General features: G+C 42.2%; 7 protein-coding genes across 8 annotated transcripts; 4 read left to right on the top strand and 3 right to left on the bottom strand.

Annotated features, from left to right (window-relative positions):
- The first annotated feature begins 15,595 nt into the window (after positions 1 to 15,595).
- On the top strand, positions 15,596 to 25,590 carry fam169b (family with sequence similarity 169 member B). Its single transcript, XM_088920087.1, has 9 exons — positions 15,596 to 15,701; positions 16,681 to 16,817; positions 17,333 to 17,435; positions 17,527 to 17,612; positions 20,023 to 20,197; positions 21,493 to 21,675; positions 22,889 to 23,017; positions 24,534 to 24,625; positions 25,241 to 25,590. The coding sequence occupies exons 1-9, from the start codon at positions 15,596 to 15,598 to the stop codon at positions 25,373 to 25,375; spliced, it is 1,146 nt and encodes a 381-aa protein (XP_088776213.1). The 3' UTR covers positions 25,376 to 25,590.
- Positions 25,245 to 32,649, top strand: arpin (actin related protein 2/3 complex inhibitor). The gene is made up of 6 exons (XM_088920091.1): positions 25,245 to 27,010; positions 27,482 to 27,557; positions 29,406 to 29,538; positions 30,085 to 30,291; positions 30,713 to 30,876; positions 31,292 to 32,649. Exons 1-6 carry the CDS (start codon positions 26,919 to 26,921, stop codon positions 31,298 to 31,300), a joined length of 681 nt encoding a protein of 226 aa, XP_088776217.1. The 5' UTR covers positions 25,245 to 26,918; the 3' UTR covers positions 31,301 to 32,649.
- Positions 32,650 to 34,094: 1,445 nt separating this feature from the next.
- On the bottom strand, positions 34,095 to 57,314 carry LOC148831479 (aminopeptidase N-like). The gene is made up of 20 exons (XM_088922084.1): positions 54,728 to 57,314; positions 53,157 to 53,296; positions 52,873 to 52,994; positions 50,241 to 50,361; positions 49,460 to 49,614; positions 48,720 to 48,833; positions 47,454 to 47,597; positions 46,564 to 46,629; positions 46,002 to 46,067; positions 44,511 to 44,683; positions 43,225 to 43,298; positions 42,766 to 42,899; positions 41,936 to 41,991; positions 41,075 to 41,222; positions 40,175 to 40,266; positions 38,846 to 38,956; positions 38,541 to 38,708; positions 37,195 to 37,335; positions 36,672 to 36,753; positions 34,095 to 35,434 (listed from the first exon to the last, which is right to left on the bottom strand). Exons 1-20 carry the CDS (start codon positions 55,300 to 55,302, stop codon positions 35,276 to 35,278), a joined length of 2,841 nt encoding a protein of 946 aa, XP_088778210.1. The 5' UTR covers positions 55,303 to 57,314; the 3' UTR covers positions 34,095 to 35,275.
- A 7,957-nt stretch (positions 57,315 to 65,271) lies between these two features.
- LOC148831480 (uncharacterized) lies at positions 65,272 to 69,427 on the bottom strand. 2 transcript variants are annotated; one of them, XM_088920090.1, is made up of 2 exons: positions 69,333 to 69,427; positions 65,272 to 67,101 (listed from the first exon to the last, which is right to left on the bottom strand). In XM_088920090.1, exon 2 carries the CDS (start codon positions 66,650 to 66,652, stop codon positions 65,522 to 65,524), a length of 1,131 nt encoding a protein of 376 aa, XP_088776216.1. In that variant the 5' UTR covers positions 66,653 to 67,101; positions 69,333 to 69,427; the 3' UTR covers positions 65,272 to 65,521. The 2 variants fall into 2 exon arrangements, with proteins under 2 accessions (XP_088776216.1, XP_088776214.1); XM_088920088.1 differs by lacking the exon at positions 69,333 to 69,427 and adding an exon at positions 68,021 to 68,218.
- ap3s2 (adaptor related protein complex 3 subunit sigma 2) lies at positions 68,699 to 86,903 on the top strand. Its single transcript, XM_088920092.1, has 6 exons — positions 68,699 to 68,862; positions 69,461 to 69,552; positions 71,849 to 71,960; positions 79,372 to 79,443; positions 81,033 to 81,140; positions 83,512 to 86,903. Exons 1-6 carry the CDS (start codon positions 68,794 to 68,796, stop codon positions 83,638 to 83,640), a joined length of 582 nt encoding a protein of 193 aa, XP_088776218.1. The 5' UTR covers positions 68,699 to 68,793; the 3' UTR covers positions 83,641 to 86,903.
- Positions 86,904 to 96,846: 9,943 nt separating this feature from the next.
- Positions 96,847 to 116,257, top strand: LOC148831482 (aminopeptidase Ey-like). The gene is made up of 21 exons (XM_088920086.1): positions 96,847 to 96,927; positions 97,327 to 98,078; positions 99,345 to 99,487; positions 100,111 to 100,247; positions 101,170 to 101,296; positions 101,800 to 101,954; positions 102,067 to 102,180; positions 102,979 to 103,122; positions 104,201 to 104,266; positions 104,797 to 104,862; positions 105,405 to 105,574; positions 106,030 to 106,106; positions 106,736 to 106,869; positions 108,631 to 108,686; positions 109,588 to 109,735; positions 110,173 to 110,264; positions 111,453 to 111,563; positions 112,346 to 112,513; positions 112,974 to 113,114; positions 113,487 to 113,568; positions 114,901 to 116,257. Exons 2-21 carry the CDS (start codon positions 97,450 to 97,452, stop codon positions 115,051 to 115,053), a joined length of 2,913 nt encoding a protein of 970 aa, XP_088776212.1. The 5' UTR covers positions 96,847 to 96,927; positions 97,327 to 97,449; the 3' UTR covers positions 115,054 to 116,257.
- Positions 116,258 to 120,203: 3,946 nt separating this feature from the next.
- Positions 120,204 to 121,506, bottom strand: LOC148831483 (uncharacterized). The gene is made up of 2 exons (XM_088922281.1): positions 120,742 to 121,506; positions 120,204 to 120,299 (listed from the first exon to the last, which is right to left on the bottom strand). Exons 1-2 carry the CDS (start codon positions 121,399 to 121,401, stop codon positions 120,204 to 120,206), a joined length of 756 nt encoding a protein of 251 aa, XP_088778407.1. The 5' UTR covers positions 121,402 to 121,506.
- Between the last annotated feature and the right edge of the window lie 390 nt (positions 121,507 to 121,896).

Consider the following 121,896-nt stretch of genomic DNA (forward strand, 5'->3'; position numbering starts at 1 on the left):
TAGGGGACCATGTTTATGGGCAAAGATGTATTTGGGTTTCCTGTTATTACACACAAAACAAGCCAGATGAGCACTGGAGAAATATTACTGTGAGCCTTAGAATGGTACAGCTAGCAGCATTAAAGTGACAAATGACAGAAATATAAAAACAGTTTCTGTCCTACCCATTTGAGGGTAAGGGTATATCATTAAGGGGCATAATTACCCTTTAATTGAACAGCACGATATATGATTTCCTTTCTAGTAGAGATGTCACCAGACTAAATAGCTGGACCCTGAAAATCAGCAATGAATTAAAGAAATAAAGGAATATAATGAAAACAATACATTTTAAGTGAATAAGTAAAAAAATCCAAAATGTATCATGATTGTGTCGTACCTCGTGCGTCAGACCCCGAGTCTTTATGCTGCTTACATGGAAAACTGGTGTGTTAGCTGAATTGCCTCAAGCTATTACTCGCGATTAAGGATCAGTCGCTGAATACGGGTTAACGTTTTCCCAGTTCTTGATCGTCAGATAAAAGCCGTGTTCGGTTTTCCGGCACCAATAAAATCACTTTAATTTGGGGACCAGAATGATGCTGCAGCAGATTATAGTTCAAAACAAGTCAGTGACGGCCCTGAATTCCTGACTTTATCTTGAACAACTGGAAAACTCAAAGCCGGTGATTTCGCCAGCTTGTCAGTTTGCAACTCCAAGTAAAAGCTTTCATCAGAACGCCAGGAAGGCTTTAGATAAGAAGAGGTTATTCCACCCATCTGCCTCAGTGCGGGTCTAGTCGCTGAGTGACCCGTGATCTCCTCCAGCCAGGGCATCTTCTTGGACAACACGGCTGGGATTCTAAAACACGTTGATGAAAACACGCTTTCTTACATTCGCTTCATCTACTGTGTTTCGACATTATTTTAAATCCGTAGGAATATCATGTATCAAGTACTTCAAACATCTGTCGAGCAGGTATAAAGGGCAATCCGAAGCTAAATTGATTGTACCAAGTGACAGTTTATTCCTAAGCAATAAATATTTTAACAAGTAATGGGGTTTACAGGGGCTGCTCTATGACAGTCAGTCCACCCTGCGTTTTTATACATGTTGTTATTGTTACAGACATCAATGAAGAAGATGGAATTGTGTTCACTTATTCTGTGCATGCCTGTGATTTTCCCTTTATTAATTCAAAGTCAGGGCACTCCATGCAGATAATGTAGTGTGGGTTTGTGATATCAGGTTTACGATATCAGACACTATTTGACTTGCTGTAGTTTAATGTAGATAGGCATTGGTTCAATGGCTTTTGTGTGTCAAACAAATTTAGAGGAAGGCTTCATGATGAGGTATTATAGCATAAATATATATGATTTGGATGAGTGCCAAGTGTCACTCAGGCTATGGAAATAAGATTTTTTCTCCATAGATTTACATTATCACGTTATGTCATCTTAAAACAAATAATGGTTTGTTTCATTCTCTGAACCAACTGAGACAATGTACAAAGTGCTTTGGAATCAGTCCAAAGAAGATCAAACAGGTGTTTTTTCTGGTCTGACGCTGTCAGGTTTAAGGAACAGGACCACTTTAGTCTTGAACAGAGAAGACTATGAGGTAATTCAGGTACTGATAGAGTCAATTCAACAGAGATGTTTTCAGATTGAAGAGTGAAACACTAACCAGAGCAGACAAGTGGTAAACGTATAGAAGTTCATTTCAACCTGAGAGCAGTAGGCATGTCCTTCCTTACACAGAACGTTGTGGCAGTTTGGAACAAACTTCTAAACCATACTGTCAAAACGGATACCACTGTTTCTTTAAAGAAATGGCTGAGTGAAATCCTGGGATCAATTAGCTACAAGCAAACAAACAAGGTAGGTGGGCCCGACGGCATCCTCTCGTTTGTAACCTTTTCATGTTCTTATTTTCTGCATAAGAACTCTTTGTTTAAACAGTAAAATATCAACTCCCTTAGGCAATACAATCCAGCATGTCATGAAAATAGATGGTAAATTTCAATAACTTAGGTTTCAGCCCATTTTCAGGCTAAAATATGGGTTTTAATTACATACCTTGGCATTATCCGCTGAATTTATTCATCAAGTTTCCAGGCTTTCGTCAATCTGTTTTTAGTGTCTTCAATAAGTGACCTTATCGTCTCCTTTAAGTAAAGGACTCTTGTAGCTTGACTAATTAACATGCATCTTATTTGGTGTCATCTAATACACCCGCAAATGTTACTAGGACACAAATTAGATACCAGGAACCTAAAATACTGGATAACTTTAAAGATAGGATTTCCTTGATGTATCATTTTTCATATGAATCATAAAGGTTATTGGCAAAGTATAAGCATACTTAATTTATAAACATATTAATGATTCACAGAAAATTTCCATCACCAGTAAAACTCAGAACCACTGTGACATCAGTCTTCAGGGTACTGTTTCCTTTGCAGCCGATTCTTTGGAATAAGGAGTTCAGAGCACTAGGATTTTCCTGTTTTTACCATGACAGTGAATGTTCATTGTCTATTTTCTTCCTTTTAATGTTAAGTCTCAGTCCCGATAATTCTCGGAAACGTAACAGATGAACTTTTTCATCTTTTGTGTCGCTGTGTTTTTAGTTTATGTGATTACTTGGAAACTGAAATATAGAAAAGAAGGTTCGACGTGGTAAATACAGTGCAACACATGGATTTAATTATTTTACTCCCCTAGATCTACTAATTCCTGACTCAATACTGCTCATATTTTGTTCTTGAACGAGATGGGTATAATCAGATGACCAGCCTATCTCATCCTTTAACCTTTCAAGATGAAGCATTTGGGACTATGTGACTGGCGCCACCTGGTGTTGTGATAAAGTAGTTGCGTGGTTACTATAACTTCCACCTGGAGCCCGAACTCTCATGCACTTCTTATTCTAACCCTCAAGGTATGGTGATGGCTCCATTCTGGGCTGTTCACTCCAGTTCTGTTGTTTGTGCTTTGCTGGGTGCTCTGGTTTCCTCCCACCTGCCAAAGACACGCTGCAGGGGTTAATAGGTGTGTCTTGATTGCCCCTGGGTGTGTGCCCCCTCTACTGGACTGGCATCCCATCCAGAAAGTAATCTCACCTTCCCAGGAACAAGCAGATTTCTGTTCATGGTCATCAACATCTTCGACAGCAACAACAATTAATTGCAACAGAGTTCAGGTTTATAGCAGCGATTGCATCTTCAAAGCTGTGGGGGAGAACAAACTAAAATATATCCGGTTTGTAAGCCGATGTGAACATCAAAGCTTGGAAAGGGAGATGAAGGGATAGAGCCTGATAAAAGTTTTCGGGGCCACCATTAAACAATCAGACAGGTAGTTAAAAAACACTGAAGACATATCAAGACAACAGGATAACGACGCGCAGCTCCGCTCAACGTGCGCTTAAGTCAGTCGTTGGAGCCGGTAGCAGAGGAACAGGAGTTCCTCATGAGCTACGGGGGCTAATACCTCCGACAGAGGTGGAATGAAAGTTACCTGCGCGGTGCGGGGAAGCCAGGGGAGTGGTGGGAGAATCGGAGCACAGTGCTGACCCTGCGGCAGGAAGACAGGCACCTTCCGAACACGCCGATGCTGTGCATGGCTAGCATGCTGCAAGAACCGGCCGCGAAGAGCAGATTCATTTCATTCCCTTCCTATCATTGCACAGTCAGTTTTTACTCACATGTGAAGCTATGACTTTAACCTAAGGGGTTAACAAATTGTAAAAAGCTTAGTCCTATCACCCTCTCCCACCCTTTACTTTTCTTCGTGTCCGTACGCCTCATCACATCCCCATCGCTGCCTGAGGAATTTCATTAAAACGACAGTGACCCAACCCTTGAACAGTGCTGTATATGATACTGTCAACCTCCGTCTACAGGCATCTAATTCAAGGTGCCTTTGGGTATTTTATTCAGGTGTGTGAAGTTCATTATTGTTCGTTTTCCTGGTATTGTGTTTCAACATTCCAAAGAACTTCCAGCTCAGGGTGTCAGCACTCTCCACCGAACTGTTGGAAGTAATACTGAACCGCCTCTAAAATATGTGAAATATGAGCAATCTTGAGGAGATTAACGAACTCCTGTTTCCTGGCGGTGTGTTTAGTGTGACCAGTGAGAGTGTACTTGCTTTGTGCCACGTCTTCACTGTAGAGATCAGGTCAATTAAGCTTGTCCTGGAAATAATGCCAAAAAGATGCAGAACACTAGGCCTGCTTACAAACACAAGTGTTCACAAAATTCCTCTGTTCCGATGTCTATTATTTGTATCACCAAACATGCAATGGATGTGTACAGTAATTAATTCCTACAGGAACCATGCAGGAATACAGAATTCTCCAAGTGTTGCATTTTAGTCCTGTAGATCTTATCTCTATACCTAAATAAATGTTTAATGTGATATATCATTGTAAAAATAGAATTTGCATAACAAAGTTAAACCACAACAAAGGCATAGTAAAGTACAGGGGGAACTTGCAAAGCAGAATGTAAACTGCGGGCATTATCTGAACAGCGAAAGAAGTGCGTGATGTAAACACGGTACAACAATTTAGAAAATAAGCAGACATGCGGGATACTTTGGCAATACTGCCACATCAGCATTTAGACCACACTCTGCCCCTGCTACCTGTCCGTGCGCTGAGTGCCACCCACTGTCATGCCTCTCCTCAGCTCCTGCAGATCTGGACAACAAAAGACACATCAAGAGACCGCTGGTGAGTAATGCATTGTGGAATTTCCTGCAGATCACGAAGACCTTAACAAAGAAACACATGCCACATTAAAAAAGAAGAGATCAAAGCTTTCCTCTGTTTGTCTTCCAATCTACGGCAAGGGTTACTAGAGAGTGGGGCCTGTGAGCTCGCCTGCAGAGCAGTTTAGTGATTAAGAATTAGACCAGTATCAGACAATCTACTTTCAAATAAAATGTTCAGCAGAACAAAGAGACCTGGCACTCGCAGCATGCTGCGTCCTCTGCAGAGTACAGATGCACCTATTAATAGCAAGAGTTGCTAAAGGAAGTGAGCTGTCACACATCATTCTCAATCCTACTGCCTGTGCAAATGCCTCCGACAGGTTTTATTAGGAGGGTCACGAGCTGGCTCTCCCATACTTTTTCTGCAGTAGCTGCCAGCACATACCTTGCTTTAAGTGGGCAATGTGAGGATGAACCCAACTCCTGACATCACATGAGGGCAGCATGCTCTTCCTCACTGTGCCTGCTTCTCATAAAAAGAAATCCTGGCTCATGCAGTTCCTGTGACAACACTTAAATATTTTTGCAATACGTTCTTACAGAGCAAAAGTGGTCACACGTGTCTCTTGAGCTCCGTGAAAGGAGACATGGAAGATGAAGGTCACCTGTTTGTGCTTGAAGAAGGCTTTAGCCAAACAAAACATAAGCAAGATATGAGTTAGACTTTTAACTCACCAAACCAGCTTTTCATTCTGAGACAAGGGGCAAGAAATATGTTCTAATTGCATTTCACAAACCTTTCTTTTGCAAAGAAGCTGTGCTCCTGGCAGGTATAAAAAAGCATTTACTGACTGCAAAAAATGACTTAGAAATCAGACCTTGTTAAATGAAAACAGGAAATAAACAGGATCCAGTGCTGCTTTCTAGGGACTCTTTCAGACTGGACAAGAGGAGGATCTCAGCTGAGCACTGATCAATTCGTCCACTCAGGTAGAAGACACTGGTGCACCTGAGGACAAAAGTGAGCAAATGGCAAAGGCACTGTAAGGAATCACACCAATTCTCTGTGGAAAAGCAGCAGGTCCCCAAGAAAACGTGATTCTCCCTGTCCTTATTTCACAGTGGCAGGATAAAGGACTTCCCAAAAAGGAAGTCTAAAACGCCAAATTAATTTCACTGGTTGAGCAATGAGCATGTAAAACAAAAAAGATGTCAATCAAAAACACTATATTACTACAACAAAGGGCCAGCCGGAAAACAACTCATTTGCCCCCGAGACGAAGAAGAATAGCATGATAAAAGAGGAGAAAAGAAGACTTTGTAAATGGTTCAAGGAGAAGGTGAAAAGCTAAGAAATGCACTCAATCTAGGCATGGCTGAGCAAATGGGAAAATATGTTGTTTTTTTCATTTAAATAATCTATTGAAAACATATTTTTTTTGCCTACCATTGAAGAATTCCTTTCGCTTATGAATATGCTCTGCTGGGAGAATCCTGAACGAAAATGAAATCCGACCAAATCCAGCTGGACGTTGGTGGTCCATCCTATTATGAAAGTCCAATTAAGAAACAAAAAAAGAGGCCAATCAAAACCCATCAGTGGAGAATAATCTCTGACAGCATTTGTTGTGCTTTTAATTACTGGCCTGTTCTCCCAGAAAAGAAGAAAAGAATGATGAAAAAACGTTAATGATTACCTCAGCTCCGACAGGGATAGTTAAGCTTGTGTAACATTCCACTGGTTCCAACAAAAGAGAGAGCCATGAAAATAACACGCAGGTCGCTGACAGCTAGAAACACATCGAGTCGCTGGCCATCCAACACGTAGGAGCTACACCACTGCCACACCGAGAGGTGCACCTGTCCACTTGCATTTGTTAAGGCCTCGTGAACGCTTTCCCACACAGGCGGGAGAGGGCTGGCCCACCTACCTCGACTGGCTCCTGATGCCTTCATTTTCTGGTGGCACTGGGGTGTGAACGAGCATGTGTGCCACCAACAGACCGCGCATGTTAATGAGTGCCTGTTTTTGTTTTGACCCTGCTCGGCGAGGAAAAAGATGATGTGTATTAACTCTAATTGACCTGACAATGGCGGCTGGAGCCTCTCTTCCGAGGAGAGCTGACACAAAACACCAGAGTTCCGGCCCGACGATTATTATCGTATTATCGTTAGGAGTGCTATCATTAGGGAATCTGAAGTGTCCTCCCTACTTTTAAACAAAGTGCCCTTTGAATGAAGTCCTAAATGTGTTGCAGATGTCCCGCAGGAATTACTGAAGGAGTCTTGTAGGATATGTGGAGGGTTGCTGTCTTGCAGCTACCTACTATATTAGCATAATGAAATACATCCCTCTTTAAAAAAACACAGGGATCTGACTGGGATACAGTAACAGTAACTGAAACAGTAACCAAGGTACGCTGTTACTGTTTTATATGTCCATTTGTAACCTCAACACTATACTAATTTCTCTACATTCTGCTTGACAAAGCTGAGACCTTTGTCTGCTGCATTGCAGGTTTATGAAGGTTTATGATCGGCCCATCTTGTGCGTTTGGTGAAGCAGCCTGTTGATCAGAGGGGGTGATCAAGTTTCATGAAGTACAGTATCAGCTTCAACAACATGGCTGGGCTGCTTGTTCCACTCTCTCACCCCCATCACTAGCTGTGCCTGTTCAAATCAGTGGGCTGCATTTTGGTTTAGCAAAACGCTCAAATAAAATTTACAATGACACTAACTGTGCTTTTATGAATTTTGTTAATGAATAAATCGCAGGCATCCAGAAAATAAACTAATTAACGAATACTCTTCTGTGCGTGCAAAGCCCTGCTAGTAACACATTTGGGATACAAATAAATAAACAAACTATGGTACAGCCTATGAAAGCTGCTGGGTCATTAATTTCAAATGCTCTTAATTTGCATTTGAAACCAAATGCCCGTGGGCTGTGTACCTGTGTCAGCAGACAAACACAGCAGCATGAACAGGAGAGCTGAGGACAGGACTGGAATGCAGCTTGTGCAGCTTGTGAGAGCTGCTTGGTCAGACTCCCCTGGACTGCACTGCCCAAGGCGTCTATTTCTGGAACTGCCTCAGCTCGGCTCTGTCTCAGCCCCAGATGCTGCGACTGGCTTGTTGTGCTCTGCTAATTTGGCAGATTACAGAGAGCTACCTCAGGACAGAGCCAGTGCATGCGAAATGCCTGACCCTGTGCTCAGGCATGCCAGGCTGTCTGTGCTGCAGAAGGGGGATTTCCAGTAACGCCACAAGGAGTCAGAGGAGACGTGGCTCCATCAGCACTGCTGAGAAAAGCCACACATTTTCAAACAAATGCATCCTGCAGCAGCAAAACATCTTAAGAAGTGCACTAAACGTGTTCTTCTTTCCCTAAATACATTTCTTACTCATTCCTCTTGATTAATTTCAGCTGACGTTTTTTGGCCAAAAACATCTCACAGAGAAACATACAACTGCATTACATAGAGAGTGCTTATGCAGTCTTTCACACCCCTGTGAGATGGACAGTTCTGTAACCTTTCTCTATATCTGTTCATGGCAGCTTCTCCCCCACTACCGTTCCCTTGCCCTTGATCTCATCTGTCTACCCAGTGAATTTCAGCTGCAATAATTCATAATTATATGCATACATACATTGTAATTCATATACATGTGATTGAGTGATATGCACTATCACAATCCTTAAATTTACAGGCGACCATGAATACATAACACTGCTAAGGAGACAACCACCTGCAGAAATGCACCAGAGACCTAATGAAATCATTTATGTGTTGATGGAAACCTGCACTGCAGGTACAGTAATGCAGTACAGGCGATCACTGCAAATCAGCTGCAGAACTGCGATATGCACTCATCTCGCAAAATGAGACAAAAAAAAATTAACACAATGATTCTGCATGCTTTTTGAACGGGACAAATGTGCTACTATTTTGCACAGGAGCCAAGGAACAAGAGATTGCAGAGTTATGTCAGGACACAGCTGGTACAACGAAGATTACTGACACTGTCCTCAGCACTGCTAAGATGAAACACTGCAAGGATTTCCATCAAAGCCACCAGAAACTACACAGGGAGTTCAGCGGGTCCTCTTCGCTGGCTCGGGTGACATTAATCTAACATCTAGCATCTTGTGACTGCATTTAACACTGGCTAGCTAGCAGCAGGATCACTTTTAGGCTGGGTCCTATCTCAAGCAAGTTGTGACTGTGATTCCCGAAGGTGACTGGCAGGGTGGCCAGGGGTAGGGCTGGGTTAGTCACCCAGGACTCTGGCACTCCTGCGAGCGATGTGCTGTGTGCCTGCAGGTGTGCAGTGATGTCACCGAGAGGCAGGTGCTGTCCTCCTGTCTGGTGCCATCGAGATCGCTGCATGTCAAAATGTGAATGGCTCTCAGGTGGACGTGTTGAACAAGCATGTCTCTGTATCTCCTTCTCTCCCAAGTGGGTGCAAAGGATGCTGCCGGAGAACAGAGGCACAATCATTCCAGATTGAGTGGGTATATAATAAAAAATAACTGATTCCAATTTCTGTAAAAAAGCCCTTCGTCAATCTTCATCCCACTGTGTGGGATATCATATGCTAAACTACTCAGAATGTCATGAATTGATTCTCACAGCCTCTGCTCATAGATATAAGCAGCACTCTGTGAAACTTTTCCGGAATGTGTGGTTATGCTGTATGTATTTTAGGACATACTTTGCAAAGAATAGAATGGAAATGAATGTAATTGATGGTGTTTCAGTTTGTTAAACGGTGTTTGGTATCTGAGTCTAGTTGATCAAGAATCTGTTTAAATTACCATTCAAAAAAAAAACTTGATTTTATTAGACATGACAATGGTGAAAGACACAACCGTGTTCCATCTGAGTGATGAAGTTTGCCTGATTGCTATTGGCATGGCTGAAGGCGCCTGTCTGTGAGCGAAGCTGCCTGGAGAATGAAATGTTTTGCCCTAAAAATCAGCATACTGGTCTAGAGAAACCAGGAAACTGGCTCTGCGAGGGGCAAAAGCTTGAGAAATTCCAGGAAAAAGCATTCCACGAGTCAGCCTGGTGACTGTGGTTTGCATCTCCATGAAATCTACACGAAAACGATCTGCATTTGCCAAATGCAGAAGACCCTGTTAACATCCTCTGTGGTCCAGAGAACATCTGAGGTTGGGCCAGTGAGTGGGGGAGAGTTTCCTTCACAGATGCATGCTGTTTCACCATCGCCATCGTCCTGAGAGCCAACAGTGTGTGTGGAGAGGCTTTGGTGAGTGTGATACTGGCTGTTCTTCTGTTCAGACCAGCCACTGGGCGGTGACAGTCTGATGATGTCAGGTGCAGACTGAGAGCACCGCTGCTACTGAGCAACACGCTGAAGATGTCCTTGAGCCCACAGCAGCTGTCGGCTTCCCAGCAGGACAATGCACGTCTACATGGTGGCAGGATTACATAAGAGCACATAAGAACAACATAAGAACATAATAGAACAGAATGCCTGTAAACAAGAGGAGGCCTTTCAGAACGTCTAGTGTATCTATTAGCTAAATGAACCAAGGTAAAGCGTTTTAGTTTGGCTTTGGCTTCAAGCAGTGGAGATTAATAAGGCAAAAGGACAACTCATTTGTAACTTTTCTTACAGCCTTTAATCTTATGTCAAAACTGGGAAGCATGTTATCCTGTCCTGATCAAAACACAGCAGAGAGAGGAGTAAAGAATACATTCACAAATCACCGAACTAACAGACTGGGAGGTGGTCCTAAAAAGCCGTCTACAACTTCACCCTCTCTGATGTCACGGAACAACAGCTGAGAATGAGGATATTGTAAATTCATCCGAAGGTCGTGTCTGTTGATAGGTTATATCCTTGTGATTTAATTCGCCACACGGAGTTTGCACAGGTGTCAAGCTAAATCTAAGCCGGTCTGTCTAAACCCTCATGGCCCGATTACAGAGACACAGACGCCAAGGGCCTTCAACAATTTAACAGCTGAGTGACAATCGATCCCTTTTAACGATAGAGCCTCCACATCGGAGAGGCCGGACTCCCAACTGAAGTGAAGGCCTTTCCTTCAGTGAGGAATTCCAGGAACGCCGGCTATTTCCCAGTGGGAAGCTTGTGGTTTTTGCTTTGTGCTGGAATATAACAGCGACAGGGTTAAAAAAAGAGAGGGCTAGAGGCTGTGAGCTGTGGTGAACATGGACCTCACAGAGGTGAACATTTCTGTCAAGGATTTCAGACGCCAGAGTGTGCGACTTTACATCCTCCCAAATCATCTTTAATTGGCTTGGAAAAAAGTTAACAAGGCAAATGTCCGAAAAGATGAAAAACAGCCATAAGCTCGTTGGAGCCCCTGTTCTGTCCCTGAAGAAAGTTACACACAGGAAATGCAGCACGAAAAGGCATGCTTGCACAAAACACATATACAGCAAATACATCTGAGGTTCCGACGGAGCACGTGGAGATGGTCTCGAAGCACGATCTGAATCTGGGTCCCAGAGCTCTACCTAAGGAGAGCAAACGCCCATAGTTGAGGATGTTGTTCTGCGCCGGGTCAGGGGGAGAGCGCTGTGTGCCTGCAGTGGGGGGGCTCGACGCAGCGCTGGCCCGGCTCCGCCCGCGGTCTCCCTCTCGGCAGGGGCCGGCGGGGGCTCCCGCGCCCTGGGGATCGCGGCAGAGAGAAACATGTCCACGGGACTAAATGGGACACCCGGCGCCGAGCTTGTCTCGTTCAGTTACTGCGGCAGGACCGCCCAGCACCTGCAGTAACGTTACAGCGCTCCCGGACTGCGCCCGTGCTTGTCGGCACGCTGTGCTGCCAGCCCTCACACTTTCATCCAATTCGACAAAAAAGGTACACATGTTTAGAATAAAGAAGGGTCAGTACCGGCTGGAAGCACCTTTGGCAATAATGACACCCGGAGGTCTGTTGGCATGTGTCCGCACATACTCTGCACATGGGGGTGGCGCGGTTTTCACCCGTGCTTCTCTGAAAACCTGCTCCAGCTCTGTCTGCTTGGTTGTGGATCTTTGGCGGACAGCAGTTTTCCAGGCCCGTCAAGGGTCAAGGTTTTTTTTTCTGGGTTAAGGTCGGGATTCTGACTGGGCCATTCAAGGATCCTCTTTATGGGCTTGTCAGGTGACTCCAGTGTAGATCTTGCCTTGTGCTTTGTGTCAGTGCCCTGCTGAAAGGTGAACCTGCATCCCCCGTTTAGGACTGGAGCAGATGGAATCAGGTTTCTTGTAAGATTTACTGGTACTTTGTAACACCCTTTTCCCCCTGAATCCTGACAAGCTTCCCAGTCCCTGCCGAAGAGCAGCAGAACTGTAACACAACACTGCCTCCAGTCTGCTACCAGCAGGGATGGTGCTGATTGTGTCATGTGCTGTGCTGTGTTTGTGTCATACATAACACTTCGCTTTCACAATAAAACATTCCGATTTGTCCTCTTCTGAACACAAACCCTCTGCCGCATGTTTTTCAGTATCACTGAAATGTCTGTTGCAGACTGCATGCAGGTTCTGGCTCATTCAACAATGGCTTCCATCTTCCGACATTTTCTCCCACCTCCGCTGTTGAACTCTCTAGCTTTTTCAAAGTTGCTGCAGATTTCCCTTCTTCTTTGGAATGTAAGAAGAAACCAGAGCACCTGGAGGACTGTCGCGCAAACACGAGGTGGAACATGCGAACTCCACGCAGAAGGCTCCCAGACGGGAATGGAACTCAGGACCGAAGAGCTGTTTGCATCAGTGCTGAACACTATATCGTTCATATTAAAAAAATAACATATTTTAAAGTCCGACATTTTTGCGTATTCAAGTAAGTAGCTGCGTCAGCATGGGTGGGCTGAGATTACAGATCATCTTTGTGGATTCAAGCATGATCCTAGGTGACCTTTAAATCAGGATTTTGAAAGAGCAACAGACAAAAACTTCCGTTCCCGCTTTTAAGTGTCCTTCTATTTAAGTATTGTATATATTTGTGACAACAGAACTGAACTTGTTATGATGTGGCACTCGAATTTATTTTATTTCGATTAGGGTTCACCGCCACCGTGTGGCAGACGTTTGAAGTGTAACTGGTTTCGGACAGCATCTGTTGTGCTTTCCACTGCGTCTCTCATAGCACAGGGAGGCGGAGATCCGAGTTTTGTGCGTGCTGCATCCCTGGGCTCCTGCAGGGTTATCTTAGTAATTGCCCTTCCGAACACGTAGCAGAGAAGACTCTCAGTACGTCAGTTCGAGGAAATCTGCACGACCTGTGATTATATCAGAGGACTACGCTTCGGGTGTAAGATCTGCAATACTCGTATCTTCCCTTGTAAAGTCACGACAATAGATCTCGAGCTGTTCCTACGGTGAGTCAGGGGAGTCGTGACGCACTTTATTTGCAAGCTTTTTTATGTCCCGGGATGCTTGCTGACGTGTTTCGTGACGCTGTCGAGCCTGTACGTCCCTGAGCATCACAGAAGTATAGAACGTGAAAAAAACACTTAAATCTTCCCTGCTAGAGCATCCCCTGCATCATTGCACCGCGCTGCCTATTTAAAAAGATACTACACCGCTATTTAGGGCTGCTGCGAACCAGGCGGTTTCTGAAGCACGTGGAGAAGTTGTACAACTGTTTTTTTGGTAATCTGTCCTGCTTCTCGGCCTCGCTCGCACCTTGACAGCACTACTGTCTCAGTCTCCTGTCTTTTCCATTTAACCTGAGCTTCACTCCACAGCACAAAATATACTCACTTCGATATAGTTAACCACATATACTGTTAATTGTTTAAATTGGCCATTTATAAAAATGATCAAACTGTACTGAAACGCTACAGAAACCAAACACAACAGTGGGAGGAGGGACCAGGCATACAGCACTGAAGCCTCCAGCATCCAGGCCCTGCTTCTCCCAGTTCCGAAGAGCTGGGCATCCACACCACCACCTGCTCACGAGCAGAGTGACCGGTGCCTCCTCTCTCACCCGGGACCGATGGGCAAACATCAAACACACATCTCACATCCATTCGCCGTGGGCCACTGCACTCAAACATTCAGAAGAGAGGACACTCTCGTTCTGCGAACCGGAGCATCCTGAAAAAAGTCACGCAGGCATGGAGCGGACACGCACACAGAGCCGTGAGAGATCAGCGATACCCACAGCTGTGATATGATTACAAGTGTGACAACCCGTGCGACAGGAATGTGAGCTTGTGCTTGTGGACAAGCAGTGGTGACGGCTGTACACAGTGCAGGCACTCAGGCCCAGCTGACTTCAGCACAATGTGACAATATCACTGTTAGACGTGTCACAGCAGAAATGTGCAAGGGAACGACATACTGCACCTTTTCACTTGTTTTCAGCAGCACTACAACCTTGGCTTTGCTGCCTCGCAGCGCTGGGTCCCTGGGTTCAGCGCCTGGGGTGCTGTCTGTGTGGAGTTTGCATGTTCTCCCCGTGTTTACATGCTTCTCCTCCAGGTGCTCCAGTTTCCTTCCACAGTCCTGTGGGACATACTGGCAGGTTAACTGGCTTCTGGGACAACTGGCCCTGATGAGAGAGTGTGTGAGTCTGTGTCTGTGTCTGTGTGTGCCCTGTGATGGACTGGCGTCCTGTCCAGGGTGTACCCTGCCTTGTGCACATTGCTTGCCAGGACAGGCTTCGGTGTCCTCACGACCCTGTACTGGTCAAAGCGGTTAGAAAATGGATGGACCCAACCTCAGGCACCCAGGGGACTCGCCGAGGCCCCTCGCACCCAAGTACAATGTCGCTGAGCCGCGAGACGATAGCACAGGGGACTAATCACACAGATTATCAGCAAGGTGTGGTGCTTCCAATTAATTGCGGTTATGATCCTCATGGAGATGGAGGATTGTGTTAGATGGTAGAGACGGCACGTGTACAGTAGCAGAAAGCAGGATACGTTACCCGAGGTCTGTGTCATGGAACTGCATTCATCTATGATGATGATGGTGGCATTATGGATTGGTGATCTACTCCTATCAGCTTTAGGAGCAGGCTTTTTATTGTGGATTGTCATCTAATTTCACCGTGACAACATCTGAGACAAGACCACTCTTGATACTAGCGGTCGTTACAAGGACAGCTACAACAGCCGGATTCCTGTAAGCTGTCAATATGGGGATAGTTCCTGCCGACACGGCGAGCGTCACTGGAGAATGGATGTCCTGTTCTGACCCAGATCCTCGGGCTATTCTTAACCCTGCCGTCAGCGCCAACCACGGCCACATGACGTCACGGACCTGCCACGCTCTGCCGGCGGTGCTGTTTGTGCCACGATGAGAACTGGGCGCCAGTTCGTGCTGGGTGAGAATAATCCGGTGCGAACAGTTTACGCGGGTGGAGCAGGTCTGAAGGCATCAGGGCATCAGGGCATCAACCACTACAGTACGGCCGCTGCGCTTTGACCTCGCCACAAATCTTATTTTCGGATCCCGAAAACACGGAGAGCTCAACCCGCAGAATTAGCTTAAATTTAGACCGATCATCGATCGCTCAGGATCTTCACCTCGGAAATGTTTTGCTGTACTTCAAAGTAAACCCGTTCAGATTACGAAAACATTAACATTGTTACTGACGATTTAACCAGAGAAAAACGTGCACGCTATTTACCCACGGAGAAAAAAATTTTTTTTGAATATGTGTATACTGGAATTATGACGATTACACCAACTGAAATCGTCCTGGATATATAAAAATATGATATTCTTATTCTTATTCTTATATGATATTCTTTCCTTCTTATGATATAAAAATACCATAAGAAGGAAAATATTGAAGGAATCACCATAAGCGTATGCTTTCTGTTGCTTTGAACACTGTGCCGACAGAGAGGCAGTACAATATTGCACCCGGACAGGAGATCAGTAGTAGCAATGCCGGTTTACATCAGCAGATCGTGCTGTTGTGCTACGCAGGCAGGTAAGGTAGTTTGTTCACGTAAAATGGAAACCCACACGACGACAAAAGAGTTACAGGGAGGTAAGAAGAGACGAGTGCTAACTTTCCGAAATAATATCAATAAAGCACGTGTAGTAAAACAGTGGTTTGCATTAACTAGAAACAACAAATGTAAGAAGCTATTCTGCGTAGACTGTAGCGTAAGATCTGTCATTCTCTGTTATAAAAACGCAAACAATGGAAGATTGTTTTGCAACGGTGTTTGTAACTAATGTTCAAAATAACGACGGCGGGGTGTCATGGTTGTGCATTACACTCTTTAAGTAATTTTGGAATTTACAACTAAAACAGATCTTGTAACAGAACGCGATTACGCAATAGATTTATGATTTTTTAACAGGTGGTATTAATTTATTCACTCAGCTCCTGGCTTTTGTCAAACTCGAAGCCTCTGCGAAATTCTGGCACCGTCCTCATTAATTAAGAACGCATGTTGTTACCTTAGTTTGGTGACGCAGGTGGTACTGTTATGACAGAAGCGTGTGCATAATGTTAATCGATCCTTACAAATGCAAGTCGCTTTTCAGTTCCGACTTTAAAATACATGGGTTCAAGTGAGGAGTTGGGTCAACTGCAAAGGAGCACGTAAAGGTTAATTCCACACTTCAAAGTAGAAAGCAGAAACACGCTTTTTCGGCTCTCCCCTACAGAGGTCTCTATAGCCGAAACGTTGTCTCTTCTCTAGTTTCAGCGTGGAATTAACTTTGACGTCTTCTATTAGTACATCTATACGTATATTACTGAATGCTTTCTGGTTCCACTTGTCCTGTTTTCTTCAAAATAAAGTCTTAAAATACCGTGCTTCTATTAAACATAAAACCTGTGTGTCTGCAAAAATAGACTCCACAGCGAATAACTATATTTTTTTGTGTATTCATCAAATTAAATGACGAACACAAACCGTATGACAGCAATGTTTGTTTTTAATTTCGGTATCAACAGTGTTACCTGTGTGTATAAAATCTCATTATCGCCGTTAACGTTAAGATTGTGTTGTTAGGTAAAGCCTATCCTGTCGATAGGTTGTCTGATGTCAGCTACCAGACCTTGAAGATAACCTCAGAGGAAGTATTGTCACGACTGAAATCAAACAGCGCTTCTGAGACTGAATGGTTGGTGCTTCCTGAAGGGCTGACGGTCAGACAGTTTTTTTTTTTAGGATGAACTCTCAAGTGAAAGATGTGCGTGTGCCTATTGTTTGACAAAATAGTATCTTGTAACGGAATTCAACAGAGTTTCTCTGGGAAGGGGGCTCCGTGTGGCTGAGTTTGTTCGATTGTGGAAGGGTGAGCATGTTATTGAAGGTGGCTTGCTCATTTAAATCAAACCCACCTTCAGAAGTGGGAAGACGGAACTGTAGTAAAGTGATATACTGTAGGAATGTATAAATGTTGTAATTACACGCGATAGTCCACACGGTGGCACTACCCAGTTTCCAAGGTTATAGGAGTCATCCGGATGTTACAGTGTGGGTGGACAGCTGGAGAAAGCTAGCATGAGAGAAAGGTGTCAGATCGGTAGTGTAACGAGCTGAACAAACTAACTTTTCTTTAATACACAGTTCATTGTTCCACACCCGCCTCCATGTCATTCTTTGCTTCATGCGAAGATACAACAGGAACTGTGTCCATGAAGCTCTGCTTGACCAACAGGTGAAAATCGATCAGTCGAATGTGTCTCGTCTTTCGCTGTTTGGCGACGATGACCCAGCGCACGCGGTGCTGGCTCTTCTGAGGCCCGAGAACAAGACTCAAGGTTAGTGCTGGCCGCAGGCGTGCGACATTCGAGTTGCAGGTCATTTATTTCATGGAGGAAGAAAAGTGCTTTTCTCTGCTTGCTGGTGCAGTGCTGGCTCTGTATCTGGACGGGACATGGTGGCCTCTGGACGATGTCCTGAAGACGTCCGATCCCTCCAGAGCTGGGCTGGTCACGGTAAGTTTGACATTGTCTAGCGCAGTGGTTCTCAAACTTTTTGGACCAAGTACCACCCCTAATCCAACCAAAGCATCCAAGTACCACCTACAAGTCATCATCTCATAGGAACCCCAGAAATTCTCAATGACCAACATGAGCGCATACACACACTCACACATACATATAATAAATATTATAATAATAAACTTTATTTGATATAGCGCCTTTAAAGGTGGCTTCTCAAAGTGTTTTACAGAAAAAAAAACATTAACAACAACTAATAAAAAAGCACCATTTCACTGAGAGGGGTGAGCCTGTTTAGTTGAGCAAAGCAGATGTGAATTAATTTTTCGAGCCTTGATACAATTCAAAACAGAGCCTAACAGATATTAAATCGTCAGGCATTTTCTTGACGGCATAGGTCTCGCGGTGGATGTTGTAATGCGTACGTTAATTTCTGGAGCAACCTCTCTAATTCGTGCAACTACACCGTTATGTCGGCTTGTCATTGCTCTAGCACCGTCTGTACAAACTCAGACGTATTTTATCCAGTCGAGGCCATTCTCTCCGATAAATTCATTCAGAAGCTGAAATATGTGCTCTCCTGTAGTTCCTGTTGGTAGCGGTTTACAGAACAGAAAGTCTTCATGGGACATACCCTCAAACTCATATCTAACGTAAACGAGCAAATTGGCCAAATCGACTACAGGCTCATCTAATTGCAGTGAAAAACATCTGCTCATCTTAACGCGCTCTATCAGTGTACTTTTGACATAATCCTTCATTTCAATAATTCTATGAATGACTGTGTCTTTCAGGGGGAGGGGGGCAGCAGGTCGAGCTGTTTAGCAGCTTTTTCTCTACACATAATACGTGTCAGCTCTTTTGCCAACGGTAAATAAGGTTCTTCAAAAATAGTGTAGCTTACCTGCTTTAGCAATCCGCGAGCTTGCATTTTTCCGCGTTTCCGTTTTTGTTTTCGTATTTATTTAAAGTTTTTATTTCATGCGCATGGGAGCGAAACACAGAGACACTCGGTGTATTTTTCTCAAATTAGAACAGTTCTTAAATATTTTTCTGTTATCACGCTTTCGTGTGCTCACAAGATTACCTGTGTTCGTAGCATGTATTTCTATGCATTCCTGTGTTTACAACGTTGGCATTGTTCCAAAATCACACACATTCTCCTTTCTCCCTATTTGCTGGAGATACAGTAGCTTTTTTTAAATGCCAATTGGTCACTTGCATCCGTAGCACGCATTCCTATAGAGTGGTATAGAATTACAGAGTATCTCTTGTGTCCACTGAAGTATGAGCGCGCACTGTATCGTAGTACGTAGGCTGCATATTCGACACGTATTAAAATACAAAATATGAAAACCCGTCCCGATTTTTCAGCGCACACGACACAGTTCCAGGGTCATTTGGCGTACCACCTGGCGGCACTCCACGTACCACTGCCGGTACGCGTACCACAGTTTGAGAACCACTGGTCTAGCGATATCATTTCTGAGCTCAGCATATGGATGAGATTGAGTTTTAGATGATTTGTGGAGGGGCTGAAATAATCCTTCAGTTTGATCCGCCCATCTGCCTCTGCGATACAGCCTACCCTGTGGGAATGCTACAAAGTTTTATAAGTCAGAGGAGGCCAGTCGACTAATGTCTAATGTTTTTGGGTCATCCTAGCCGATTTATCCAAGGATTTCATCCAGCTGTTTTTCAGAAGATCCAATGTTATTGAAACGGATTCCTTGGGATCCTTCTAGAAACAGCCAGATGCGCTTGTCAAATCTGGTAGCTGTCAGTATCCAAACAGATAGAACACCTTCAGGAAGCACCAGTGACCTTCTACTGTTTTATATATTAAAACGCGGGGTCATCTCTGTCCTCATAAAACAAGCTGCAACCCAGCGAGCTGTGACTCTTTGTGCTGTAGAACTGCTTGGATGTTACTGTATGACCTGACCTGACTCTTGTGTTGGAAGAGTGTGCTTTGTATATTGAAGGACCCAGATTGGGGAACTGATGAATATGTACAGATGGTTCCAAATGGAACTGAAACTCAGGCAAACAAACTGCAGTTTGAACAGCAGGAGGCCACCTGTCATCAGGACTTACACTGTAAAGGATCTGGGAGCTGTGGCACCTACTGTACATCTAATTCCCTGCTGCAAAGCTTTGCTCTGCATCTTATAACTATGGTACGTTATCACTGATTGGTGCTACAGCCTCAGTATTTCAATGTTATAAGTTTCTCCCAGGAGAAAAAAAGTGGGTTTTTACTGATTTAAAATGAGAGGCACAACCCTCTATACCTTGAGAAGGCCTGTGTGTGCTGCACCCATGGTTGGAAATGACCAATCAACGTGTGTTATGAGAGGCGAGATGCTGGCTGTACTGTACGTTACCCTGCGGGGTTTTGCAGGTGCGGTCGATCGGAGAGAGGGTGGTGCTCTTCCTCCTCAGCCAGGTTGTTTTCGGGGCCCTGGAGAGACCCGTGGACGAGGACATCTACTTCACGCCCCACCCCGCTGGGGAGCTGGGAAAAATCCTGTGGCGGGACGGGGAGGCGGCTGGCTTTTACACCATCAAGAGGAAAGGTGCCTGGAGACAGGGATACGAGGTGGAAGAGATCGTGTGCCTGTCACGCTGGTTGGGTTAACAGTCGATCACAGAAGACAGCAGTATGGCTGGGTTAGTTAGTTCGGTTGTGTAACGGGAGCCGGTCCAGGTCCCTGTGAAGTGCGTAGTTAGGACCCTATGTAGACGGTATGATCCAGAAGTAACTGGGTAAGGACAACAGGGAAAACATGATGGGGATCGGGGGAGGATGACAGACATGGGGGCGTGATGACAGTGATCCGGTGCTTGGGGGGCGTGGCGCAGGCAAACATGTCCAAACTGTCCAAAAAGAGAAACCGGGGAGCAGTCCAGGGTCCAGGTGCCGGGAGAACCATCCAAGACAAACAAGATTAAAATCCGGAATGGGATCTGGAAAAAGAATAGGGAATTAAAAACAGGGTAACGAGGCCAGGCATTCCGAGCCCCAGACTCAGACGGTCAGGACGCCGTGATGAAGTCTATGCCATCGGGTCTCTCCTGGACCCGCTGGTAGGTGGGCTTCTGGGCGTCCATCTCCCAGTGCTGAACCAGGAATAGGGGGAGTGCCAGGCTTATATATTGGCAGACAAAACAGGGGGCAGGTGCACATAATCAAGTAAAATACGAAAGGGTCGCAGAGCCCTTAAGAGAAGGGATGACGATCGTGACAGGTTGGGTCTGTAGCGAACATGTATAGCAGGGCTTAGATCACTGATACGCATTCCTGGTCCTGGAAACCTGCAGGTAAGTGAAGACCTGGTAACAGTGGTAATCAAGACTAATCAAGTGAAGAGGTGATTCAAATACAGTGGTTAAGCGTCCAGGGGGAGGGAAACCCAAGGACCAGGGGAGAACTCCAGTAGCTTAGGAAAACAAGACAAGTTTGGATGATCTCAGATTTCCCTTCATTCATAAACCAGAACTTGGCAGCTCAAAGTCTTTTTCTCATACTTTTGGATGCCTGAGGGATATATAATATAAATCCTGCTGACAAGATTTGTTCTACACCTTGTCAGATACAGAGGGTAGATGTGCTGTATGCTCCCAGTGAGAACAGTAGGAATAAATACATTACATTCCCAGTCCTGATAAGAGATTCCTCTTTAGAAGTAAAGCTGTATACTTGGGTGAAAAAGACAAATCCTAGCAGCCTGTCGTCTCCTCCTTTTCCTTTTTAAGCTGTGCAGCTTAGCAGAGTTCAGCAGCGCACGCCTCTCACGTCACTGATGTCTTCTTCACGTCGCTCTGCAGTTGTTATTCCTGTCTTCCAAACACACACCCTCCTATTCTCCAGGCAGCCTGTGTGACAGCTGCACCAGCCAGAGCTACACGCTCCCCGTCCTGGACACCCTGTTTGTGAGGAGACGGTGGCGCAGGGCAGGCCTGGCCCTGGGCATGCTAGAGGACTTCTGTAGCTCCTTTGCCAGCGAGGAAGCCCTGGGGATCAGCTGTCCGATTTCTGCCAGCATGTATCAGGGTAAATCGCTCGTAATTCATGGTAGATGGTAAAGCTATTCTGTGCTGACAGGATCTGACAGCCCTCGGCCTCTGGTGAATTCTGGAACGGGTTTTAGCCATGTCTGCAGCAGCTCAGAAGCAAAGCCTTCTCCCCCATGCCTGTAGCTGGCTGCTTGGGTGCCAACTCTGATGGTAATTCTGATATTTCGTTTGCATTGCAGAGGGTGGTTCATGAAATTTGATCGGCTGTGAAATTGCGTGCTTGTTCAGTAAATTGTCTCAAGGGCAGATATGGGTAGTGATGCATCCTCTCTAGACCTTCTCAGCACCAGCACAGATAGCTCATACTGGGGTTTTAATGTCCTGCTTATAACAGATAGGTGGGATGGGTGCAGCACTCGTAATTATTACTTTTCGTTCAACTATGTTCACACTGTTTAAGGAGTATAATAAAGGCTACAGCTGTGTTAAGGCCTTAGACTTAGAGTTGGACCTTTAGTCTTTCCTTATTAATGGGAGGTTTTTAAACAAGAGGCCATTCAGCCTCTTGTTTGTTTTTTTGCACCTACTAGATTCCAGGATCTCATCCAGCTGATGCCATGTTATCGGTTTCATCAACATGGCTGGGAGGCTTGTTCCATATTTCCAGAAGCCTTTGTTTAAAGTAGTGCCTCCTGTTCTTCTCCTTACTCAGTTTCTTCTGGCTTGCAGTCTTAAGATCATAAGGTACCATCCATTCAAGAACTGACTCAATAAGCAAACTGTGAACATATTTGTCAGAGACATTTATGGTGAGACTCAATCCAAAAGCTGCTTACAATTCAAAGCTGTGAAAACATCTTGACAAAAAACATCTTAGCCTACTGTGTACTACACTCAGTACACAGTACTTTAATAACAGAATTCAACGTGATTTCCTGTAGAAGTGAAATAACCCCAAACTCTCTATGACGCCTCCGAGATTGAGAAAACAATGCATCTCTCATCACAGCAGTGGTCACTGCTAATGCATGACATTTGTACAAGGCAGGGCTGAGATTCATCAGGATGTTGTTATTGTGGTGACATACGCCGAATGCAGTGCACTTTATTTTCTTAATGTAATAAAATATTTTAAAGTACTTGTACAAACTGGTAAAAAAACAGCAGCAAACAACAGCTGTCTGATGCCGTCCCTGAGACTCTATGAGAGAGCTTGCTGCCCTGTCCTGACCGGTTTGTGTGTCTCGCAGTGTGCAGGAAGTTCCTCCTGGCCCATGAGGAGCAGCGGGACCGCCTGTTCGAGGTGGAGGCCCCTGGGGGCTGGAGCCAGAGGCGCAGCGTGTGGCTGCAGGCCCGGCCCGGCGGGACAGCTGCACACCGTGAGGCTCGCACCCGTGCACGAGATCACCTCTAGCCCTGGCGACACCTGAATCCCTGCTCAGAACCACTGCAAGTCCATGAAAGCTCAGAAATGTAAAAGAAAGATCAAAAACATGAGCTGTCTTAGTGGCTGCGGGGATGCTGATATAGAGGTGTGGGTGGGTTTAGAGGCCCTTAGACCCTTGTGGTTACTATTATTTATCCCATCAAAGGATCTCATACAGTAATATAATTAATATTCAACTTTTTCATATTTTTGACCATTTATGGTAGATTGAGAGATAATTTACTCCCCTTTTTTAGAGGAACAGATCATTCTCTCATTTTGAAAAGCTGTAAAATTTAGGCACCTTGATTTTATGTTTGGAACATTTCTGAGCAAGACAGAAGTCCATGGTTACCTCCGGATCAGTCTGGCTGTGCCAGTTTTCTTTCTTATTCATGCATTGTGTCTAAATTGTCACTATGTGCATGTTTCTTTCAAAATAAATAATTTTCAGTTACACATTTTTACAGCTAACAATATGTAAAATAAATTGCCTTAGTAACTTGTTTATTGTAAACTATATTTTTCAAGCACAATAGCCATCAGGCTGAGGTAGCCTCTGGTAATTCTCTACCATCAAAAGTCCATGTGCTTTTACTCTGTGAATGTAGATCTGTACAGGCAGTATTCTAGGGTGCTACACTTTAATCAAGGAAGCAACTTGGCTTGCTTATTGTCAATTCCTGTGTGCATCATCTTGCCACCTTTCAAAAATGATTAAAGGTTTCTTGTCATGTTTTTTTTAACCTTGTATGTAATAGAATGACAGGTGAATTTAGGTTCACCTGTGTCAGTACATACTGTGTGCAATAGGTCAGTGTCACCTGTGTCAATATGTACTGTGTGCAGTAGGTCAGTGTCACCTGTGTCAATATGTACTGTGTGCAGTAGGTCGGTGTCACCTGTCAGTACGTACTGTGTGCAGTAGTTCAGTGTCACCTGTGTCAATATGTACTGTGTGCAGTAGGTCAGTGTCACCTATGTCAGTATGTACTGTGTGCAGTAGTTCAGTGTCACCTGTCAGTATGTACTGTGTGAAGTAGGTCAGTGTCACCTGTGTTAATATGTACTATATGCAGTAGGTCAGTGTCACCTGTGTCAGTATGTACTGTGTACAGTAGGTCAGTGTCACCTGTGTCAATATGTACTATGTGTAGTAGGTCAGTGTCACCTGTGTCAGTATGTACTGTGTGCAGTAGGTCAGTGTCACCTGTCAGTACGTACTGTGTGCAGTAGGTCAGTGTCACCTGTGTCAGTATGTACTGTGTGCAGTAGGTCAGTGTCACCTATGTCGGTATGTACTGTGTGCAGTATGTCAGTGTCACCTATGTGCTTTAGGGTTTTGTATCTTTCACGACCCAAGTACAAGAACAATAACTGAGGTGTGTGTGACATATCTGCTTCTTCCTTCTTCCTAACAGTTAAAATAATCCCACTTGATGATTGAATCTGTACTTTGCCTTCACCAGGAAGTGCTGAGGTGCTGAGTGCTGATCCATCTGGGAGCCGCCCGTTGAAATTGGATGATGGAGAGCAAACTGCTGTGGTTGAGCTGACAAAGGTGAAGTCTAGGTCTTTGTAGTTTTCTTAAGTTCCTGCACAGCTAATGAGGTGGAGAGTATAGGTGCAGGTTTTCCAACCCAGTCTTGTGATCATATAACATATTAATTTCCTCAATTAGCTGAACTTTGCCTCTTTACAGTTATGCTACAGAAAGTAATGAGGAAGCTCAATCATTAATATAAAATACTGACATTTCTAGCAAACACTGTGAAACTGGGAGAGCACCTGGGTTTCTTAATGGAGTAACTTTGTCTCTTTGTCCTTGAAACCAGTTAATTAGATGACATTAGATTATTTGATTATTATAGTTACAGTATATTGATCATTATGAATGAGTCATAAGTAGGTCTTATTTTCCTATGAAAACTAAAGATTAGCACAAGCACTGTTAAGTACCATTTTACAGAGGTTTATGTAAACAATAACAAAAACTAGTAACACAGCTCAGTTATAAAATAGAAGGAATTTCTACAACCAGCTTGATAAATTCTTGCCAGGAAAAAGTTCTATTTTATATCATGTACTATTATTATTATTATTTTATCATATTATAAAAATATGATTACTGAGATAATATATTTTCATATGCTGTTTTTTTTCAAACAAATTCTAGCAGATTGAATCTGACCAACCGTTACCCAGAGCTGGCAGTGCTGCGTGTGAAACTCCGAGAGGCAGGGGTCACAAACGGACAGGGCGCAATGCTACAGGAAACACAGTCTCCAAACGAGCTAAGAAATCAGAGTAGGAGCTGGGACACAGGGGGTCTGATGGGCTTTAATAATCCGAGCTTGATGAGAAGAAACATGATCGGGCCCGAGACAAATGCAGCCAGAAACACCAGCAATCCTTTGGTTTGCTCCTCTGAAGGTAAAACGTGAAGCAAATTGAGCCTTGATTCTGTTTTCTTCCCTATTCCCTAGTCTGAAACATGTCTGGCATTTTTAATAAACAATACTATTCTAGTTTGCCCGTGGGAACTGTTGACTGCTTGTCAGATGATAATAAGAACTCCATTCCACACAGTTACACAGCACTGTTCACCCCAAAGGAAGCCACATCCCTTTACTCACATCATCCCCCACTGACGTGCAGCCCCACACTGGGTCAGTGAATCTGGGCCAGCAGCCTCGCAGCACAGCACACTGGGAAGGGGTGAGAAACCGCTTCACCACTGGAATCAAGGTGGACTTCAGGGAGGCCAGACTGTACAGCCTAGTGTGGAATTTAGCTAGAACACAGTGGTCAACACCCCTACTCTTTTGAACAGGGCCTGGGGATCTTTAATGACCAACTTATCAGGAACTCAGAGGACAGCACCTCTTTCAGTACAGTGTCCCCTTTTACCATACTGGGATACTTTTACCATTCAGGGAAGAGGGAAGATGAAAGAGTGCCACCTACTGGTCCACCAACAGCACTACAGCAGCAGCCTGGTTTTCCCTAGAGGCCTCCAGCCCAGGACTGACCAGGCCCAGCATTGCTTAGCAGCTGAGATCTGACCAGATAACGGAAATTCCTGAAAGGGAAAAACGGGGACAAAAAGACAAGGATCAGAAGCAATTGTCTGTACTTTCTGGGGTAAAGAGTTCTACTGTTCATGCATATTAGTAGCTCTTTTATGCAGGAAATGCATTGGAATAAATACACCTAGAGCTGCATGGATTTTGTCTGATAATTTCTTCACTACCTTTGCTTTTTGGATTCAACTTATGTAAACTATACTATCTTAACTAAATTTTTTGTAAAAAATGTTTTTTCTACACGCTTTTTATATTGATTAAATATGCATAAGTGGGGCATTCTTAAACTGATGTCAATAATTTACTTATATAATATTAATAATAATAAATAACGACATACAATAGTTCTATTGGGTATCGCTCTGGTCAAGCATGACACGCTCAGCCGGTAGAAACGCTTTACAGAAATGTGTCTTTAAATTTTCGGAGAATGGCGACTCGTTCATTGGAGCATACCATACTAAACGGGGGACTAATGAAATTAGTATTCACTGGTTGTTTTTATTTGCTTTCCAGAAATCCTGTGAGCTTCTCATTCTGGATCTGTGAATTCAGGGAAAAAGGGAAAACGCGATTTAACTGAAACGGTCGCAACCAGATGTAGATGTGAAGGCGGCACGATACTCGCCACCCCTTAAGGCCTTACGCGTCTGTTCCCTTTGTAGGAGGAACGGGGCGTGATTGTAAAGTTAGGTGTGGGAAGACAAAATAGAGGAAAAACATACAGTCTTTTGTTTTCTTACATAGGTAAAAATAGTATTTTGTGCCATGAGTCGCATTTATCACAACACGGCGTTGCAGAACAAACCCGTCAACAATGAGAAGCTAACTAGTGTGTGGCAGCCTTCCACTTATCAAAGGTAAAACCCACTACAGTGCTGTATACTTTAAATAGGCTCCAGCAAACTTTTCCCCCATCATCAGTATCGACGAGACTAGACAACTGGGGCTCAGTTTTACGTCGTGAGTTGCCGTAATTGGTGTTGAATCGTGAGTTGCCGTCTTCTTTGAAACAGGATAAAAACAATTGCAGAAAAAATTCATTCATTTCAGTTTTGCAAGAAAATGAAAAAAAAAAGCATTTTCAGTGCGGCACCATATCGGATTTAAAGAAGTAGTTTTCAGGCAGACTCATAAAGGAAGCGATGCATTAAATCGTTAGTTATTTTGTCTTTGTTTTGCGTTTTAGTTCAGGTGCTAAAAAGTTGTGTCTGCATCGAAGACTGCGCAGTTCGATTGCGATGTAGCAAGCGAGGCTACACTGTAGCAGGGACAAGTTTAAACTGCAGCGGTGGCTTTCTGGCGGGTCAGTGCTGTCTTGATCTCCCCAGGGGTGCTGGTGTGATTCTGGAAGGGAAGTTGGTTGATGTGTCCCGTCACGTCATCTCGGACGCCAGTGGCCGAAAGGTATGTATGACTGTCCATGTGTAGTTTTTTTTTTCAGTCTCGCCACATAGCTATAACGTGATGATGTTCGTAAGCAGGGGACATGGGATAATAATGTAAATCATCTTTCGAGTCTGGAAATGTTATATCCCGTTTTCAAACACGCTCACTGTTCCCCCGTACTTGTGGAGTCAGCTGGGAACGAAAAAAACCTGTTTTGCTGCCTTTAAATCCTCAGACGTGAAAGGGTTGAAATAATGTGTTTTAAGGTAGTCTCTGCCTGCTAAAACCCCCCAAAAGATCCGGCGACACTCGTGCCTAGACATGGAAGATGTTTCTGACAGGAAAGTGCATCGCGAACTCCAGATGCTTCAGTCGATTGAAAATTCCCTCTCGGCTGAGGGTCTTTCACAAACTCCACTTCTTGACTCACACAGGTGGACTCCGTCTCCACTGACAGGAACAGCGTTTGAGCTTTTTATTGCCAGATATAAAGAACGTGAATTCCCAACTTCTCTTAGAAAATCCGTGATCCTGATTTGATGTGTAAAGTGTTGAAGGCTTATCATAATCAGATGAGTAAAAAAGAGCTTTCTGCCTGTTGGATTTTAACAGCGGTGGGATGCTGTGTAAGAGAGATAAGAGATAAGATTTTATTGTCCCCGGAGGGAAATTTTTTTTGGACACCCGGCACTCCCGTACATTTAAATAGAAAAGAATGCAAAAAAGAGAGAAGAAAAACATTGCACCTTATACTATTACAAAAAATAAGAAAAACATTGCACATCATTCTATTGCACATGTACAGTATAACACATAACAACATGTAACATTGATAACACATCACAAAAACATATTGCACTCAAGTGGGTTGTAAGAGTCAAAATTGTGTTTATCCTTGACATTTGCGTCGACAGCTTTAATGGATAGTGGAACAAAGGAATGTTTGTATCTGTTTGACTTACATTTGGGAACCCTAAGTTGATATTCAGAGTTGAGGATGTGGGAAGGATCTGGTATAATTTTTCCTGCCTGTTTGATTAGGGATTTTTCAAAGATTGTCTGCAGGGAGGGGTGCTGTTTCACTCCCATGACTTTCAAAGCTGACTGGATGAGGCGGGTAATTTGCGATTTAAAATGAACAGATAGATTACCAAACCACACTGAAATACCATACCTGATAATGCTCTCGATTACAGCACGGTAGAAGAGTAGCATTACTTCCTGTCAAACCCCAAACACTCCTAGTCTTTGCAGGAAATATAAGCACTGCTGAACTTTGGAGCAAGCACTCTCAACATGAGTAGACCAGCACAGGTTACGGTTACCTAAGTATATGAGTCAACCTGATATGAGTCAAGTGATAAGTTTGTTGTGGATTACGCGTAGTAAGTAATGTCGATTTTGTGTGTTTCCAGTTAATTGGTGTGGTCCCAGTGTTGGAGGAAGATCTGACAAATGTAAAAAAAAGGCAGTGGCTGTTGTAATAGAAATAAGTCATCTTTTATTCCCACAGCCATCAACCCTGCTCAAATCTGGAGAATTGACTGTACATTTACTTTATATTTATTTCCTTTCTCACCATACATCTGTTATGTTTATGGTATGTTAGATGTATTGTGTGATGTGTTATGTCTTTACCTGTCTGCAAAGCAAATTTACCATTTAGACTTCCATACTTACTTTAAAATCCGAAGCAAGTAAAGTAAAGATCAGACGCTTGGTGCTGAAGTTCGGACCAGTAGCTGTTGAGCAGTCACTGGTTGCAGAGATGGAATGTATCAGCAGTAGCTAAATAAGAATAAATTATCACTGAAGTGACTGAAGGCAGTGCACACGCTGATGCCTCTCCCTGCTTGATGTGTGCAGGATCGCTACTATGTTCTATACATCCAACCCAACCAAGCCCACAGGAGGAAGTTTGATGCAAAGGGAAATGAAATTGAGCCAAATTTCAGTGAAAGCCAGAAAGTGAACACGGGCTACCTCATGTCATCCTACAGTAAGTCTTCCTAACTCCTGCACTCATTCCTCGTTCCCATCAGGCACTCAAAGCGTGACATCTGTAGGTTTCTGTGAGCCTCTTCTGGACCCTTTCTGTCGTGCCTGAGTGCTGGTGGGTGACTTTCAAAGAGCGTGCATCTCGTGCCGGTTTGAAAACACTGCTGCATCTATTTAACACATGCTTTTGATCTGTGAAATGTGTGGATTAAAAGAAAAGACAATTCAGTGATGTGTGGTCTAGACTGTAAAAATGTCTCTGGTTTGCAGATTGAGACTGAGGTCGCGTTCAATAATAATGACTTTTTTTATGGGGTTGTATTGAATTAGTACATAAACGAACGTCCCTGTTTCAGATAAAAGCCAATAAAAAGGCCAATAAAAGCATCATCTGCAAATACTGTATGTGAGGGGGAGCAGAATAGTAGCACATCAGCATGGAAAATGGAAGACGCTAGCAGACTGCAGGGCTGTTAACCTGTATGTGCACTCTGAAGCAGAGGAGAGCTGATGTTAGAGGGATGAAAGGAATGTCTTTAATTTCCAGAGGTGGAGGCAAAAGGGGTGACAGACCGGCTGTCGGACGAGGAGCTGCGGGCTCTGATTAACAAGGCAGAGCTGGTGAAGGTGACAGAGAAGCACACACCCAGCCAGTCTCTGGCCTTCTGGATCCCAGAGGGAGAGATGGAGAAGATCGAGCTGGAGCAGGGCCAGGAAATCCGATTGAAAACCGAGGGAGATGGGCCGTTCATCTGTAAGTGTCCGACCGGCGGAAGACCTGATTCTTTAACTGTGCTGCCATGAGAGGAACTCCTGAAGAACACAGTTTGGGTATGAAAAGAAGCACGATGCTTCTCAGTAGGTGAAGGAAATGAGAAATGTCAGGCTTAGTTGTTCAAGTCAGCAAAATTAAAATGTGATTTTCATTTGTGAGCACGGATATACGTGCTGAAATGTGATGAAATTTAAACTGAAGCCCTGCTTTGGTGGCCTTCTTCCTGCTCACAGTGAGTAGGTTTTCAGATGACTGAAAGTGCAGTGCATGTGCATTTTGTCTGTAGATTAAAATTAAAATGTATACATTTACAGCATGGTGTGGTTTTGACTAAACCTTTTTTTTTTTCCATCTACCATTCAACTTTGCACTTTAACCTTTAAGTGTGAATGTGTTGCAGATTCTTTAGCCAAGCTGGATGGTGGCTCAGTGACCAGGTGCAACTTTGCTGGTGATGAAAAGACAGGGGCCTCCTGGACGGACAAGATCATGTCTAACAAAGCAGGGGTGGGCGTGGCTGTGAAAGAGAGAGGGCCAGGAGAGGGCGTGGAGGACGATGAGTGGGTAAGGAGTACTGTTTTATTCTTGGTGACGTTTTTGCCTATTCTTAACATACTAATCTAGATGCTAAAGGGAGTTTCATTTCTATGCGCATTTCTGGAAGTCCTCTTCCTCGTGGTAAATGCACTTGGAGTGCCCTCTGTGTTTTTTCTTAGGCAGCAACACCTGCATGTGCATTATTTCGTATTTATTTTTGGTGTAACTCATGAGGGCGAGTAATGAGTAACTCATGTTGGATGAGGGGTGGTAGGATTTTTCCAGTTTCATCCTCACTGAGAGCAAAATGATTTCTTTCCTTATCACCAAATATCCAAAAGAAATATTCCACCAAGAGGAAAAGTCATTAAGCCACATTTTAAATGTGTGTTACTGCACACACTTTTCAGTGTTTCATTCCATCTTGGATTTTGTTTTTCAGGAGGATTGATGTGGATGGCAGAAGTGTGTAGGAGCTCTGTTTCAGCAGGCCTGTGTCAGATACGTGCGTGGTCCATCAGCTGTTACATTTGTCAGTTTATAACCTGACAAAATCACCAGGTTTCCTCTATGGAACACGCTTATCATGATAACACAAATCAAGGATATTTTCGGAACTGCTGAGTGATAAGAATTGTCTTCTGGAGTCTGTAAATACAGCCAGTAACATTTAAGACATTACCCTCAGACAGGATCCCCTCGGCACAGAATTTCTGGCACATGATCACAAATAAATGGGTTGCTCTCATAGTCCTGGTGTCTGAACTCATGAATCCCAAATCATGGACACTGCTAATGTCTGAAGACAGCAGCAGCTCCTCTCCTGGGCTACCAGCAGCCAACAGCCAATATTGTAGGGGTGTAACCCCGGCGTGCTGGCCAAATTTCCCATTGGCCCTTACCAATTGTGGCCTCCTAATAATCCCCATCTATGAACTGGCTTCATTACTCTGCTCTCCTCCCCACTGAGAGCTGGTGTGTGGTGAGCGTTCTGGCGCACTATGGCTGCTGTTGCATCATCCAGGTGGGGCTGCACATTGGTGGTGGTGGAGGGGAGTCCCCATTACCTGTAAAGCGCTTTGAGTGGAGTGTCCAGAAAAGTGCTATATAAGTGTAAGCAATTATTATTATTATTAGTATTAGTATTATTATTATTAATATTCCAGCAGGGAAAGTTTTCGCTGCTCTTCTGTCTGTGGAGTTTTCATTTTATTGAATCTGTTTCTTTTTTGCAAAATGTTTTCAGGCTAATTTAAAAGAATGAAATTCTTCACGGCACACAGATAAATGTAAAATATGACCATTTAATAGCATATTGGACTAATTAAACTTTAAAATCTTGGAGTTCAGTTTTAACCACATGCTCTATCAGTAAAAATATGTTAAACTCAGTGAAGTCACCTCAGTATTACAGAATGCATTCCACACTACAACCAGCTTTTATTCATCTTCACAATAAAGAAGCTTTTCCATCTTGGTGTTTTGCTGATTTTTCATGCTGTCTTTACATTATTGGAAAATGATTTTCTGTTAATATCATTGTATTGGATCATAAATGCATTAATGAAACAATTTACGAAGGACTGTCTGAATGCCTTGTAGCCCATGATACACATTTATTTTGTGTAATACACATCTGCTGCAGACTACTAGAAATGTTTATGCTTACTGTTTATCTGAGGGAGAATAACAGTGCTTGTAACTCTTATAAGGACACAAGATTATGTATACTTCTACAACCGTATTTAATGATGCTTCAGAATAAATAAATGTTTACCTCTATACTTTCATGGAGAATCATCTGAGTGTCAAGCTGTCCTTTAAACTGCTATAAATGACTGCAGCACATCACAGTTAAATTCACACAAATGTGAGATTCTTGTTTTTATACAGGATGTTTAGAAATTTAGTTGGCTGCTAAGATGGCACAGTGGAGTAGTGGGACTTGGTGGAAAATGGAACCATGGGGAACGGGTTCCCAGACAAAGCCAACATGGACACTAAGCAGCTTCCTGTGGCTGTTGGCCCTGTCTTTCCACACACCCAGCCTTGACAGACAGCAGGACTGCGTGTTGGTCTTGGCCATGGTCACTGCTGTAGTGTATGTGCATCAGACGCCATCACTTAGCGAGGCAGAATCATAGACCAGCTATTTTTCCAAGCACCCTATATGTTAATCTGTACTTTTTTGGAAGGATGTTTTAGAGTGTTTTCAAAGACGGGCCTTGGGAATTCAGTCCCGTGGAAATTTCTTCTGATGAAGGTGAATCTTCAAGGCACCTCCTTGAAGTTGCTCATCATAAATGCTTCTATTTCAGTTTCAATGTGTAAACTCTTACCGTGGTATTGCTGAGTTTTGTGAATGAAACAATTTTTACCTTTAATCTTTGCTCCAGGACTTTATTATATGTCGGCTTTTATGAGAGAATTTGCATGTCACTCCCTGTCTGTCTCTAAGGAGGCTGAAACTCACAATCATTTCCTCCTGTTCTTAGTTCTATAGGAAGAGTTTAATTAGTCTCACAGCATGTACAGTATACAGAGAAACGTGTCCAAAATCTATTAAAGTGATCTCTTCACATTTTCTCTCTTGCGTTTTGCCAAGTCATTGTTGGCAACTTTGTACCCATTTGCTGTATATCATGGTGATTGTTATTAATGTCATCACACAGAAGGCAATAAAACAGAATTGCTTTAGTCTAACATTGTATGAGTGGATTTATGCGGTACACGTAATGTGAGTGAACCGCACTGCAGTTTTTAAATTAACTCTCCATCTTGTCATCTGGGATATCTGAAAACCTAGCACTGTTTGGCAGACAGATGAACTTATCAGCTTGCTTAAGGGCGTTGTCAGAAAGAAAGTAGTCCTTCCCCATCTCTAAATGAAACATTTGTTACCAGGATGGCTTGAGTTTTTGTGCCGCAGCTCCATGGTTACAGCCATGTTTACTGAGCATCTGTGCCAGCCCTCACACAAGGTTTAGGGCATCGTATCTTCCTGGTGCAGGGTCTGCTGACCCCTGGCTTTGAGGCCTGCCTCCTGTTCAGAGTCCTGGATCCTGCAAGTTCCTGTGAATCTTCAGTATCGGTCAAATAATTCACGGATTATGACTTTTACTCCTCCTTGGACCTAATGCGGCTGTCAGGGCGGTGCTGTGGTTAAATAGTGGCATTACATATTTCTCAATATAACAAAAAACTTGTACAGTTTATTCACAAATGAAAATATAGACTGCAACCAAGACCATTATAATTCTTTATTTTTTCCAAAAAGCTGCAGATAGAAGCTGTATTTAAAAATCATTGCAAATATATAGATGTTTATAACTTTTTATATACATTTAATAATCATAAACAGGGAGTGCAAAAATAAGTACTTTTTAATGAGAAACGTCAGAAAAATATCACGGTCAGCATGAAGGATTTCAGACTTAAGAGATATATATCTCTAGAGATAGATATATATATCTTAAATATAATAACGTTATCTATACAGTTACGGCATCTCTTCCAAAGAGAATCAGATGGGTTCTGACCATTTTTATTTGCACGCCATTTTCAGATTGTGGCAAATCATGCAATTAGGTTCGAAGATTTGCCATGAACTCTTTTGAAAGTTCAAGATTTGTAGCGAAGATGGAGTAAGATATACCCTGCTGAATGAGTGAATTACAGGAAATCTGTTTCAGAAATGGAAAACCATTAGTTTAAACAGAAGAAAAGCATATTCAATTGCAGAATGAAATGGAATTTAAGACTGCAGCTGAACAGTACTATTTCTGTGTGCCGGTCATGATCTCATATTTTTAATGTTTGTTCCTTTACTGGTAGTTGAAGTGTATCTTCTGTTAAATTAGTCCCATTTTAAGGCAATAAAAAATAAACAATCCGTTCTTCATGGATTTTTGATAACAACAGACTTGAGGACCAGAAATACCAGGAGCGTCTATGAACACCCTCTGCTCTAAGGCCATGTCTTTAAAAAAAGATTTAGATGAATAGATTAAACGTTTCCTATTTAAAGCACGATTTTAGAACATTTCAGTAAGATTTTAAAAGAAAAATCAAAGAAAGGGACTGACCTTGGAAAGCTGGCATTTGGGACAACAGCTCGGATGTACAGTATATAGCGCCCTGCGGAAATATTCACCCTCTTCCAGTGATGTTGCGAGTTACCAAACCCAATCAAAGATCCTCTAAGTCTGTTGAAGTGACAACACTGACTTGTGTCTCTGTGCACTTCTCACTTCTCTTATGTCTTGTAGAGTTCATGAAACAATAAATAATATTTTCAGTGATTTTTTTCCCCTAGACGCTTAATTTCACCCAGTGGCAGCTCTGACTGATTCCCCAGAAGACACAGCTTTGCAGTGCGGTCCTGCTTTCCGTCCAGAGGAGCCTGTGTGGCGAGGACCTGCGTGGCTCAGTAGTCCCCAGACTCTCTGCGGAACCACGCCAGCACGGAGGCCTTGTTCGGCTTCACCCATCTGATGTTGGCCTTGGTCCTCTCCAGGGCCTGCTCCAGGGCGCGCGCGGCCGAGCCGAAGCCCGTCTCTTCGTGCTGTCTCTTGAAGTTCTCCAGCTGCCCGGGGACACGGGGGGGGGAGGGAGTGGGATTAGAAAACCACTGAGAGAGCCTCACAGAGCGGCCCAGTCCAGGTACAGTCCTGAGCCGGGCTTAACTTACTCATTCGCTAAGGTTTTATTTCCTGTTTCATTTACTAGAAACAATTCTTACAATTGTGAGTCATTTCTTTTATAATGCTCTTTTGCTTTCCTCATTCTTCTTGAAGCAGCCTCTTTGGCCAGACTGCAAGTGGCCGTGCCAGTGAAGGATTGGCTTCAGAAGGGTACAGCAAAGGTGAAACAAATCTGTACACCTGCCTAGAGAAAAAAACCCAGCTTGATCTGCTGGAAAGCAAAGAACATAATTGGAAAAAAAAGAATTTTACATCCCAATGTAAACTGTTAAGATTATCGCAGTACATACAAGGTTTAATTCTGTGATATCTGGGATGGGGTCAGGAATGATCTTATTGACCTGGCATACCGGTCAAGAATTATTTCAGATTTGTGTTCACTGTCCTTGTTTTTTAAGAAACAAACCTTCACACATATGGAACATATTGTCCACCCATCCCTTATCCGAAAGGTGAGAGCTGGAGAAAGGCACAGTCTAAAGGCACAGGGCAGCAAACACAAGAGCCCTGTTTACAGCTGCACTAGAGCAGCACTAATACTGAACCGGTCAAATACAAAGGGAGCAGGCAGCTCCACCTTTCTGACCTGTAATGGTCTTCAGAGTGGGCTGTCTCACAGGGCTCCCCATTCACATGTGTAACCAGTTGTGTCTGACCATTAGAAACATACAGGCAGGGAATCTACTCCACAATGTGTTTATCTGGGTGTGTGTGAGAAGACAGCACTTATAATGAAATAAGGCCATGTGTGAGTAGGTACCTCTAAAACAAAGTCCTGCTAGGGGTGAAATTCTTAGTTAGGGGTGAATTTGAACCTCGTGCAGTTTCAAAGAAGAGCAAAGTTTGACTTTTGAGCTACACATTTACATGGTGCTCAGTCATTCCAATGAGCTTGGTGGACCTACAGTAACTGTAACACTTGGATAAATAGATATTTTCATGTACAATCACCCTGTTTTTTGCTCCCAGATTTTTGTCCGTGTGTGAGCTGTGAGTGTGCCTCGCTCGTTATTCGCAGGAGGCTGGGTTTACACACGAGACATCTCCCGTGTGAGTTTCACAGGGGCGGACAGCTCACTTTGTGTTGTGTGCTGCGTTCAGACTATCCTGTCGCTTTACCTCTTCGAGTTCGAACTCCGTAGAAAACCGCTGGGTCACGCCATCGATCAGGCTGCCGAATGACATTATTCCTCCTCCGTATCTGTGACGAGGAACAGCACAGCACCGAGTCTACAAACAGCTTCCAAACTATTTACATTGCTGCGTGTTTACTGTACCTTCTAGCTCACGACAAGCAAAATAATAGTTACTGTAGCTGTGCTTCCTTAAGAAAGGGGAGTCATAAAAAATACTGCCTCCTGGAAGGGAGTCAGGTATGTTTGCTGCCTTCTTGTATCTTCCCAGATAGGTGTGACTGAGCTTGTTCAGAAAATAACCGAGCATTTATCTTTCGATGATACACTTTACAACTGCAATCTAACAACTGAAATTACTTGCCTACAGTGTTAGTTTACATTTAACAAATACATCATGTATTACGTCCATGTTAGGGTATGATCTTAAGTATTTGTTAGCTTGTGATTTAGCTTCCTATCTCTCCTATTCCTATAACGAAATGATGGGAAAAAGGAGGCAGACTCACTCTTCGTGTAGGAAGGTCCACTTGGCTCGGACAAAATCCCAAGCTAAGGACTGCCCCGCTACATTTCTGGCAATGTAGTTGATGGTCGAAGTGGTATCCATTTTCCTGATCTTTTCCGGGTCCAGGGTGTACTCCAGGTATCTGCAGCACAGGTTCAGAGATTACATGAGCACAACACCTCTTTACAACCTCAGTAGGTTTTTCCTTCTGTTCAGTGGATATTTGTCATGTGTAGGGGGTTTCCAAAAAGTAATAAGAAAGAAATTTGATTAGCCTTTTTTTCCTTTCCGTTGTGTCATTCCCAGAATATGATTGCCTTTTATCGTTTCTTTGATTTGATTTTTAAAACCATTGGAATCTGTGGGGCGTACTGAATTTTCCAAGGGAAAGGAAAAATGGGCAGAAAGGACACATTGCAATAAACAGATCAGCACAGTATTCTGCACCACAGTTTAATTGAACCATAAACATGTACTCACTGTAAGTTTTTTTAGACATTTTAGTTTATCTATATTTTAAAACATAAAAGATGAAATGTCTCATGAGCCTATGATCTGTTGTACAGAAAGTCTTTATTTTTAAGTCATTTTTGGACTTAGTTTAAAAAGTGTATAATCATTAGTGTTATTAAACCCACTCTTAAATTTAAGTCCTTTCTCCAGCAAGCTAAGAAGGCAGAAAAACAGCTGAAGACTTATAGAAGACAAAAGCACAGAACTACTGAGGATATAATGTCCTTGTTAACATGTTTAAGTATTAAACTGGAGACATAATCTGAATGAATTACCTCATAATGATATTAACTGCGGATAAACACAGCAATATGTCTCCATAAATTACTTTGCCTTTTAATTCTGTTAGAGCTAGAATTATTTGTTTGGGGTCTGCTTTTGGCCTCAGTCTAGAGTCATCTCTGGCAGAGTCGAGAAAAGTAAATCAAAACACAATGGGAGGTCCTCATAAAGAAAAAATGAAGTGTGTGTGTTGGGTGGGGGTCTTTTAATAGCTCTCTAGCTGAGACATGTTCAGAAATTGAACAGTGCTTTCCTTTTAAGACTGCTTAAGACATTAGTGCAAATGTAAGGAAGTTATATTTCTGTTTTAGCAGTAAATCATTTTTGGCGTTTTGTCTTTGTGTGTGGTGATTTGACGAAACCTATATAGATTTGTTGTTCTTTTTCTATGGCCATAAAACATGTCATTGCTGTGATTTGCAGACATGGAAAAACAATATTATTCTGCTGTTCCCACAAGACCCGTGCATTCAATGGAAAAGAGAACGTGTCTTTGGGATGCATGCGGGGAGCTGCAGAATGGCAGGATTGCTTTATTTCCCTTCCTCTAACCTGCTCAAGATCCAGATCTTCCTGGAGCATGACAGTGCGTATCTCAGCTTGTCCCTCTCTGAGGCCACGGTTGTGTTCTGAAACATCTCCCAGGCAAAGTTCCATTCCCTCTCTCCCCCCACGGCAATGGCGCTGCAGTAGACTGAACTCTTCAGGTTGGGGTGAATCCTGGCGCCGGCGAGTGGCAGGTGGCAGGGTTTGGGAAACATTTGAGAGGAGACAAATGGAAGCGCTTTGAAAACGCCAGCCCCGAGCAAGGCGGGACAGAGAGTAGATCATCAAAACTGAAGCGAAAGCAGACTCACGGGTTGGCGCTGGAGTTCATCATCCACTGTTTGAAGAGACCAGAGGCCATCTCCTGGCACTCAGGCACCCCGTTGCTGCACGCGACGGAGATAGCGTTCACCTGGTTGTACCTGAGATGAAGAACAATAAGACAGTTACTACAATCTTCTTATGTTCTGAAACACGTGAAGTAGTGTTTTTAAGTAGCACGGTATAGTATTCTAGTTTAATTCTGCATTTGTTTTTTTCTCCAGGCAGTAAGGGCAGCACAGGCAAGACCACAACCCTGAGAGAAAGTGTTAGGCAGGCAGAAGGGAAATGGGATGAGTGATGGTGGAATGTGTGACATCACAGGGGCGGTTGGGGAGCAGGTTCTCACACTTCCTGTGTCGAGGTGACACTGATAGGTTGTTCTGCACAAGTGTTTTAAAAAGTGCAAAGTACAAAACTGCAATAAAAGTGTGAAGCTGATGGAACTTAGATTTTAACGATCGCCTCTCCGATCTGTGTGACAAACACAGAATTGAATTGTTCATGATCTGCAAAGATCCAAAGGTCCCATAAGCTGTTACAGGTTAAACATCAGCCTCCAATTTGGAATCGGCAATTTATTTATACCCAATTTGGAATCAGACTAAGGATGTGTGCCTGTGGCTGGAAGGTTGTCGGTTCGAATCCCACAGCTGGCATAGGAATCCTACTCTGTTGGGCCCCTGAGCAAGGCCCTTAACCCTAACTGCTCCAGGGGCACTGTATAAATGGCTGACCCTGTGCTCTGACACAAGCTTCTCTCCCTGTCTGTGTGTCTCACGGAGAGCAAGTTGGGGTATCTGAAAAGACAAATTCCTAATACAGGAAATTGTATATGGTGGAGGGAGGGCAAGGAGCCAAGGCTCTCCAGTTCCTGCACTTTGAGCTCCACAGTGTCTTACAGGTGAGTTAACACTGATTGGAGGAGAGATGCGGCTCCCAGTGACATCTCTGCACACTCAAAGGTGACCAAGAGGTCAAGGGGCTCCCTTGTGCAGGGGCAGCCAAGGCCCCCAGTACTGCGGGGGTATGGTTGTGCGCCGGTTGTGCGCCTTCACCTGGGGGATTCTGGACACTGCAGCCCGATGGACCAGGCTTAGACCGGAGTTGTCTTGACTAAATGTGTTCTGTTCAAGCGCCTCTGCTGACTGAACCATTCAGAAGCCCTGTTTCAGGCATTAGAAAATTAAAACCCAAACATCAATTCCTGATCCATTGCTATGCTCTGTGCTGCAAGGCTAGTTTTGCCTGCAATTAAAATGGCGACTCCCATTCTCTGAACATCTTGTCCTTTATATAAAGGAAATAATGTCACTTACTGGTCAATGTGATTATCTGGAATACTTGTCCAATTAGCAGTGATGTTTTCAAAGTAGTTGTACAAAGGGATAACTTGCTTCCTTATGTATGCCTGCAGAATATTAAGCAGAAAAAAACAGAATGGGTAGAGCAGATACAGACCATACTCCTTTGGTTACTAAATGGATTGTAAACATTCAATATGATCTGAAATTGGAATCAAGTTCATTTGTGTAAACACTCTTGAAAAACATCAAAGGACATTTTAGAATCCGTCCTCAACAGGATTCAGAGGTTAGCACCGTACAGTATCTAACAAAAGTGCCAATAACCCAAGCTATGGTGAATGAGTGTTCAATTAACATTCTGGAGGAACTGCTGCTAAGTATGGTTTCACAGACAATATTTAATATGCTTGAATTACTGACTAACTATGCATCTGTAAGTGTACATATGTTTTATATTTTGTGCTGAGTACAGTTATTTCCTGGATATCAATTCAATAACCCAGGTATTACCGTGAGGATTATTAATGGAGACATGTACTGATGTATGCCGAATTATTAAGACAAGCCCTGGCACACTTGGGTATTGCGGTCATATTAAACTAGTTTGGCATACAGTAAAACTGATTTATATTCACTCAAGCAGGGGGAAACTAATAAAAAAAAGTGCACAAGCATAATGAATAAAATAATAATCCCATCACGACATTCTGGGTTTGATATAAAGAGAGAAATGGTAGATTCCAGATTCTTCAAAGAATGTGCGCCTTTCGTTTGTGAGGTCTTCTGCAGGTCATGGAAATGCCATCAAGTCCAATATCGCCCTCAGTGTCTGGGATCTTAATGGCACAATGGTCTGCAATATATACTGTACATCAATTGATCACTCATAAAAACAAAAAGAAAACAACTAACCTGCAGTGGCCCATAAACTTCAGAGCGATCAAACATGAGGAAGAAATAGTCCAGATTATTCAAAGCTGACTGCCAGGGGATGTACTCTGTCTCATTAGAGAGGTACTTGGTTGTGTCCAGAGCAAGGGTGGTATTGATGTGCTTTGCTCTTTATAAAGGACAAAAAAAAATCAAATATTCATTAATCCTTTAAATAAAAGCAGCTGTGATAGTTTTCCCAGTAGGATTTCTGGAGTTTTCCCCCCCCCACTGCGGTCTTTTGCATGCATCTTCAATTTTCTGCAAGCATAATCACTTTATAATGAAGCAAAATAAACCTTCCCTCAGACATGTAATCACACTGCAATTAAAAGCTGGTCAGTTTCAATTCCAGTCATGAAGGGTGAATAGCTTACCTCTGTTCCTGTAACACATTTTCTCATTTTAAATGAAAAGGGAGCAAAAAACATTTAAGGAACAAAATGACTTTTGGACTTACAAGGATTGTAAATGTGCCCAATTTTGGATGCTTATTTGCAAATACGGTATAAATTGTCTTTTCAGATTATTAACAGACCATAATAGTGAACTTCTGGTAACTGTTATTGTAAATATAAATTGGAAGCAGGGTTGCTTCTTGAAGAATATCAGTATATTATCTTCATTAACAAGGCTGGAGAGCTTGTTCCAGACACTCATGACCCTTTGGTACGACTAAATAACTTTAGGGAGGGCAACAGGGCAATGTGATGACTGAGCGACAGGAGCTTTTTCAGGTGGGAACTCAAGGGAACCTGAACCTTGCAGAGATATGAGCTGTTTGTCAAAGTGTAGCTACTGTTATTGTTACTGAGCTTCTTTTGACAAAAGAACTTAACTTACCTCGCTAGATTAAAGGCATCATCAATTAGCTGGGCCCTGTTGATGACTGGTATTACCTGAAAACGGTATAAAAACGAGATGGGTTAAATATGGAGAGGAAACAGAAGAGGCTAAAAGCATGATCACAAGTGCCGTTCTGTGCAGCTGTTCGGGATAAAGTTTTCAAAAATAAACTGTGCTAAGCCTAGTCAGTTGTGTTTGAGAGCTTGAAATTCTAGGAAGCTGAATTCATAAAGGAAGCCTGTTCTGTGTGATGAATTTAGACCAATCTGGTCAATTATATCATGAGAAAGGGAGAAAGAAGAATTTTGTTTATGTTTTATTTGAAGCTGGAAATATTGTTTGCATAGTGCAAACCAAAGGGGACTTCACTAGTGTGTATAAAAAAAATCACACTGGGTTCAAAACGAAATAAACTAAAGTGCTTCAACTCTGTCGTCATCTCTGTGAGCTCAGCCCTATGAAAAAGGCATACATCTCTAAACGTATTTTAGATATACGCTATATGGCAATATGAAATATTGGCTGTGAAAATATATTGATATACTTTCTACAATACAGAATGAGACATACAGTACAGAAAAACGAATCTAATATGTTTACTTGGATCGGAATGGACATTAAGCACATATTGGCTCCATCTACAAGTCCTCTGCCATTTGTAAAATATTGCAGTATATCTGAAAATTGATTCCAAAATATGATGCACCATTTTCTCTTTTATTCCACTGAAACAAAACTCCTCAAATGTACAACAGGATCTCCATAGCTGTACATCTGATATTCAGCATATATACTCAATACACATCAGAAACATTAAGGCTGTTTACTGTGTGACTGTTCTCCAGCTGTTGAAGCAGCTTGTTCCAGTTGTTGGAGTCGTAGTTAACTCTGTAATAACCAGTGCAATCGACGTTCAGTAGGAGCCACTCGGTGTCTTTGCACTGAAAGTCTGGAAATGAGTCTGACACAGAGAAAGAAACCAGAACAACAATTAAAAAAACTCCAATTGCTAATCTAACACCTACCCATGAAAAGGGCAAGAACAAAAATCAGTAAGAAGCCCTATTTTTATATATATATGAGGTTATGGGAATTAGGGGATTAGGGAAATTTCCAATGATTTCTCTCTTCCAGGTGAAGGATCATCACTCTGTTATAAAAATGAACTTCATCAGAGACAAAACCTCTGTTTGCATTATTTCTGTCAAGTGTGGGGGTGATGAAAGCAGAAAGGGGTTTGGTCTTTCACAGAGAAATAAAGGTATGAAAAAAAATTAAATTCTAACCTGTTTCATAAAACAACATTTTCTGTCCTTGTTTTCCTGACTTCATCAATGTGATTGGAATGTGCCATTTGTAACTGTGAGAGAGCAAGAGATCAAATCACCATGAGAACAGCCACACTGATACCGTTATTTGTCTGAGCACACACCTGGGCAATAAGGCAACTTCCAAAAGGAACTATGATCACCCCTTCACCAACTGATGACGGTTGTAGTCTCACAGAAGACGACAGAAGCAACTCACATTTGGAAAGGGTGCTTTTTTCACCCTGGGCTGAGGCCTTGTTAAAGTTAACTGAGTTCAGTTTCCTTGGACATTTCCTTTCCCCATATTTCAGTACACTAGAACTACACTAGATCAGATTCAGAAAGGTCACACAACAAGTGTTGGATACTACTATATAAGCTGTTGTGGTAACCGTGCTGTCCTCATCACTGCGTTGTGGACTATAACTCATTAAAAGTATGGAAAGTCTGTAGGAAATAGAGTCCAGTGTTTTTTTTATCTCTGGCCAAGATTTTTTTAAATTTTAACAATGTGTAGGAATTGAGACGCAGGACCCTTTTCTCCAAACTGTGACCCCTGACCTCCACTGAGGAAGATGAAAAGGTCGAGATGCCCCCCATCTAACAGAGGCGACAGAGGCGAAGACAGTCAACACATGAGACCTGTCTGGCAAACCAAACCTTTTTTTTGTTTTGGGATCAAGTCAAGTTCACTGTCAGTCCTTCTCCTGATTAGAAAGTCTGCAACAAAGTCCCAGTAGAGTGATCAGGAAGTCCTCTCTTTCAATACATTCCCACCTTGGACTTTTCCAGTTTGACTGAATTAACTTTTCCCTTAGCAAAGCAATTTGCTCATCAGCTACATTCTCTCGGCTGCACAGTGAACCTCTGGGATGAGCATCTAACAGCGAGGCAGGACAGTGTTTGCCAACAGATGGGGGACAAACACAGCCTTTATTCTACAAATCCAAGAGTTGTGGTTGCTGCAGCCGTGAATCATGAGCAGGACTGTGGAGAAGGGTCACTGTACTTATGGCTCACCAGCAGAGAAATAACCCCCTTTCACACATGTAATACGTTTCCAAGGCCTGACTTAGTGCTGCTCACCTTTTATTCCACTTTAACTCTTGAATCTGCTGAGGATGGGGCCTTGTAGATAGAGTAAGGCAGGGATCCGGGGAGACCTGGGACTGACAGGGACAGAACTCCAGTTCTGGCCCACAGCATGGTGGCTTGAAACAAGCTGTTCGCTTTCTGTGTCGCTCAGGAAATGCAATATTTACCCGGCATTGGATGGCTGTGGAGGAGCGGTTTCTGGGTCGATGAGAAAGTGCTGCTGAGAGGCTCTTCCATCGGTGGTGTTGATGGTGACCACGGGGTAGCCCATCTGCTCAGTCCAGGTCCTCATGATGGCCTCCACCCCAACCTTCAGCTGCAACTTGTGCTCATCTGCTGCCTTGGAGCAGAGAAATCAGAAAGAGCTGCAGTGGGTGTCTGCGTGTTACACGTGCCCCTCTGAAGAGACACCATGCAATACCACAGCTAAAGCCTGGCTCTGTGCAACTGCTTGTACGCAGAAGACGAAGAGCTCTACATGAATATAGTCCGCTGTGGAAAAACCCCTCAGGCCCGTTTCCATTTCACCAATCAAGTTGGATTAAAAGATGTAAAGAATGATATGCTTATAGCATATCGACTATAAGTACATATAGTCCTATATAATAAAATCAAACATCTTTTACACATGGTACTGAAACAGATATTATTGTATTATTTACATACCTCTTCATTGCTAGCAGCTGTAGTAGCATTAGCAGTAAACGTAGCAGAAGTATTGAACGTTATAATTATAGTACTGCACATCTACAAGCGAACGTACTGTGTATTTCCTGCAATCGCCAGGTGTTTAAAGTGATTTAAAACTACATGTCGAATTAAACAATAATAAAAATATGAAAGAAAGAAAACATGTATTTATACATATGTTTTATTCGGCAGAGGTTAACATAGGCAGCAGACTCGGGGTGCAGGTTGCAAACAGAACAAGCAGAGGTTAATTCCCCGATGAGCAGAAGAAAGCAGGAGAGAAGAGCTGTGGAGCCTCTTGAAGCCTGGGGAGGAGAGCCGGAGGAGGGAGGGGTGAGAAAACAGAAAAGAAAAGAAGAGAATGGCTATAAAAAGGGGGGCCCTCGGAGACAGATTTTGAGGGGAGGGGGGATGAAAGGCAGCAATTATGAAGCTGTCAATCACTGAGCAATATTTTATGAATACAAGTTTAGTAAACACTGGGATTGTGCTATGGGATCTACATTAGTGACTCTGTGTCATTAGCCCATGTGAATTTTACTTGAATTGTTTAAAATCCATCCATCCAGCTATTCATTTTCTAACGGCTTTATCCAAATCGGGGTCGTGGGGAGCCAGAGCCTATCCCTGCAAGCAACGGGCACACGGCAGGGTACACCCTGGGCAGGACACCAGTGCATCATAGTGGTTTAAAAGCTTGTTTATTCATACTCTGTGCTCTAAATGCGGTTCTTTATTAAAATATAAATAAGCATATTTTTAATAAAAAATCAACTGCTCCCACATTTTACGAATGCTAACAGTTATTATTGAATGTAATCTCCTTACAATATACACATAATGTTTTGCAAACATCTGTGCACAGAAAATCTGTTTTTTTATGTGTCCAAACTAGTGTCACTTTTTATTTGTGAAGTGTGAGACTTTATTTACAGACACTTTTGAAGTGTGTCCTTGTTTAAACTTACCTTCTGTAGGTGTTCCCAAAGGTTTTGGTTAACTGTAGTATTGTACTTAAAAGCCTCTAGGTATGTCTGCAAAGATAAATATTAGGTGTGAACATTCAATAAGGTGTCTGACAAATAAACATACATAATCAATAAATCACAGCTCAGTCTCTGGCGAATTTGACATATTTTGCAGCCTCACTTATCTCGCCTTGAATCAGATGAGTGTCTAAAGGAAATTATTTAAACCCAAAACAGCAGCATATTAATTATATAACATACTAGTAATATATAGTATGCAGCTCATTCTGTGGGAGATAAACAAATTTTAGCAATAAGATATCGGTGCAGGTACTGTATATCCTTGACATTCACAGCAGAATCTTCATCATTCAGTCTGTGCAAAACTGGAAAAACTAATAATTACAAGTAGCTGTAATAATACATGGCATAAGTATGCTACGTTTACATTAGTGCATGTAGGATATTGGACGGTGGCCACACTTCAAAGGGAAACGAGTGGTGTTGTGTAATGCTGCCCATAAATTGAACTCTGCGATATGACATACACACTCAGTCTCACCTTTGTCCCAGCTCTGAAGACCTTTTCCGATAAAAACTCAGACATCATCCTTAACAACGCGGCTCCCTGCAGAGCCAAAACACAATTTATTGTACATCTACAGAATGAAAACATGGAATTTGACCTTGACTCACTAACAACCATGGGAGGGTGATAAATAACATATACTGTATAATATGTACATTATTAACTCTAATTAATTTACAATAATTGTAATATTTACAACATTGTAATTTACTGTACGTTTAAGGTCTCCAAAAGCCATGGTTTTAACTCAGACAAGAGCTGAGGAGAAAATAAGACTGAAGGAACTATTGTCAACACAGTTTGCAGGGGGCCTGTCTGGCAGGGAAAACGGTCATGGGAATGAGATACTCTCAACACCCAGCAGACTTGTCCAGCCAAGAAGCCGGCCCTGTCTGGGAATACAGAGCGCGCCCACGTCTGCCAGCACTGTGGCACTGGCCTGCAGCACGTCTGGAACCAGTTTCAGACCGCAGCACTTCGGGAAGAAACCATCTGCACCCCAGAGGGACGACGGCAAAGCGCCACCTTCACAGAAGTCATCTGCATGCTTGGAGGCCATTCAGGGAAACATCTTGCCAGTCAAGCATCAAAACCATGACCTTTTGCCTGACAGGCAGTGTGCGAGGTGGTGGCAAAGAGACCAGGGAATTGCTTTCATTGCTGGAGAATGTTGTTTTGCGGTTCGATTGGTCTGTCAGCTAATTACTGTGTTCTGAGTTCTGAGTGCAGTGACCTAAAACACTGCACATGTGGAAGAGCAGTGCACAGGCCCACAAGACAAGCCTCAGTTAGTAATGCTATCTCATTTAACACAAAACCCCCTGGTAATAAAATTATCTGTAACTGGACCAGCTGAGCATGACCTTGCTGTAGGTGATGGAGTCAAAACGCTCGGAGATTTCGTCAGGGGTGTTGACATCCACTTCTCTGGAGCTCAAGGGGTGGGAGGTTGCCAGGGAGTCCACTTGGAATACACTCTGTATTTCATTCAGCACCATCAGGTCTTTCTGGAAACCAAGGAAGGAAGCAAAAAGGCTTGGGACCAGAGAAAAACAACTCTTCCACTTCCAGAATGCTGTAACAAAAGCAACTGCCTGGCTGAAGCGTCTGCAGGTGACATTGTTGTGCGACTGCTGTATTTATGTTGTGTTTTGGCAGATCCAGCCTACCCCCCAGAAACAACTGGCTTCCCCCTGCTTGGTTGTGACCTGTTGAAGCTGCTGAAGTAAACTAAAACTATGCAACCTCGTATCCAAAGGTCTCATTAATTACAGGGTTACATTAACCATTGAGCAAAATGTACAACTGCTACTAACTACAGTTATTTTAAACTAATCTTTTAATTCCACTGTCTTGGTTTCATGTTATCAGGTTGCTGTTGTGTGAACCTCTTGGCCAGGTCATTTTTGGTTAAATAAAGTTTAAAATATGAAGAAACAAAAAGAAAGCTGAGTAGCTCTTCCATTTGGGAATGAGGGAAGAGTACTGTTTCCTCTTATACTACAGAGGCATTAGTGCCTGAAGAATCTCTGCACCAAGACCCGTCCTCACACATTCCTACCTCATTCAGAACAGAGGCACCATGGGACCAACATGAACAAAATAAAATGAAGAAAAGCAAGGAAAACGAGAATCAGGGACTTGTTCTGAGATAGGCAGCAATAAGATGATATCCGTGTGTTCATTAGCAGAAATCTGTTCATTCCTGTTCAGGGCAACCTGGAGTCTATACTGGAGGCACAGGAAGTACAGGAGTACAGCCCATCACTGTCTGCTCACACACACACAAGCACATGGAGACCTTCGGGAGATACCAGTGAACACAGCCAGCATGTTTTTGCAAGGAGGAATCCTGAGCGCCTTGCGGAGGAGAGGAGAGAACAAGCATACTCTTCACAGAAGACTCCCTGTGCCAGAACTGACCCCAGACAAAAGAGGCTGCTGAACTGACCAACTTACGACTGTGCTACTCATTAGACTATCTAGTGGTAAGAAATAATTGAGCACAGACAAAGGAAATTGGCTCTCTGAACAAATTCCTCAAACAGAAAGAAATTTAAGACATTCTGCATACACGTCTGTACCAACACTGCTTGCAATGTCAGTGTAAGAGAGAAGGAATCACATACAATATTCCAGGCGGGTTCGACATGATTCGCTCCTAGGTATGAGACGTATGTGGCAAAACCTTCATTCAGCCAGAGATCATTCCACCACTTCATTGTAACAAGGTTTCCAAACCACTGCAAAAGGAAAATAACAGCAGCGTTAGAATAGTAACAGAGCCGAGGTCAGCCCAGGGCTCATCTTTAGGATCGACAGTGAGACATGGGCCAGGGGAGGGACACAGGAACTAAGCAGCAGGTAAGAGTTGTGGGAGTCTGGAACTGCTCAGCCACATTGTTGAAGCTATCACTTCCAAAAACATTATTCATTTAGAAACAGACTGTATTAAGATTTGCTGATAGTAAAAAAATCATAAACTACAGATAAAACCAGGCGAGCTCTTTGAGAGTCAAGTAAACCCATACTGAAAAATACTGCTGGGTAGAAGGTAGTTTAAAAAGAGGCAAAAAAAGGCAAACAGAATGTTAGAACACAATTACAATGTAGGATTTAAATTGTGGGATGTTATTTGAAATTGTACAATGCACTAGTAAGACCTCAACTGGAACATTGTGTACAATTCTGGTCACTGTGTTAGACATTGTTGCTCTGGAATCAGTGAGCAGAAATCAGGTACATTCCTGGACTGAAAGGAAAGTCTTGACTCCAGTATTCAGAACCTTCAAGGGCATTGACAACTTCAGCCCAATAGACTTCTTCAGAACCACAGGTGAAACACGAAGCAGGACATGTGCTGATGTACCTGGTGGGCCAGTTCGTGCGATATTACTGTGGCGATCCACTCCTTGTTTCCTGTGGAGGAGACCTCTGGGTCGTACAACAGAGCTGTCTCGCGGTATGTGATCAGACCCCAGTTCTCCATGGCTCCTGCTCCGAAGTCTGGCAGAGCAATCTGATCTGGAGGCATTTCAGGACACATAAATGAGGGAAAAGAAACATGAAAACAAGACACTATCACCCAGTTAATTATTTGTTCCATTTAGTAAATTTACTGCAATTAGTGAATGTAACTTGGCTGTAAATAAACTCCTTCACAGCTGGCGATACAAAGTCAGACTGGCTATTTGAATTTACAGTACACGAGTAAATGACTGCTCCAGATGTTTTGATGTATTATGACACGTTATTAAGCCAAGGTGTTAAAGCTCACCCATGACCAGTCGGTATAATTCCTTCTGTGTACCTACGTGCATCTGGTACAGCACACCGTCATCAAACTTGTAAAAATGATTGTGAGCCTTCAAATGTGTGGATTTTACAAATGATCATTTTTGAAGTAGAAGGATATCCGGTACCCTTCAAAAACCTGTTGACCTGTGTCTTCCAAAAATAATATTGCTCAGAGATTTGTGGATTCATTTGAGGAAAAAAAGTTTCCTTGCCCGCAGTGTGGATTTTCAACATGTCAGTCAGTTATGTTGCGATAGATCAGCGTCATTAGTATACTCTACTCACATTTTCATTGTAGAGTTTAATACTCTCAAAATGAGCCCATATACTCCGTTTCTTTTACAAAAACGTACCTAATTTGGACAGAGGGATAGGTACGCCATAGTAATCTTCAAAGAACTCCACAATTTTCAAAGTGATGTTCCCAGCATAGGCAGCATGGCCTGCATTTATCGCATCAGGTCGAGCCCAGATCTTAAACACAATGGACAGAAACTCAGTTCATTGTATCTATGTGTCTGAAGCATCTTGAAGTAATATAACTGAGCTGCGAAACCTCACAGCAGTTCTGTTTTATACAGAGGGCTTAAGGAGAAGAATATTCACAAGAAAATGAATTGTTACTCTAAAGCCACAAGACTCAGCCTCACTTAACATCACTAAACTGCAGACAAAAATGGGCCTGTTGTTTGTTTTGCATGCCACAAACACAATGTGCACACATGGCTTAATATAATGATTTTGGACTTAGAAAATAAAGCATTAAAATGCTTAAAATTTTGAATGTTAAAGCAAAATAATCCAAATGACCATAAACATCTATGGGAAGGTATGCATTATGATCTCCTGGAAGGTCATATTACTTTGCATTGTAATGTATAAATCCATCAGAGCAAAAAAGCTCTGCATCTGCTCTTATTAAGTATATTATCAATTTATAACTATCTGTCAGATGAATTGTCAGTTTATTAAACACATTGTTTTTCTGCAAGGGTTTCAGTCTAATCAGAAGGACCCGTTTTAGACAGTTTTACAAAGAATGACAACATCCAATGCGAAAGTGTGTTTAGGGATGTTAATTAAGAAGTCAAGCTCAGGGAAGTCTGGCCTATGAAAAGAAGAGAGCAGTTACTGAGAACAACTGCAACCCCTGTGGGCTAAAGAAGTACAACGTGGAGCCTCAGCGAGCGGCTGTGTCCATTACATTAGACAGTCAACGAGCAGGTGGTGTCTGGGGAAACGTGTCCAGCTGTATTGGGATCCCTTTCCTGTTCCTGGTGTAGCTATTATTTCTTTTCATCTGCTAATTTTAACGCAGTCCTTAAGTGTGATCTGTAAGCAGAGTGTATTGTGTTACCACAGCTCTGCTGGTAAAAGTGTGCAAGTGAAGTGTGGTTCACTTTATTCAAAGGCTGGAATTTTGTATGGAAATCCCATCTTGTCAAAGAGGGACCCAGCCAATAGTACTTTACATGCTGCAAAACAGACGCAGAGTTTTCTTATTTTTGTTTTCTATTGGCCCATTACGAAGGGATTTAACGTCTGTATGTGTATATATGCATACATACATATATATAACATACAACATCCCTACAACTGAGCAGAGGGTCCGACTTTCTCTTCTAATTTCCTGAGGAGGAAAACAGTTCTGTGTTGATAGCATTTGTGTCTTAGTGAACACTAATACTTCCGTTTGTATTTGCCTAAAAAACTAAACACTGGGTAAGTATGGTGGTTGAACTCCTGCGCTTCACGAGATCAAATCACATTCATCTGAAGAAAGACATATTGATTTATTTCAGAACAGCAGCAATCTGTTTTGCTCCTTTGTTCCCAGTGTTTAAGGAGCTGCTTGAAACTCTGAGGGGACAAACTGGCGAGAGGAGCAGAAGACACTGCAGTGCTGGAGGTTAGGAATGCTACACTGTGTCTGTTTGCTTCAGAGTGTGTTTTCTGTTGAAAATTAAATAAAACCAACAGAAACTTCCAACCTAAATATTTTTTTATCTGATAAAAAGCACAGACAGCACTATACCATGAGCTCCTTACACTCACTACAAGATTGTGAGCGTGTTTAGGAAATGGGAAACACGCGCCAGGAGAGTAAACTTGAGTATCAAACCGTTCATTCAGCAGTAGAGTGCACCAGAGCTGTCCAATGACCATGAACTACAGAAACCCCCAAACTGAGCAGCAGATTAGCTCTTTAGATGACTTTTTAATGCTTCCTTAGTTCCTGTTTACAGCAAGTTGAAAACAAAAGTTCTCTCTATATATATATATTCTGTTTTCTAATGAGGGAAAGACATACGTCTGTGGCCTGTTTACTATGGCAGAATTATACTGGCTCTGCTTTCTATTATTGTGAGACAATCAAAGCTGATTAACATTCACATATCGCATTAATCATATTCTTTTACTCATTTTATGTTTGTAAAGTGCTGTGGAATGCTTTTAAGGGCTCTGTGCACAAGATGACAAATAATCTCCCATGAGATCTCAGAAATCTACAGCTCACGTCTACTTCAATTTTTTCATTTTGTGCTTTTCTGCTTTTGTACCTTAACAATTGTACACCTACACCGGGGTACGTAGTTACATGCTGAGACTCACTTTGAGCATACATTACAAAAAATAAGTAAAACATTTACAGTATGTACTAATTACAAGAACACGATTCTTGTGTATGGTACTCTTATATGCTGTATATGTTATTTCCCACAGTGCTGAGTGTATGTAAATACTCTAATGATACTTTGGTACAGAACTGAATTCATTAAGGGGCAGCAGTCACCTCTACATCAACTGGTTAACATTTGGTAAGAAAATGTTAAAATTAGGCATTGAAGTTCAATTAAGCAGCTGGGGTCTTCTGTAGAACAAACTCCAGGAGACCTTTACCAGGACTGGGTTTATAGTCAATTAAGCAAGCTTCACTCATTATAACAAGACAATGAAGAAAGGTAGGTAATAAAGAGACATTACCTTCATATTAGGTCCAATCTCAATAAATTGAAAATCACAGACCACAAATGCTAGGAGGTAAGTCGACATTCTAGGTGTTGGTATAAATTCTGTGATGAAATAGTCTTTGTTTTGCTTTGTCTCTGTAGAATTAGAAAAAAAAAGAGAAAAATAAGGGTTTTTAATTCATGATGCAAATTAAATTAGGGTGTATTTTTGTTTAATAAGTATTGCTTTAATCCCAAATCCATATTTGTTTTTTGGCACAGCAGAATGGAATAAGGCATTCTGTTTCATTATCTTACGGCTGGCAGTGTTTGAGAGCGCCTTAGTCTGTTTCGGGTGAATGAGAGTGATATTGAACACGGCTTTCATTGCGGGTTCGTCAAAGCAGGGAAAGACTCTCCTGGCGTCAGTGGGCTGCATCTGGGTTGCAGCAATATACCTAGAGAAAAGAGAATACGTTTGGACGAGTTTATTACTTTGTCCATTAATTGATTTCATGACAGTGTACAAGAATGAAAAATAACAACTGCGTAGATCATCATAGGAGATTAAAATTCATGGAACTGGTGTCATTTGCTCAGCTCTGCTCGTTTGGTTTGCAATTTTCCTTCAGTCTTTGATAGCTCACTTAATTAGACTACAATTAACCATTTGTGTGGGTTGGTTTAATGGAAAAATAGCACTGCAACTGTCAAAAAATACTATTTTGAAAATGAAAATGAACTGATAGATTATACAAAAAATGTTCACCAGACTAAACAGGTATACAGCTTCTGCTTTTTAAAAAAAATAGAACCTACTTCCTTCTTTCTTGAAGCAAGAGAGTTTAATTACAGCTGCGGCTGCAATTCCTGAGAATAAAGACAAATTTCTCTTATCCTAAATTCTAATGGCCTGGCTTATGAATCACGTTAAATAAAATAAAACTAAGTGTGCCTTGCCGTTAAAAAGTAACATAATAATTCCAAACATCTTTAATATGAACAATTTAATTTTTTTAAGAAAACAATACCCACAACACTTGACACAAACCCAGAACTGGAAAAGATATGAGTGAGGATACATTTCAGCAAGAAAGGCACCCACTGTGTGAATTATCAATTTCAACCAGATTTTAATTACACATCATCATCATCATTATCATCATCATACAGGTATGCTAATACAAATAAAAAAATATTTACAATACTGAAAGGGTCCTGTATAAAATGAAAAAAAGTTTTAATCCTTTACAGCTGTGTGTGTTTACCTTTCCTTGAAACAGTTGAAATTCTTTACAATAGATTGTAGGATTTTCAAAGCAGCAAACCTGTCAGCTGGAACAAACGTGCAGGCATTAAGCCCAGTCACACAATACCTAGCAGCCTGGTGGCACACAGGGACACTTACTGTCAGGTTTATTGCATAGCTTCATGTGTAAACTACATTTAGACTGCAACTACATTGGTTTCATAGTAAAAATCAAAAGCTTATTTGTGTATTTCTGAGATGTAACATTAAACAGTAAATTATATTGGAAAAATAAATGAAAGACCTTATATAAACCTAAGATAAAAGATTATGAACTACACATTTTATTTTATTATTGCATTATATCAGAAAAACAGTTCCTTGTGGCAGCTCTACAGAGGTGCAAAAATGAAACCAGTATGAAATAAAACGTTCAATTATAAGAACATATGGAGCACACAAATTGCAATTCATGCAGTCTCTATTCTGAAAACCATTTAGAGACTGTTTTCTTTCTCCACCACCACCACCTTCAAGCTGGGGAAGTAAGGCAGTTAACTGGCAAGGCAAAATAAATCTTCAGAACCAAATGGAAAACAAGAAGAAAGTTCTACCCGCTCACCACAACAGAAGAACTTACCTCTGCTCTCCATTCTCTGTGTATTCACTCCGATAGAAGCCTGTTAAATCATCCGCCAGATCTCCTGCAAACTGAGTGTAGAGTTCATAGGTCTTCCCTTCTTCCAGTTCCCTGTCCAGCAAAATCTCCAGGAACTGAGTTTCAGGTCTCAGGATGCTCTTCACCACCCTGGGCGTGTTGGCTGTGTGGCCAGTCAGCAGCGCGTATTGGTTGGCCAGCTGGGTCAGGTTCAGCTTGTGGCTGTGGAGGACAATCTGCCTGGTAGGCTGGAGGCACTTGAACTGCACGGTGGAGTTCCCCGTGAAGTGAAACGTGCTGTTGGGATCCGGAAACAGGTGGACCTGCAGGACCACCCTGTAGCTCTCGGGCCTCAGGCTGCTGGGCAGTCGCATCGTGTCCCTCGTGTCCAATGTGGGGGCCCTGGTGGTGGCCGGAAAGCTGGGAGGCGTGGGCGGCCTACTGAGGATTTGCTGCTGGAACACTATCACCATGGCAATGATGGAGGTGACCGCTGAGGCCGTCACCACCAGAGCAGCGACAGCAAAGACCTTGGAGATGTAGAATCCTTTGGACATGTCTGCGTCCCTGCTTCCTCTGAAGATGAGCCCTGGACTGGAGCAGGGCTTGGCTGTTCAGCTGGCTTTGTACCTTGGAGTCCCGGGCGCTGACCTCCCATAAACACATATGCATGTGTGCTGTTGTTAATAGATTAGGCATTAACTGTAGGAGGTCGCTGGGTTAAGGAGGAAACCAGGACTAGCTGAAGTGAGAGCGGCTCTTGGGTTTTCCCACATCTGGAAGCAGTTTGCTTTTCTTCCACCAATCCTGGATGAGGTGAAGTGAAAAAAGTGAAGACATCCCCCCCCCACCCCATCAATGCTCAAACGCATTTTCATGTTTTAATTACCAGCCCTCTCAAAGGAGGAGGGAAGAGGGAAAATTGCTTCTTGTGTCCCTTCCAGTTCTAGAGATCTCTTTTTTCTAGGAAAGCTGGAATTGGCCACTTCAGACTGTCCTCTGGACATCTTCACAGCAAACACGACTTGCTTTATGTGAACAACAGGCCAGTTATGAACCATGAAAGGTCCCTGTCTATTTCTCTGTATTTGAAAATTAGGAGCATGTGTTTTCATTAACGACCACAAAGTCAAAAGAGAGAGTTTCATAGTTGCCATTATTTTTTTTTTGGTGGGAAAGAAAACTAAACAGATAACAGCTGCTTGAAAAAATGTCTTTCTTTTCAACTAGAAGAAAAGCAACCTGTTTTTTCACAGTGCTGCAAGTGGAGACTAGTAGGAAAATATAGTGGCAAAAGATGACAAAACATTCTTTAATAATAATGAAAATTGTGTAACACATGGCAAATTCACCCATTTTTCCACTGCTCCTACCCAACTAAGATTGCTTGAAGTTTACAAAAATAACAGATCATTTTATTCTCATTTTATCATTTTATGTTTAGTTAATATGTTCAACGTTTAGCTTTTAGATCCAGTCTGTGATTTATCATTGTAATCCAAATTGTTCTTCACAATGGAAATGTTATACTCCTAACTATCTGTTTTATACAGGACCACGATTTATTAAAATTCCATGAACTCTGAAAGAAATACCTTATGCTGTGAGACCCTTGATAATATCACGTGTGTCATGGTTTTTCAGCCCTTTTGGTTTTTACTGCAAGAGCTGTGCCTGATGTATTGCTTTGCCATTTATGTTTATTGCCGTTTCCAGTAGCAATTTACTGCTTAATATCTGAAGTGCAAAGTTTAAAAAGCATTTGTACTTTGCACTAAAAAATAAAGTGGAGGAAGTATTTCCTTTTTATGTGCAGTAACCTTTGGGGAAAAAAGCGAAGTTTTGCATTAAACGTGTCTTTTATGTGCATCTATAATTTCAAGAATTTGGTGGCTCCTACAGTATGTCCCGTGACAGGATCTGGAATCTTCCACTATATATCTGAAAACATACATTATGTTTCATATAAATTTTCTCAGTGCATTAAGTTCCTTTTTCCATCTTAAGTAGTATCTCTTTTGGTTTTGTAAGCTAAAACTGAATATGATTTTAAATGATAACAATTCAAATAATGTATGCAGTTTCTAGAAATGCCTTTGGAATATATTGACCTATTTAATCTTGTGGTTGTAAAATTAAAATAATATGAATTGAAAAAATTCATATGAAAGAATCTGTTTTTCAAAGGGGTAAATGTCGATTCAGTATTATTTGTCATAATTTTAAAAGACATCAGATTAGTTTTCCTGAAAAATGACAATAAATGTTTAATACATCCCAGCTTGTGATAATCACTTTAAGTCCTGCACTGTGTTAAAAGCCCAAAGCAGTAATATAAGTCTTTTAAAGGCAAGTCTGCATCTTATTAAGACAAGCAATTTTGTCATTTGCTCCGTTACATGTTTTGAATGTGTCTTTTTCTTTCTTTAAATTGTTTATACAACAAAATATGCCAGTTAAAACAAATAATAGAACTCGTGAGAAACCACGAGCTCTTTCTTTTGGAAGGCCAGTGTTCCTTTATGATTTAATCATGACGATCTATTATTTAATTACAGACATACAGTGACATAGAAAAATGTCACGCAAAGCTGTTCTGTGGCAGAGACAGGGATTCTAAACCAAATCGTGTACTAAGGAAGTTAACATCAGCCATCATCTAAACTTCAAAGGCCCTGTATGATTCTATACCCTTTTGTGGAACACTGGAAATTTGCAGCAAAGAACGACAAAGCCCGTTAGCATCGAGACCAAATCAAAGACCGACAACCCGCATTTACCGTTTTGAACATGACAAATCAAGGCTTTCAATGGTCAACTTGCTTGATAAGTTTTTGCAGCTTCATTTCCATTCATCTTAAATATCACCTGAAAAAGTAACTTAAATAAGATGGTGCAAATACAAGATGTGTTATTATGCTTCTCAATGGGTGTTTGAATCCACTATTTTCCACCACACTGAATGCAACATTAAATGTTAAAAGTTAACAGTTTAGTCCTTTTTTTTCAAATCTGAATTTGCGAAATAAGAATGGTGCAATGCTCAACCCAAAGTAACAGTTAAAAGCAGGGTTCAGATTACAAACCACGGACTAAATGTAAGCATGATATTTGCTTTAGTCGGGCCGTATCGCAGCGGACAAAAAGGGAGGTTTGTTAAAACAAAACGTCGGAAAACGGCATTCCATGATACAGCTCTCTGGAGACGGCTTATATTGTACTGAGCGCCGGGAAGTCTCCAGGCTTTTCCCTAGCGAGTCTTGCGCGCGAAAGCCTGTCTTGTGAAAATTACACGCCACGTGATGTCCAAAATAGCAGAGGTACTGTAGCACGATCAGAAGTCCTGAAATACCACTTTTTCATCTTAGTCCCTAAGAAGTTCATATTAAAGTTTACATTTTTTTATCTTACCATTTTTTAGGGTTGTTTTTTTCCCAACATATTAAGTGGTAAAATTATTTAGATTACTTAATTCTCAATGAACTACAGTATAAACCAACCAAAATTACACTTTGTTTATAAAAACGTCTACTTAAGCAAAGTACTTGACTCAGATTCCTCCAGTAAAATACCCAGTTTATAGAAATAAGAACATAAGAACAGTTATCTCCCCATGACTCTGATTAAAAAGGAGTCTCCCGTTTTTTTATAAATAAACTTGTACCTTGTGTTTTCCACTTGTGTCTCACGGTTCATGATTCTTTTTTGAGGGTGCCTGCTGTGTCCGCTTTGAAAGGCCTTTGGGGATTTTGAATACTTGTATCAGGTCTCCTTGTGGTCTTCTGTATTCAGGACTGGAAATGTTCAGTTCTTTCAGCCTGTCTGTGTAGTTCAGCCCCTTAATCCCCCAGAATGTATCTGTTGTGCTTGTCTGGACTGATTCCAGAGCAACATTGTTTCCTACAACATGGTGACCACAAATATACACAATGTTCTCCACGAGGTCTTAGTAGTGTATGATACAATTTCAACATAACATCCCTTGATTTATCTATCCTATCCTTATCTATCCTAACATGTTGCATGGCTTTATTTGATTACTTCTTTCTAGACAATATGAGGAAGATGTGAACAAACTGTTAACGAAAAAGCCCGAGGCTTTTTCATGAGGAGCTTCTTCTATTTCGGCGTTTCCCAGTTTGTATTTAGTCTTCGTTCTTGCTTAGGCAAGCTAAACCCTCCACGTCACTACATTAACGGACATCTGCCAGGTGTTTCCAAAGTCTGATGTTTATCTACAGTATATATTTTTCAATTTTATTTGCTGTTCCAAATAATTTGTCGATCCTCCTGTTTTGGTATTGTCTGTAAACTTGATTGCTTTAATAACTTGACTAGAATTTCCATAATGGATTTAATTAGGAAGAGTAGTGGTCCCTATGACACTCCACTAATTACACTTGTTCAAAGAACTCTAATCAGCCTGTTAAGCAATCCCTACCTTTTCTAAACACAGGCTGTTTCCTAGGATCCTATATACAAATAGGTGATCTCCTAGTCTAAGTCTAATAATTGTTTCCATAATCTTATATATAATAGAATTCAGAGTTTTTGGTCTATAATTACAAAGTTCAGTTTTCTCAACCTTCTTATTGATGGGCATGACAGTAGATATCATCTACCCTGGGTACAACCCCCCCATCTCTCGAGCAGCTGCTGGAAGAGTTGTGTCAAGGGCTTATGTTCCGATCTCCTCTAGTTTTACTGCTCTGTAACATGGGGTGAAACGGCTACTGTTTTTTTTTTCCTTTCAGCGTGGAATAAACCATTATCTGCTGCTTCGTAGCCTTCGCATGCTGACGCAACTGCCTACTTTGACTTCTTGAACAAATATACTGTAGCAACACGGGGCCAGCGAGGACGCAGACAGCAGTTCAGGCTCTTTTTAGAATGGAATCGGCTCTTTATTGCCGGCACAGCAGCAAAAACAACAGGAGACAAAGACAACGTGCCTTGAGTTTACCACACTATGGCCACTTGGGGCACAGGTACACACTGTCTGGTATAGGGTGGTTAAGTGGGTACAGGTATAAAAGGGTGTAAACTGGGTATAACTATTTACATGACAACCCAACAGCCCACAACAATGCGCAACCGCCCCGAAAGCCAGAAGGTCAAGCCACGCAGGCCAGAAGCCCTCCGTCTCCCCTTCGGCTCCTCCCATCCTGCCCCTCACTGCGCACGTCCGCAGGGCGTTCTTCGGCCACAACGCCAGGCGAGGGCTCCACAATATGGGGGACCTCCTGGGAAAAACTAAGGCTGCTGCTGGAAGCGGTGTTAGTGGGGCCTGCAGGGGGTGCTCACCCTGTGGTCTATGTGGGTCCTAATGCCTCAGTATAGGGACGGAGACACTTTACTGTAAACAGGCGCTGTCCTTTGGGTGAGACGTAAAACCGAGGTCCTGACTCTCTGTGGTCAATAGAAATCCCAGGGTGTTTCTCGAAAAGAGTAGGGGTGTAACCCTGGCGTCCTGGCCAAATTTCCCATTGGCCCTTATCAATCAGGGCCTCCTAATAATCCCCATCTATGAACTGGCTTCATCACTCTGCTCTCCTCCACACTGAGAGCTGGTGTGTGGGGAGCGTTCTGGTGCACTATGGCTGCCGTTGTATCATCCAGGTGGGGCTGCACATTGGTGGTGGTTGAGGGGAGTCCCCATTATCTGTAAAGCGCTTTGAGTGGAGTGTCCAGAAAGTGGACTATATAAGTGTAAGCAATTATTATTATTACTGGTACTGACACCTAGTAATATTTAATTGATTTTAAATGTAGTTCTACAGATGTCATGTGCAACTGATTATCTAATACTGTATGTGATGTGATTCAGGCTGAAGGTTTTCTGTTGTTGGGTGTTTGCATGAGCAGATCTTGTGAACCTCTTAGCTTATCTGCTTGCTATTTTTTACTCAATCTGATAATGATCTCGTGTTCATGTTTGGTCTTTTCAAGTGTTCATTTTAAGGGCTTGACTGCATTTTTTTCCTCCTTTGGGCTTTGCACTTAAGTCTGCACCCCCATGAAATGTCGACTTCTATGCAACTATGTTGAGTAATGGATATATTATTCAGTAAAATATGAGTTTCTGGAAAAAAAATGCATTCAAAATGCCCTTTCGTAAGTTATATGTGCTGTGTCTCTTTTTGCGAGATTAAAACAAAATTTTATGGTTTCTTCAAAACATGCCACTCAGAAATTATGCAGATCAATCTGAGAAGTCTTCCGGTTTCTAGCAATTATTTCTTCTAATAATACTTTGAACTATTCTTGAAAGACCTATGAAATCGTGTGGAAGTCTCTTTGCATTTTAGCTATGTGCCACCGTAGCTGAAACTGGGAAAAAATGCTTATATATATTTTTAACCCTGCGGGGATGCAAGGTATCACAGCGCAGTGAGAGCACAGGGTGTATCCGCCACCAATGTCCTGAATTCCAGCTTTGTTACAGAGAGTCTTATAGTCCGTGTACGACGATGGCCACCCTATCTTTTTACTGTTATTGGGGGTTTATGAGTGACAATTACAAACCGCATTGTACTCCTAGAAAATATTTCCACTTGGTACAATGGCACAGTGGATATTCCTGATGTGTCACCTACACCAGTTATTTATGACCTGTCACATACAGGAGGTGTGTGTTTAAGATGCACTCAAGTCAGGTCAGGAATTGGACTAATGACCCCAGCCCAGAGTAAGATTTCTACAATACCCTACCAGCTACATTTGGAAATAAACCATTCATTTTAACACAGGACTCTGTGATGTTTCGGTGCTGGTGCCTCTTAGATGCCTTTTTAATTGATTATTACCGAATCATGAAGGTATGTGTGTGTTCTGGTGAAGCTTCCGCTTAGCTTTGTAGATTAAGCAATACCTCTCTTTACAGGTTTATGGGAGTGCCGGTAAATACCTTGTTAAATACGGGAGTCTTTGGCTTCTCGTCTCCTGATGAGTCACAAACGCGGAACGTTAAACGAGCTATTCAGCTGTGATAGGTTAAAGGGTAAGCTATGCAAAAAGGATATAATAAATCTGCAGAAACAGACGCCTTGATAAATGTCGGTTTATACCTTACTCGCATCTGCCTCTCTTCTTCTAAAAAAGGATGAGACGGGAGACCTCTGTTGGTGACATGTGGTACTACACCGCACACGCGGAGCACATGCGGTCAGGCTGGCAGTGAAGAGAACATGGAGATGTTCCACAGGGGGCTCTCTGCAATGTCTGCACCCGCCCACTTGCGACATTGCGACGGGGCTTGAGAAAATTGCATTAGGGACAACGTGGAGAAACAAGCGCTTCACTTGAATCTGGTACTGCACTATGTCTGTGGAGTACCAGGATTTTGTTTTTCAACCATTTTATTTCCCAGCTGATGTAAATCTTTTGGTAGAAAAAGAGTGCAATCATGACATTGCTTAACCTGAATTCAATGAGATCTGAAGACCTTGCACTTGGAAAGGACAGCTGCTACAGGACCAACTCATATTATTTTTGCACTTCACAGAATTCAAGTGAGATTCCTTGCAAGCTGGTACACACTTCTTTCTTTGGAGGAGTTTTCCCACTCATGTTCTACACAGTCCAGGTGTTTTTCCATATACTTCCATAAAACGTCAGTGGCATTACAGGTCAGTTTCTCTGTTTCAGATCTTTAGCATCTGAAAACAAGACTCCCCTCCATTTTTCTAGGTTGTTGAATTTGATGGGACTCCCATTCAAGTGGCTCAAGCAGTAGCAGCTCCTTCTCACAGCCCTGATTCGCTCTAATGCCCAGATGTGGCTCAGTCGAGCCTGGGTCATGTCACTGGTGATTGTGACCAAATGCCAGAGAATGAGTGGCAGAAGTCTGCTAATGTGAGTTATTAGCCAGGCTCCTCTGGGCACAGCAGTGACACCTACAGGCGGCCTTCGGGATTGCAGTGATACCATAGACTCCCCATCTATAAATTGGCTTCATCACTCTGCTCTCCTCCCCACTGAGATGTGTGGTGAGCGTTCTGGTGCACTATGGCTGCCGTCGCATCATCCAGGTGGCGCTGCACACTGGTGGTGGGATCCCCATTACCTGTAAAGCACTTTGAGTGGAGTGTCCAGAAAAGCGCTATATAAGTGTAAGCAATTATTATTAATTATTATTATTAACTAAGGCACTACGTTTAGACTGCCCCAGTAAACAGCACCCGGATAAATGGGCACTCCACAGGTTATCATGCCAAATACAAAAACATTCCCTTTTTTAGTTTCTGGTTTAAATAAAGGATACTTATTAGGAGTAGTAGTTTTTCTCTTTAGGAACAAGTAATAGGTTTATTCCATGCTGAAAAAAAGAAGAAAGAGAACACAACGTTTCGGCCGTGGAGCCTTCTTCAGGTGTGAGAGAGACAGGGCAGTAGGCAAAGGTAAAGTAGCGGGAGAACAAAGGTTGGGAGGGAGGAGGAGTGAGAGGCGGGAGCAGGGGACAGAAAGAGAGGCCAATCAAGAGGTGTTAAGTCAGAATGGGTGCAGAGAGGTGTGAAATGAAACTTCCAATGAATGGAGAAAATTTAAAAGAACAGTAGTCTGTCGTTAAGGGAAGGGAGAAGGTGTGATCCTAGCTGCAGAATAATTTTAGTTTCGGTGGTCTTTCTGATGTATGAGTTTGGAAAACCGTCTTTGAGAACACAGACGGAGAGATTAGAGTGGTCGTGGCCGTCAGAGGTGAAATGAGAAACAATGGGCTTGGAGAGATCTTTAATCTTTACAGATCTGACGTGTTCTCTGAAACGGTCTCCGAGTCTCCTTCCTGTTTCTCCAATGTAGATGGCTGGGCATTTACTGCAAGAGATACAGTAAATAAGGTTGCTGGAGGTACAAGATGCTGTCTGGGTGATCCGGAATTGTCCTGAGGGGCCTTGAATGAGTGTGGTGGTGGCTGTGTATTTGCAGGTGATACAGCGAGCTCTGTTGCAAGGGAAAGTGCCTGGTGTGGATGGTTGTTGAGGGCGGTCAAGGGAGCTGTGAACAAGGAGGTTACGCAGATTAGGTGGTCGGCGATATGAGATGATAGGGCGATCAGAAAAGAGGGCCCCAATGGAGGGATCATCCTGTAGGATGGAAAAGTTGTGGTTAATGGTCCTGGGGATAGGAAGTGTTTTAGGGTGGTAAGGAAGCACCAGAGGAAGCTCCATTGGGGCCCTCTTTTCTGATCGCCCTATCATCTCATATCGCCGACCACCTAATCTGCGTAACCTCCTTGTTCACAGCTCCCTTGACCGCCCTCAACAACCATCCACACCAGGCACTTTCCCTTGCAACAGAGCTCGCTGTATCACCTGCAAATACACAGCCACCACCACACTCATTCAAGGCCCCTCAGGACAATTCCGGATCACCCAGACAGCATCTTGTACCTCCAGCAACCTTATTTACTGTATCTCTTGCAGTAAATGCCCAGCCATCTACATTGGAGAAACAGGAAGGAGACTCGGAGACCGTTTCAGAGAACACGTCAGGGCTGTAAAGATTAAAGATCTCTCCAAGCCCATTGTTTCTCATTTCACCTCTGACGGCCACGACCACTCTAATCTCTCCGTCTGTGTTCTCAAAGACGGTTTTCCAAACTCATACATCAGAAAGACCACCGAAACTAAAATTATTCTGCAGCTAGGATCACACCTTCTCCCTTCCCTTAACGACAGACTACTGTTCTTTTAAATTTTCTCCATTCATTGGAAGTTTCATTTCACACCTCTCTGCACCCATTCTGACTTAACACCTCTTGATTGGCCTCTCTTTCTGTCCCCTGCTCCCGCCTCTCACTCCTCCTCCCTCCCAACCTTTGTTCTCCCGCTACTTTACCTTTGCCTACTGCCCTGTCTCTCTCACACCTGAAGAAGGCTCCACGGCCGAAACGTTGTGTTCTCTTTCTTCTTTTTTTCAGCATGGAATAAACCTATTACTTGTTCCTTTGCAGCCTACGCATGCTGACGCAGCTACCCACCTGAACTACGTTTTTCTCTTTAGGCTGACAATGTATTCCAGCCCTGACATTTCAATTTCAGGGTAAGAACTGGAACTCTGACTGGACAATAAGAAAGAAATCAGCCTTTCATTTCAGAAAAACACTTTTTATAATGACAAAGCAGAGAAATGTGTGAAAACATTTTAACAATACAAATGCAATATGGCAATAGGATGTTGGCACCCAAAGGGGGATCTCAGGTTCCTGAGAAAACTTTTAGGAAAGGAATTTCAGAAAACATTGTTTTCAATCACTGTGTTACATGAATCACTCTGTGGTTTAACGTAACAATATAATTACGAGACTGTTTTGATTTTTTTCTCATTTATTCACACGGGATACTGTCTGGAGAAGTGATCTGTAGGATGGTAAATCTGAATACTGCTAAATGCGTAGCGTGTAGTGTGCAGTGTGTAGTGTGCAGTGCGTAGTGTGCTCACAGGCTTTGGAATGACACACTGTGTGTTCCAGTAAAACTTCAGCAGAATTTTATTTACATGAAATACAGTGTTTGCAAAAACAGGAATAATGCCGGGCAAACCGATCTTTCAGCATTATCAAAAATACTATTTTCAACACTCTGTTTTTCAAAGTAAAACATTGCAAAAAAAGGAGGAAAAAACGATTTTCCATCTTAAGATGGAATGAGGTGAGACTTGATTGATGAAATGTCAGATCGTCACAGTGCAGCCAGGCGAGCTCGCCAGGCCAGTAGCAGCTGTCAGCGAATGACTGCAATGGCCCTGCGGCCCCAGTGATTTCCCGGGGAGGTCTGGTCACCACAGCCAGCTGTCCAGGTGCTGCGGGCAGTAGCAGCACTGCTGGAGAAGGGAGGCCAGCTCCTGGTAACTCTGTTCCTTCCAGCTGGGCAGCAGCCGTTCGTTGTTGAGGGCCTGCAGCTTCGGCGCGCCCTCCCGCAGCACCTGGTACAGACACGGCCACCGGCTCTGTATCCTCAGCCTCGTCCGACGGTCCAGAGTGATGCCCCGCACGATCTTCTTGGCACGAAACTCCCGCAGCGCGGGCAGGTTGAGGCAAGAGAAGACCAGGCCCCGGCTCTGAGTCACGTCCAGGAACTCCAGGGACGGGGACTCCAGCTTGTAGGAGACACCCAGGCTCCTGAGGGGCACCAACACGTGCAGAGTCAGGGACTTCAGGTTGGGCAGCGACTTGCTCAGCGTCTCCAGAGAGCTAGGGCTGACCCCTTTGAAAACCCAGAAGTACTTGAGCTCCAGGACGCGCAGGCGCTGAAACCGGGTCAACAGCGAGACCGAGGTGTCGGACCAGTCAAACTGCAGGCGCATCTTCGTGATGCGGGGGCAGCTGTGGGCGAGCTGCGCGAGCAGGACCTGGAAGTTGTTGACCTGGTCCATCTTTGTGACGCTCTCCAGATGCGAGCTGGACCCGGATGCGGGCTGCAGGCGGAGATCCAGGGGCTCCAGCAGGGTGAACGTCCAGTTGAGGTCCACCTGGCTCAGGTCTCTGCAGTGGATGCTCTCCAGAAGGTTGGAAAGCAAGTCGCCCCATTTGTGGTGCTGGTCCCCCAGGTCGAAACTTGCCTTGAGGGTGAGCAGGCTGGCCCCCCGGGAGATCAGGTGGTGGACATAGTGGTGGACCCACGCCTTCCACCGCTCAAACTCGCGGCTGGACACCAGCAGCCCCTCCTGGCCCACGTGGAAAGCCCCCCGCCGGGAGAAGTCCGCCACCCTCCACAGCTTCCCCGACCGCACGATGCAGCTCCAGCTGAAGCACACCAGCGCCGCACTGCACTTGTCCACCTCGCCGAGGAAGGACAGCACGTGCACCTGGCACTCCAGTGGCAGCAGGTCGAAAGGGAAGAAGCTCGGCTCAGGCTTGGGCCTTCGGCTTCGGCCGACGGGGCGCAGAGCTCTTTTCCTGGGAGGCATGACATGCAAATTGCTGCGTCTGTCAGCAGGTCCAGTTTAGGCACCTGAACCTCCCTTCAGGAGCAGAAAGGGCTTCGCTGAACCCTTCAGAGAGGTTTCAGGTGTTGCGCAATCTCTTCACCGAAGGCACTTCTCTTCTGTCTTGAACCTGGACGGTGAACAGCTGTAGGCTCGTCCCAGGGTACGCTGTGTGACTTTGCTTCTGAACGAGGAAACTCTGGGCATAATAACTGAGAGGAGTGCTATCGGTTATTCAGCCATGAATGGATTGCATGACAGTGATTGATCAAAATCAGGATCTGATTTTCAAATGGTTCTTGAGCGATTTCTTTCTCATCACGCTGTGCGGCTTGGTGTTTAAAGGGGAGTGTCGCGAGAAGAACATGGGCTGATGCAGAGCAACTCATTATCCTTCTTAAAATTCATCACTGGTCATGGGTCTGAAGATCCTTAAGTGAAAACAAAAGAAGAAAATCAAAATTGTAGGTCCAGTGTTTGGTTCTGTGCATTCACACACAATAATGACTTTTTAAAAATGAAATTTAGCATGGTTGTTAATTTGGTTAAAATACAATATATATCAAAACAGCTAATACTTGTTAAAAAGAATACAAAAGGCTTCAGTATCGATGTCTGTATTAATGTCTATTTCATGCAGCTTTCCCACTTTCAAGCTGGAACCTGTCAGATCTCAGCTGTTTAACAAGGCTGGACATGGTCAGTGCTGGAGATACCACTGCAGAGAGACTGGTGTTGGTGGACCAGTAGGTGGTGCACTTTTCTTTAAACAAGGATTCCCAAAGCACTGCTCACGGTGACCAGGGACACTGCGCTGTAGCAGTTCTCCTCCCTCTTATCAAGTGTTTAGCCTGACCAGGTCCTGGCTACTGGATTATTAAAGTCCCCATGACAGGGGTGTCAACATCGATGTCCTGACTAAATTCCTTTCTGGGTTCATACAATCTGGACAATCTCCCTAGTGTTCCCTCTTAATTCAGTCGAAGCAATTTTCTCACTTCTCCATCTGATCTGCTGTGCAAGAGGACGATTGCTGCCACATTTTATCTAGGTGTAGGTGGGGGATGAAGTGGGTTCCCTTCTACATGTAAAGTGCTTTAAGATCCTTTGGGCACTATATAAACGACATTATTGATGTAATGATCTACGTGAAATAAACAGATATTAAATCTCTTTTCATACTGTTGAAATTACAGAAAATACTCTTCTTTAGAAAATTGAGTTAAGTATAAATAACCCGCCCTGTTTCGATAATCTTGACAGCAATCAGCGAACGGTAAGCAAAACAAGACAAAATAGAGGATGTTAAAATATTAAATGTAATTAAGTTATCGATATCGAAACACTTACCTTTTGCCTACCTAGTGTAATTAGTGGTCACAAGATTGTAAATTCATAAATTAAAAAAGCAATGCAGTGTATGAATTTATTACAGTGTTTTCCATTGGTTTTTAAACTTTGAAATCAACCATGGTCCTACGTCATGATATATGTAATCTACGTTATCAAATCTAAACAAAATCAAACACTTTTATGAGTTTCCATATTGTTCTTCTTCTATAGTTTTCTTCGGTATAACTATAAAAAATACAAGTTACTTATTGTGACGTATTCGATCGCGGCCCCGATAACTTTCCTTTCATTATACCGGCATAATCGCTGATCTCAACCCACCTTCACTCACGATAGTTTTATGATTAAACTACTTTTTACAAATAGTTTAAAAGCTCCCTTTCCCAAACCACCGTCAGAACAGTCCACGATGTAACAATGTTTTGGAATAACCTTTCAACAAGAAATGAAACTACTTAATATTTTATATGACTAACATCGATAGGAGTTTCATTCCTTATTATTAAGCGACGTAATACTAGATATAGAAAATAATATACGTTTTATATACAGAGCAGATTATAAAACATATTTTAAAATAGAAGGATTGGTCTAGCGTAAATCTAAATTTGCAAGCAAACGCTGCTTTTGTGTTTTGCCGGTAGTGTTTCTAGTCGGACACAATTTACATGACACCGTTGTGTTGGGGACGGATATCCGGTGCGCTGTGGATGTGTTTATTCTTCTAGTCAATATACAGTATATATCAGAAGTCGTTGAAACAAGAAAAGATGATTAAGGCAATTTTGGTGTTCAATAATCACGGCAAACCACGCCTCATCCGATTTTATCAGTATTTTGTAAGTGGATCTGTTCAGTCTTAAATCGTTTTTTTTTGTTGTCTTCTCTGTTTTGGTTTAAAGTTTCTAAAACCGTTTGCCGTTTAAGTTAAGAATAAATGCAGATAGCCAAGATGGAAAACACATCCCCAATGATATATTTTTCTGATTGTGGTGAAATCGCTTCTTTGTATAACATTTAGCTCCGTTATAATTTTAAGACAGGATATTCAAGCTGACCTGCTGCAATGTCAAATGTAGTCTCTATCTCAACAGCTTTCTGTCTGTATGTTAAAAACGGGTAAATGAACTGTTTTGGCCTAATTTCTCTGATCTTAAGGTCGAACTTCATATCCTTCCAAAATGATAGTTAAATCACTGTCGAGGTTTTAAAAGCTGAGGCAGAAGTCCAACCGTAGTGCCTGTATCTCAGATGCTGGAGGGTAGGAGAGGCCTGGGAGTTTGCTTAGTGCAACTAGGTGGCATCTTACCTTAAAACAGCAAGAATACCAACTCGAAGACAGTTTTGTTGTTTGAGTGCGTTATATGGCAGCGTTTAAAGTGCTCGGTGCTGTCGTTGTCCTGTGTTTTTTCGAATGGCTTTACGTGCTTTCTGCAGCCTGAAGACATGCAGCAGCAGATCATCAGGGAAACCTTCCACCTGGTGTCCAAGCGGGACGACAACGTGTGCAACTTCTTAGAAGGAGGAAGGTGTGTGTTGTCTGGGGCGTGCGTAAGTAAACATGGGCACTGGGTTCTGGCTGCAAGACCTGCGCTTTTTATATGATGAAGAATTTATACAGTCATTTCTATACCTTGTGTTGTTTCACTTGTAGTGTCTCAACCTCCTTCTATCTGTTCACGTGCAAGTCAGCTTTAAATAACATTGCAATGACCTTTATCATATTGTCAGTTTTTTTGTAAGTTCCATACAGAAAATGAGAACTATTTTTATACTGTTATTTTTTCTAGTTCATTAATTGTCTTGTACAGTGCCTATAGAAAGTCTACACCCTCTTGGACTTTTTCAAATTTTATTGTGTTACAGCATGGAACCATGATGTATTTAACTGAGAATTAACATAAAGTACTCTGTAATGTCAAAGTAAAAAAAAAAAAGCTGGACATTTGACTAAATTAAAATAAAAAACAGAAAATAATTGAATGCATTAGTATTCACCCCCTTGCTTTGACACACCTACATTACCTCTGAAGTAACCAGATCTCTTCTCCAAGTCACAGAATTACTTGACTGGAGTCCGCCTGTGGGCAGTTAAGGTCTGGGAGCTTCCCCACTTAGTGCATTTCCAAGGAAACACTACCCCATGAAGACCAAGGAACATTCCAAGCAGATCCGAGACAAGGTTCTTGAAAAACACCAGTCAGGGCAAGGATGTAAGAAAATTTCCAAGGCATTGAATATACCTCGAAGCACAGTGAAGTCCATCATTAAAAAGGTGAGAAAATATGGAACAACTGTAAATCTGCCCACAACTGGCTGTCCTCCAAAACTGAGTGTCCAGGCAAGAAGAGCCATAGTAAGGGAGGCCACCAAGAGGCCTACGGCAACTCTAAAGGAGTTTCAGTCCTCCATGACAGAGATGGGAGACACTGTGCATGAGACAACAATAGCATGCACACTTCATTAATCTGGCTTGTATGGAAGGGTGGCAAGAAGAAAGCCTTTGTTGGGAAAACACTCATATCACATCTCGGCTGGAGTTTGCCAAAAGACATGTGAAAGATTCAGCAATTCGGAGGAAGATTCTGTGGTCTGATGAGACCCAAATTTAACTTTGTTTGGCGCAAACCTAACACAGCACATCACACTGAGAGCACCACCCCCCACAGTGAAGCTTAGTGGTGGCAGCATCATGCTTTGGGGAGACTTCTCTGCAGCAGGGACTGGAAGACTCACAAAGATAGAAGAAAAAATGGATGGAGCTAAGCACAGAAAAATCCTGGAGGAAAACATGCTGCAATCCGCAAGAGCACTGGGACTTGGGCGATGATTCGTCTTCCAACAGGACAGTGACCCGAAACATACAGCAAAAGCCACACTGGAGCCGGTTAAAACCAAAAAGGTTAATGTCCTGGAGTGGCCCAGTCAGAGCCCAGACTTCTGTGGAATGACCTAAAAATTGCTGTTCACAAACGGTCCCCAGCCAACTTGATGGAGCTTGAGCAATTTTGTCAAGAAGAATGGGCAAAATTTCCAGTGTCAAGATGTGCAATGCTGAGAGAGACTTAGCCAAAGAGACTCACAGCTGTAATTGCTGCCAAAGGTGGTCTTACCAAGTATTAACTCTGGTGGGGGGGGAATGCTTATGCATTCAATAAATTTCTGTTTTTTATTTTTAACTAATTCGGTAAAGTGCCTGGATTTTTTAAAGTGATATTATAGAGTATTTTGTGTTAATGAGTGACTAAAATTCTCAGTTAAATACATCATGTTCCATGCTGTAACAGAGTCAAATGTGAAAAAGTCCAAGGAGGGTGTAGACTTTCTATAGGCACTGTATATAGGTTACTTTGTATAATAGCTTACACTAATTAAAAATAATACGTAATGTTCAGACTGATTTATTCTCCAGAATATTTCTGTGAATGGGTTTTGAAAGAAGTTATATTGTCAGTCTGATATGCACCACCAGCCTACCAAGTGTAGTTGCCCCTACATTGAGATTAGATTAGCTTTGGCTGTGTCATTCAAAATAAATTAAAAAAAGAAAGATGATGAAGGCAATTTTGGTGTTCAACATCCATGGCAAACCCCGCCTAATCGGATTTGACCAGTATTTTGTAAGTGTATCCGGTGTGAGTTAGCTTTGACGTGTTCTCTGTTTTGGTTTAAAGTTTCTAAAGAATATTTTCAATGTAAGTTTAGAATAAATGTTGATAGCCAGTATGGAAAAATGTCTGAATTGTTCTGTTTTTGGCTAAATCAAACAGGATGTTTCTATGATGTGCGCAGCAATGTGAATTTGTTTTTTGTTTTGATTTGCAGTTTGATAGGTGGCTCTGATTACAAGTTGATCTACAGACACTATGCCACACTGTATTTTGTCTTTTGCGTGGACTCCTCTGAAAGTGAACTCGGGATTCTCGATCTGATACAGGTATGAATGATACTTAGCTGTTCATCCTGGTGAGCTTTGAATAAAGAATTACCATCTGTGGGAACAGGAGAGGGCTAATAAGCCTATTGTTCACCTTCATTAGGTTTTAAAGTAATAACTGCTAACTCCTAGTTAAACTAGTTGCTTAATATCTTATCAGACAGTGTTTTAAAGTCTTTTGCTCCGAAGTGATGAATAGCTGCAAAAGTTTTAAAATAATCAGATTTAATGAGAAAGGATAATGATTCACTTAAACAGTTTTAAAAAATGAAGTTAATTGGGCGTTATAAAAATGCTTAACAACTCGTGTTCCCTGCATATCCACAAGGTGGCGCAATTACATAAGCAGTATTTTGATTAGTTACTGGAAAAGACCTTTTCAGATTTAATTATTTGCTGTTGCTTGCCTAGAGCTGCAGCGAAAGAAGGATTACTGTCAGCATAGATGTGCAACCTTGGAAAACGTCTCTTGTGCAATTCCTGTGAGCAATAAATTGTAGGGTTATTGTGCTTTATGAGATGCTAAATGATTATTACTGTACTTATAAAGCAGCAACGCCAATAAGACTGACTGAGAACAGGATGTGCAGTAGTTGCAGTTTTATTTTTGGACAGGGCGAATTATTTTTAAAGACATGAAGTAATGCCGCCTGATTAAATAAAGCCACTTGTCATGCACAAGGTAAAAAGCTTTACAAGGTAAAAAGCACATATACCGTACCGATCGAATGACTGGTTGTGATAACTGTAATTAGGTTCTTCCTAGTACCTCATGAGTCTTCCCTATAATGTGAGATCTGCGTTCTTTCAGACATGTTTCAGACATCCCTTCCTGTATAACATGCCTTGATATGGCTGACATGAATCCATTCAAGCAAAAGTGTGCATCCCCTTCCAATGATGTCTCATTTTGCTGAATGTACATTTTTTTAAAGAGAATGTTTCTAATCAAATTGTGAATACTCACACTGCCCTCTCTTAGGGGGCAAAGAAGATTTCGTAAGTGTTCACGCCCTGAGTCAGTTCTAGGTGGAGACACCTGTGGCATCAGCGAGTTGCGAATGAGCTGCTGCCAGCTTTTCACCAGACAGTATCAGATTTTCCTCTGAGGTTCAGTTTTACTTTGCGGTTTTCCCCCCGAAACCCGAAAGCTTTCTGGTCTCTATTGATGAGAAGCAGAACGATGACATACTGCCCTTTTGGATAGCGTGGCAGGGGGTCTCCACATGAACCGTATGATATCTTCCCTAGACAGCAGCGGCAATAACCTCTCTCGGTCGATTTCGGTTGGCCAGCTGTGCTCGTTAACCCTCTTCTTATTTAGCAGTGTCCCGGCCTGGAAAACGACCGGGGCTGCTACCAGTTTTATCCCGCCATGAGTCCCCTCTGGCTTGTAGTGCTTACCAAAAACCTTTATCTCTGAATTGTCTTTTTGAATACTCCCTGTCTCACTAAACCGTGAGGGTCTGTGAAAAGACCTCTGACTGGCCTAGGAACTGCTTTTATATAGAGGGAGCTAAAGTCTCCAGGTGCCGCCAATTCAGTCCGTTCCCGTGTGATTCTGGAGAATGTGGTTCTCCTAAATGACCCGGTTCCTGGGGAACTCCCCTGTTTCCAACCCTGCGTTGCCCCCAGGATGCTTGGCAGGAGGGAAGGTGTGGACTGGGTGATGTGCGGTGTTGGGTTTGTGCCAGAACTAAACGCTTTTGCTTTCAGACCAGAAAGCTCTAATTGTGTCTCACCTGACCGCAAAACCTTTTGCCACTCGTTTGCATTGTCATTTTATGACTCTGTGACGTGAGTTGAACAAATTTGCCATAGCTTAGGGGGTGAATACTTACGCAGTCATTTAGTTTCTGATTCTCTTTTGCCGTTCTAGGTTATATTTAACTTCTTGAAAGGGTTAAAAGCGTCATGTTTGAGCATTCTAGTTTTGATGAAAAATATTCCGTTTAAATAAGCGTGTGTCTGTTTTTTTACTTTGAATTTGTAATTCAACAAAATATGTCTGAACATGTTTTCAATTTTGGAGTGAAATTTGATCTCAAAACAAAGTGGTGAGGGAAAACCTGCATAATTTACAACCTACCGTCTTCTGCCAAACAGCCTGTTCCTGTAAAGTTTAAATAGCGGAATGGCATTCAAACTTTATTTGAGATTAAAGGTCTTATTTGCAAGCTTCTGTTATTGGATATTAATAGTCTTGCTTACTCAAACAAATGGAATATTATAGGTGTCTCAGTTTCTACCTCTTTCATCTTCCATGATGAAAGAGACTTCTGTGTTTTCACGATATGATACCTTATAACTTTTTAAGCTTGTAGCACATTTATTGTTGCAAACCATTCACCATTCGCCAAATGATTATTAACAGTAAGTTTTAATACTGGGAGACATAACATTTATTTTGAGTTCAGACTACAATTGTAATGAGACACATTTGAGTTTAGTTAAATTATTATTTTATTTAAAGCTGGCATGAGCTCTACAGAGCTCCTGATCCTCACTTTCCAAGCACAATCAAGCACAATCTTTTCTGATTTCATAACACACCTGAGACCTTGTCAGGGCACACAGTTTGGAAACCTCTGCTCTGGAAGACACGGGTCTGGCTCAGGTCTGGCAAGCAGCGCATCTGCTTACAACAGGATGAGTGTGCAGGAGGGGCAGCAGGTCCGGTCCCAGGTCCTGACTGATGTAGTGCCTTGCAGTCACATCACCATCAGTCTCAGCAAGTGGAGCGTTCAACACTGGGCCACATAATTCAATTCGATTCGATTTGATTTATTTGTATATACAGCCTTTCAAAACAAGGTTGACCCAAGGCACTTAACAAAGCTATGTGACACTACATGACATTACAACACAGAGGACAACGCAGGAGAGGAACCAAAAACTCCTCAGGAAGGAGAAAAAAAACCTCTAGGGGTCCAAGGTCAACTGGCTGCCCAACCCCTCTGGGCATGCTAACATCATACAATTAAAGAAAAGTACTAAGTGTGGAGTATTTAGCCTTCTGTCATGTCCTTCTGTGTACCAGTACTCCATGCAGATCTCTGTAGACCAGCAAATCCTCCTAAACGATAGCTGTATTCGTGGTGTCCCTCTTGGATCCATGGCAGTGATGCAGCATCTTAACTCGGATAGTGCCCAGCCTGGGCGCCATCCGGACATATGGGGAGGAGGATAGGATAGTTTGGTCAGAACAGATGTATCTACCTGTTAGGCCAACACTGAGACACACAATGGCATGTACAGCACCAGCAGCTGTAGTTGCAATGCAATGATTGACTCGGCATTCTGTACGTAGGCAGACATAAACTAGGGGCCCTGTAGCTTTAGGCTTAACCACCAGCTGTTATGTGAAATAGGAGGAAGACCTGCGTTCTGTGATCTAAGTGGGTGGCTTGGATTGTATACATTAATCAGCTCCATTAGATAGACGGGTGCCTGACCTCTGAGAGCCTTATAAGTAAGTAGAAGAATTTTGAAGTCTGCCCTGTACCTGACAGGAAGCCAATGAAGAGAGCTAAGTATAGGTGTTATGTGGTTGTACTTTCTAATCCTGGTAACAATTCTAGCTGCTGCGTTTTAAATTTGCTGTAAGGTGTTGAAAGTACGATAGGTGCTGCCTGATAGAAGGGCATTACAGTAATCTAATCTGCTATATACAGAAGCATGTATTAGTCTCTCTGTCTTGAGTGGAGAGAAAATACCTTAGTTTTGCAATATTTCTTAATTGTAAGAAGCATGCCTTCGATACTGCATTGACGTGAGAGTTAAATGTGAGCCTTGCCTCTAAGATGACGCCTAGGTTACGTGCCGAATCTTGGAGGGAAAATTTTAAACCCTCAGAGTTGGGTGCCTGAGGTTATAGCAGTCCTATCTGCACTGTTGCCTCCAAACAACAGAACCTCAGTTTTATCAGAGTTGAGTGACAAAAGTTTTCACACATCCATGACTTTACTTCATTAATGCAGTTAGCTAAAGTCACAATTGCCGAGTTGTCGTTAGGTGTAAATAAAATGTATATTTGAGTGTCAATGAAAATGAATCCTGCATGCACATTTTGACAGCAGGTGAAGAGCAAACAGAAAATGGGTTTTAAAGAAAGCAAAGCCATTTATGTGTTTCATGGAACTGAGACATCATCGTACTGTTAATCGTATTGTTTTAATTATTATTAGCTCTGAAAGCGGTATATAGATTATATTGTTCCTACAACGTTGTTAAATCTTTTGAGATGATAAGATAAAACTTGTAATCTCTGTTAACAGATATGTACATTACTTATAAAACTTGTCTGGTAGTTCTGTTACCTTAAGATAAAGTTTTAGTTCTGGTTTGTTATTGCTTTTTTCTGCTATACATCTTTGAAGGAAGCTCTTTGTTGAATTTCATATAAGCCAGTAAAAAAAATTGAATTTCTGTAGAAATTATGAAAAATTATTAAACCTTTATTTTTAGATAGTTAGATTTGATCGATATACCTTTATTCTTGAACGCTGTTTACATATATATACACCCACACACCATTGTCAACATATTAGAACACCTCATCAGATGACTAGACTCTGGGAGGCTGTCAGTGTATGGTTGAACTGATGAGCAGCAGACTTACATCATCTTCGCTGGCTGGAAAAATCCGGGTGATTCAGATCTGAGACCAGGTGAAAACAGGTAGAATGCGCAGTGTCACCACCCACACCACTGTCCTCAACACATCTTCAGTGTTGTTTGGTGTGGTGTGGTTTTTAATAACTTGACCTGCTCCTCCTGGTTGTGATCATTTTAATGACAGTGTCTACTAGTAGTACATGTATTGAAAAATATATACCAGGCAAAAGGGCTGTGTGGTTTTCAGAGAACGGCTTCCTTTTGGTCAGTGTATAAACAGAATACATGTACTGCTGTATATGTGTCTACGATTGTGGATTTACACGTTTAAATTAAATCTGGGGTCTGTCCCCACCTTTTCCCTTCCTCCTGTTGGGGCGGGGGCAGGGGGCAGGGTTTTTTTGGCCCGGGATAATAGCCCTTTGTATGTGTGGGGTACAGGGGTATGAGGATTCTGCAGCCTTACTCAACAAGCCTGTGAGCTACAAGTATAGATAAGATAAGATCACTTTATTGGCCATATACATTTCTTGCATTAGGAATTTGTCTTTTCACATACCCCAGCTTGCTCTCCATGAGACACACAGACAGGGAGAGAGAAGCTTGGGATCAGAGCGCAGGGTCAGCCATTTATACAGCACCCCTGGAGCAGCTGGGGTTGAGATTTGCTCAGGGGCCCAACAGAGTAGGATTCCTCTGCCGGCCACAAGATTTGAACCGGCAACCTTCCAGCCACAGGCGCAGATCCTTAGCCACAGTGCAACCGCTCCGCCCTGCCAAAACATCACAGTCTTTCTACTCTTAGACAATTTCTGTCTTTAAATGTTTTTAAATTTTTTAATTAAAAAAAAATTAATTCACCTTGTTGCCAAAGGAATGAGATGACTAATCCCAAAAAGTCTTTACTGTGTATTACTGTGTTTACTGAACTTTACTGTGCAGTGCTGTTTGACCGCTTGTATTGCACTTGGCCAGGGAAGTTGATCTTTTGATCTTGACAGTTAATTTAGATTAAGGTACAGTATGTATGCTTAGCTGTTGAAAGAAGGAGCTTGTTCCCATGTCTTATCGTGTTCTTGTGCAACTGGAGCAGTTGCTCTGTTGAAATTACTCTTCCAAGGACAGCCGTTGTTCTAATAAATCAGGCGATACTAAATTTTCTTAATGACTTTTATGGCTGTCTAATATGATTTGCAATACTGGATGTTCCTGGATGTTTTGAAATACTACAGCTTGGCAGTTCTGCTGGTATTTTTTTTTAAACTAACTCAAAAATTAACCTTTCCAATCAAATATTTTTTGGGGAAAAATGACCATGTCTTAAGCTACCTTAGAGTGTTTTTCTTAATCATAAATATTTTAAATTGTCAGTTTTATTTTGCCATGTGGCATTTGAAAAGTTGTTTCTCAAAATGTGTCATTTCTTAATTAGGCATGAAAGTTCTGTCAGAGTCACTGAAGGACATGCAACAGATCTCCCATTTCCCTCGCTTGTCACACACCTGAAAGGATTTAGATCTAATGCATCTTTCTTGTGGCCATCAAACTCTTTTCCTAGGGAGTGAGGTTTTATCCCTGTCAAGCCTACACCTGAATCATTGGTTCACTTTATTAAGTTAATAAAATAAAATAAAAATGATGTAATCCAGAAGGCTTAAAGATTTGTATTAATCAAACTTTAGCAGTCCAGTAGCAACACAAAATGTATGCATTTTGCATACTCGAGTGAGGAGTGCTATTTCACTCTGCTGGAGATAATGTGACTCTAAATGAGCTCTGATTAAAAATGGAGATCATTTTTTTTCCTGTGGCTTTTCCTGGGTCTCACTAATGTGAACTGGGTTCTGACCAGAATAAGGTGTAGGAAATGCTGGATGGGGGGTCATGTGATTGTCTGCTCAGAAAGGCTGCCTCTTGGGGTGCAGGAGTTCATTAATATCTTTGAAAAATGTAGCAGTGGGTCACACTAGAATTGAAAGGTGCCTGCCTGAATATGGGCTTCTCAGATACATTATGTGTGTAAAAAAAGCCAAGCTTTAGTTTGTTGCTAGCCATACCTCTGCCTTGCTGAAGACCCTGATGGAGAGAAAGGTTTGCCTTTATATTTCTGTTTTACATTATTTTTGTTTCAAATGAAAACGTCTCACTTTCTCCATCTGAAGAAGTAAGTACACTCTTGTTGGATGTACTGGGAACTGTGCCTCTCTTTGGGTCTGCCACTGCCTCCGTTGATAAAGGACAGGTTCTGAGAGTTAGGTTGTTGGCTGTGATTTTCAATATAGGGTTGACATCATGTGACATGGCTTAGTGATGTTAAATTATACAGCTTCTAATATTGAGTTAATCTGCAATTTTCTCCTTTGTTTAACATTCTGATATGCTGACGTTGATTAAAACAAGTTTTTATGTGTGTGATATGTATTGTTGGGTAACATTACTGTTGGCCCCAGAGAGATGCTCTTGAGCAGCACCCGTGAGTTGTGTAGTGCACTAAATTCTGTTAACCTGTACAAGGCTAGGGACTCCGAAGATTCCTGAAACATTGCTCTTGTTCCTGTGTCTGGGGAAGGCTTGATATGCTATGGTCTGAAGTCCACTAACACTCGTGACATTCACTTTTTAGCATAATTCATAGTTCTCTGTGGATAATGGCTGGATTAGTTTTAGATCTGTGGAAGTATATACAAAAAAGAGAATGTGTTTTTCAGTCTTGGGCTGGACTCTTTCAGTTCCCCAACTCAAACAAAACTGTCTATGTTCGAATGATCTCAGATTAATCCTCTCTGTGTTGCAGGTCTTTGTGGAAACCCTTGATAAATGCTTTGAAAACGTCTGTGAACTGGATCTCATTTTCCACATGGATAAGGTAATGGCACTCATCAGGCTGTTGACATGCAGGTGTGGTGTTCTGCAGGTTCACTGCAAAATGCTTCTACTCTCAACCCTTGTCCTGGAATCAATCAAGCAATCAACCCTTGTTCAGTTAATTCAGAGACACGTTGAACTGACATTTCATTACTCTTCAGATGTCAAGGGTCCAAGGTCTTGATGAAGAGTCTACACACCCAGGACCCTCTTGTGATAGTTTCCTGCACTCAGAATCCATGCGGATCAGTTTGCTTTTATCATTTTCCAAGTGTCTCCCCAAGAATTTTGTGTGCAATGTCAGACTCATGGCACTATTGGTGTTTGCAACTCCCTCTTCCTAGGTCTGATATTCACAAAGCTAGTCCATGGCATCCCTGTGCCATCTTTTTGGTGCCAGATCCCATTAGAGGTGGTGAGTTACTTAGACCTCAAGATGTTTCAACACATAAGCTGACTTTAGTCTTAGAATTTCAAAGTTTAAAATCTTAATAAGGTTGTATATTGGTTGCAAAAGGATTTATTGCCCTTTTCTTGTTGTATCTCTGCTTTTGACCTCACAGGTGTTTCCTAGAAATTGATAAAGTACAGGAGGTTTCAAGGGAAACCGAGGGCAGAGAAAATGAGCCATTTCACAGATGGAACTTTACCCCTTATCCTACCTTTTATTGCCACCTGCTGCATTAATTAACATGTGATATGCGCAGGTATGGTTTTGACATGAGAGCCAGAGAATGGTTTGTTGTTTATATTTCCTCTTTGGATAATAAAATTCCTTTTTGTCAGTATCAGCGTTGTTATCAGTTAAGCTTTGCAGGCTGTGGTATTCTGGGAAGAGCTTGTGAACTCTCTTAAGGGATTGGAGGTGAAAAGGCTCAGATAAGAGATGTTTAAAAAATGGTCCTTTATGTATTTTGTGAAATCCGTGTCCTGCTGGGTTTAGCAGTTTTTGTTTTTTATACATTTTCAATCGCAAGTTGTTTTCATCACACCCACCCTGTTTGGAATTGCCAGTTCTACGTTAGACTCCATAGTGAAACAAGGACACGGGATCACTGCTGGAAGATAAAAGGCAATTAATATAGGGTACAGAATATGAAATGCTTCTTTACACAAAGCTTTATGGGTGTCCCGAACAAGCTTAACACAGAGGTGGCCCATGGCTGTAGGGAATTGAATGAATTGTGTGATTTGACACAAGATGCTCTGGTTATGCTTAGAGTTTTTTTTCCCTTATGCTGTGATGATTGCAGAAAGTAACATTGTCTTGTTTTGTGCCGTTGGGTTTGAATGAGGTTTATAAGTTCTTTACTTGGCAGCCTATCACATCATTTCTGAATTTCTCTAAAGATCAAGAGTCGGCTATATGCCCTTCCCTTCTCATATATTGATCTTATCACTGTGAGCAAGGAAAACCAGGTCTGTTGCGGGTAATAGGCTTTATTTTAGATAGTACCTTTAAAAGCGCTGTTCTCAAAGTGCTTTACAATACAAATGATGCTTAAAATAAGGATGGACCAACTATAGTGAAAACAAGGCAAACGCAGCTGGAGGCGAGTGGTGGTGATCTGTGTGCTTTTCGTCTTGCAGGTCCACTATATCCTGCAGGAGGTGGTGATGGGAGGGATGGTGCTGGAGACCAACATGAATGAGATTGTGGCTCAGGTGGAGAATCAGACTCGCCTGGAGAAGTCAGAGGTAAGCACATTATTCCCCTCTGACATCACCGAGAATGTGGGTTTGGTCTTCTAAGAAGGCAAAATGCCTCTTCCCAATAGTCCCAGCCTCAGCTAGACATTACATCTGCATAATTTGGCTACTCAAAAGCACATAACAGTTTAACTGTCCCCTCCACTGTCACACACAGGATCAGACTCCAGGCTGTGGCAGAGGTGCCTTGTATCTGAAACGCAACTACCCTCTCATTTACTGTGTTAAAATATACAGTATGTGTTGTTTTTGAATTCCTGTCAGTTGAATAAATACTTGTTCATCACACCAGGTACTGATTAAGATGTTCCAGTAGACTTTTGGCCAAACTCTGTTCTGTGTGATAAGAATAGTTAGTTGCTCTGTTAAAATAAAGGGATCCTAGCAATATTTGTGAAACTGTTGCTCAAGTTTTTAATTTGAAATAAACATACTAAGATGTTTGAACAGTATTTAGATTGCATGTACGTTATACTTATATAACGTTATAAATATGTTCATAATGGGAGAGTTGGTACAGTATGAAGTGATTCTTCCTGGAACCAGCGTTCTCCCGGCATCAGTCCTGTTCAGCGTATTCCTGTGAGGACCCGCTGGCGAGCGCGGAGAAACTCTCCAGACCTGGTTTTGATATTTAGAGGACTTACGATCAATAGATGCAAATCTGAAAATTTTTCAAGTGTTACTTCATTGTGTTTTCTGGGAAAAGAACAAATTTGTGAAAACACAAAATTTTAAATTTTCTACCTACCTAAATTATGTTTATTTTTTACAAACATTTAAGCTAAGAAATGACCGTCCTTTTTTGAACAAATTTTTCCTTCCTCTTTTTATACACAAGATGGACATCCTTCTCTTTCGATTCTTATATTAGTGTGTTGTTTTGAGTTAATTTTGAGTTATTCTATAGTTAAATCTAGAGTTAATGTCTAACCTCCTATCAAAAGAACAATTTTTAATGTTTTTTTTTATTCTTCCCGGTTTTCATATTTTTTTCCTCGTACAATTCAAAACAAGGAACTGTTTCAAATCATCTCCTGAGCAATACCGAAAAACATCTGCGTCTATAAATCTCCCACACCATGTATGAGTTTTGCCAAAATATTCCCAGCTCAAAAGCGCTCCATGGCCAGATTAGATAGGGAGGCACTGCTCTAGTAATTGTAACTCACAGTCATTTTAAACCACAGGGTGCTATTGCATGGATACACATTTCTATCTTTAGAATAGACTGTTGCTAATGTGGTTTAAATTTTCATCAGTTCCAACATTTACAACTGATTTTACAAGCAGTTTACAAAACAGTTTTAATGTTCTCCGATTCACACGATTTGTAAAAAGATCGTATCTCTGGTTTAGTTTGGTAGTTGTTTAATTGTTTCTGACCAGCTGTGCTCTGGAGGAGCCAGATTAGCCGATCATGTAACCAAAAAGCCCAGAGTTGAATGTGTCAAAGCATCTGCAGCCTGGGTTAGTACACTGAGTCTAGAAAGCTCTGGAGCTGTTAGGATTTCATATGACCATCTAGGGAGCTTGCATCTAGGGAGGTGCATAGGAATTTTAAGAATTCAAAAGGCTGGGTTTTGTCCACTGTGGAGCAGTTGGGAGTATACAATGGTATGCAAAACAATACGTTTGTAATTTTTTTAGCCAGATTACATATTTTGTTGATTTTCTAAGTGAAAAGAAGTCAAGACAACCTCTGCAGTGAACCAACTTTACATATTTCTGCGAATTTAGTTCTGAGACCTTACAAGAAAATAACACTGGTGCCCACACTTTTGCACATGCCACATTTACTGTTTTACTTTTTTCAAAGTGTTAAATTCTGCAAATAAATAGCAACTCTGCATTAAAATTTGCAGAAATATGTCAACAAAAACATGTGATTTGGCCAGGGGTGCCCAAACTTTTGCATACAACTGTACCAATGGGATCATGTATAATACCTTGTTACGGGCAGTGATGATGCACAGCACCCCGACTTCCATGCGTGGGTGCATGACTGCTTGAGTCTGCTCGTACCCTGAGTCTTGTCACTGCCCATCACACAGTGCCATGGGAACAGGTTCGCCTCCGTCCCTCTTCCATTGCTTTCATTCCAGTTTCATTGCTTCACAGTGCAGCTTTCGTGATGGAGATGTTTGAACGGGGGAACTAGCTTTCCGGGTAACCCTCAGAACCGAGAAGTGCAATTAGGCTTGACTGGGAGGTGTTGGTTTTGGCCTTTGCTTTTCTCGATGGGCCTCCATCGGTGCTGATGTGGAAGCCGGGCTGTCATGCGAGGGCTGTTTGCCTCGCCTCTGCCAGCAGAACGTTCCCTGTGTCTGAGGCGCTTTCGTCTGCTGTGGTTTTTCAGGGTGGCCTTTCGGCGGCGCCGGCCCGTGCTGTGTCGGCCGTGAAGAACATGAACCTCCCCGAGATCCCCCGCAACATCAACATCGGGGACATCAACATCAAAGTGCCCAACCTCTCCCCGTTCGTCTGAGCACGCCGCCTGCTCGGTGGCCAGGAGTCGCAGCTGCATCCGCCAGATCTTCACCGTACACGGCCAAGCGTCATTGTTGTGCTGCTGACGTTTAATCGTTTAATCACGGATTTTAGTTTTCAAGTCACAGTCCTAGTCCTTTCAGGTCACACTGGAAACGAATCAGCCCTGCTGAATGTACTTCTCCACCGCTATCAAAATGTGTTGAACGAGAACCACAAATACAGATGCAGCAATATCTAGATCTGCTTATCTCATTTACGCAAACGCACAACTGAGAATTAAACTGCATAAAGGAATTTCAGAGCAGGTTTAGCTAGAAGTGTCTTTTCTTCATAAATGTCTGTTGGGAAACAGACATCAAGACAACTAAGTCTTTTGTGATTACAGTGTTTGAAATATATTTTTTGGTTTAGAAAAATGTTTGTTTTTCTACAGAAGGCACAGCTGATTAAAAGGCTGTAGTGTAGTCATTCGTTTAAAGACTTATTTAAAGTCTAAAGGCGCTGTAGCGCTGTATGACAGACACCTGATAAGTCGGTGATGTTTCTTTCTTGGTTAACTTGCGTACTTCCTGAAGAGTGCAGTACTAATTATCCTCCTTTGTTTCCTGTGTTCAGTAAGAACTGCGGATTTGAGCTTCCCAGGGCCTTGCAGTGCCAGTGTGTCCTGAGCGCTTTTCTGTCCTGAGCCAACACTGCAGTTTGAGTCAAACTCACGAATCCGGTCTCGAGCTGCCCTGGTGTATTTCAGACACCATGAAAATCATGAAAGTCCCATTTGGTTCTGATTCTTTGTTACTTTTAATTTTCTTTTCGTTCTGTCTTGCTCCTGTGCTGCTGGGGGTGTATGTGGCTCCTCCAGCCTGCCGGCTCTTCAGAGCTGCTCTTCTTTCAGCTGCGCAGTGCCGGGTGGCTCCGTGAATCAGGTCGCTCTGACTGGTGGGTTAATGCCAGACGTAACCCCGGGCACACAGATGGCTTGACATGACCTGGTTTGAGCTGGTGATGTCTGCACAGGAGCCTGCCTGTGCTCGAAGAAGTCACGGGTCATGAAAGTATGCGCACATGGTTCATATGGTTGAGTTTTGATTCTGTAATTATTTTATGATGTTCCAGTAGTGTGTGTGAGTCATACTATTCATTTTTTGTTTCTTGTTAAGCTGCCAGACGGACATCTAGGCAGTAGCTTCCTTTGGGTCTGGGGAAAAGATACTGTAAGCGTCTTTTTCTCTTTTTGCTCATCATTCCAAGACCTTAATGAGTATGACAGAGCCCACAGACCCGTGTTCCAAGGCTTTGAGCTGTAGCTTCCTGTTTGTGTCCCTGGTATGCTGGACCTAGTTGTCACTCCTCTTTTATGCTGAATTTTAAACAGTAACCCTCTCATCTGTAACTGAATGCAATGTGCAGAATATTAAAGGAAAGCAGTTTGATAGAAAGTATTTCTCTTCATACTTTTTATTTTTACCCTGAAGTGTAATTTGTTTCTTAGATGAAGGAGGATGTGAGCTGTAAAAGATGAAGTATTTGTTTAGGCGTTGAAATGCTGCACTGCAGTTGAGCTTTGGGGAGAAAACGCCCTGGTCTGCATCCCGTAAGAGCCACTCTTACAGAATGCACATGACTTTCCAGTGTGAAGAACAAGATCGCTTGTGTTCTGCTGTTGGATTTTGGAATCTCATGTACATGATGTTATGTTCTGGCAAAGTTATTTTCCATGATTCATGTGAAGGGAAAGGAGAAATATAAAAGAAGCAGTTACAGTGAAGTCTTTTATTAGACTGATGAATAATAGACAAGCTTCAGTCATAATATACCATGTTTGTAGCAACTGAAAGTGCTAGTAACAATGTAAAGTGATGCATATAGACTGCAGTTCCTGGCTGTGTATTCCTTTGAATGGAAACAATTGAGGCTAAGTGATAGTACTGTGAAAACTGGAGACATTTCATGATTATTTCCCTCAGGAGAAAGGGAAAACTCTTATTCCAGATTAATAAGTCAAAAAAGGGCTTTTCTACATTCCATAAACAAAGACACAGTGAAGTACATGTGGTAACTCTTCTTAGCTGGCAATGATTGCAGTGCAAATTAGTAGATGTGGCAGGCTTTATATCAAGAAAATTGCTGCTGCATGCTGATATAGGTGCTGTATGATCCTTCGACATTTCACTTCTGTTTCTGCAATGAACTGTCTTCCTGGGCTGCGCTGCATTTGTGTACCACATGTGCCAGAACAGAGGGCAAAAAAGTGAATTATTCCTGGTGGGAATGTGGCTGTTGGACCTACTTCCCCTGTCAGCTCTCTCCCCAACCCATCCTGTCTGTGGGTTTGACTGCCTTTCCAGGCCCCCGAAGCCCTGCAATTCCAAACTAAGCTCGAGCACTAGTCAGGCATGTGAAAATAGCTTTTGTGGTGTGCAGCTGTATAGCTCATCCCTCGGAAAAAAATAAAAATAGGAGGAGCTGTTTTAGGAGGGTGTAGCAAAGACATTTCTGTGCTAGAAGGTCCGACTGTCTTGTGATTCAGGCTTTGTCTTAAAAACGAATGCAATTGCGTTTCTTTTTCACAGTACATTGTTAATGAATAACATGTTTTGGAAAACCGTTTTGGACTTGTCTGGTTTCCTCTAATGGTGATGTGTGGATTAGTGTGTGACTTTGTGGTGATCAAGCCATAGTCTTATGTCACCAAGTTACTGACAGCATGACTCCTTCGTGCAAAATACCAATGTTTTTGTGTATTGTTTAAACCAGTATGCTATACATATTTATTAAACAAAAACTGCAGGTTTGTGACTGAATCATGCTCTGAGAATCATGACTCAGGGTTAATGTAGATGTAAATCTTTGTATTTTTTCTAATTTAAAACTTGTAGTAATTTATGATTTTGTTTTTCTCCTTTTGTTAAGTGTTTCTGTCCAATAAATGTGTTCATTCTGATGGGGGAAAAAAAGCCAAAAAGGAGAGAAGAGAGGACACCTCCAGCTGGAGGAGAGGGAATGTCACTGAACAGCCAGATGCAGGTGTGACTTCAGGAAAAGAGTTGGAATAGATTGGCAGTGGGTTTGCATATACAGTAGGGTGACTGGAGGCATTTTTGTTTTGGTAACCATCCTAAAAAGAAAACCTCCGACTCCTGTAGAGAACTGGGAAAGTTTAAGAAAATGTAATGGAAAATGTTTTTTGGAAAGTGAACCACTCGCATAAAACGTGAATTGGACTCCTGAACTACTGTTTATTAAAGGCTGCGAAAGGCATTGCTTGTTTTTGCCTCTTTGTGTTGGAAATGAGAATCTTCAGAATTTGGATTAAACCTGCAAGTTTTCTTTATTCCATTGCAGTTTTTGTTTAAAAAAATGGCTTTAGTTTCTTGGAAAAACATTTAGCCGCTAAGCTGACTCCTGCTTCACATGTGCTGATGCTCCATGCAGATTTAAAAAAAAAAAATCTGATTGAGTTGGTGCAGTTGATGGTCCAGATTTGTGAGGGATAAACTGGGCTCCTTGAGTGTGTCACCATGACAGTCCTCTTGACTGGGCTTGTTTTTCTCAAATAACTGCTCATGAAGAATCTTCAGATGCCTTCTGCCTTCGCTGGCCCTCTTGAGCAGGTGTCCTCAGCAATGTGTGCCAACCCCTATGGCGTGTGGCACGATGACCTGGGATTTCTCAGCTGTCCTCCGCATAATATCTTGTGGCAGCTGGTCAGGAAGCAAACTCATATTTCTCAGGTCAGTCTGCTGTGAATTTCTTCAAGCTCCTGAGAGGGGTTGTAAGAGTACAACTGCAATGCAAGCCAATGCTATGCAGGATGTTTTGCTATGTGGTCAGCTATCATGCCCTTTTGCATCTCGGAATCTAAGAATTCATTGAAAAACTGCTATCAGAGGTCCGGAAGACTTTCATATTTTAAAATTAAAGGTGTTGTGTTATTTGTTTCTGCTATATATTCCTGGAACCCTTACCAGATCATTGAAGATCATCATCTTTGTACACCTTTAATCAAAACATGGATTCTAGCTAGAGAGTTGTTAGAGAGTAGCCAGCACTTGAAGGGCTATAGCATAAGTGACTAACTGTAAAGCATTTAAAAGAAAACAACTTGTAACAGTGTGATAAGCCACTCTCTGTGGTTTAGTTCTGGGAGTGTTGCTTTGTAATCACCACTCTGGGCAAGGATGGTTTTTTCCAGCTGCTTTTTTCCCTGTGCAAATACAACCTTGGGAATGAGCTTAGTCTCTAGGTCTGCATGCTCCCGGCACGCTGTCTGGTAAGGTGCAGTCTTCTTCAAGTTTTGTGGATTTTCTGCAGTTTCCTCACGGTGTCCATTTCTCTCGCACAAGTACAGCTTTTTCACCCTTTCAGCAGGTTTGTAAGTACAGTATTAAGGTTTGTTTTTTTTTCCAAATTGCTGCTTGTGGTGTAATAGACAAAATTGGCTCCCACCCACCACAACCTCTTACGGAAGGGAGTACAAATGGGCAGCATGTGTTTTATCTCAAACTAAATCATTGCAGCTGGGACTTCTGTGGATTTGAATGTAGCCCTCCGATTCCCTGGTATGTAAGCTTTATTGCATGAAAGTTGTGTGAAAGGCAAGGGTTTGGGTTCTGCTATCTCCAGTGGGTACAGAAAGTTTCTAGAAGGGGATGTGGTAGGATAAGTGCTTTAACACTCATTATTCATTTCAAGTGAACTGTAGAATCTTAAAATGTTACATGATGCTACAACTTCATTTGTCCTTTGCTGCTATTGTATAGTGTTTGCAGGTCGAGGCCCAGCTTTGAGCTAAAAAGCTCTTGGTATTCCACATTTGCCACTAGAGCTGTGTGATTTGGAGAGCAGAGTGTGACTTCTTGAGTTAGACTTTTTTGGGGGGTGGCAGTCATCGTGAGTTGTGGCAGTGGGTGACTTCTGGGTTCCAGCTAGGCTGGGCTTTGTAATGTAGAATTTATTCTGCTTGTAGGAATGAAGACACTTGTGTATAAAAAGGGAGACACGTTTCCCCTTTTATAGACCTAAAATCTCACAAATCTCCAGTATATTTCTCTTTTTACTGCAGCCCTGGAAAATAATGTAAACATTCACAGAACTTGAGTTGAAAAGAGAAATTGTTCAGGATGTATATTTTGAAACTGCCAGCAGTCGTATCACCCTGCAGCTCTCAACTGGCTACCCACCTAAGCTAAGCAGGGTTGAGCCTGGCCAGTACCTGGATGGGAGACCTCCTGGGAAGCTATGGTTGCTGCTGGACTAGTGGGACCAGCGGGGGTGCCCACCCTGCAGTCTATGTTGGTCCTAATGCCCCAGTATAGTGGTGGGGACACTATACTGTAGTGGGCACTGTCTTTCGGGTGAGACGTTAAACCAAGGTCCTGACTCTCAGTGGTCATTAAAGCTCCCTGGGCATTTCTCGATAAGAGCAGGGAGTTATCCTGGTGTCCAGGCCAAATTCCCCCCCTCAGCCTTTACTATGGGCTCCAAATTGTCCCCGTTTGTGATTGACTTGCAGTTGCCCTGCGATGGACTGGTGTCCTGTCCAGGGTGTACCCTGCCTTGCGCTCGTTGCTTGCCGGGTAGGCTCCGGCTTCCCGCGACACCGTGTGGTATAGAGCGGTTTGGCAAATGACATGTCATATATTTTGAAAATCTGTAGGATTGCAGAAGGTTTTTAGCTGTCTATACCAGGCAAGGTGGAAAAATATTTTTGATGTGGTGAGCATTTATGCTGAACAGAACCAGAGTTGAAATACTGCAAAAACTGTACAAACTGTGAGAGATGCTCATTTCTGGTAGCATGAATCGGAGACCTATGCACAAGATAAAACTCCACTTCATAAGGATGTAGAAAATTAGGCTTTATTCACATTTTTCTAAGAAATAACATAAAAGTCTGGTTCTTCTATGAGCTTCGAACAAGAATTATTCGGTCCTTGTAAATACAACCAGGCTGCTTAACTGCTGCTTACTGGCTCCTAAACATCTTACTCTTAGACCAAAACAACCTTACACTTTCACAACTCTGTTGGTACAGCAGTGTGTTGTTTCCTTCTCTGCTAACTTATCTCTTTAGTGTATTTGCTTAATGGAGGCTCTGTTGGCTTTCTAGCCTCAGCTTCCTGGCTTTAAGTGTCACCTTACTTAGGATGGCAGGACAGTCCCCACAGCCTTCTGGGGAATGTAGTTCAGACAAGAGTCTCCATCTAAACCCACAGCGCTCTAAAAATTAATACCCTGTTCAGGAAATGGCAGTATTTATTATCCGTTGGTTTGAGGTTTGTTGTGCAGAAGCAATTAATCACAGTGCACTCGGCTAGAAGCAAAGTTAGAACAACAGTTCTGAGAAATGGCTTAAGGTTTCCTGGCTTGAACATACAGGATATAAATATTTCATTTTCAGTCCACTTGTGTTTGTGATTACCATGGTGAATATGGTATATACAGACTGAACATCAAACGAAACATTTTTTTACATTACATTTTTATTTTAAATAAATTGTATAGATTTTGGATAGTTATTACATGTTTTGGTCATCATTTTGATAAATGGATCATTCGTGGCTGACCGTGATTCACTGAATGACTGTGATTGATGCGCAAGTGTTAACTTACTTCATTAGTGAAAAGGGATTTAGCCCCTTGATTGTCAAGCCCAGTGAAGAAGAATAAAGGAAGTCTTCTGTAATGATGGCTCATGGTCTTGAGCAGAGCATTCCTGATGGGCGTCAGCATGAGTGGTGCAGACGTGCAGAACGGTAAGCTGACAACAGGCCAGCCCACGGGCAGGCCCAAGAGTGATGGTCCGGGTACGAGCGTCACAAACCACGTGGAGCGATCGCTGACGACCTGACTGCACTCTGCAAAAACAGAGCAAGTCCTGAGACCTCACCTGCTGGCTCTGTCCTGTGGGCTTGTCCTGATGTGGCAATATTCCAGCAGGGTGATGGGTATCTTTTGTTGCTCAGGTAACAACAGCTTTATGATGAGATAATAGAGCAACACTGGGTGTCCTGCTTGCCCCATTGAACCTCTGTGGGTTGGGCTGGGATGACGTGTGGCACCTGGGGCTCAGGGCCCAGCAAACAGGCTCGATGAGCGGAACAGAACAGAGCCCCACAAGACAGCTTTGGTTAACCCTGGTTATGACAGGTTAATTGGCACAATGAATTTATCTAGATGTCATCTCTGTGACAAATGTACATTCGGGTTTTCATTTTCTTGATAATTTTTGCATTTTTTGCATTTGTTACAGTTATAAATTGTTTCTTTTCATGCTCCGTATATACAATATACCTGCTAAGTCTGCAGTGAATTCATTCAAATAGATTAAGAATATACAAACTTATATATAATATATACTGTATATATACATGTGATCCCTATTTTGTGCAAATGTGTTGATTACAGATTTACTGAGTCTGTTCTGTTTGTTTTTTTATTTTTCTGAAAAGCACAGAAGTACCCTCTACTTAGCCCTCTTCCAGTAGAATTCTCTGTTCAAAAGGATCAACACTAATACACAAATTAAACACAAGCACCAGGGATCAGCAAATCCCTTCCTTTAAATGAACCCAAGTGGAATTCTGAGTTACGGGAAGGTTACTTGCTTAGAAGGAGTACAAGCCTTTTGGTAGGATTGTTTAGAAGTTAATTAGTAATTCCAGATGTTTAGCGGTCAAAATGACACAAAAGGGGTTTTGTACTTTTCTTTGGAAGACTTCTTAATGTGCTGTGGAAAAGTACTGGGACAGGAAAGTCAATATTTTTTAATTTGCTTTACAGTAAAGTAATTTGTGTTTTGGATATTTCTGTATATATAAATACATATAAACATATTTTTAAATACTTTGACTGAGCAATAACTAGTACTGAGTTACGGACAATAATAAGACAGTTTTATTGTATTCTTGGTGGTATTTTCTGATAATTAGAATCTGGACAGTTTGTTAGACGAACAGCATTTCTAGCTAGGTTTTTCACATAATTATTAACCTAACATGCAAAGATACATCACACAGTTCTACACACCAACTGGTTTTAATTTGCTGATAAATGGCATCTTGGTTTCAGTTTTTCAGAAATGTCAGTTCCATAGCAACAGGCTTCAGACAGCTTTACTGATGGTATGACATTTAGCTATTAAGTTTTCTAACAAATCAGGTGAAGCATATACTTTACATGTGGAACAAGTAAATGAAATAAAAAAATATGTTGATGCTGCAGAAATATTAGACTTAAAGCTGAACCACACATAAACATTTACAGGTCTTCTTTTATGTCTAGTTTGGGTTTATGACCCAAGGCATGCTGGGGAGACATTAGGGGAGTTTTTTGTGTAATTATTTAATAAAATCAGTGAAAGGCTATAGTGGTTTCTAGGGTTGTACTTGATTTCTGTAAAGAGAAGCTGATAGAAATCTGTCTTCAGCTTCTCCAACCAACTGTGTTTCCACTGACGGAGTTTATTAACTCTTCTGGAGTCTAGGTCAACATAACAGTACAGTCACATCTGGATTAGGTCCCCACTATGTATCTACAGTATATAGTGGATTAGGTCCTCAGCGTGTCGCTGTAGATCACATCTGGATTAGGACCTTGGCAGATCTCTGTACAGTCACATCTGGATTAGGACCCCAGCATATCTGTACAGTCACATCTGGATTAGGTCCTGAAGAGAGGCAGTGTAGGCCAGGCCACAAAGCCACCACAGACAGCGGAGTGGAGTTGATCAGCTTTACTGTGGCGCCAGGAGACCACCCTCTCACTGTATGTTGTGTAAAGAGTGTTCTCAGGGAAACAAAGAATTGCAAGGCTTTATAAGGGCAGCCTTGCAGTGGTGTGTACAAAGGTATTTAGTCTATTAAGATGGGCTGAGCTTTAACTGTAACATGCAAGTGATTGGAAGTTTGTGTTAAAAGAAATTCGATGAAGGTCATGTGATTTGAGATGAGGCTTGTGAGTGAAACTAGAATAAGATAGACTTCTCCAAGGCGTTAACTCCTCCATGAGCTCAGCTTCTGACCAGGGCATTCCAAGTGCAGTTGCTTGGCAACAGAAATAGTGGTCCGCTTTTTCAACCCTAATGTCACAGCACCCCCTGAGGAGTCCCACTCACATACCCCTCTAGCCGCACAGGCCTGTCTCTCACTCTGAGCCTCACAAACCTTCAGGTCCCTGCGTTTCTGTACAGTCGCATGTAGATACAGTCAGATCTAGATTTGGTCTCCATCTTGTGTCTGTACAATAACATTTGAACTAGGACCTCATTTTGTCTCCATACTGGATTATACCCCCAGCCATAAAGTCACATTTGGACTAGATCCCCAGTGTGTCTACATACAGTCACACCTGGAGTAGATGCCTAGCGTATCACAATATTGTCACACCTGGACTAGATCCCAAGCGTGTCTTCATACAGTCACACCTAGACTAGATCCCCAGTGTGTCTCCATGTAGTCACATCTGCACTAGATCCCCAGCCTGTTTCCATAGCGTGTCACAATATTGTCACACCTGGACTAGATCCTAAGCGTGTCTTCATACAGTCACACCTGGACTAGATCCCCAGTGTGTCTCCACACAGTCACACCTGGAGTAGATCCCCAGCGTGTCTCCATGTAGTCACATCTGCACTAGATCCCCAGCCTGTTTCCATACAGTCACACCTGGACTAGATCCCCAGCGTGTCTCCATGTCACCACACCTGGACTAGATCCCCAGCGTGTCTCCATACACCTTTCATTTGAGACATTTCACTTCAGTAATCACATCTTTTCTAAATTTATTGAACACAGCTTCCCCCTAGTGAATAGTAGGAAAGGTTATTTCTCAAACCAGGAAACTGCAGTTCTGAGAATATTTGCTTCTTATTTGTGTTTTCTTTGTGCTAAATTACGAGCTAATTTCTAATTGTGTCTTCAAAGACTTTATTTCATTTTTATCTATTTTAATGTAGATGGTTTTCATGTATTCTAAATGTTGGCTGTGGAATTGTTTTTGTGTTTTTATATAAAATTTGTGAGGCAAGAACTGAACTATTTTTATCTTTTTATGAATCTTATCTGCATATCTTTAAAGACTATGCATATCAAAGGTCAGTAATACCAAGATTACATATGCACAGCCTTGTCATAACCCTCATAAACCATTGTGCATTTTTAGTCTGATAAACATAAAAGGTCTGATTCACTATAGGCAGTTTTTCAAAAAAAGAAAAGAATGCCATAATGTTTCAAAACCAAACAAGAACCTTTTCTGAACAGCTACCTTTAATAGCATGTTTAGTAACATGTAAACTAGATTCCTGAATAGTTCCTATAAACTATTCTTATATAAGCCTTTGTTTTGAGAGGTAGAAATGTAGCATAAATGGTGATAAATATTTTATGAAGAGTTTTCCTTTGAATCATATGAATGAAGAGCAGATTTTTGCTTGTACATGTTTCTGTGATTTACTGTACATTGTGTTTTCTCAGACTTTCGCAGACCTGCAGTATATGTGTCCAAACTCTGGCTGGTTTCTTCATATAATGTTGAAGGAGGTTAATGAGCACTCCCCCTGCTCCTGTCCAAACTTACCTTCCATACAGTAAAGGGGTCAGAAGAGGCCCGGTGAGAGAACTCGCTGGGAGAGTGGGCTGTTTCACTGTATGTTTTTAGTAGAAAAGGATCAGATTTAGCAAAGTGCATCTCCCGCCTAAATAAAGCCCACCCAACCCCAACACGCAGTCAACTGTGTGTCCTCATTCGGGACTCCCAGCCACCCTCAGCTAGTGACATGACCCAGGTCTGACATGGCAGCATTCTTAGAACTGTCTGCATCCCAGACAAGACAAATACCTTTATTGGCTGATCCATTGAAAACCCTAAGATGATACCTTTTAATTAATATTAGTCCATAGGTCCAAGGTATATAATTCTTCATTATGTGGTAGAATACTACTTGTCCACAGTCAATTTGGAGAGAAAATGGACTGTTGTGTGGAAAACCCACAATATGGAGTAGACTCAGAGTACTGTCCAATTACATTTTCTCTTTGTTGTAATCTCAGTATTAAGGAAGAGATAGCATCTAACTGTGAATGTCAGAAACAATATGTTATAGATTTATGGAACATACCCTTGATAACCTTGCCTTTATTAGGGCTGAGCTGATGTCAGGTGCATGCCATATAGAGTCATGTTTTCCAGAGTCTGCTTTATCATCGTACTGTGAACTTGTTAGCTTTCCCTCTTTAAAACACACACACGCACACACATTTGTATTGCTGTCTTTATGTGGACTTTTCTCTTGACTTTCATTCCATTTTTAATTTACTATTCTGTACTCCATAGAACAAATCTCCACAAAGACTGAAAGCCGATCTAAAACAAATATTTTTGGGATTTATAGATAAGAACACTTACAAACAAGATTAGGTCATTCAGCATATTTGGCCTGTTTCACAGTAGTTAATTTATTCAAGGATCTCATCTAGGTCTTTCTTGAAAGAAGCCAGGGTATCGACTTCAACGACGTGACTAGGCAGTTTGTTCCAGATTCCCCTAACCATGTGGTGAAAGCCGTGCCTCCTGTTTCAGGTTTAAAAGCACTTTGTTTCCACTTGTCCACTGGTTTGTGTTTCACTGTTCCTTCTGAAGAAATGTGCTGGTTGCGAGTCACCTTGTTGGGTTGTCCCTACATTGTCGTTTGTTTTTGTGGGGACATTTTCTCAGTTTATTTCTCATTTTTGTTTGGATTTTAAATGTGCCTACACATTAGCAATGTGCATTTCTGAAGCAAAGAGTGTTTTTGACCTTAAAGTCACCCTGAGTTAATGGGTATTCGATCCCTGACATGGCCTTCTGACCCTGGCACCCACCCTCTGCTTTGCCCCGACTTGCTTCTCCTGCAGCCTCCTGGAGACCATCAAGCTGAGGGCCATAATCCAGACAGAATTTTCTGCTCCTCTAATTTCACCACACTGCTTTGGAGAGGTAAAAACAGACTGCTGGTGGATGGTATGGAATCAAAAATAATCTCTCAAATTGGCCTATGAAGGACTCGCATAGTGCTCTGCAAATTTCCCACGTCAGTTTCTCATGCGGAGAAAAAAAGCTGGAAAACAGGATGAATGTGGTGTGTAAACTGTGCAGGTAAAGGATCAGATCCACATCCTTTCCATCCAACAGCATTATTGAAAGACCTGTGCAGCTGAGACCTGTACACACCCCTGCATTAAGCACAATTGCTGTTAACGACAACGATTTCCACTGTTAATTTATATTTTCTTCGTAAAACTAATGCTCATTACATAGTGCAGTTGTACAGTACCTTTTCATATACAGTATCTCTATTTGAGCGCAAGAACATCTTCCTGTCAATATGGCTGCAGTAGTGGGCTTCTGTTAATGGGTGAATGGTGGAAAATAAGCAAGATTACAAATGAAAGGAGGCCACTTGGTTTACCTGTTAGGGAGTTAGTAGTTTAATCTTTGAAGGATTGTCTCATTTAACCCTTTTTCAAGGAAACATCTTCCACCTCATATTCTGGAGACTCCCACAATCCTATGTGTAAAACAGTGTCTACTGTTCTTAAATGTCTTGAGGAATTAAGAAATGTTAAACTACTCTTCTTTAATCTTTCTTGCTTCAGACAGCCCTTGAGCTGATGTGGTTTATACCCTTAAGGAGTTTGAATCAAGGTGCTCAAAACTGAACAGTGTAGTTGAAGTGAGATACTGTATAACAAATGTATTGTATAATCTTAACTCGACTTTAGCATGACTTCATGTAAATGCTGCACTTGTAAAAATATATCCAAGAATTTCAATGTTCTTTTTTATTGCTTCTCTCACTGTCTACATGAGGGAAATGTAGAGTTTCCATAAACTTTTCATTCTTTCTTGTATGATTTTGGAGTAAAATGAACTTGATAGCAGCGAATAAAGATATGTTTAATTCTGCAGTGCATTTATGCATGAATGTAATTTGATAGCCCGGGTGGCTGTAGTGTTGCGGCTTTGTAAAGGGATTTTTGAACATGCGTTAGGACATTGTGTGTTTTTTGTGTAGAAAATCTTAGCAGTTTCTCTGCTACAGGTAGGGGTGGCCAGTCTTGGAGGGCCAGTGTGTCTGCAGGTTTTCATTCCAACTTAGCTCAATCAGTTCATTGTTGACCTAATGGTACCAATTTTTTAACAGCTTCTCCCAACTCTTCCAGGTGGTGGTGCTTTGAAGAGACCTCGAAAACCTATGGATACGGCGCCCCCTGTGGGAGCAGAATTACCTCTCTGGCTAAGTGTAAATTCTAATATTTTATTCCAAATGCTTTCTAATGAACACAATTATTAATTATCTCTAGGCTTTTTTTTCTCTCCAGCTGACTACTGCTTTCCCTTTTTCTGCCTCAGAATTAAAGTCTGTTTATAAATTTCCAAAGTCATGTGCAAGGGAAAAAAAGCCGTTACTCCCAGTGACTTTCAGAAATATCAGGCTCAAATGTTTCATTAGAAGTCGAACTGTCAGAAAAAGAAGAATTTAAATTTCATCTGGTATTTTTTTTGCCTCCCGGGAGAGTCACTCAAAGGGCTGTCCGAGAAAGAGTCACAGGCAAACTGGTCTTGGAAGGCCAATGACCCTTTAGGATCCGCATGAACGTTGGAACTTCTCTTTCCACCAGCCCTACTCCTCTGTTAATAGGTCACCCATTAATCCTGAAGGAAGGCCGGTCTACACAGAAACATTGACACGCCATCAAAATAAAAAGCCCAGCAGAATCCAGATCATCTCTCTTCTGCCCCTGCTTCCTGCAAGCTGTCAGCCATGGGTAAAGGCTTCTACATCAGCAAGACCCTGGGCATCGCTGGGATTGTAATTGGTGCCGGGGCTGTGGCCACCATTATCGCCCTGTCTGTAGTCTACTCTCAAGAGAAAGCCAAGAATGTGGAGAGTGTCAGGCCCACTGACAGTGTCACCACAACCACCGCTAAGCCAGCAGTGACTACCACCGCTACGCCAACAACCACTGCCCAACCCCAGAACCCGTGGAACAGATACCGGCTGCCTGACACCCTGGCTCCCGTGCACTATGATTTGACCATCTGGCCTCGACTCAAGCCTGACGTGAATGGCACGTACATCTTCACAGGGAACTCCTATGTCATCTTTAAGTGTCTCAAGGCTACAGACCTGATCCTCATTCACAGCAACAAGCTCAGCCTGACCTTATTGAAAGGGTTTCATGCAGAGCTGGAAGGCCACGATGGCTCAAATGCACCACCACTGCAAAGCACCTGGCTGGAGGAGAAGACCCAGTATCTCGTGGTTCAGCTCCAAAACAGCCTTGAAGCTGGGAAGACATACAAACTCATCACTGGTTTTCAAGGCGAGCTGGCAGATGACTTAGCAGGCTTCTACCGCAGCGTATATACGGAGGAGGATGGAACTCAGAAGTAAGACACACGTTTTTTTGTATTCATTAGGACATGTTTTTAAAGCTTTGTTTTGCATGAGAACGACATTTCCACTTTGTATACCTAACATTTTTTTTTTTACAGATTTTAATTGCAGTCTAAACTCTAGTAGATCTAATACTAAGTAAATCGAGCTTCCAGCTTCTTTGGGAGACACATGCTCACAGATCGATTCACAGATTAGGTTAACAGTTTTATGTGGAGCCCTGGAGCGCAGAAAAGATGAATTGGCCATTTAGTTACAGAACATGACCACTTGTGGGGATAGATGCTGAAGAACAGCTCCCTCACAGTCCATTTGCACACTCTTAAAGATAGCAGCAGAGCGTAAATGTCGCGTGTTTGTATTCTGATCCAAATGTTGTGTTTCATTTAAAGTCACAAATGGTTTTTCTGCAGAGCAATAGGTAGTGGGCACTTTTTTCCTAGAAAGCATTTCTTTTGTCCCACATATTATCAAGACTCATCAGAATGCTTCTGTTGGGACTTTCTGAAGGATTGTTAATGCAATGGGGAGAAGGTCGTGACTTCTCTGCAGAGTGAATCAGTATCATGAAGTTCAGTGGAAAAGCAGTCAAAGTAACCTGAAAGTAAGGTGTTGGTTGCCAGCACATATTGTATGTGCTTCCCCATCTGAAAGACTTCTTAACAGATCAAATTTGCTTGTTCCTGTCTGACATAGCTACAGGCAGCGAAAGGCATATCTTATTTTACTGTCCGCCAGAATCATCAGGTATTAAACACCTACAAATCAAAAAGGTCAGCACTTTTCAATGATGTTTGAGTTTAGGCACTGCTAATGTGTTATCTAACCTTTTATTAGTAACCATTCAACTACTCATTAATAGTCCTACTAGGTTCATCACCACACCCTGTTAACATTCTGTTAATCTGTCACAGGTAATGTAAAAAGTTATTAATAGAATTTTAAGCATCTAAGCTCAATTGTTACCCTCATTCTTTTCCCTGATTTCAAACAAGCATCATCTTAATTGTCTAAACTGCCTAAATTTAAGCGGGAGCTTTAAAGGCCTTTGGTAGCATTAGCTGAGACTTTGGTTAAATTTCATGTTAAGTCTTTATCCTTATAGTCACCTCAGCTAACCATGGTTAATCACAATAAAATCGGTTTAATAGTCTATAATTAACATCAGATGTGTGCCCACCACCTCAGAATTTTAAAAAACTGAACTATAAATTGAATACACTACAATGAAAATTGTTGTTTTTTTTTTCTTTTCTTAGAGTGGTCGCCACTACTCAAATGCAGGCAGCAGACGCTAGAAAAGCCTTCCCCTGCTTTGACGAGCCTGCCATGAAAGCCACCTTCAACATCACAGTGATTCACGACCCCGGTACTGTGGCTCTGTCCAATAGTTTGGACTATGGTGAGTGTGCTGCATGGGCCTCATAAAGCAGGCCTTTGTTGACTTAGAATCAACAATTACTTTTTATGACCTGTACACAGCGGGTGAATGCCCACTCAGTTTGCTGATGATTGCTGTTATTCAGAATCGCCAGCTGTGTGTTATTTGAACGTGTCTGCTCATCGCTCCGAACCCTGTGACCGCACACTGGGAGATTGTGAAGTGTAGGCGGACTCCTCCGATTTGCCCACCTTCCAGCCACACATCTCGTCACATGGCCCTGTACCGGCAGATTAGTGCTGCCTGGAGGGGAGTGTCCCCCCCCCTCCACCCCACGATAGCACTGTGTGGTGTAGCTGTGATCCCAGGGAACCCCAAGTCCAGCTAATCCCTCCCAGCCTTCAGCGGTGCCGAGCCAGTCACACTCCACTGTCTGGGGACCGCAGTCACAGCCCAGGATCGAGCTCTGAGCTTTTGACCTGGGCCTGACAAGTTACCGTGAGTAGCTGCCGGTAGGCTTAGGCCCTGCACGTACAGTCAGCCGGCATGTCCAAATTCCAGAGAATAACAAATCAAAAAGTCTTGTATTTGTCCAAAGTTTAAAAAGATGCTGTGTTACTCTCTACTGTTTCTTGTGTTTTCAGAGGTGAAGGATGATGTCATCGATAATATGTCTGTAACCGTCACTAAGTTTAAAACCACAGAGAAAATGTCAACATACCTTTTGGCCTTCATAGTCAGTGACTTTGGACAGATTAATAACACAATCCAGGATGTTTTGGTAATATATGATTAATAATACATAACATTTCTTTTTTATCTTAACCCTCTGATCTTCACATGGAAAAGCAGGAGAAAGAGACATATCCTGGAAGCCTAGTGCAAATGTGCATATATTTGAATGTATGCCTTAAAACCAAAAATCAGTTTACAAAGTATAACACACAATCACTAAAGGTGTGTTTACTGTATGTTACAGTATTAGACACACAGTGATCCATCTTTGAGAATACAGGAAAGGTCACCAATGAGAGGGGGGAAATTTAGGAGTCGGGAATAAGCTATCCAGTCATATTGTGGGAGCTGATATCTCCTCTTCTTTCAAGAAGCATCTGGATGTGATCCTTGAAATGATCAGTTACTAACTACAAAATGGGCTAGATAGGCCAAATGGCTTTCTCTCATTTTGTAACCTTTCTTATGTTCTTATTTGGCCTGATAATTCGGTTTATCAGCCTCTGCTTCCTGCTTTTTAAACTGTCACATGACCAATTGTCTTCCAGCAACTGGTCAGGTGACTGAAGGCAGCAGCTCCCCACATCCTTCTGGGTAACTTAGTCGAAACATGTGCTGCTGTCTGGTCTGAACCTGCTAAACCATCACAAGGCTAAAGCAGTATTTTGTATTTTCAATTGAATCTCAGTACACCCAATTGAATTTATTTCAACGTATTGTAACTTACAGTTGTACAGACATCTAAACTGTTTTTATGAAAGCTATTTCTTTCCGTGTGGATATGGTGGGTGTCCATTAATCAAGACAGATGTTGCAATTATGTTCCATTTTCCTAAGGAAATCCTTTCCTCTTTACACCACTTCTGGAAATCTCATCTTAATTTCAGACTTTAGTTTGGAAAGTAGCTTGGGAACAAGTCTGTCAAGTAGCAGGAACTCTATTGACAATGTGCTTTGTTCCTTCTCAGGTTCGAATCTGGGCTCGCAAGAAAGCGATTGAAGACAAACAAGGAGACTATGCCCTGAATGTGACAGGCCCAATTCTGAAGTTCTTTGAAACGTATTACAATGTAACATACCCCCTACCAAAATCAGGTTAGTCTGTATACATATGAAAAGGCCCCGCTTGAATTGTGTTGTGAAAGTTGTGGAGTGTCGCCATAGAGAGATGAAAAGGCTGATTTTCTTAGTTTTTGGATGCTTGGAACATTTAACATAGACACAATTAAAGCTCACTGAACAAATGTAACAAGATCATGCGATGTGCTGCTTAACTGCTTTAAATCATTCGATTTTTTTCTTAAGCTTGGCAGATATACTTTATTTCAACTTATGTGTCTACTTTTAAAAACTGATAAGCTAGTGTTGGGTTAATTTGAACTCATCTCACTTAATGCAGTGGATCATTAACATCACATCATCTTTATCATAAAGGACGACAAAGCAAAAGTAAATCAAAAGCTTTTGCACTGTTTCCATTTCGGATTGCTTTTTTAAAGGCTTTGTGAGGGGTATTAATGTAATTATTGCATCCTGGGTGGGATGATCATCTGCAAAGTGTGCTAAGTGTTCATTGCTGAACTCCCTTTCTCCTCCAGACCAGATAGCTCTTCCTGACTTCAATGCTGGAGCCATGGAAAACTGGGGCCTGATAACCTACAGAGAAACCGCACTTTTGTATGACGATTCTTTCTCCTCCAATGGGAACAAAGAGAGAGTCGCGACTGTCATTGCCCATGAACTGGCACACATGGTAACACAAGCAGAACTACAGCATTTTTCTGTTTCTGTTTCCTTCTGTTTATTGTGTTTCTCAGTCCCATCTCTCCCTTCATTCATTCACCTGTGGGTTTGTGTCCTTGCAGTGGTTTGGAAACCTGGTCACCCTGAAGTGGTGGAATGACCTCTGGCTGAACGAAGGCTTTGCCTCCTATGTGGAATATCTGGGAGCAGATTTTGCTGAGCCTGACTGGAATATTGTATGTATAGGAACGTGCAGATCAACAAAAGGAACTTCAGATCTTTTTGCTTCAATCCCATATTTGCTCCATTTTTTATGATTTCCAGGTTGCACTCAGGCCAAGTTAGGCTTGGGGGTAAACCAGGTTTGAGTTGCATGAAACCATTATATTTACTTTGAGAGAATCTGGAGCAAATGTGTCTTTGCAGCAGAAGGCTCTGAATATAGCTATGGATTCTTTTAAAGATGATTTCAGCTATTCTTGCCTTTTCAAAACTGACTTAAAGATTGTGACACAGTGAATAATTTGACACTTTCTCTCTTTTCAGTATATACTGTATTTTAACATACAGTGAGATTCTGCTGTTTTTATAATGACATGATTTATCAAACAAGAATTTCTGATCAACCTTTTATGATTCTCATCAATGTATACAAAATTGATTCACAGCTCAGAACAGTTGATATTTCTGGAGGTGGTGTGAAGGAGCAAAATAGAAGACTATATTGAAAAAGAGAAAAAAAGTGTTTGTCACATGAAACATTTTCAAAATGCTTTTACTTTCTGCAATTGATCTGAAATTGCCAATAGGAGATAACATTTTTATACTGTTGATCGATCTGTGCTTTATCAATGGCTGATTGATTATACCTCTGTTTAATTTGTAGTAATATCTAAGACTCTGTTACATGAACTTTCTTTCAGATAGTTTTTATGGATGTAGAGTTTTGGTACAATATGAATCAAACAGATCGCCGTGTGCTCTAGGTGAAAACGCCCAGCATGTGTGACTGTCCCCGTGTCTGTCCTTCACAGAAAGACCTGATTGTCCTGAACGATGTGCACAGGGTGTTTGCGGTGGACGCTCTGGCTTCCTCTCACCCTCTCTCCTCAACGGAAGACGAGATCCAAACGCCGGCGCAAATCAGCGAGCTTTTCGATTCCATCTCTTACAGCAAGGTACAGCAGTCCTCCTGCAGCAGCATGCTCTGAACACAGAGCCAGCAGATGAAGCCAAGCATGTTGAGACTCGCAGTTTGTGTAGGAGGAAGCGGGGAGCCAGGTAGTGACAGGTGATTCCTGTAGTAGGAGTAGAGTTAATCTGTTCTTCCCATCATCTGAGGTACCAAGGGAAGAATGGCAGGTTTGCAGGGTTTCTCTTGAAATGTACTCTGGAGCCATCCTCCACTTCTCCACATCCTTCTGTGAGCCCCACACCCCCCCACAGGAGAATGAGCATCCACTGGGGGAGCAACAGCCTGTGGGGCAGTGTGGTGACTAAAAGCTGTGACCTTCCAACTCTTGGACCCCGGGTTCGAGTTTGGACTAGGTCGACTTCCGTGGGGAGTTTGTCACCCTGGGTTTTCTCCAAGTGCTCCAAAGACATGCTGCCTTGATGGGTTATTTGTTGTCTCTTAACTGTCCTTTTGTATTCGGAGAAGTTCAAGTAGGCAGCTGCGTCAGCATGCATAGGCTACAAAGGAACAAGTGAAGGTTTTTTCCATGCTGGAAAGAAAAGAGACACATCATTTCGGCCGTGGAAATGAGCCTTCTTCAGATGTGACACCTGAAGAAGGCTCCACAACTGCAATGTTGTGTCCCTTTTATTTTAACTTGTTCCTGTTCAAGCTGCCTTGTACCTTGGGCTTTCGGGATAGTGATGCAGCTCTCTTTCACCTCACTGCCGATTCACAAGAGCCTGAGATGTCGCAGAATACACAGAGGATTCCCTGCCTAACTCTAATTTACTGGCTGTTGCATCCTGGACTCAGACAAACAGTGTGTGGACTATAGTCTGAGCTCTAAAGATGCCTACAGTGGTTGAAACAAGTGGAAATTCACAGACTTTCAGATTTGGAAGCAATGTTGCTTTGTGCTTATTTTCTGTCTACCTCCATCACAAAGTGCCGTGAAAGAAAATGTGATGTGTTACACAATGACGTACTGTAGCTGTGCTCAGGGCATTGGGACTAACATGGGCTCCCACTTGCTAGGAATACTGCTGGATTTAATGCTTTGCTCTCGTTCTTCCCTACAGGGGGCTTCAGTGCTGCGGATGCTGTCCGATTTCCTGACAGAAGGCGTGTTTGTCAAAGGGATTAACGTGAGTCTGAGCACAGTCATGCCTCACAAATACTTATACTATATGTAGCGGTTAATGTATTGCTTCCTATTACACTGCAAATTGGAAGCAGTCTTTTCATTAACACATAAAACACATCAAAGATCACACTTGATCTGTAGGGATTAGCTAGAGTATTACAGTACACTAGCAAATATTTGGTCATTAGCACACGGCACGAGCTACCACACATATTTTTCTTGCACAGAACATGTGGACCTTTCTGTGATCTGCTCTGTTGCAGATAATTTTTTTAATAATGTAAAATGCCAATTAAATAATTGAAGACAAAGTCTGCAATCTAGACTTGATCACAAGGCCAGTGAATGAGCTGTCCTCTTCTACAGTGAAGCTGTAGTAACTAGTTTTAGAGTTACACTACACTCCCCTTTTTAGGCCTGTATTGTGTCCTGAATGATGTAATAAACATATTTTTATGATGTAATTTCATGAAATAAGCCACTTCTCTAAACTACTCCACTGCTGTGAAATAAACAACCTTTTCTTTGCAGGCATACCTGACTCATTTTTCATTTAATAACACAGTATATACAGACCTCTGGGATTACTTGGAAACAGTAAGTTACTTTTTCAGTTCCGCAAAATGATTGTGTTGGCTTATTTTGTCACTATACAGTTGAGTACTTCATAGTACAGTGTACACACTGTATGTGCAAGGTCTTTCCAAGAACTTAAAGTACATTTCGGTCATTTCAGTCCTGGGGAGGGGCAAACAAGCACAATGAGTCTAATGATGTTGTTGAATGCCAGAGAATTTAATATATTTTTAGTTTTTTGTGGAAAACTTTGAATGTGCAGATTTCAATGTCTGCACTCAGAGCAGGAAAAATCATTCTAAATGTTTATTGATAAACTATAGTAAATAAACATTCAATCCAATGTTCATCCTGTGGTGTATATATTAAAATGCAATGTTGACATTCTGTATGCGCATGACTGTAATTAAGGAATTGTTTCTTTTATGATTGTTATAAACTGGTTTCAACCTAAACTAAGAGTGGGAAATGCTCCATTTAAAAGATCACATGTTATAACAGCCAAGGAGATTAATGTACCGGTTTATGTAAAGAAAGTGAAACACTGTCTTGTCATTTGCAAGGCCGTGGACGACAAATCTACTTTGCCAGCTACTGTAGAAGAAATCATGAACCGCTGGGTTCTTCAGATGGGCTTCCCAGTTGTTACCATTAATACCACATCTGGACAGATATCCCAGAAACACTTCCTTCTGGACCCTGACTCAGTTGTCAACAGAACATCAATATACAAGTAAGCTAGCTAAGGAAACTTGGACAGGTGGGAGTGTGCATGTGGCTTTTCTTAAAACTATGAACCATTTTAGTGTAGGGCTGATAGAAATGTAGGCTTCTACGCTCTGGGTTCCATTGAAATTCTTTTACTAGCTTTTAAACTGGAAAGTACACTCTGATCAAACATTACCCACCCACCTCTCCTAGATCGCTTTTCCTCTGTCTGTAGCCTAGTCTGATCTAATCCATCACTCCGTGATTAATCAGGCAACACTAATCAAATTGGCACAATCTTCCATAGTATGATGAAGAAAAGGCTTACATCAGTCCCTATGAAAAATACCACAATGCGTCATTACTGTTATATCGAGAAGTATCAAAAGAGGAGGAGATGTATCTGAAGGTGAGCTAGACAGGGACTGCATGCAGTGGTGTTCAATAGTGTTTTAATTGGAAACTCATTTGTGTTCCCAGTTACGTATGGTACATCCCTATGAGCTGGATGAAGAGTGGAGGAATACAGACTAGATACTGGCTGCTCAATTCCTCAGGTAAGGAGACCCACATGCATGTTGTTGATAGCAGGTAAATGATAAGGTGACTGACACCTGCTATGGTGATTGGTAGGAAAATGTCCTCAGCAGAAGGGGCTGTTGAATTTTGTTATGATAAAAGTGACTTGATCTCTGCTCCAACAATACACAATCTTAAGTACCATACTGTGACTGTACAATGGCTACAAAGGTAGGAGAAGACTAAATTAAATATTCCAAAAATATTTTATGTAGTGGTATCATAACATATTGCTAATAAATGCCCCCAGATTGGCACATTTTATTATTTAATACAGGGACAGTTCTGCTGAAAGTGGGTGGGGTGCAGTTTTTGTTTTTCTGGAGAAAAATTTCCCTTGAAAATCCACGTGGAAAGGAGGAAGATTTTGTTGGGATCATACAGTTCTGATATTAATAGGCAAACGTTTTGTCTTTCCTTGCTGTGCCCCAAAGCAGCGAAATATTTGCGAAGAGCATTAAAAAAACATGATGTGAGAAAATGACAGCAGACTTAAGCGCCTGACCGCCTTACCCACAGTGATCTGGTGTGTACAGAGTGGAGGCAGAGGGAGCGGAGTGGATATTCAGATTTTTCTTTGTCTCTTCATTGACTTCTGTCCACACAGACACCAATCCAAACATGAGAGTGGACAACACAGACTGGTTGCTTGCCAACATCAATGTAACTGGATACTTCAGGGTGAACTATGATGAGAACAACTGGAACAAACTCCTCAAGCAGCTGGAAGATAATCATGAGGTAAATCCTGGTGTTCTGGTTCAAATCTGTGCCACGCAGATAGCGCACCTGTGCCCAGGTGTGTGTAATCCTTGGAGACTGTGCAGGAGTTTTGCAGAAGTGGACGTCCTACAACCAGTTCTCAGTTATTCAAAAGCACCTTGTTGAAGTGGTTGCCTGGCCTTGATGGCTTAGCTGTTTGATCCCTCCTTGGGTCTTAGATACTACGCAAGACAGATCATCTTGTAGCTGGAGTGGTGATCGTGGGCCACTAGGTGTCACTGTTTCAAATGAGTGCTGCCACATGGTGACTGGAGACACTGTAGGTCAGTGCTGTAGGTCAGTGATGGACAGTCCTGGTCCTGGAGGGCTGGGGTCACTGCAGGTGTTTTTTTGGTACTTTCAAAGCAGCAGCACCTAAAGAGTTGGAAGAGGCTGTGAAATTGGTCTGTTTAAGCCAAATGTTGGCCAAAAATTAAGTTGAAGTAGTTCAGGTGGGTAGCTGCGTCAGCATGCGTAGGCTGCAAAGGAACAAGTAATATGTTTATTCCATGCTGAAAACAGAAGAAAGAAAACACAATGTTTCAGCCATGGAGCCTTCTCACACCTGAATAAGGCTCCACGACCGAAACATTGTGTTTTCTTTCTTCTCTTTTCAGCATGGAATAAACGTATTACTTGTTCCTTTGCAATAATTAAGTTCTCAAGTGATAGAGTTGAGGAGGAAAAAAAGCCTGCAGACACACTAGTGTGTACTCTAGAACTGGAATTGCCCACCCTTGCTGTAGGAGCTGCTGTCCTTTGCATGTATTGTTAAACCAACGTTCTTATTGCTGGTCACTCAAAATCCCACAGTAGCGTTCTCAGGAGCCTTGTTATACAAGTCAGTGTGCTGGCAACATACATTGTAGCAATCTGTTGCCTATGACATCATTGTGGGGGATTTCACCAGTTACACCAAGAAACTCGCATTCAGTAGAAATTGGCTTTAAGCTGAGCAATATTCAATTTTGAGACCTGTCTCTCGTGAGAATATGCAAAACCAAAGCAACAGATGGTTTGTCTTTTTCTCTTTACTCTTTACCTTAGCAAGTCTAGCAGTTGCCATTTATAGGTAAGCTAGGTGGGTGCATATAAGATACTGTATATGAGTCAGATGGATTCCTCTTTTTTTAACATTTCCCATTCAATATTGCCACTATAATCCACTACCATGTCAGTAAAAGTTTATGTGACTGCTAACCTTCACAAGGCAGTGCAGTACTTTTTATCCTGAGTACAGGTGACAGTAGTAGCTCTTGCTGTTGGGCTCAGAGTCATGTGACACACTTCAGTTCTCTGATTGGATATTGCTCAGCCCTTGTTGTTAGGAGTAGGATCTGCTCTGACCAGCACATTGCCAGGAGGCCAGTAGAACAGTAACAGGAGGCTGCTGGAGGTGTTAAACGAGGTAGTCTAACCAGGATACTGTCACAAAGGTTAAAAGATGCCAGGGGTTGTTGACCTAGGTGTCTGCTTCAGGCTTGTTCAAGTCAGTCCTCATTTTGACAGGTTAAGGACTGCTACAGCATGGTATTCTTGAAACAGACATGCTGGAGACATGAACTCACAACAGATGTCAGCCTGTGCCCTCAAGCTGCCGAGAGTGGGTCTCTCATAAGGATAAAAAAGCAACACAGATCTCTCAATTGGTGGATGCTAATGAATTACTGTATTGGATGTATGACTCCTTATTCATACTGTAACTTTTAAACCATTAAAACATTTTTGTTTTATTTGTAGAACATCCCAGTTATTAACAGAGCTCAGCTGGTGGATGATGCATTTAATCTGGCAAGGTGAGTATAGTGGCTTTGAAACACAGACATTCCTGAGAAGAGTCATTATAATGTGTTCGAGCTTTCTCATCTTATCTTTATCAGCCAGTACACAGTGATAAGAGCTGTGCTCAATTTAATTTGAATGGGTTTGTAGTATATCTGTAGCTAATGGTATCCCACTGCAGGAAGCCAGATTCTTTTTCACAGATAATTCATCCCTGCTCCCCTTGAGCTTTTACTGTAGATTCATCTTAAAGCAGTTAAAAAGTCTAAGAAGATTATTCAGTGCTCAATTAATTTGGGGCTTGGCTGGTAGTCATAAAATCAGAAGTTGAAGGGTTATTCCATGACCAGGGCAGAGGCTGACCAGTGTTATTCAGAGGTCTCATGTTAGAGATAAGCCCTTGTTTTCCACTATGAGCAAACAGCCCACTCCAGTGTAAATGAATGAGATTAAAAAAAAAACGGTTTAAAACATTTTGTTACAGGCACACAATTCGGAAAATTCATTTGTGTCTCTTTCAATACTGGGCTCACAGCTATGAGCCCGGCAAGAGCCCAGAAACCTACAGGTGTGACAGAGCGTTCGGAGAGCCCGAAAGCCTGCAGGTGTGACAGAGCGCCCGGAGAGCCCGGGAGCCTGCAGGTGTGACAGAGCGCCCGGAGAGCCCGGGAATTCGTTCACAGTGGTTAGGGACATAACCCAGACTCAAACCCGCGATCGTAGAGCTCGGTCTTTATCACCTGAGAAATTCTGGAGGCCCAAGAGAAGCCTTTTTCAGAGTTTTGGGGGACTAATTTCAGCTCAGTTCCTTTGAGATCCAGTTTTTTTGCCATTGGGTGTGTGGATCTCTAGTAACTTAACTGGCACCCAAATGCTCACAAATCACTTTTTACAATTTTTCATTTTTATTAAAAGGGCAAAAATTAGATCCACAGTGTCAGCGTTGAGTACAACCAAATATCTCTCCAACGAGACAGAGTACATGCCCTGGCAGTCGGCCATCGATAACCTGGGTTACTTCTTCCTCATGTTCGACCGCACTGAGGTGAACGGGCCAATGCAGGTTAGTACCAGTGGCTGGAATTGCAGTTTGTAAAGCCCACACTAAGGTCCTGGACCTTAGGAGCTTCGTGACCTTCCAGGATCAGTATGTTGATGCTGATTGGAGCAATAACATGTTGCATTTTCTTGTTCTCATACTATTTCATTAATGTTGTTCTCTTTACACTCTTTTTTACCAGTTTCCAAAATAAGGATCTTATGTACTTACAGAGGTATTTCAGTGTTTGGATTGAAATACGACTGATAATACATTTATCTCTACTCCAATAATTACTGCCTGTTATTACTCCTATTATTACCGTGATAACTGTAGAAGCCACTACTGCTGCTGTTATTGCATTTACCACAGCTATTGGTTGTATCCCTACTATTGTTACTAGTAGAAGTGGTAATAGGAAGAATACGTTTTCAGTTGTTGTCTTTATTTCTGCTTTGTAGGCCTACCTCAAAAAACAAGTTTCCCCGCTATTTGAATACTTTCAAAATATCACTTTAAATTGGACAGTCATCCCTAAAGGACACACTGAACAGTAAGTATTTCTGTGGTTCCATGGTCAGCTTTGCAGATCACACACACAAGCTGATGCCGGATTCTGTATTGATTCGGTTCTTTCAAGGAAGTGATTCCAAGTGCAGGTACATGAAAACACTAAGCTACTTAATGGCAAATCAAAAAAAATCTGTAACTGGTAGCTGTAACTGGAAAATCACCATGGTTCTAGGAAAATAATGGGTATTTTAAGAAGATAAGGAGTTAAATATGTCTCACATTACAGATAGTAATTTGCTGTTAATGATGTCCTTTTCAGCATGACTGCTATTATTTTTCTGGTGTTAGATGTTTTCTAGAGATGAGAGACAAAAAGATTTCATTTAATAATAAGTGGCACCAAAAAGACTGCCAGTTTTCCTTTGTTCAACTCAATGAGCCTTGAAATAAACATTATCCACCTATATATCTTTCCTCATTGAATGATTTGTTCTCCCATTCTTCTAGTTGAAGTCGGATCTAGGTAGCTGGGTGGCTGCATCAGTATGCGTAGGCTGCAAAGGAACAAGTAATAGGTTTATTCCATGCTGAAAAAAGAAGAAAGGAAATGTTTCGGCTGTGGAGCCTTCTTCGGGTATGAAGAAGAAGGCTCCACCCAAAGAAGACTCCACAGCTGAAACGTGTTTCTTTTCTTCACTTTTCAGCATGGAATAAACCTATTACTTGTTCCTTATTAGTCTGATCTGCTGCTTAGGACTGAAAACACACCTTTACCCTTCAAGCTGTCTTTGTACTGATACTCCATGTCATTGAGAACATAAGGACTCTGTCAAGCACTGGTTGGCTGTAGTTACTATTCAAGGATCTTGCTAATTTTCCAAGCCAAGTTGTTGAAACAGATACCCTGTTTTTCTTCCATCAGAAACTGGATGAGATTCGTGGATCAATAATTTACTAACTACCAGATAGCTTCTCAGTAGTAACAATTCTTATGTTTAAGGTAACTCAAGGTTTCACTACACCAACGTCTGGGTAGCTTGTACCAGACTTCCACAAACCTCACTGCTCTTGTTTGGACCAATTTTAGGGTAGCAATATCATTTTGGTAATGTGGCAACCAAAATTGTAAACAGTATTGTAAATGAAGCCTTGCTTATATTTGAATGATTTCCCTTTACAGTCTTTTACTATATCCGTTTGTCATCACTATTTCTTTTCTTTGTCCAAGGTACAACCAGGTGAATGCCATCAAAGTTGCATGCAGCAATGGGCACAAGGAGTGCCAGGAGCTGGCAACCAAATTGTATAGGGAGTGGATGGCCAACCCTCAAGTCAACCCGTGAGTTACTGCCCTCAACTACTGTAGTTCTAGATCTCACTTCTCAGAACATTGCAGGATTGAGTGGAAAGACTTGAGTCACAACCAGAATTTTATTTCCTTAAAAATGCTGCTAGCTCTATATCTAATACCAGCATATTTATAAACAAGAGGGGGTCATTTCGCCCATCTTACTTATTAAAATGTTGGTTCATCTAAATATCTCATCCTTACGATTCTTAAAAGAACCCATGATCAGCTGCAGTAACGTAGTAGGGTAGCTTGTTACACACACACACCACCTTTTGTGTAAAGGTGTGCCTCCTCATAATTTCCACATGTGCTCTTGGGTTTTTTGTTTCATTGCTGACCATTGAATAATCCAGAAGGTGGACTTTGTCAAACTTATCATGGCTTTCAATGCTTGCACCAAGTTCCATCTTAATCTCCATTCTGTACAGGACAAGCTTTAAAAATCAGCATGACTGAATCCCTTGAATTATTTGTACCCCAACACCAAATTTAATTTATTTGTTTTTGGTCTTCTGTTTGTGCTTCTCAAGTAAGAGCTACCCAAAGCAAGCCTTTGGACGTGTGCAATACTTGAGAGGCAGAAAAAGAAAAGAGACAAAAGACAATGGTTTCCCATGCATGGCCCCAAGAAAGTCAAGATATGCACAAGTGGAGTTTGTCACAGTCACAAATGTGAGGGATCTCAGGTGCACTGAATTTGGTGGAATAGGCCTTTTCTGTTTTTCAAAATATGAAGTCTGTGTTCTGAACTATGACACTATTTTCATCAGGATCCACCCAAATCTAAGGACATCGGTATACTGCAGCGCCATAGCCACTGGAGGGACTGAGGAATGGAACTTTGGCTGGAGGATGTTCACTAATTCCACCATTGCTACAGAAACGGACAAGCTGCGGGCGGCGCTGGCTTGCAGTAAGCAGCCCTGGCTGTTGAACAGGTGAGGCAGCATCCTCTTGAACACCCAGCTGAACCAGACAAGGTGTGGGCTGTAATTGCAATGGTGCAGGACAGGTTTATACACTGCTCCTGTGCACAAACACAATCCCCTTTCCCAGTCACAAATACATTCTGCATATTTTACAGTTGCATGTTTTTAGATTTGTTCCTTAATTTTTTTTTTCAGTGTTATTCTTAAAGTGGGAAACAAATATCAAACCTCAGAGGAGACGCTTTTCTTATTGCTCAATTACTTCTCTGACACCTTTAACAAGGCAACATCATGATTTTCATTGATCATTTCTGAATGAATCCTTGTTAGTTTTTCACCTTTTGCTCTTTTGTCCCCGTGTCTGAGGTGTCTCCGCCAGCAGCAGTATCTCTTGTTCGTGTGTGCCCTTTGACTCTTTGACTCCCGAATGCCAGATTCATTTTTCTTGGTTTCCCTTGGTTTGATGTAGGTATCTGGAATACACCTTGGACTCCGAGAAAATCAGAAAGCAGGATGCCACTTCTACCATTGTCTATATTGCCAACAACGTGGTGGGTCAGTCTTTGGCCTGGGACTTTATCCGAGCACATTGGTCATTCATATTCACCCAGTAAGTTGGACCTCCTTGTAAATTTCTGCACGTCTTCCCTCTAAGTGTAGATTTGATCTGTGAACTGATTTTTCCTAAAAGCCATGCTTTCTCTACAAGCAGAGCTGTATACTAGACAGGTATCACTGCCATCTAAGAGCAGTTGCAGTGATTTATGTGTGTGTGTGAATATTAATGACCTCTTTCTTCAATCACAATGCTACAGGAGACAGAACTATCTTACAGCCTCCCTTTCTGCCATTTTGCACATGTACTGTACGGTTGTCACAGTTCTCAGTCACAGACTGCCGTTTGGCCCTTACGCACTCCGTAGAGATTGGACTGTGCTAGAAGAGCATTTAAGGTGACAGCTGTGCTTTGCCCCTTCCCCAGGTATGGAGGTGGATCGTTCTCGTTCTCGAACCTCATAAGTGGGGTGACTAAGAGGTTTTCAACAGAGTTTGAGCTCAGACAGGTAAGCACTTTCAAAATCGTCCCATGCACAAGTACCAGTTCTTTTAGTGAGGATTCTGACTTGGAGCATTCAGGTTCAGTCATAACCCCCAAACTGGCTGCTTCTCAACATCGGCCCCTCAGCCAAGCACAGACAGTGCGGTTCCTCTCACACTGAGGAGGATTAGTGCTGCAACAACACTTCACACGTTCAGTCAAGCTAACCTGTCTCACATGGCTGGGGCTCTCGGGACCCTCATGTCACTCTCAGCCCGAAGTCTTTGAAAAGGGCTTGTGTCACGAATTTGTTCTTCGATTCTTCCAGCCTCCTTCCTCTAGAAAACTATGTTCCGGGCCTTTTCACTGGGACACATGTCAGTGAAGTCAGGAGCAGCAGACTCTTAAGAACATGGGAAATGTTACCAACAATAGGCGGCCATTTGGCCCAGACAACACATTTATTACATTCTTACATAAGCATAAGCCTAGGAAGCTGAGTAAGAAGGAACACTGCACACAAAAACCTATTCATTTACTGCAGGAAATAATTTATTATTAACTTTTGCATACTCATTCCATCGCCAAAATGATTTTGAAACTAATAATGCATTGCAACATTTCCTAGAGGCGAAATTTGTGTGGGTTTCATCTTAGGTCCGTAAATTCTGCTCAGTCAGCTTCTTCCCAGACAGAGCAGCAATGTGCAGTAAACCACAGCAGTATTTATGGTTATGGCTTAATTTGGTATATATTGCGTATTGTGGTAAGTGATACTTAATTCATAAGTGTTAATATGACTTATTAGTAGGTCTTGCTTATTATTTATCCATCCATCATTAGAAAGGCTGTATTTCCTGCTAAAGGTTACAATGACATGGAGCTGAAACATAGGGTGCAAAGCAGGCCTGGAGGCACACAGTAGAGACACAGGTCTTGTGTGCCGTGTACAGCGAGAGAAAGAGCAATTCTTTGGCAGGAAGGATGGGGGTGTTGTGTGCTCCTGCTGAAAGTGATGTCGCTCAAGGCAACAGTATGAGACAATTAAGCAAACGAGCAGCAGAGGATATTAACACAATTAAGAGAAGAGAGTGGTTGATGTTAATATTCGATTTATGACACAGGGCTCGTAAGTCAGTCATCAATAAAGTTTCCCGCATTTAAAATTGTTCCTGGGTTTGGAAAGACTTTCTGGTCTAAATAGTTTGATTTCGTACGCACTGCCCATGGGAAGAGCAGAAGGAAGGGGGTCTGGCAGCGGTGATGGGGCGTGGGGCGTAGGGCTCGTGGCCTGTGCGCAGTGGCAGGAGCAGGAGGCTCTGCCCCCGCTGTCTGACCCGCCTGTGTCACTCCACAGCTGGAGCAGTTCCAGAAGGACAACGCGGACGTGGGCTTCGGCTCAGGCACTCGGGCCCTGGAGCAGGCGAAAGAGCGAACCCGCGCCAACATCAAGTGGGTGAAAGAAAACAAAGACGCGGTGCTGGAGTGGTTCACTAAAGCATCTGCGTGAGCGCCCGATACCCGAGAACAGTGAGGAAGGGCGTCCATGGGGAACGGGAACAAACTGGCCTAGTTTGCAAGAGGTTTCGGCAGTTTAAAGCATTGTGCGGAAGGGGTGGTTTCCTTCATTACCCTGCTTGGCTGTGCTTAAAAGCCCAGCTGCACCACTGTTGCCTGGAGACTGGGAGAAAGTAACTCCAGCCAAAGACCGTCTCAAATTACTCCCTCTGAAAGCCACACCAAAGTCAAGAGACTCAGCCCCTGTATAAACTCTGTCTTTCATAATCTAAGCGAGAAGTAACAATTCCAATTTCCCAATCATCTCATCCATCGCAATGGCTGACAACCCAACCCATTACATAACCTATAATTTCACTCCCTTAACAATTTCGATGTAGTAAAGCATTTTTTTTCAAGCCTCCTCTCTTTGCTGAACCACCTTGTATACTGTGTTAATAATTGTACATATCTGAAGAAACACCTGCTTATTGGAATGTATTTCTCTACCTTAATGTGAAGATTGTTTTTAAATACTTTTTAATTGTTAACCACATTTTATGTGAATACATCTTGCACTGAACCCAGAAGTTCAGTTAAAAGGGCACTAAACTCCAAAATATTATTTTTCTCAAGGTAGAAGTTTTATAGCTGGCAAACTGAACTCTAGATTTATTTTTGTATTAATCTCTGGTTCTTTAACTAATTACTTCAAGATACATTGATGTAAAAGATAAGGATTTGTGCTGAGTGACTTCTACCGCAGTCCCTTCAATCTTTTGTTAAATTAAATTCAATGATGCATATCCAATCATTTTCATTCTGCTGGTGTTGAGCGTCTTGACTTCAGTAATACACAGTTCTTCTTAGAGATATTAAACAGAAAATGATTGTTATGTTCAGACATACAAGTTTTACTGGAACTACATTCAATTCTTCCCTGAGAGGCACTATATTTGGGAAGACTCCTTCCATTTATTTTTGTGTTTGGATGTCTTCTATGGAGCACTATGAAATGTGTCTTTATATGAATCAATTTTGAAATTCTCCTGCTATTTCCCTGGCATTTAATTTTTTGAGGGGATATGTTTTCTTGTGCACTCCTGGGTGTGAGTTGAAAAACAAAGGATTAAAATGTTAGCTGCTTGAAACAATCTTGTTAAAAAATAACAGGCCGGCTGAGCACGACCAAAATAAAACTAAACTGTAAAAAGAAATCTTTCCAATTTTTAAAATGATATTGTTGCTTTTAGATGTTTATAAGTGTCCGCTATAGTTCAATTCCTGGGCTAAAAGCACTAAATGACCAAGTCATAAAATGTTTTATGTACTCTCCCATAAGCATTATCTGATTTCAGTCCATAAAACATGGAATGCAAGTTCATAGTTGTTAAACTTTATTACAAGATAAAGATGAAGTGTTCTGTTTCATCCATTTTCTAACAGCTTTATCCAGTACAGGGTCATGGGGGAGCCGGTGCCAGTCCCAGCAAACAATGGGCACAAGGCAGGGTACACCCTGGCTGGGACACCAGTCCATCACAGGGCACACACAGACACAGACTCGCACACTCACACCAGGGCCAGTTTTCCCAGAAGCCAATGAACTTGTAAGACTGTGGGAGGAAACCAGAGCAAGTGGAAGAAACCCATGTGAACACAGGAAGAACATACAGACTCCATGCAGGTATCACCCCAGGAATTGAACCCACGAATGACCTATATCCCCTGCTGCATACATGCAGTTTCAATGGCATGGCACAGCTCCTCTCTTCATCTTGCAATGAAAACTGGATTTTGCCTGTGAAATTCTAATAGGATTTAACAAATCTAATAAATTCAATAGGATTCGTCACTTCAATATGTACATGTAAAGCATTTGCAGTGTATTCATGATCTTACTTTGCCTTGGAATATGGGATTTCAATCTTAAATGTATTAAATCAATGCACAGGGTTGTCGCTCAAATTTGGGGCCACATGCTGAGTAATAAGACTGTCCAATCTAAAACATTTCCGCCAGGGCCGGCGGTGTGAAATCACACTTTTACAGGCCACCTTCAGACATCAAAGTGCGGGAGAGCAGCTGCAAGGGAAGGCGTTTCAGAGGAAGCTCTTTCCCAGGCCAGAGAGTGTGACATTTCACTGGCCTGGTTTCATGTCTGTGTATGTAGGGCATTTACTGGGGCAGCAGGGTGACTGTCACCTCAGGGGTAGCCTCACCTCTGGAGTAGACCGTTCCAGTCTCACGCCAGCAACGGAGGTTGTGTGCTCCATTGGTGTGAGGTTCACAGAAGCCTTCCCAGTTTTGATTAGATATACTGCCAGCTGTTAACATAAACAGAATTAAAGCAACAAAACAAAGTCGTGTCATCTCTGAGATGTAACCTACCTAGAGCGGGTACACGTTGCCTTGGATGTCACACTGCTGAGAGCGCTATATCTACCTGATTCTCTCTCAACAACCCAAAGTTGCTTGAAGTTGGCTTTCAATAAAAACAACATAGATGAGAAAAAATACCCACTGCTGTCCACAGAGAAAACTGCATTGTATTGAACCAGAGGTCCTGAACTCTAAGTCCTCTTCTCTGGAAAGTCATAGATTTAACCATTGAATCATTATTTTATGACATTTTTTAATGTTGGGAGACATTATAAAGATGTAAAGATTTATTTATTGTGATCAATTAAAAAGGTCATGTGTTAAATGCACTAATTGAGATTATTTGGAAGAAAACTGAATACCATTCAGCCCTCAAAGAGATAATTATAATAATTATTTACATTTATACAGGGCTTTTCATTCCAAAGGATCCCAAGTAAGAGAGAATTTAGGACTAACATAGGATTGTTAATGACCATGTAGCCAAGACCTCATTTTAACAGCTGATCTGCAGGTGAGCACCTCCTATAGCTCTGTGTTCTTAGTCATCATGCGCTTTGGCTTGGATATTCTGGTCCAGAGGGGAGTCTACCAGCACCACTAACGGCAGCAACATGGTTTTCCTGAGAGGTCTCCCAGCCCAGTACTAACCAGATTCAGCCTTGCTTAGTTACCAAGATCTGACAAGATCAAGCTAAAGGGGGATTTGAGGCTTAATTCTTCTATAATTTACAAGAGATTTCTATATCTTCAGATAACAGGTGTTTCTATATTCTTCAGATTCACCTATAAAAGGAATTTTAGTTCTCATTTAACAAGGCTGATGTCTCATGACAGGTGTCCTTTAGCAATAAAAAGAGTACAATATAAGAGGAATCCACTTTGTTTTAGCTAAATTTGTAGCAGATATAAAAATACAAATTAAACTAAATAATATTTAACTGTGCACCCACATGTAGGTGTGGTTAGGTTACCTAAACCATTGTTTTAACCCTTGAATGGGTGAATGCTTGACAACTTAACTTTAAAATAACTGTACCTGTTGCTGAAATGCAAGCACTTCTACACTGGCTTCTCTCATCCAACCCACACTCACGCTTCTGTGGGTGTCTTATGTACCCTCCTGTGCAAGTTCAAGGTGCACTTTTAGCCCTATGCACATATGTACAGACCACTGGTGCTGTTCTTCATTTCTGCAGACGGATGCTGATGACCACTGGTGGTCAGTATTCTGGAGCTGCAGCCTTGCCTTCCTGTACAAACTCAGTGTAAGGTAATGGGGGCAATGCTCAAGTCAGCTGTAAACTCACAGTGCTCGTTTGCATGTACGTGTGTATGTGCACAGATTTTGCATGTGTGACACACTATGGAGGATTATTTATTATCTAAGTGCATTAAGGCCTATTTACCAGCACCAGAGTCAATTTGTGTACTGATGTTAGTCCTGTCTAGAGTGAATGAATATCTAAAGAGTGCTCTTGCTGAGTTAATAGGCTTTGTTTGTTTACAAAAGCCTGAAATAAAAGGGGCTTAAGTGTCAATTAGTTTGCAGTTCTGCCTACTTGATCTTTTGCAAGCTAGGGGGAATTTAGAGCCTTTAGGCCTTGTGTGATGGCTCCAATTTGCACATCCCTGTCAGGGTGACTGGATTTTTTTGTCTCACTAGGACTGCCCCTTGGTAAGCAATAAGGAGAGCCTGCTAGTGCTGTGAGTATCCTTGGTCAGGGGCTGTTGCTATGAAAATTGTTTAAAGACAGGAGTGGTAAAGGTTGAAATATCGTTCAGACAGATCTGTGGTGTTGTCTGAAGATTTTAATTCATAGCAATTTGTGGTTAAAACATGCCCCCATATTTCGATTTGACTTTTGTAATGGTCTGTGATAGAGAATGATATCAACAGAGTGATAAAGTGTGCTCTGTACTGACTTGGGAAACTGCAGTGCTGGAGCCCCCAAGCGATGGCTGTTCAGATTCACTAGATTAGATAGACTGGACAGTCTAATCACCCAGCATGTGGTCCCAATTTTGAATGAAGACTGTGTGCATTGATTTAATGAGTGTGAGATTAAAATCTAATTTTCTAAAATATAATTTAATCTTCAGTAAAACTATGGATGCACAGTGAGTATTTTGCATGTGAATTTTGTTGTTTTCAACTCTTATTTTGGTAATAACTCCCAACAACGAAGGAAAAAAAATCTGACGCATCGTCTTAAGGATTTTACCCCAGAGAAGTGAAATGTAAACAAAACATAATGAATTGGTATGACTTGCTTATACTTACGAAATTGTAGCGAACAATACTGGAAAAGTAAAAGGGTACAATATCAAAGCTAATATTTTAAGAACACAATAAAATTGAGAGCTCTAGATGTGAGTAACTTTGGGGAAGAGAAAATAATATTATTTCATGTATTCAATGTATCATTTGTTATTTAAATTTTATTTTGAACTAATGGAAGAAAGTGAGACTTGTAGAAGATAAATTTGTGGTTGTAAACCTTTGTGTAAAATCCCACTCAGTAAATGTATTTTAATGAAAGGAATTGCACGCCAACCACAATATAGCACAGGTTTCAATTATTTTATTTTTTAATCATCCTTAGTAAGAAAATAAATAAACTTTAAATACAAGACAATAAATACATAAATAAAGTACTTTGGGATTCATTTCACAGCTGGAAGCGTCTCACAGTTACTCACAGTCCGTACCCAGGCTGTTTTAAAAGGAAGGTGTTGCTGCTGTGTGCTTCACAGTGCATGTGCAAAGTCTCTTAGTTCTCATAGACTGCTGGCTCCAGGTAGCAACAGCTGCTGTGGTGCTGACCAGTAATCTGCAGACAGGCCCTTGGTCAGGCTGTAATGACCACTGGAAGGCTGCGAAGAAAGAGTAGAGAAAATGTTAATTCATCATGCCTCACAACAAGAGCTTGGTCATTATACGGAGGAGTTCATAATCAGAGTTGTTTCTATGCAAACTTTATGTTTTCTTCAATCTTTGCACAAATGCCTAAATTTTTAAACTTCGCAAATGTGTAAACTTTTCTTTCTCAATATTACTTTTGTCTAGATTAGGATTATTTATGTTTTTCTCATGCTGAAACCTGTTTATTTGCCTCGTTCTCTTCTATGTACAAATGATTTTAAAACTATATGCCGGAGAGATCCCATCTAAATTTATTGAAGGCTAATTTAAATATTATATATGAATATTCTAGTGAATTAATTCATTTAAGACACTGGATGGCAATGCTTAGATTTCAGCTGTGCACAGATGGGCATTTTATTCTAAATGCATATATATATTGTGGTCACATACCTGCCATGACTGCATTGTGCTTGAAGGCTCAGCTGATGTCACTGGAAATTGAGAATTCATATGAACATGCTCTGCCTGAAATATGGCATCAGAGTCCTCCTGGATGCTGATCTGCATGTTGTCCTGTGGGACAGAGGGAGGCAGGGATACATCTTTCTGGGTTCTCTGGGCCAGCGCCTCCTGGCTGAGCCCCAGCTGCGCCGACAGGTGGGAGATGTAGCGGATGGTGAGGCGCAGGGTCTCGATCTTGGTCAGGGTCTGTCCCGCCGGAGCCACTGAAGGGGGCAGGTAGGTCCTGAGGTTGTGAAGGGCCTTGGTCAGGTCTCTCATTCTCAGCTTCTCTCTCTCGCTGGCGCTCTGGCGTTTTTTCCCAGGATACTTTGACCTGGATCTCCTCTTGGCCTGGACAGGGACGGGACTCTGTGCGGGGGCAGCAGTGGTGCTCAGGAGGAGCTGGAGGTCTCTGGGCTCCTGCCTCGCTGCAGGCGGTGGAGGTGGGGGAGAGAAACAGCAGGAGTCGATGGAGGAAGCTGGGGACAGGCTGCCGGTAGCGCTATAGTAGCCCGAGTCTGATGCGGAGCAGATTTGCTCCAGCAGAGCATCGCAGCCGAAGAGCGGCTCGTCCCCGTGGAGCAGGAGCTGGGAGAGAGAGGCGTCCATGTCTGCAGGTTTTCCTCTGGAGGAAAGGTTGTGTCACTGGCAGTGCGGCGAGTTCACTGAGGAAGGCTGTGCTGCTCCTCCATTTATCCTGGACAGCAAGGTGTGAGGTCACACCTTCACCGGCCTCATCAGGACATCAAAGCCCCAGAGGGGTGAACGCGGAGAAGGCAGGGGGTCTCTGGCACAGAGGGTCTGGGAATCGGTCTGTTCTTCCACTTCACCCCAGGGAGAAAGGGGTACTCACCAAATCAGAATGAGCGAAAAAGCATAACAATAAAAGAAATAGAAATGTGATTCTCATTTTCAAATTCCTTTCAGTTTCATAGTATGGAATATTTAAAATATACTACCCCACCCCCCAAGACCATGCAGAATCAATATTCTCTTGAAGGTAAAAAACAACTCACCTTTCCATTCTGCGCTTACAGGGAGAACTTTTTGTGATATTCAATTGAAAATGGAAATGAAGAATGAAAAATACTCAGATGGTATTAT

Source organism: Atractosteus spatula, chromosome 7 (assembly GCF_055471065.1).
Source record: "Atractosteus spatula isolate fAtrSpa1 chromosome 7, fAtrSpa1.hap1, whole genome shotgun sequence".
NCBI classification, from domain to species: domain Eukaryota; kingdom Metazoa; phylum Chordata; class Actinopteri; order Semionotiformes; family Lepisosteidae; genus Atractosteus; species Atractosteus spatula.

Excerpts from the sequence above, each read along its gene's own strand:
- fam169b (XM_088920087.1), top strand. The coding sequence starts at position 15,596 with ATGCCGGTTTACATCAGCAGATCGTGCTGTTGTGCTACGCAGGCAGGT. Across the intron at positions 17,436-17,526 it reads GCCCGAGAACAAGACTCAAG|TGCTGGCTCTGTATCTGGAC; the intron begins GTTAGTGCTGGC and ends TTGCTGGTGCAG. Across the intron at positions 17,613-20,022 it reads CCAGAGCTGGGCTGGTCACG|GTGCGGTCGATCGGAGAGAG; the intron begins GTAAGTTTGACA and ends GGGGTTTTGCAG.
- arpin (XM_088920091.1), top strand. The coding sequence starts at position 26,919 with ATGAGTCGCATTTATCACAACACGGCGTTGCAGAACAAACCCGTCAAC. Across the intron at positions 29,539-30,084 it reads CTACCTCATGTCATCCTACA|AGGTGGAGGCAAAAGGGGTG; the intron begins GTAAGTCTTCCT and ends TTTAATTTCCAG. Across the intron at positions 30,292-30,712 it reads GGGAGATGGGCCGTTCATCT|ATTCTTTAGCCAAGCTGGAT; the intron begins GTAAGTGTCCGA and ends AATGTGTTGCAG.
- LOC148831479 (XM_088922084.1), bottom strand. The coding sequence starts at position 55,302 with ATGTCCAAAGGATTCTACATCTCCAAGGTCTTTGCTGTCGCTGCTCTG. Across the intron at positions 48,834-49,459 it reads CGCACGAACTGGCCCACCAG|TGGTTTGGAAACCTTGTTAC; the intron begins GTACATCAGCAC and ends TTCCTTTTGCAG. Across the intron at positions 44,684-46,001 it reads TTTGGGAACACCTACAGAAG|GCAGCAGATGAGCACAAGTT; the intron begins GTAAGTTTAAAC and ends CTCTGCTCCAAG.
- LOC148831480 (XM_088920090.1), bottom strand. The coding sequence starts at position 66,652 with ATGCCTCCCAGGAAAAGAGCTCTGCGCCCCGTCGGCCGAAGCCGAAGG.
- ap3s2 (XM_088920092.1), top strand. The coding sequence starts at position 68,794 with ATGATTAAGGCAATTTTGGTGTTCAATAATCACGGCAAACCACGCCTC. Across the intron at positions 69,553-71,848 it reads AACTTCTTAGAAGGAGGAAG|TTTGATAGGTGGCTCTGATT; the intron begins GTGTGTGTTGTC and ends TTTGATTTGCAG. Across the intron at positions 79,444-81,032 it reads TCATTTTCCACATGGATAAG|GTCCACTATATCCTGCAGGA; the intron begins GTAATGGCACTC and ends TTCGTCTTGCAG.
- LOC148831482 (XM_088920086.1), top strand. The coding sequence starts at position 97,450 with ATGGGTAAAGGCTTCTACATCAGCAAGACCCTGGGCATCGCTGGGATT. Across the intron at positions 103,123-104,200 it reads ATTCCATCTCTTACAGCAAG|GGGGCTTCAGTGCTGCGGAT; the intron begins GTACAGCAGTCC and ends TCTTCCCTACAG. Across the intron at positions 112,514-112,973 it reads CAGCCCTGGCTGTTGAACAG|GTATCTGGAATACACCTTGG; the intron begins GTGAGGCAGCAT and ends GGTTTGATGTAG.
- LOC148831483 (XM_088922281.1), bottom strand. The coding sequence starts at position 121,401 with ATGGACGCCTCTCTCTCCCAGCTCCTGCTCCACGGGGACGAGCCGCTC. Across the intron at positions 120,300-120,741 it reads GCACAATGCAGTCATGGCAG|CCTTCCAGTGGTCATTACAG; the intron begins GTATGTGACCAC and ends CTTTCTTCGCAG.